The following is a 121,896-nucleotide window of genomic DNA, read 5'->3' on the forward strand; positions in this document are numbered from 1 at the left end:
TGGGGTTGCTTGGGGCAAACCCCGAGTCACGCTGGGCCAACGCTCCCTGCGTTGGGAGCGTGTGCCCTGGGCCATCGACTGCAACAGCCCTGCCAGGAGCCCGGGGCCCTGCTGGGGCACCTGGGGCCCCGAGCCAGACACCTGCCCTCCCCTGCAGCTCCGCACGGACACTGCACCAGTGATGGCCCTGGGTTTGAGCACCCTGAGCTGCCAGACCCGCCGCATCCGCCAGTGCCTGGAGCAGCTTTCAAGCTCACCAGAGGTGAAGCGGGTGCCCCTTCTGCATCAGGCGGGTGGGCAACACTGCATGGAGGGGACAGGGCAAGGGTACAGCAGCCCAGTCTGGCACCCTGACGCATTGGGGCAAGCAGGAAGGGAACGGGAGCAGTTTGCAGCAAGCTGTCATGGAATTTGGGATCTTGGGGTTATTCCCTTGGGGTTTTCCTGCCTTGGGGCTATTCCCTTGGGGTAGGATCGGTGCCTGCACCCTAGAAGCCAGGCACCCATCTCCAGAGGGCCGACGAAGGCTGGATCTGACCCACAGTACTGACAATTTTATCCTTTTTCAGACTCTGAAAATGTGCAAGATGCTGCTGCCAGCCCACAAACCAAGCCTGAGCAGTGTAAGCGCCACTCACAGCCCTCCCGCTTCCTTACCCATTGCTGCTGCCTTGCGATGCAGGGCTTGGCCAGGTCCATGCAGACAGGCTGATTAGCCCCTTTGCAGCATGAGGTGGGGAGGGCACAGCTGCAGCAGGCCCTGTTGCGCTGGCTGTCCCAAGGTGGCCGGGGGGGCAATCACCTTGCCACACGCTCGAGTGGAGCACCCGAGCACGCGCAGGAAGCAGAGGTTTCCTGCTGGTCTCTCCATGCTCGGAGAGCTGAGCATCCCGCTGATCATCCTGGGGCTGCTGCAGGAGGTGCTGCGCTGGGACCCCATGTCAGGGCTCGGACTCACAGCAGGATCCGTGTGCCTGGGACAACTGTCCTGCCTGCTGGGCTTGTCCCACCCCCATGGTGCTGGAGGGGATGCGCCCACGCCTTCCCCTTGCTGTGCAGACGAAGCTCCTTACTGATCCGCGTTGCCTGGCTTCGCGCCTTGTGGAGAGGAAACCCACAAATGCGGCCAGCGAGACCCCGCGGAGGCTCCCAGCGAAGCGGCGACAGGCATCGCCTGCGGCCCATGAGCTCCCTGTGCTGGTGAGGGCTGGGGACAGGGCAGCGCAGGCCCCGCGCAGGGCCAGGGATCTCTGGGGGACCAAGTGCCATGTGCCCCAGGGAGGGGGATTTCTGGCAGGGGTGAACAGGAGCCACCAGGCAGCAGGGCTGCCCGTACCCATGCCAGCGCTGAGCAGCGCAGCGATGTGCCGGCAGCGCTGCCTGCTCTGTGCCGGGAACGGCCCCTTGTCCCCTTTCCTGGGGTCTCTGAGTGAGGGCCCCGAGTGGGGTGCAGCAGCATGTCTCACTGCACCATCAGGCACATGGGGGGGGCACACCTGAGCTCTGCAGTGACCGCGAGACACCCATATCAGGGTGATTGGGGCCCCACCCACGCTCCTGTTTGCACACGGCACCGTGCCAGCTGGTGGGACGGGACCAAGGCGGTTGCAGGTTGAGCTTCCCGGGGAGGTTTCTGTGCGCAGCCAGGGATCCTGGCGGGGAGCGGGGAGGTCAGTCAGGAGTGGGCATTTGAGCATCTGCAGCCAAGCATGGTCTGAGGCCCCTCGAGGGCTTGCTGGCTGGGAGACGGTAGCTGGGAGAGGGTGGCTCAGGCCGCGTCTGGCGCTGTCAGAGCGCCGCAGCTCTGTTCAGGAGCATGCTGGGGACCGGGAAAGGGGCTCCCTCCAGCGCGACAGCCTGAGCCCAGCTCTGGCCCTTAGGCATGGTTGATGCCGAGGGTCTCAAAAGAGGGCCTGTTTCTCTTTTTCAGGCTCCAAAGAGGGCCAGGAGGGCCGAACGGCACACTGACCCAACACAGGCCCAGGCAAGCGGTGCGATCTGTGCCCAGGTATCCCCAAACACATGACCGAGGCCACGGGCTTTGGCAGGACAGGTTTTGTCGGGACTCTGCCACTGGGCCTGGGCTCCCAGGGGTAGTGCAGGCCCGTGCTCGGCTCCTGCTCTTGCTCCAGCCAACAGGCATTAATCACAGCCCGAGGCTGACATCCGGCACAGCTGCAGCCCACGCGGAACAGGAGAGCATCTTTCCTGCTCCCCATCGGGCCTACCGACCCCTTGACCTTTTCCCCCTCCCCATTGCCTCACGCTGACCCCACTGGTGCCCGTAGTCCCTGCAGGGCTTCGCAGCTTCCCTCGCCTGGACTCCTGACGCAGCCAAGGACTGCCGTCCTCGAGCAGGCCTGAAAATGAGGAGCATGCGAGGCCACTACCAGGCCAAGGAAGATGAGGAGGTGAGAGCCTGCGTGTGGCAGTTGTCGGGCAGCCATGGGCTGCGCCAGACTCCTGGCTTCTCCTCCACCTTTCCCCGAGTCTAGCACACCCCTGCGCTGCTTGTGGGCCGGACACGGCCAGGCTTTGCAGCAAGGGGCGATGTGAGGACCCTGGCCGGCGCCCGCAGCCAGGGCAGGGCTTGCCCACGTGCCATCGTGGTGGTGATGGCGGCCTTGGAGGGACATGGGGAGATTACTGTGGACCCCAGAGCTCATCTCGGCATATGTGACCACAGGAGTCGGCACTCCCCGACCTGGCCCACATCCGTCTGGAGATCACCACGCTGCCAACCTTCATGTGACCACGGCAAGGAGGTGTGTCAAGGCTCACGGGGCTCGCGGGCCGCCCCGCACCCGCTCCCCACCGCTGCTGAGAAAGGGCGTCTGGACGGGGAGCCACTGGGGAGACGAGCACTGGAGGGACAGCTCTTGCTGGCGCTCTGCTCAGCAGTGGGCGCTCCCAGCCCCATAGCGCAGCGTGCAGTGGGAGTGCAGGCAGGAGAGCCTAGATCCCTTGTGTAAAGTCCTGGCAGATGCCGGGGGGCGGGGGTGGCGGCGGGAGGCACCCAAAGAGAGAGCACGCTGCAGAGGGCAGGAGCATCTCGTGTGCTGTAAGAGCCTGCAAAGCGGAGGGGGCAGACGTTGAACCCCAGCCCCTCGCAGGCAGCCCCAGCTGCCGCTTCTGCTCCAGTTCAGCACAAATGGGCTTCCCCGAGGCTTGTTCTGGGCAGCACTCTGGTAAGAAGTGCTCTGTTGGGAGAGGAACAGCCCTGCTCTAAGCCCGCTAACACTGATGGGAGCGGAGCTCCCCACTGCCACCAAAAGAGCAGGCCTGCAGCCCCAAGGCATCCTTTTTGGAGCAAGATCACAAAGCCAGGAACTTATGTCAGCAGCAAGTTTTGTGAGCTGAACTCTGAAAACCTTGCCTTTAGCTCCAGCAGATGAGCAAGCACCACCAGAAGAGCAAGCCCCCTGCTCAAGCAGGCTCACCGAGAGCAGGTTGCCCAGGATCCTGTGCAGACGGCTTTGGAATAGCTCCAAGGATGGCGACTCCACAGGCTCTCTGGGCAACCTCTTCCAGTGCTCTGTCACCCTCACAGTAAACAAGCTTTTCCTCCTGTTCAGACCGAGCTTCCTCTGTTTCCGTTTGTGCCCGTTGCCTCTCGTCCAGTCACTGGGCACCGCTGACAAGAGTCTGGCCCCATCCCCTTCACAGCCTCCCTTCACATAGCTCAACGCCTTCATACGTTCTCCCCTCAGCCTTCCCTTCTCCAGGCTGAACAGTCCCAGCTCGCTCAGCCTTTTCCTCCTGTCACTCTACTCCTTTGATCACCTCAGTCCCTTGATCATCTTTGCTGGACTCACTCCAGTAGCTCCAGAGTTCCCCTCTGCTGCGGTGCCCAGACCTGGACACAGCACTCCCGCGGTGCCCTCACCAGGGCTGCGCAGAGGCCAAGGATCACCTCCCTCCGCCTGCTGGCCATGCTCTTCCTAATGCAGCCCAGCACACCATTGGCCTCCTTTGCCACAAGAGCACACTGCTGCCTCGTGGGGAACTTGTTGTCCACCAGGACTGCCAGGTCCTTCTCTGCAGGGCTGCTCTCCAGCACGTCAGCCCCCAGCCTGGACTGGCGCATGCGGTTATTTCTCCCCGGGTGCGGGGCTCTGCGCTTCCCATTACGGAACGCCATGTGCTTCCTCTCTGCCCATCTCTCCTGACTGTCGAGGCCCCTCTGAATGGCAGCACAGCCCTCTGGTGTAAGAGCCCCTGCTCCCAGTTTTGCATCATCAGCAAACTTGCTGAGGGCGCACTCTGTCCCTTCGTGCAGCTCACTGAGGAATAAGTGGAGCAGGACTGGAGACACTACTGATCCCTTGGGCTACACCATGAGCTACAGGCCTCCAGCTAGACTTGGTGCCACTGATCACAGAGCCCCCTGAGCTGCCCCACAAGGTCCCCGTGTGCACAGAGGAGGCGAGATGCAGCCTGGCTGGGACCAAGGAGAACACAGGCACCTTCGTACCTCCAGAGCAGAGTGCGAAGCCAAAGCCAGAGGCTGGTGGGCCACCCTGCAGCACGTGGTGTGGGGCCAGTGTCCCCTGCCCACCATGTCCATCCTCTGCTCCCAGCTGCCATGCCGCCATCCCTCTCTGGTGTGGCCACCCCCGGAGCGCTGTGTGCAGTTCTAGACTTCCCAGCAGAGGAGAGCTATGGAGCTACTGGAGTAAGTCGAGCAAAGGGCTACTAAGACGATGAAGGGACTGGAGCATCTCTCGTCGAAGGAAAGGCTGCGTGAGCTGGCACTCTTCGGCATGCAGAAGAGAAGACTGAGGGCTAAGCTAATCAATGTGTATAAGTAGCTGGAGGGAGGCTGTAAAGAGGATGGCGTTGGATTCGATGCTCTCCAGAGGTGTCTTCCAACCTCAACCATTCTGTGATTCTGGGATTCCTGATCTCAGCTCTTTCCCTCTTTCATTTCCCAGCTCCTCGGGAGGCAGCAATATGAAACTCTTTTCTTTTCTCAGTAGCACAGCCTACACAGTGCAAGTGCTATCAGAAGGTCATCGAGACGGGATGCTTTTGAGGCTGGGGCAGTGCTGGGAGCCCCTGTGCGCTCCTGCCAGGTGCCCTGCAGCTCCTGGGCTTGGCGCGGCCCCGCTTGCATCACAGTGGGGCAATTCTCGCCCCAGCAACGTGACTGTACCGGGGCTGCAGGCTCAGTCCCTGCGCACTGCTTGGGGCAGCACGAGGGCTCCCGGCTCTCCCCCAGGAGCATGCGCAGGTTTCCCAGTGCCCCCTCGGCACCAGCCATGGAGAGGCGAGGCTGGGTTCAGAAGAGGGTGCCACAGCACCGTCTGGTATGAGGCGCCAGGTGTCCCAGGGCGGTTGGGGTGGGGGGAGGCAGGCCAGGAGCTGAGGCCAGGGCCGGGACAGAGCCCCCATGGCTGGCTGGATGAGGATTGGCCCTCCCCCGCCCCACTGGGCCCCAGGGGGTGGCAGCAGGGGGTGGCGGGGACCAAAGCGGTCCCTCAGCTGCTGTGGCCACAACAGCTGCTCCATCCTGGGTGCCCCTGGCTCAGCACAGAGAGCTCAGCTCTGGCCTGTCCCCTCTCCCCGCAGGGCATCCTTGCCCGTTTCCTCACCCTCCTGGGCACTATGCTGCGGGACTCGTGGCAGCTGTGTGTCAGCCAGCTGAAGGCCAGGGTGGCCAGCCAGTGGCGTTCCGGAGGAGGAAGAGTGAAGGCCACACGTGTGCGGCCGGGTAAGAGCCTCGTGGCCGTACGCCCCCGCGGGCATGGCACAGGATGTGCAGTCAGACCCTGGCACGGTGCTTGGTGTCATGGGCCCGTTTTGGGGTCTGCAGTGCAACAGCACTCCTCCCATAGGGACAACCCTTGCCAGGGGATGCTAGCTGTGGCAGTCGGGCTGACGGCAGCCCCATTGCGTCTTGCAGGAACCATGTGTGACCGCCGCAGGCAGCCACCTGTCCTCAATCTGAGCCCTGCTCCCCGCTGGAGGAAGCTGGGCGGCTCCTTGCTGGAGCAGGTCATTGCCACCTCGGTGAGTTCCCAGCCTGCTTTGGGCTGCGGGAGCCTCCCAGCACCCCCGTCACTGATGCTGGCTTGCTGGGTTTCCCACAGACGTTGACTCAAGTTCCCAGTGAAAGACGACGGCAGACGCAGCAGGCTTTGGGCATCCTGTGGCGACGTCCCCCGGACACGCATGTTCCCTGTGAGGTAGGAGAAAAGGCTGTTGCGTACCCTTCTTTCTCCCTCCTTGTCTCCCCAGCACCTGCCGGCCTCTGTTTCCCCTTGTGGTACACGGCACTGGCCCCCAGGCAGCTTGGGGGCCAGGTCAGAGGAGGGTCGGTCTTGAGGCTCTCCAAGCAGCAGGGCTTGAGCTGAAGTCGCCAGTCAAAGTGCAGCACTGGAGCAGGGCTCCCCGGGTTGTGCCCAGGGAGGACGAAGCGGCGGCGCTGTGCTATGGGACAGGCTGGGGCTGCTGGGGGTGTAAGAGCACAAAAACTGACCGAGGACAGAGGCTCGCTCGGGAGCTTGGAGGGAGCCCCGTCCCCCTTTGCTGAAGGCCGTGGACCGCATGTCATTGCAGTCCCTGACGAAGAGCAGCCGGGCACCGAAGCCCCCCAGGACAGCAGCCCCACGGGGATACCTGGGGAACACCACGCTGTCGCTCCCTGACGTGCCAGCACGTCCGGTCTGCGTAAGAGGAGTGGTCAGGGGCCAAGAGTCGCACCTGCGTGTCCCCACGGTACCAAGGAAGGGCTTGGGAAGCAGGGGGATGGGCAGCACTGGGGGCCCTGCAGCCCCCCCGGGCGGGGGGGGTGAGTCGGGGGCAATGTGGGGTGGGAGCTGCAGTGCTAGGTGCTGCTGAAGTGAGGGGGTTTCTCATGGGTCTGGGCTCACTGCTGGAGCTCGACTGGGATGTTTTAGGGCTGGAGGGAAGAGTGGTGTAGGCTGGGGTGTTTCAGGGCCAGAGCTAAGGGCTGGGCTAGATGGGGTTGCTTGGGGCAAACCCCGAGTCACGCTGGGCCAACGCTCCCTGCGTTGGGAGCGTGTGCCCTGGGCCATCGACTGCAACAGCCCTGCCAGGAGCCCGGGGCCCTGCTGGGGCACCTGGGGCCCCGAGCCAGACACCTGCCCTCCCCTGCAGCTCCGCACGGACACTGCACCAGTGATGGCCCTGGGTTTGAGCACCCTGAGCTGCCAGACCCGCCGCATCCGCCAGTGCCTGGAGCAGCTTTCAAGCTCACCAGAGGTGAAGCGGGTGCCCCTTCTGCATCAGGCGGGTGGGCAACACTGCATGGAGGGGACAGGGCAAGGGTACAGCAGCCCAGTCTGGCACCCTGACGCATTGGGGCAAGCAGGAAGGGAACGGGAGCAGTTTGCAGCAAGCTGTCATGGAATTTGGGATCTTGGGGTTATTCCCTTGGGGTTTTCCTGCCTTGGGGCTATTCCCTTGGGGTAGGATCGGTGCCTGCACCCTAGAAGCCAGGCACCCATCTCCAGAGGGCCGACGAAGGCTGGATCTGACCCACAGTACTGACAATTTTATCCTTTTTCAGACTCTGAAAATGTGCAAGATGCTGCTGCCAGCCCACAAACCAAGCCTGAGCAGTGTAAGCGCCACTCACAGCCCTCCCGCTTCCTTACCCATTGCTGCTGCCTTGCGATGCAGGGCTTGGCCAGGTCCATGCAGACAGGCTGATTAGCCCCTTTGCAGCATGAGGTGGGGAGGGCACAGCTGCAGCAGGCCCTGTTGCGCTGGCTGTCCCAAGGTGGCCGGGGGGGCAATCACCTTGCCACACGCTCGAGTGGAGCACCCGAGCACGCGCAGGAAGCAGAGGTTTCCTGCTGGTCTCTCCATGCTCGGAGAGCTGAGCATCCCGCTGATCATCCTGGGGCTGCTGCAGGAGGTGCTGCGCTGGGACCCCATGTCAGGGCTCGGACTCACAGCAGGATCCGTGTGCCTGGGACAACTGTCCTGCCTGCTGGGCTTGTCCCACCCCCATGGTGCTGGAGGGGATGCGCCCACGCCTTCCCCTTGCTGTGCAGACGAAGCTCCTTACTGATCCGCGTTGCCTGGCTTCGCGCCTTGTGGAGAGGAAACCCACAAATGCGGCCAGCGAGACCCCGCGGAGGCTCCCAGCGAAGCGGCGACAGGCATCGCCTGCGGCCCATGAGCTCCCTGTGCTGGTGAGGGCTGGGGACAGGGCAGCGCAGGCCCCGCGCAGGGCCAGGGATCTCTGGGGGACCAAGTGCCATGTGCCCCAGGGAGGGGGATTTCTGGCAGGGGTGAACAGGAGCCACCAGGCAGCAGGGCTGCCCGTACCCATGCCAGCGCTGAGCAGCGCAGCGATGTGCCGGCAGCGCTGCCTGCTCTGTGCCGGGAACGGCCCCTTGTCCCCTTTCCTGGGGTCTCTGAGTGAGGGCCCCGAGTGGGGTGCAGCAGCATGTCTCACTGCACCATCAGGCACATGGGGGGGGCACACCTGAGCTCTGCAGTGACCGCGAGACACCCATATCAGGGTGATTGGGGCCCCACCCACGCTCCTGTTTGCACACGGCACCGTGCCAGCTGGTGGGACGGGACCAAGGCGGTTGCAGGTTGAGCTTCCCGGGGAGGTTTCTGTGCGCAGCCAGGGATCCTGGCGGGGAGCGGGGAGGTCAGTCAGGAGTGGGCATTTGAGCATCTGCAGCCAAGCATGGTCTGAGGCCCCTCGAGGGCTTGCTGGCTGGGAGACGGTAGCTGGGAGAGGGTGGCTCAGGCCGCGTCTGGCGCTGTCAGAGCGCCGCAGCTCTGTTCAGGAGCATGCTGGGGACCGGGAAAGGGGCTCCCTCCAGCGCGACAGCCTGAGCCCAGCTCTGGCCCTTAGGCATGGTTGATGCCGAGGGTCTCAAAAGAGGGCCTGTTTCTCTTTTTCAGGCTCCAAAGAGGGCCAGGAGGGCCGAACGGCACACTGACCCAACACAGGCCCAGGCAAGCGGTGCGATCTGTGCCCAGGTATCCCCAAACACATGACCGAGGCCACGGGCTTTGGCAGGACAGGTTTTGTCGGGACTCTGCCACTGGGCCTGGGCTCCCAGGGGTAGTGCAGGCCCGTGCTCGGCTCCTGCTCTTGCTCCAGCCAACAGGCATTAATCACAGCCCGAGGCTGACATCCGGCACAGCTGCAGCCCACGCGGAACAGGAGAGCATCTTTCCTGCTCCCCATCGGGCCTACCGACCCCTTGACCTTTTCCCCCTCCCCATTGCCTCACGCTGACCCCACTGGTGCCCGTAGTCCCTGCAGGGCTTCGCAGCTTCCCTCGCCTGGACTCCTGACGCAGCCAAGGACTGCCGTCCTCGAGCAGGCCTGAAAATGAGGAGCATGCGAGGCCACTACCAGGCCAAGGAAGATGAGGAGGTGAGAGCCTGCGTGTGGCAGTTGTCGGGCAGCCATGGGCTGCGCCAGACTCCTGGCTTCTCCTCCACCTTTCCCCGAGTCTAGCACACCCCTGCGCTGCTTGTGGGCCGGACACGGCCAGGCTTTGCAGCAAGGGGCGATGTGAGGCCCCTGGCCGGCGCCCGCAGCCAGGGCAGGGCTTGCCCACGTGCCATCGTGGTGGTGATGGCGGCCTTGGAGGGACATGGGGAGATTACTGTGGACCCCAGAGCTCATCTCGGCATATGTGACCACGGGAGTCGGCACTCCCCGACCTGGCCCACATCCGTCTGGAGATCACCACGCTGCCAACCTTCATGTGACCACGGCAAGGAGGTGTGTCAAGGCTCACGGGGCTCGCGGGCCGCCCCGCACCCGCTCCCCACCGCTGCTGAGAAAGGGCGTCTGGACGGGGAGCCACTGGGGAGACGAGCACTGGAGGGACAGCTCTTGCTGGCGCTCTGCTCAGCAGTGGGCGCTCCCAGCCCCATAGCGCAGCGTGCAGTGGGAGTGCAGGCAGGAGAGCCTAGATCCCTTGTGTAAAGTCCTGGCAGATGCCGGGGGGCGGGGGTGGCGGCGGGAGGCACCCAAAGAGAGAGCACGCTGCAGAGGGCAGGAGCATCTCGTGTGCTGTAAGAGCCTGCAAAGCGGAGGGGGCAGACGTTGAGCCCCAGCCCCTCGCAGGCAGCCCCAGCTGCCGCTTCTGCTCCAGTTCAGCACAAATGGGCTTCCCCGAGGCTTGTTCTGGGCAGCACTCTGGTAAGAAGTGCTCTGTTGGGAGAGGAACAGCCCTGCTCTAAGCCCGCTAACACTGATGGGAGCGGAGCTCCCCACTGCCACCAAAAGAGCAGGCCTGCAGCCCCAAGGCATCCTTTTTGGAGCAAGATCACAAAGCCAGGAACTTATGTCAGCAGCAAGTTTTGTGAGCTGAACTCTGAAAACCTTGCCTTTAGCTCCAGCAGATGAGCAAGCACCACCAGAAGAGCAAGCCCCCTGCTCAAGCAGGCTCACCGAGAGCAGGTTGCCCAGGATCCTGTGCAGACGGCTTTGGAATAGCTCCAAGGATGGCGACTCCACAAGCTCTCTGGGCAACCTCTTCCAGTGCTCTGTCACCCTCACAGTAAACAAGCTTTTCCTCCTGTTCAGACCGAGCTTCCTCTGTTTCCGTTTGTGCCCGTTGCCTCTCGTCCAGTCACTGGGCACCGCTGACAAGAGTCTGGCCCCATCCCCTTCACAGCCTCCCTTCACGTAGCTCAACGCCTTCATACGTTCTCCCCTCAGCCTTCCCTTCTCCAGGCTGAACAGTCCCAGCTCGCTCAGCCTTTTCCTCCTGTCACTCTACTCCTTTGATCACCTCAGTCCCTTGATCATCTTTGCTGGACTCACTCCAGTAGCTCCAGAGTTCCCCTCTGCTGCGGTGCCCAGACCTGGACACAGCACTCCCGCGGTGCCCTCACCAGGGCTGCGCAGAGGCCAAGGATCACCTCCCTCCGCCTGCTGGCCATGCTCTTCCTAATGCAGCCCAGCACACCATTGGCCTCCTTTGCCACAAGAGCACACTGCTGCCTCGTGGGGAACTTGTTGTCCACCAGGACTGCCAGGTCCTTCTCTGCAGGGCTGCTCTCCAGCACGTCAGCCCCCAGCCTGGACTGGCGCATGCGGTTATTTCTCCCCGGGTGCGGGGCTCTGCGCTTCCCATTACGGAACGCCATGTGCTTCCTCTCTGCCCATCTCTCCTGACTGTCGAGGCCCCTCTGAATGGCAGCACAGCCCTCTGGTGTAAGAGCCCCTGCTCCCAGTTTTGCATCATCAGCAAACTTGCTGAGGGCGCACTCTGTCCCTTCGTGCAGCTCACTGAGGAATAAGTGGAGCAGGACTGGAGACACTACTGATCCCTTGGGCTACACCATGAGCTACAGGCCTCCAGCTAGACTTGGTGCCACTGATCACAGAGCCCCCTGAGCTGCCCCACAAGGTCCCCGTGTGCACAGAGGAGGCGAGATGCAGCCTGGCTGGGACCAAGGAGAACACAGGCACCTTCGTACCTCCAGAGCAGAGTGCGAAGCCAAAGCCAGAGGCTGGTGGGCCACCCTGCAGCACGTGGTGTGGGGCCAGTGTCCCCTGCCCACCATGTCCATCCTCTGCTCCCAGCTGCCATGCCGCCATCCCTCTCTGGTGTGGCCACCCCCGGAGCGCTGTGTGCAGTTCTAGACTTCCCAGCAGAGGAGAGCTATGGAGCTACTGGAGTAAGTCGAGCAAAGGGCTACTAAGACGATGAAGGGACTGGAGCATCTCTCGTCGAAGGAAAGGCTGCGTGAGCTGGCACTCTTCGGCGTGCAGAAGAGAAGACTGAGGGCTAAGCTAATCAATGTGTATAAGTAGCTGGAGGGAGGCTGTAAAGAGGATGGCGTTGGATTCGATGCTCTCCAGAGGTGTCTTCCAACCTCAACCATTCTGTGATTCTGGGATTCCTGATCTCAGCTCTTTCCCTCTTTCATTTCCCAGCTCCTCGGGAGGCAGCAATATGAAACTCTTTTCTTTTCTCAGTAGCACAGCCTACACAGTGCAAGTGCTATCAGAAGGTCATCGAGACGGGATGCTTTTGAGGCTGGGGCAGTGCTGGGAGCCCCTGTGCGCTCCTGCCAGGTGCCCTGCAGCTCCTGGGCTTGGCGCGGCCCCGCTTGCATCACAGTGGGGCAATTCTCGCCCCAGCAACGTGACTGTACCGGGGCTGCAGGCTCAGTCCCTGCGCACTGCTTGGGGCAGCACGAGGGCTCCCGGCTCTCCCCCAGGAGCATGCGCAGGTTTCCCAGTGCCCCCTCGGCACCAGCCATGGAGAGGCGAGGCTGGGTTCAGAAGAGGGTGCCACAGCACCGTCTGGTATGAGGCGCCAGGTGTCCCAGGGCGGTTGGGGTGGGGGGAGGCAGGCCAGGAGCTGAGGCCAGGGCCGGGACAGAGCCCCCATGGCTGGCTGGATGAGGATTGGCCCTCCCCCGCCCCACTGGGCCCCAGGGGGTGGCAGCAGGGGGTGGCGGGGACCAAAGCGGTCCCTCAGCTGCTGTGGCCACAACAGCTGCTCCATCCTGGGTGCCCCTGGCTCAGCACAGAGAGCTCAGCTCTGGCCTGTCCCCTCTCCCCGCAGGGCATCCTTGCCCGTTTCCTCACCCTCCTGGGCACTATGCTGCGGGACTCGTGGCAGCTGTGTGTCAGCCAGCTGAAGGCCAGGGTGGCCAGCCAGTGGCGTTCCGGAGGAGGAAGAGTGAAGGCCACACGTGTGCGGCCGGGTAAGAGCCTCGTGGCCGTACGCCCCCGCGGGCATGGCACAGGATGTGCAGTCAGACCCTGGCACGGTGCTTGGTGTCATGGGCCCGTTTTGGGGTCTGCAGTGCAACAGCACTCCTCCCATAGGGACAACCCTTGCCAGGGGATGCTAGCTGTGGCAGTCGGGCTGACGGCAGCCCCATTGCGTCTTGCAGGAACCATGTGTGACCGCCGCAGGCAGCCACCTGTCCTCAATCTGAGCCCTGCTCCCCGCTGGAGGAAGCTGGGCGGCTCCTTGCTGGAGCAGGTCATTGCCACCTCGGTGAGTTCCCAGCCTGCTTTGGGCTGCGGGAGCCTCCCAGCACCCCCGTCACTGATGCTGGCTTGCTGGGTTTCCCACAGACGTTGACTCAAGTTCCCAGTGAAAGACGACGGCAGACGCAGCAGGCTTTGGGCATCCTGTGGCGACGTCCCCCGGACACGCATGTTCCCTGTGAGGTAGGAGAAAAGGCTGTTGCGTACCCTTCTTTCTCCCTCCTTGTCTCCCCAGCACCTGCCGGCCTCTGTTTCCCCTTGTGGTACACGGCACTGGCCCCCAGGCAGCTTGAGGGCCAGGTCAGAGGAGGGTCGGTCTTGAGGCTCTCCAAGCAGCAGGGCTTGAGCTGAAGTCGCCAGTCAAAGTGCAGCACTGGAGCAGGGCTCCCCGGGTTGTGCCCAGGGAGGACGAAGCGGCGGCGCTGTGCTATGGGACAGGCTGGGGCTGCTGGGGGTGTAAGAGCACAAAAACTGACCGAGGACAGAGGCTCGCTCGGGAGCTTGGAGGGAGCCCCGTCCCCCTTTGCTGAAGGCCGTGGACCGCATGTCATTGCAGTCCCTGACGAAGAGCAGCCGGGCACCGAAGCCCCCCAGGACAGCAGCCCCACGGGGATACCTGGGGAACACCACGCTGTCGCTCCCTGACGTGCCAGCACGTCCGGTCTGCGTAAGAGGAGTGGTCAGGGGCCAAGAGTCGCACCTGCGTGTCCCCACGGTACCAAGGAAGGGCTTGGGAAGCAGGGGGATGGGCAGCACTGGGGGCCCTGCAGCCCCCCCGGGCGGGGGGGGTGAGTCGGGGGCAATGTGGGGTGGGAGCTGCAGTGCTAGGTGCTGCTGAAGTGAGGGGGTTTCTCATGGGTCTGGGCTCACTGCTGGAGCTCGACTGGGATGTTTTAGGGCTGGAGGGAAGAGTGGTGTAGGCTGGGGTGTTTCAGGGCCAGAGCTAAGGGCTGGGCTAGATGGGGTTGCTTGGGGCAAACCCCGAGTCACGCTGGGCCAACGCTCCCTGCGTTGGGAGCGTGTGCCCTGGGCCATCGACTGCAACAGCCCTGCCAGGAGCCCGGGGCCCTGCTGGGGCACCTGGGGCCCCGAGCCAGACACCTGCCCTCCCCTGCAGCTCCGCACGGACACTGCACCAGTGATGGCCCTGGGTTTGAGCACCCTGAGCTGCCAGACCCGCCGCATCCGCCAGTGCCTGGAGCAGCTTTCAAGCTCACCAGAGGTGAAGCGGGTGCCCCTTCTGCATCAGGCGGGTGGGCAACACTGCATGGAGGGGACAGGGCAAGGGTACAGCAGCCCAGTCTGGCACCCTGACGCATTGGGGCAAGCAGGAAGGGAACGGGAGCAGTTTGCAGCAAGCTGTCATGGAATTTGGGATCTTGGGGTTATTCCCTTGGGGTTTTCCTGCCTTGGGGCTATTCCCTTGGGGTAGGATCGGTGCCTGCACCCTAGAAGCCAGGCACCCATCTCCAGAGGGCCGACGAAGGCTGGATCTGACCCACAGTACTGACAATTTTATCCTTTTTCAGACTCTGAAAATGTGCAAGATGCTGCTGCCAGCCCACAAACCAAGCCTGAGCAGTGTAAGCGCCACTCACAGCCCTCCCGCTTCCTTACCCATTGCTGCTGCCTTGCGATGCAGGGCTTGGCCAGGTCCATGCAGACAGGCTGATTAGCCCCTTTGCAGCATGAGGTGGGGAGGGCACAGCTGCAGCAGGCCCTGTTGCGCTGGCTGTCCCAAGGTGGCCGGGGGGGCAATCACCTTGCCACACGCTCGAGTGGAGCACCCGAGCACGCGCAGGAAGCAGAGGTTTCCTGCTGGTCTCTCCATGCTCGGAGAGCTGAGCATCCCGCTGATCATCCTGGGGCTGCTGCAGGAGGTGCTGCGCTGGGACCCCATGTCAGGGCTCGGACTCACAGCAGGATCCGTGTGCCTGGGACAACTGTCCTGCCTGCTGGGCTTGTCCCACCCCCATGGTGCTGGAGGGGATGCGCCCACGCCTTCCCCTTGCTGTGCAGACGAAGCTCCTTACTGATCCGCGTTGCCTGGCTTCGCGCCTTGTGGAGAGGAAACCCACAAATGCGGCCAGCGAGACCCCGCGGAGGCTCCCAGCGAAGCGGCGACAGGCATCGCCTGCGGCCCATGAGCTCCCTGTGCTGGTGAGGGCTGGGGACAGGGCAGCGCAGGCCCCGCGCAGGGCCAGGGATCTCTGGGGGACCAAGTGCCATGTGCCCCAGGGAGGGGGATTTCTGGCAGGGGTGAACAGGAGCCACCAGGCAGCAGGGCTGCCCGTACCCATGCCAGCGCTGAGCAGCGCAGCGATGTGCCGGCAGCGCTGCCTGCTCTGTGCCGGGAACGGCCCCTTGTCCCCTTTCCTGGGGTCTCTGAGTGAGGGCCCCGAGTGGGGTGCAGCAGCATGTCTCACTGCACCATCAGGCACATGGGGGGGGCACACCTGAGCTCTGCAGTGACCGCGAGACACCCATATCAGGGTGATTGGGGCCCCACCCACGCTCCTGTTTGCACACGGCACCGTGCCAGCTGGTGGGACGGGACCAAGGCGGTTGCAGGTTGAGCTTCCCGGGGAGGTTTCTGTGCGCAGCCAGGGATCCTGGCGGGGAGCGGGGAGGTCAGTCAGGAGTGGGCATTTGAGCATCTGCAGCCAAGCATGGTCTGAGGCCCCTCGAGGGCTTGCTGGCTGGGAGACGGTAGCTGGGAGAGGGTGGCTCAGGCCGCGTCTGGCGCTGTCAGAGCGCCGCAGCTCTGTTCAGGAGCATGCTGGGGACCGGGAAAGGGGCTCCCTCCAGCGCGACAGCCTGAGCCCAGCTCTGGCCCTTAGGCATGGTTGATGCCGAGGGTCTCAAAAGAGGGCCTGTTTCTCTTTTTCAGGCTCCAAAGAGGGCCAGGAGGGCCGAACGGCACACTGACCCAACACAGGCCCAGGCAAGCGGTGCGATCTGTGCCCAGGTATCCCCAAACACATGACCGAGGCCACGGGCTTTGGCAGGACAGGTTTTGTCGGGACTCTGCCACTGGGCCTGGGCTCCCAGGGGTAGTGCAGGCCCGTGCTCGGCTCCTGCTCTTGCTCCAGCCAACAGGCATTAATCACAGCCCGAGGCTGACATCCGGCACAGCTGCAGCCCACGCGGAACAGGAGAGCATCTTTCCTGCTCCCCATCGGGCCTACCGACCCCTTGACCTTTTCCCCCTCCCCATTGCCTCACGCTGACCCCACTGGTGCCCGTAGTCCCTGCAGGGCTTCGCAGCTTCCCTCGCCTGGACTCCTGACGCAGCCAAGGACTGCCGTCCTCGAGCAGGCCTGAAAATGAGGAGCATGCGAGGCCACTACCAGGCCAAGGAAGATGAGGAGGTGAGAGCCTGCGTGTGGCAGTTGTCGGGCAGCCATGGGCTGCGCCAGACTCCTGGCTTCTCCTCCACCTTTCCCCGAGTCTAGCACACCCCTGCGCTGCTTGTGGGCCGGACACGGCCAGGCTTTGCAGCAAGGGGCGATGTGAGGCCCCTGGCCGGCGCCCGCAGCCAGGGCAGGGCTTGCCCACGTGCCATCGTGGTGGTGATGGCGGCCTTGGAGGGACATGGGGAGATTACTGTGGACCCCAGAGCTCATCTCGGCATATGTGACCACAGGAGTCGGCACTCCCCGACCTGGCCCACATCCGTCTGGAGATCACCACGCTGCCAACCTTCATGTGACCACGGCAAGGAGGTGTGTCAAGGCTCACGGGGCTCGCGGGCCGCCCCGCACCCGCTCCCCACCGCTGCTGAGAAAGGGCGTCTGGACGGGGAGCCACTGGGGAGACGAGCACTGGAGGGACAGCTCTTGCTGGCGCTCTGCTCAGCAGTGGGCGCTCCCAGCCCCATAGCGCAGCGTGCAGTGGGAGTGCAGGCAGGAGAGCCTAGATCCCTTGTGTAAAGTCCTGGCAGATGCCGGGGGGCGGGGGTGGCGGCGGGAGGCACCCAAAGAGAGAGCACGCTGCAGAGGGCAGGAGCATCTCGTGTGCTGTAAGAGCCTGCAAAGCGGAGGGGGCAGACGTTGAGCCCCAGCCCCTCGCAGGCAGCCCCAGCTGCCGCTTCTGCTCCAGTTCAGCACAAATGGGCTTCCCCGAGGCTTGTTCTGGGCAGCACTCTGGTAAGAAGTGCTCTGTTGGGAGAGGAACAGCCCTGCTCTAAGCCCGCTAACACTGATGGGAGCGGAGCTCCCCACTGCCACCAAAAGAGCAGGCCTGCAGCCCCAAGGCATCCTTTTTGGAGCAAGATCACAAAGCCAGGAACTTATGTCAGCAGCAAGTTTTGTGAGCTGAACTCTGAAAACCTTGCCTTTAGCTCCAGCAGATGAGCAAGCACCACCGGAAGAGCAAGCCCCCTGCTCAAGCAGGCTCACCGAGAGCAGGTTGCCCAGGATCCTGTGCAGACGGCTTTGGAATAGCTCCAAGGATGGCGACTCCACAGGCTCTCTGGGCAACCTCTTCCAGTGCTCTGTCACCCTCACAGTAAACAAGCTTTTCCTCCTGTTCAGACCGAGCTTCCTCTGTTTCCGTTTGTGCCCGTTGCCTCTCGTCCAGTCACTGCGCACCGCTGACAAGAGTCTGGCCCCATCCCCTTCACAGCCTCCCTTCACGTAGCTCAACGCCTTCATACGTTCTCCCCTCAGCCTTCCCTTCTCCAGGCTGAACAGTCCCAGCTCGCTCAGCCTTTTCCTCCTGTCACTCTACTCCTTTGATCACCTCAGTCCCTTGATCATCTTTGCTGGACTCACTCCAGTAGCTCCAGAGTTCCCCTCTGCTGCGGTGCCCAGACCTGGACACAGCACTCCCGCGGTGCCCTCACCAGGGCTGCGCAGAGGCCAAGGATCACCTCCCTCCGCCTGCTGGCCATGCTCTTCCTAATGCAGCCCAGCACACCATTGGCCTCCTTTGCCACAAGAGCACACTGCTGCCTCGTGGGGAACTTGTTGTCCACCAGGACTGCCAGGTCCTTCTCTGCAGGGCTGCTCTCCAGCACGTCAGCCCCCAGCCTGGACTGGCGCATGCGGTTATTTCTCCCCGGGTGCGGGGCTCTGCGCTTCCCATTACGGAACGCCATGTGCTTCCTCTCTGCCCATCTCTCCTGACTGTCGAGGCCCCTCTGAATGGCAGCACAGCCCTCTGGTGTAAGAGCCCCTGCTCCCAGTTTTGCATCATCAGCAAACTTGCTGAGGGCGCACTCTGTCCCTTCGTGCAGCTCACTGAGGAATAAGTGGAGCAGGACTGGAGACACTACTGATCCCTTGGGCTACACCATGAGCTACAGGCCTCCAGCTAGACTTGGTGCCACTGATCACAGAGCCCCCCTGAGCTGCCCCACAAGGTCCCCGTGTGCACAGAGGAGGCGAGATGCAGCCTGGCTGGGACCAAGGAGAACACAGGCACCTTCGTACCTCCAGAGCAGAGTGCGAAGCCAAAGCCAGAGGCTGGTGGGCCACCCTGCAGCACGTGGTGTGGGGCCAGTGTCCCCTGCCCACCATGTCCATCCTCTGCTCCCAGCTGCCATGCCGCCATCCCTCTCTGGTGTGGCCACCCCCGGAGCGCTGTGTGCAGTTCTAGACTTCCCAGCAGAGGAGAGCTATGGAGCTACTGGAGTAAGTCGAGCAAAGGGCTACTAAGACGATGAAGGGACTGGAGCATCTCTCGTCGAAGGAAAGGCTGCGTGAGCTGGCACTCTTCGGCGTGCAGAAGAGAAGACTGAGGGCTAAGCTAATCAATGTGTATAAGTAGCTGGAGGGAGGCTGTAAAGAGGATGGCGTTGGATTCGATGCTCTCCAGAGGTGTCTTCCAACCTCAACCATTCTGTGATTCTGGGATTCCTGATCTCAGCTCTTTCCCTCTTTCATTTCCCAGCTCCTCGGGAGGCAGCAATATGAAACTCTTTTCTTTTCTCAGTAGCACAGCCTACACAGTGCAAGTGCTATCAGAAGGTCATCGAGACGGGATGCTTTTGAGGCTGGGGCAGTGCTGGGAGCCCCTGTGCGCTCCTGCCAGGTGCCCTGCAGCTCCTGGGCTTGGCGCGGCCCCGCTTGCATCACAGTGGGGCAATTCTCGCCCCAGCAACGTGACTGTACCGGGGCTGCAGGCTCAGTCCCTGCGCACTGCTTGGGGCAGCACGAGGGCTCCCGGCTCTCCCCCAGGAGCATGCGCAGGTTTCCCAGTGCCCCCTCGGCACCAGCCATGGAGAGGCGAGGCTGGGTTCAGAAGGGGGTGCCACAGCACCGTCTGGTATGAGGCGCCAGGTGTCCCAGGGCGGTTGGGGTGGGGGGAGGCAGGCCAGGAGCTGAGGCCAGGGCCGGGACAGAGCCCCCATGGCTGGCTGGATGAGGATTGGCCCTCCCCCGCCCCACTGGGCCCCAGGGGGTGGCAGCAGGGGGTGGCGGGGACCAAAGCGGTCCCTCAGCTGCTGTGGCCACAACAGCTGCTCCATCCTGGGTGCCCCTGGCTCAGCACAGAGAGCTCAGCTCTGGCCTGTCCCCTCTCCCCGCAGGGCATCCTTGCCCGTTTCCTCACCCTCCTGGGCACTATGCTGCGGGACTCGTGGCAGCTGTGTGTCAGCCAGCTGAAGGCCAGGGTGGCCAGCCAGTGGCGTTCCGGAGGAGGAAGAGTGAAGGCCACACGTGTGCGGCCGGGTAAGAGCCTCGTGGCCGTACGCCCCCGCGGGCATGGCACAGGATGTGCAGTCAGACCCTGGCATGGTGCTTGGTGTCATGGGCCCGTTTTGGGGTCTGCAGTGCAACAGCACTCCTCCCATAGGGACAACCCTTGCCAGGGGATGCTAGCTGTGGCAGTCGGGCTGACGGCAGCCCCATTGCGTCTTGCAGGAACCATGTGTGACCGCCGCAGGCAGCCACCTGTCCTCAATCTGAGCCCTGCTCCCCGCTGGAGGAAGCTGGGCGGCTCCTTGCTGGAGCAGGTCACTGCCACCTCGGTGAGTTCCCAGCCTGCTTTGGGCTGCGGGAGCCTCCCAGCACCCCCATCACTGATGCTGGCTTGCTGGGTTTCCCACAGACGTTGACTCAAGTTCCCAGTGAAAGACGACGGCAGACGCAGCAGGCTTTGGGCATCCTGTGGCGACGTCCCCCGGACACGCATGTTCCCTGTGAGGTAGGAGAAAAGGCTGTTGCGTACCCTTCTTTCTCCCTCCTTGTCTCCCCAGCACCTGCCGGCCTCTGTTTCCCCTTGTGGTACACGGCACTGGCCCCCAGGCAGCTTGGGGGCCAGGTCAGAGGAGGGTCGGTCTTGAGGCTCTCCAAGCAGCAGGGCTTGAGCTGAAGTCGCCAGTCAAAGTGCAGCACTGGAGCAGGGCTCCCCGGGTTGTGCCCAGGGAGGACGAAGCGGCGGCGCTGTGCTATGGGACAGGCTGGGGCTGCTGGGGGTGTAAGAGCACAAAAACTGACCGAGGACAGAGGCTCGCTCGGGAGCTTGGAGGGAGCCCCGTCCCCCTTTGCTGAAGGCCGTGGACCGCATGTCATTGCAGTCCCTGACGAAGAGCAGCCGGGCACCGAAGCCCCCCAGGACAGCAGCCCCACGGGGATACCTGGGGAACACCACGCTGTCGCTCCCTGACGTGCCAGCACGTCCGGTCTGCGTAAGAGGAGTGGTCAGGGGCCAAGAGTCGCACCTGCGTGTCCCCACGGTACCAAGGAAGGGCTTGGGAAGCAGGGGGATGGGCAGCACTGGGGGCCCTGCAGCCCCCCCGGGCGGGGGGGGTGAGTCGGGGGCAATGTGGGGTGGGAGCTGCAGTGCTAGGTGCTGCTGAAGTGAGGGGGTTTCTCATGGGTCTGGGCTCACTGCTGGAGCTCGACTGGGATGTTTTAGGGCTGGAGGGAAGAGTGGTGTAGGCTGGGGTGTTTCAGGGCCAGAGCTAAGGGCTGGGCTAGATGGGGTTGCTTGGGGCAAACCCCGAGTCACGCTGGGCCAACGCTCCCTGCGTTGGGAGCGTGTGCCCTGGGCCATCGACTGCAACAGCCCTGCCAGGAGCCCGGGGCCCTGCTGGGGCACCTGGGGCCCCGAGCCAGACACCTGCCCTCCCCTGCAGCTCCGCACGGACACTGCACCAGTGATGGCCCTGGGTTTGAGCACCCTGAGCTGCCAGACCCGCCGCATCCGCCAGTGCCTGGAGCAGCTTTCAAGCTCACCAGAGGTGAAGCGGGTGCCCCTTCTGCATCAGGCGGGTGGGCAACACTGCATGGAGGGGACAGGGCAAGGGTACAGCAGCCCAGTCTGGCACCCTGACGCATTGGGGCAAGCAGGAAGGGAACGGGAGCAGTTTGCAGCAAGCTGTCATGGAATTTGGGATCTTGGGGTTATTCCCTTGGGGTTTTCCTGCCTTGGGGCTATTCCCTTGGGGTAGGATCGGTGCCTGCACCCTAGAAGCCAGGCACCCATCTCCAGAGGGCCGACGAAGGCTGGATCTGACCCACAGTACTGACAATTTTATCCTTTTTCAGACTCTGAAAATGTGCAAGATGCTGCTGCCAGCCCACAAACCAAGCCTGAGCAGTGTAAGCGCCACTCACAGCCCTCCCGCTTCCTTACCCATTGCTGCTGCCTTGCGATGCAGGGCTTGGCCAGGTCCATGCAGACAGGCTGATTAGCCCCTTTGCAGCATGAGGTGGGGAGGGCACAGCTGCAGCAGGCCCTGTTGCGCTGGCTGTCCCAAGGTGGCCGGGGGGGCAATCACCTTGCCACACGCTCGAGTGGAGCACCCGAGCACGCGCAGGAAGCAGAGGTTTCCTGCTGGTCTCTCCATGCTCGGAGAGCTGAGCATCCCGCTGATCATCCTGGGGCTGCTGCAGGAGGTGCTGCGCTGGGACCCCATGTCAGGGCTCGGACTCACAGCAGGATCCGTGTGCCTGGGACAACTGTCCTGCCTGCTGGGCTTGTCCCACCCCCATGGTGCTGGAGGGGATGCGCCCACGCCTTCCCCTTGCTGTGCAGACGAAGCTCCTTACTGATCCGCGTTGCCTGGCTTCGCGCCTTGTGGAGAGGAAACCCACAAATGCGGCCAGCGAGACCCCGCGGAGGCTCCCAGCGAAGCGGCGACAGGCATCGCCTGCGGCCCATGAGCTCCCTGTGCTGGTGAGGGCTGGGGACAGGGCAGCGCAGGCCCCGCGCAGGGCCAGGGATCTCTGGGGGACCAAGTGCCATGTGCCCCAGGGAGGGGGATTTCTGGCAGGGGTGAACAGGAGCCACCAGGCAGCAGGGCTGCCCGTACCCATGCCAGCGCTGAGCAGCGCAGCGATGTGCCGGCAGCGCTGCCTGCTCTGTGCCGGGAACGGCCCCTTGTCCCCTTTCCTGGGGTCTCTGAGTGAGGGCCCCGAGTGGGGTGCAGCAGCATGTCTCACTGCACCATCAGGCACATGGGGGGGGCACACCTGAGCTCTGCAGTGACCGCGAGACACCCATATCAGGGTGATTGGGGCCCCACCCACGCTCCTGTTTGCACACGGCACCGTGCCAGCTGGTGGGACGGGACCAAGGCGGTTGCAGGTTGAGCTTCCCGGGGAGGTTTCTGTGCGCAGCCAGGGATCCTGGCGGGGAGCGGGGAGGTCAGTCAGGAGTGGGCATTTGAGCATCTGCAGCCAAGCATGGTCTGAGGCCCCTCGAGGGCTTGCTGGCTGGGAGACGGTAGCTGGGAGAGGGTGGCTCAGGCCGCGTCTGGCGCTGTCAGAGCGCCGCAGCTCTGTTCAGGAGCATGCTGGGGACCGGGAAAGGGGCTCCCTCCAGCGCGACAGCCTGAGCCCAGCTCTGGCCCTTAGGCATGGTTGATGCCGAGGGTCTCAAAAGAGGGCCTGTTTCTCTTTTTCAGGCTCCAAAGAGGGCCAGGAGGGCCGAACGGCACACTGACCCAACACAGGCCCAGGCAAGCGGTGCGATCTGTGCCCAGGTATCCCCAAACACATGACCGAGGCCACGGGCTTTGGCAGGACAGGTTTTGTCGGGACTCTGCCACTGGGCCTGGGCTCCCAGGGGTAGTGCAGGCCCGTGCTCGGCTCCTGCTCTTGCTCCAGCCAACAGGCATTAATCACAGCCCGAGGCTGACATCCGGCACAGCTGCAGCCCACGCGGAACAGGAGAGCATCTTTCCTGCTCCCCATCGGGCCTACCGACCCCTTGTCCTTTTCCCCCTCCCCATTGCCTCACGCTGACCCCACTGGTGCCCGTAGTCCCTGCAGGGCTTCGCAGCTTCCCTCGCCTGGACTCCTGACGCAGCCAAGGACTGCCGTCCTCGAGCAGGCCTGAAAATGAGGAGCATGCGAGGCCACTACCAGGCCAAGGAAGATGAGGAGGTGAGAGCCTGCGTGTGGCAGTTGTCGGGCAGCCATGGGCTGCGCCAGACTCCTGGCTTCTCCTCCACCTTTCCCCGAGTCTAGCACACCCCTGCGCTGCCTGTGGGCCGGACACGGCCAGGCTTTGCAGCAAGGGGCCATGTGAGGCCCCTGGCCGACGCCCGCAGCCAGGGCAGGGCTTGCCCGCGTGCCATCGTGGTGGTGATGGCGGCCTTGGAGGGACATGGGGAGATTACTGTGGACCCCAGAGCTCATCTCGGCATATGTGACCACAGGAGTCGGCACTCCCCGACCTGGCCCACATCCGTCTGGAGATCACCACGCTGCCAACCTTCATGTGACCACGGCAAGGAGGTGTGTCAAGGCTCACGGGGCTCGCGGGCCGCCCCGCACCCGCTCCCCACCGCTGCTGAGAAAGGGCGTCTGGACGGGGAGCCACTGGGGAGACGAGCACTGGAGGGACAGCTCTTGCTGGCGCTCTGCTCAGCAGTGGGCGCTCCCAGCCCCATAGCGCAGCGTGCAGTGGGAGTGCAGGCAGGAGAGCCTAGATCCCTTGTGTAAAGTCCTGGCAGATGCCGGGGGGCGGGGGTGGTGGCGGGAGGCACCCAAAGAGAGAGCACGCTGCAGAGGGCAGGAGCATCTCGTGTGCTGTAAGAGCCTGCAAAGCGGAGGGGGCAGACGTTGAGCCCCAGCCCCTCGCAGGCAGCCCCAGCTGCCGCTTCTGCTCCAGTTCAGCACAAATGGGCTTCCCCGAGGCTTGTTCTGGGCAGCACTCTGGTAAGAAGTGCTCTGTTGGGAGAGGAACAGCCCTGCTCTAAGCCCGCTAACACTGATGGGAGCGGAGCTCCCCACTGCCACCAAAAGAGCAGGCCTGCAGCCCCAAGGCATCCTTTTTGGAGCAAGATCACAAAGCCAGGAACTTATGTCAGCAGCAAGTTTTGTGAGCTGAACTCTGAAAACCTTGCCTTTAGCTCCAGCAGATGAGCAAGCACCACCAGAAGAGCAAGCCCCCTGCTCAAGCAGGCTCACCGAGAGCAGGTTGCCCAGGATCCTGTGCAGACGGCTTTGGAATAGCTCCAAGGATGGCGACTCCACAGGCTCTCTGGGCAACCTCTTCCAGTGCTCTGTCACCCTCACAGTAAACAAGCTTTTCCTCCTGTTCAGACCGAGCTTCCTCTGTTTCCGTTTGTGCCCGTTGCCTCTCGTCCAGTCACTGGGCACCGCTGACAAGAGTCTGGCCCCATCCCCTTCACAGCCTCCCTTCACATAGCTCAACGCCTTCATACGTTCTCCCCTCAGCCTTCCCTTCTCCAGGCTGAACAGTCCCAGCTCGCTCAGCCTTTTCCTCCTGTCACTCTACTCCTTTGATCACCTCAGTCCCTTGATCATCTTTGCTGGACTCACTCCAGTAGCTCCAGAGTTCCCCTCTGCTGCGGTGCCCAGACCTGGACACAGCACTCCCGCGGTGCCCTCACCAGGGCTGCGCAGAGGCCAAGGATCACCTCCCTCCGCCTGCTGGCCATGCTCTTCCTAATGCAGCCCAGCACACCATTGGCCTCCTTTGCCACAAGAGCACACTGCTGCCTCGTGGGGAACTTGTTGTCCACCAGGACTGCCAGGTCCTTCTCTGCAGGGCTGCTCTCCAGCACGTCAGCCCCCAGCCTGGACTGGCGCATGCGGTTATTTCTCCCCGGGTGCGGGGCTCTGCGCTTCCCGTTACGGAACGCCATGTGCTTCCTCTCTGCCCATCTCTCCTGACTGTCGAGGCCCCTCTGAATGGCAGCACAGCCCTCTGGTGTAAGAGCCCCTGCTCCCAGTTTTGCATCATCAGCAAACTTGCTGAGGGCGCACTCTGTCCCTTCGTGCAGCTCACTGAGGAATAAGTGGAGCAGGACTGGAGACACTACTGATCCCTTGGGCTACACCATGAGCTACAGGCCTCCAGCTAGACTTGGTGCCACTGATCACAGAGCCCCCTGAGCTGCCCCACAAGGTCCCCGTGTGCACAGAGGAGGCGAGATGCAGCCTGGCTGGGACCAAGGAGAACACAGGCACCTTCGTACCTCCAGAGCAGAGTGCGAAGCCAAAGCCAGAGGCTGGTGGGCCACCCTGCAGCACGTGGTGTGGGGCCAGTGTCCCCTGCCCACCATGTCCATCCTCTGCTCCCAGCTGCCATGCCGCCATCCCTCTCTGGTGTGGCCACCCCCGGAGCGCTGTGTGCAGTTCTAGACTTCCCAGCAGAGGAGAGCTATGGAGCTACTGGAGTAAGTCGAGCAAAGGGCTACTAAGACGATGAAGGGACTGGAGCATCTCTCGTCGAAGGAAAGGCTGCGTGAGCTGGCACTCTTCGGCATGCAGAAGAGAAGACTGAGGGCTAAGCTAATCAATGTGTATAAGTAGCTGGAGGGAGGCTGTAAAGAGGATGGCGTTGGATTCGATGCTCTCCAGAGGTGTCTTCCAACCTCAACCATTCTGTGATTCTGGGATTCCTGATCTCAGCTCTTTCCCTCTTTCCTTTCGCAGGACGTGGTGTGGGGCCAGTGTCCCCTGCTCCTGCCTGCCATAGCCATCCTCCGCTCCCAGCTGCCATGCGCTGCTCTGGCTCTGCCCTTCCTCACACACCCTGTGGCAGTCAGGTGCCCTTTGCCACTGCCCCCCCCCCATCCTGTCCCCACGCTGTGCCCTCTGCTGGGGCTTTCCAATGCACTTGATGGCCTCTCAGTGCTGCCGTGGCAGTGACCTCACTCTGCCAGCCCTGTCCTCGTGCTGGCGGATGGCAGCCACAGAGGGCTGCATGGGGAGGTGAGGGCAGCTCCAAAGGGCTGTGTCTGCTCCCGAGTCCTTGACCTCCGGCTGCTTTTGGGCCGGACACGGCCAGGCTTTGCAGCAAGGGGCGATGTGAGGCCCCTGGCCGGCGCCCGCAGCCAGGGCAGGGCTTGCCCACGTGCCATCGTGGTGGTGATGGCGGCCTTGGAGGGACATGGGGAGATTACTGTGGACCCCAGAGCTCATCTCAGCATATGTGACCACAGGAGTCGGCACTCCCCGACCTGGCCCACATCCGTCTGGAGATCACCACGCTGCCAACCTTCATGTGACCACGGCAAGGAGGTGTGTCAAGGCTCACAGGGCTCGTGGGCCGCCCCGCACCCGCTCCCCACCGCTGCTGAGAAAGGGTGTCTGGACGGGGAGCCACTGGGGAGACAAGCACTGGAGGGACAGCTCTTGCTGGCGCTCTGCTCAGCAGTGGGCGCTCCCAGCCCCATAGCGTATTTCCAAGATGTTCCTAACTTGAAGGATGAACATCATTGCAAAACACTGAAGCTCAGCGTTACAGTTCTTGTTTAACTGGAGTAGGCATGCAAGAAAGCCGGAGGGGCCCAAGAGAAGTTGTGGGTGCTTCCTTGATAGTGTGTGAACCTTGTCAGGGGAGGGTGATTTTTGTGCCAATGTCTGAGGAGGCAAGGTGTCAGCTTGTAAAAAAGAGTAAGTGCCAAAAGCCAGGTATTGTTTTCTGGACTAGGCACACAAGAAAAGAGGAGGGGCTGAAGACAACTTCTCTGCAAGAGCAAATCTCAAGTGCTGGAGAGGACTATAGAGGTGTGGTGAGGCGGGAGCAGTGTCCAGGTTTGTGAGCGAGGCCTTGTGCCTGTGCGCAGCCCTTGTGCCATGCTTGTTGGCGTGCCAGTGGCGGGGTGGGCGCGTCTGGGGTTGGGGTGCTTGTCCCTCTTGCCGGGGAGATGGTGCCTGTTGCTGAGGCCATTGTCAGCGTTGCGCGGGGTGGCAGCGAGTTCCATATTCTGTGTTCCGTGTTCTGGTCGGCGTGGAGGGAGGCTGCCCTGGCTGCAGGCTTGGTGTCCTGCTGGGCAGCCGGCGTGCTGGCGGGGGGCCCAGCACCGTCATTGGCCTGCGGTAGTGTGGGGGGCGCTGAGCTGTCTCTGGGCATTGGGGCAGAGGGAGCTGTGGGGATTTCCTCACGGCAACTTCTCTCCTCCTTTGCTTTGCTTTGTGCGGCGGCCGAGCGCAGTGCTGAGAACCTCCCGAGGACATGCCAGGCTCATGCGGCACAGGCGAGGGCACCGGCGTTGGCGTGTGGAGGGGGCCTGGGCTGTGTCAGATGTAAGCAGCTGCGTGGTGGGCCCCTGAGGGTTGAGGGTGATGGGCAGGGCTGGGAGAAACCTGAGGACCCTTTTGGGTGGTCCTGCCTGGTGCCTTGGGGGTCTCAAAGGAGTCCTGCACACTGGTGCCAGGAGGGTCCTGCGGGGCGGTCGGGGTGCAGGGAGCTTGTTTCTGGGGGATCTGTGGCCTGGTGGCAGCCGCTGATGGCCTCGCTCCTCCTTTTCCTTTGCCTGGTGGCCGAGTGTGGCTGCAAGCAGCTCCTGAGAACGTCCCGGGCACGTGTGGTGCCGTGCAGTGCACAGGCGAGAACGGCAGCGTTGGTGTGCGGAGGGGGGCCTTCGCCGCAGCACAGGTACGTGGCCACGTTCCTGGAGCCAGGGGGCAGGGGGTGCTGGGGAGTCTGGGGAGAGGTGCCAGGGCTCTTCTGGCTGGTCCCGCCTGGTGCCTTGGGCATCTCCATGGAGTGCCCCAGGGCAGCAAAAAGGGCATCCCCTGGGGCCGGGCACTTTGGGTGACGGGGGGCTTGTTTCTCGGAGGGCTGGAGCCCATCAGCAGTCACTGATGGTTTCCTTCCTGCTTTGCTTTGCATGCTGCATGAGCATGGCGGTGGCAGTCAGCTCCTGAGGGCATGCCGGGGCCGTGCGGCTTGGTGGTGCGCAGGCAATGATAGCAGCCTTGGCATGCGGAGGGGGCCTGTGCGGCATGCGAGGTCAGCGGCTGCGTGCCGGGCCAGTTGGGGGAGGCGTAGGTGTGCGGGAGGGCCAGGAGAGTCGCCAGGGCCCTTCTGGGTGCTCCCGCCTGGTGCCTTGGGCATCTCCATGGAGTGCCCCAGGGCAGCAAAGAGGGCATCCCCTGGGGCCGGGCACTTTGGGTGACGGGGGCTTGTGTCTTGGTGGGCTGGCACTGGCATCATCCACTGATGGCCTCGCTCCTCCTTCTCCTTTGTCCGGCGGCCGAGCATGGTGCTGAGCAGCTCCCGATGGCGTCGAGGAGCTCCCGACGGTGTCCCCGGGCCGTGCGTCTTGGCGGTGGAGGCGAGTGCGCCGGCGTCAGCTGCGGGCATTCCCACTGCTCAGGAGAAACACGCGTCTTGTCACCTTGTTTCAAAGCAGGACACACTGCATTAAAGAAATGATGCTAGCTGAGTGCCTCTTTGTGTTTGCCTATTGCATTGGGGAAGAGGCAGCAGTGTGCCTAACAAGGCAACTCATCCAGAGCAAAAAGAAGAAGCCAAGAAACACCTCCTCCACCTCTCCTTTGGGAGTTGGTGTCAGGAAGTCAGGCTGCTCTTCTGAAAGCTTTGCTCTTGCAAGCACAGGCAGGCCTTTCCGTACTTTATGCTGGCCACCCAAATGCAGCAGGAGCTGCTCGCCATCTTGCAGCATGCAGCTGCGGATGTATCTATCACCTTCCTCGGTGGCACAATAGCCTTTGCAAGGTGCCACCAAAGACCAGGCACCGAGAAGCAGCAGGCTGCCAAGCTGCTTTCCTGAGGCTGCTCAAGCCAAGGCCATTTCCAGCAAGCCGAGGCAGGCAAAAGCAAAGCCTGCAGGGAGCTGTGCCTTCCACTTCCTGCAGAGCTGCTGCTGGTACCTTTTAGAAAGGCTATTCCTCAAGGCTGCCCTCCTCTTACACTTCTATGAACACCTTACAGCACAGAAGACAACCTGCTGCAAGCTCTCTCAACACCTCTGAGCCAGCGCCTGTGTTGGGTTTAGTGCTTTTGAAGGATGTTTGGGATAGCTTGCCTTCTGAGACCCCAAAGCAGCAGCATCTCTTTCAGAAGGGACTGTATGCCTGGAAGATGCATACAGCACTTCTGCCTGTACCAGTTCCTTTCCCAAGTCGGGCACTTGCTCACACCTTTCTCTTGATGCTCTGACAAAGGTGGGCTAGCCCCCACGCAGGCACGTGCTGCATTCCCTTTGGCAGCATGCTGGCAAAGCCAAAAACAGCCATGGCTCTTCTGAAATCATTCCACCCATGTTTCACATGAGACCACTGCTGGCTGCTTTGCCCACAGAAAACAGCCACAGCTGTTCTTTTTCCTGCTCGGGAAATCATGGAGCATTTGCTGATGGGAAGGGCTGTGTTGACACAGACCATTCTCCAGGTATGTCTTGCTCTTCTCCTTGGCACTAGCCCTCTACTCTTGGCCACTGCCAAGTTTTTTCCACTTTCAGCAGCCCGTTCAGTCACTCTATCAATCCTGCTTCTTGCGGATGGTTGCACAGCTCCCAGAGGCTCAGAGCAACCCACAGAGGTTGAGGAGACCCTCAGAGCAACTAGAAGGTGCTTGCTGCTGACAGGTAAGAAGAGCTAGGTAAGGACAGCTACAGCAGGCCTGAACTTCTCCTGGGAAGCTCTAGCTAGCTGTAGCTGCTGCTGCTAACGAGCTCTGTTGGTTGCCCTTGATGAGGGCAAGAGAGAGAGGTGGGGGCCTTTGTTCCAGCTGACCCTTGATTTGGGTGGGTCAAGCACCCTGTTAGTCAGGGCTAGGGAGAGGCCTAGAGAAGTGCCAGGCCCAGAGCCCCAGCTCCCAGGGGCAGTGGGGGTGAGGCAGCAGTTTGTGTGGCAGCTGGGCGCAAAGAAGGGGCCCTTGTCTCTGACCAGAGTAGCATACACTTTCTCAGCTATGGTTATGACACACTGCAGAGTGTGTTTGCCAGGAGCTGTTGGAGCTGCTGCCTCTGCCATGGGGGAGGCTTCCACCCACCCAGACAGACCTGCTGACAGTGGATGCAGCCCTGCAGGTCTTGGGCTGTAGGGAGTGCCTGGGGCCTCTCTGTGAGCCTGGGGCTGGCAGCCATCTTTTCTGCAGAAGGTGTGCTGTTGTTGACGAGTGGTGTTGCCAGGTCAAGGAGGTATGGGAGGAAGTAAGTAGGCTGTGTAGCATCTGAGAAGGTGAGCAAGAGATGGATAGGATCTTCTCAGAGACCCTACAGCTTCAAGAGTCTCATCCCCCCCCACAGCAGTGGAGGTGCATGTGGGCTCTGTGCCATGGCAATGCTAAGTCATAACTCCATAGAAGATGAAGGCTGGGAACTGGTCACTCCTCAAGTGAGGAGAAAGGCTCTTGCTCCTCCTGAAGACTTGCAGCTGATGAACAGGTTCAGTGCCCTCCAAGCTGAGGAGGGGCTGGGCATGGCTTCAAGTGAAGCAACTGAGCCCATGGACCCTGTGCCATGCAGAAACACCTGGAAGAAGTGGTGCGTGATTGTTGTGGGTGACTCCCTGCTGCAGGGGACAGAAGCACCCATCTGCTGACCTGACCTCTTGTCAGCAGAGGTTTGCTGCCTGCTGGGGGGCTCAAATCTGAGATGCCAAGCAAAGACTGCTGGGGCTTGTCCCCCACCCCTGACTAATGACCCCTGCTGCTCTTCCATGTGGGCAAACAATACTGCCAAGGGCAGCTTGGAAAGAGTGATGCTGCAAGTAAACAACTGGCTGTGCTGCTGGTGTTGGCAACAGGGTTTTGGTTCCTATGACCGTAGGCCTCTGTTTGAAGATCGACTATGGATTGGGAGAGGTGGGATCCACCTCACCTAATGGGGCACACACTTCTTTGCCAACAGCCTGGCCAACCTGGTACCCAGGGCTTTTAACTGGGAAAGATGGGGAAGGGGAGAATTGTAGAGGCCATGCAGTCAGCAAAACAGGGCTCAAGCAGGGATACTGCCAGCAATTGCAGGCAGCTAAGGCAGGACCTCCAAGACAAGACTCTGGGGAATCCTCTTGCACCCCTCCTGGGAAATCAGCATGCTCAAATACCTCGCTGAAGTGCCTGTACCCAAATGCATGCAGCGTGGGGAATAAACAAGGAGAATGGGAGATCTGTGTGTGTGGTCGCAGGGCTACAATTGCAGTTACAGAGGCAGGGTGGGATAGCTTGCATGACTGGAATGCTGCCATGGATGGCTACATGCTTTCCAGGAAGGACAGTCCAGGAAGGTGAGGTGGGGGAGTGGCCCTCTATGTGAGAGAGCAACTGGAACGTATGGAGCTCTGCCTCGGGGTGGCTGCTGAGCGTGTTGAGAGCTTATGGGTGAGGATTAAAGGGCAGACTAACATGGGTGACACTGTTGTGGGTGTTTACTACAGGCCACCTGATTGGGAAGAGGAAGTAGATGGGGCCTTGTAAAGACAGTTGGAGGTAGCCTCAGAATCCCAGGCCCTGGTTCTCTTGGGGGACTTGAACCACCCTGGTATCTGCTGGAGGAACAACACAGCAAGGCACAAGCAATCCAGGAGGTTCCTGCAGAGCACTGATAGGATAACTTTCTGATGCAGGTGATGGAGAAGCAAAGGAGGAGAGGCGTGCTGCTGGACTCTGTACTACGAAACAAGGAAGGGCTGGTTGGAGATGTGAAGGTTGGGGGCTGCCTTGGCTGCAGAGACCATGAGATGGTGGAGCTGAGGCTCCTGTGAGGAGGAAGCAGGGCAAAAAGTAGGAGCAGAAGCCTGGACTTGGGCAGAGCAAACTTTGGCCTCTTCAGGGACCTTGCTGGAAGAATCCCTTGGGGGATGGGGCCCTAGGAGGAAGAGGGGTCCAAGAGAGCTGGTTAGTAGTCAATGATGACTTCCTCCCTGCTCATTGGGATGCACTGCTCTTGAGCTTGAAGTCGAGCAAAGGGGGCAGGAGACCTGCAGGGATGAGCAAGGAGCTCCTGGCAAAACTCCTACACAAGAAGGAAGTGGCCGGAAGGTGGAAGCAGGCACAGGCCACTGGGGAGCAATACAGGGATGCCATCAGAGCATGCAGGGAGAGCACTAGGAAGGCCAAGGCCCATCTGGAGCTGCAACTGGCAAGGGATGTCAAGGACAGCAAGAAGGGCTTCTTTAAATACATCGGTACCAGAGGGAAGACTAGGGAAAACATGGACCTGCTGCTGCCTGGGGCAGGTGCCCTGGTGACAAAAGATACAGAAGAGGCAGAGATGCTGAGTGCCTTCTTTGCTTCGGTCTTTACTGCTAAGACCAGCCCTTGGAATCCCAGACCCTGGAGCCCAGGCAGAAAGTGTGGAGAAAGGAAGACTTGCCCTTGGTGGAAGAGGGTCAGGCTAGAGATCATTTAGGCAAACCTGACATCCACAAGTCCGTGGGCCTTGATACGATGCACCCACAAGTGCTGAGGGAGCTGGTGGACACCATTGCTAGGCCAGTCTCCATCATCCTGGAAAGAGCATGGAGATCGGGAGAGGTGCCTGAGGACTGGCAGAAAGCTGCTGTCACTGCAGCCTTCCAAAAGGGCAAGAAGGAGGACCCAGGGAACTACAGGCCGGACAGCCTCCCCTCGATTCCTGGAAAGGTGATGGGACAGCTCATCCTGGAGGCCATCTCCAAGCCTGTGAAGGATAAGGTGATCAGGAGTAGACAGCTTGGATTCAGCAAGGGGAAATCATGCTTGACCAATCTGATAGCCTTCTGTGATGGGATTACTGGCTGGGTAGATGAGGGGAGAGCAGTGGATGTTGCCTCCCTTGGAGGCAAACCCAGGGAGGCTTTTGATGCTGTCTCCCATTACATCCTCTTTGGCAAGCTCAGGAAGTGTGGGTTAGATGAGTGGAGAGTGTGGTGGATTGAGACGTGGCTGAAAGGCAGAGCTCAGAGGGTTCTGCTCTGCAGAGAAGGACCTGGGAGTGCTGGTGGACACGAAGTTAAGCATGAGCCAGCAATGTGCCCTTGTGGCCAAGAAGGCCAATGGGATCCTTGGGTGCATCAGGAATAGTGTTGCCAGCAGGTGGAGGGAGCTGATCCTCCCCCTCTCCTCAGCCCTGGTGAAGCCACATCTGGAGTACTGTGTCTAATTCCACTGAAGCGAGTCCAGCAGAGGGCTACGAAGATGATTAGGGGACTGGAGTATCTCCCCTATGAGGAAAGGCTGAGAGAGCTGGGCCTGTTCAGCCTGGAGAAGAGAAGACTGAGAGGGGATCTTATCAATGTATACAAATAACTGAAGGGAGGGTGTCAAGAGGATGGGGCCAGGCTCTTTTCAGTGGTGCCCAGCGACAGGACGCGAGGCAACAGGCACAAACTGAAACACAGTTGCATCTGAACATGAGAAAAAACTTCTTCACTGTGACCGTGACAGAGCACTGGAACAGGTTGCCCAGAGAGGTTGTGGAGTCTCCTTCTCTGGAGATTTTCAAAAGCCGCCTGGATGCCATCCTGTGCAACGTGCTCTAGGTGACGCTGCTTGAGCAGGGGGTTGCACTAGATGATCTCCAGAGGTCCCTTCCAACCTCAACCATTCTGTGAGTCTGTGTGGTGCTTTGCAGCATCTTAGTCCGGATGGTTTTGCTCATGGGGATCTGATCCAGTCCTGTAAACTCAGGGGAGTGAATTCTGGACAGCATTCCTGATTGCTGCAGCTGGTTTATTCCTGCTGCCACAGTAGTCCACTCGGTGAGCCTGTCACTGATGGCAGTCGGCCAGGTTAGCTGCACTGCACACAGCACCCCCTCCATTAGGAAGGGGGAAACGTTTTGGTTTTGCTGCTGCAGGGTATGGAGGTGCTGCGCAGCATGGCATCCTGGGGCAGAGCCTCCATTCCATCGAGTTCCCCTCTAGTAAAAGCAACCGCATCCACCCCGTCATCCCACAGCCTTGACAGCCACTCTAATAACCCTTCACGGTGCTGCTGCCTGTAGCACCCCTGCATATCCTGTGCCTCTGAGGCTTTGAAATCGCAACTAGTTGTGCTTCCTTGCAGATGGGCTGCATTCAGTCTGGTGAGCTGCTGCTCTGCCACTGGCTGGGCAGCTACCTTGCTGTCATGCTCTGGGTGTGACTCTGAGCTAGGCAGGTGGTTGGAGTCCCACATATTGCCATCCCAAGTTTCTGCATCCCAACCTGCTTTTTGCACCAGTGCCCGCACTGTCAGCAGATGGAAATCTCTCCGTCCCCACTGTAGCTGTGGGCAATTTGCAATGTAGGTAGCCAGAATGGCACATTGGGGCTCCAGCTTCTTGCCTCGCTCTGCGGTTGCAGTTGCGACCTCTTGGGACAGTTGGCGAGCCTCCTTAGCACCTTCGAGGTCCCTTTCCAACAGCCCATTTTGCTGGTGCTGCATCAGGAATGCCTTGTCCAGGGTGCGGAGTGCAGTCAGGAAGATCCACCCCAGATCCCCCGCTGCCTTTTGCGCCGCCAGCCCTGCTTTTTGCAGTTGGAGCTTGGAAACCAGTTCCACTAGCTGCTCTGGGCATCCCCCCAGCTCACTCTCTACCTCTGGCCATGCTGTGTGGGTGACCCAGTGTGGCGTGAAGGGAGGGAAGAAAGGCCCTTCCTTAGCTTGGTAATTGAGGTTGGCGTGCCAGAGCCCCTTGTTCAAGGACTCTCCCTGAGTCAGTTTCACAAAGCTGTAGATTTTATTAAAGCAACAGATACCACAGGTTTGGAATTGCCATTGATAAATGCACTTGCTGCAACAATTTTTCTTTCTTTGAGCGCAAACTAGCAATTAAGCACTTTCAATAATAATATATTTCACCACCTAACGTCCGATGTTGCTGGAGGTGCAAATCTTACCAAAGTGGTGTCGCTGTTTGGGGGAGGGCAGAAGGAGGCTCGCTCGTCAGCAATCTCCAGTGAACAGTTTGGGGGTTCAGTTTTCTTCCCTTCCAAAACTTTAGGGAGCTGTCCTCTCTTTTATAGTCGCTGAGGGGGGGATGTGGAAGCGCGGCAGTCATACTTCATTGGCTACATTGCCATTTGCGCAATTGTTGTGGGGTATGCCCCCCTTATTTACATATCATTATGCAGCAAAGGGCATGGTTTTTAATACGGTAATCGGGGATACAGAGGCTAGAGGCACTATAGGTCAACACTTAGTCTGTGATCAGCAAATTTTTTGATATGCAGCCCTTCACGGTCGCGGTGGACCACGATACCTTCCTATCGCTCCCTCCTCCACCCTGCAACTGGATAAAACTTTCCAGCCTTCCCCAGCTAGTTTGTTCCTCATGTTGCAAAAGGGTGGTATGCTTTGTCTGCCACGGGTCTCCTTTGTGCCCCCCCTCCTTTCCTCCTGAATTCTCTCCTGACTCCACACCCACCCGGCCAGCTTGTGAGCCATGGGTGCACATGGACCCGTAGCGGGCTACCTGGGAATGCAGCTCCCTGCCTCCCCCTTTCTCCTCTCACCCACAAAGAGGCGTCTCCACACCAGTATCCTGCCAACTACGCCAAAGGTGACGGCAAGGTGGGCGAGAGAGGGTCAGATGCTAGCTGAGAGAAACAGTCAGAGTTGGTGAGGGGTTAAACAGTGTAGATTTACTAAAGGACTTGCACTCCAAGCTGCATGAGGAGCCCTGGGAAGTGCACGGAGGGGGTGCTGATGGGAGGCTGCTGGACACATGGGTTGGAAGCCCAGGCGAGACTCCACTTGTTGCGTCCTAAGGGCCCCTTAGCTCTACTGCAACTACTTCCTGATCTCAGCTGTGCTAACCTTGAGAACCTACTGTCCGGGAGGCAGATAGGTGTTGTTGACACAACTGTTGTCCCAAACGGGGCATTTGTTACCTGGTGTGCAATGCGTCAATCTACACAGAAAGTCGAGATATCGTTTTCTCTCGATGTTGCACAAAATCGGGTGCTAGGTGGTAAATCCACAAAGCTAGCACACCAGGTATTTCTTTATCATTCTATTTATACAGTTTTTCTCAGACAGAAGCTACCTCTTGTTCTGCCCCTGTTACATGATTGGTTAAATTATTTGAATATTGCTTCCACTGCAGTTCTCACTAGTGGGGAATGTCTCCCCACAATTAGGGGTCTTCAACCTAGGGGGTGTGATTTTTAGTATTATAATGAGGATAGTTCACTTTAGGTTAGAGCTAGCTACTGTTTTCTGCTGACTGACTAGATATATACGTATTTCCAAGATGTTCCTAACTTGAAGGACAAACATCGTTGCTAAACACTGATTTGGAGTTCCTCCCCTGGTCATTTTTGGCAACTTCAAAGATAGGTCATTCAGTCCTAAGTTTTAACCATTAAAATTCCTTCTGAAGTAAAAATTTGCGAGTTCAGTTAATGATTCTCCTAACTCAGATAACAGTTCCCCCCTTTGAGATACAAAGATATATATATATTTCGCATAAGTCTCACCATTCAGTACTCACTTAGAGTATGAATAACTAATTTTTTAACAGAAATTAAAGTGATACATATTATAACTGGGATTATTAATACAACAATTAGGGATTGTAATAAGCTAGCTAGCCAACCAATCAGGGAGAATCCAAATCCATGTAGCAGTTTATTTAACCAACCATCACTAATAGAATCTTGTAATTCTCTACTAGACTGGGCCACCAGTTTAACATTCCCGAAGTCCATTGTGTACAGTCTAGTTCAAAGGATGTTTCTGGTACAGCCAGACTGCACCTCGTCTGTTAGATTCTGGAAATCTTCAGTTTGAATGGTCAGACTTCTTCAGATATCCAGTTCTCTTTTGGAGCAAATTTTACTCGGGTATAGTGAATCCAGGCGTTCACACCTTGAACCTTAACAGAAGTGTTAGTAGACAACAATACTAGGTAAGGTCCCTTCCAGCGTTCTTTTAAAAGGTTTATCCTTCCATATTCGGAGAAGAACCATGTCTCCTGGCTGAAAGGAATGCACTGGGGTGTCCAGAGGTACAGGAGCTCTTTCATTCAAGTATCTGTGAAGGGAAGATAAAACACGCCCTAATGATAGTATATAATTCGTTAATATCTGATTTCCCATTAGGTGCATCTGCTCACCTTTCCTTGGTAAATTATTCACCGGCTATATGGCTATTCACCATATAAAATTTCAAAAGGGCTCTTTAATTCCCTCTTTAATTCTCGAGTAATTCGAATTCTCAGTAGTGCCATGGGTAAAACATCAGCCCATTTCATATGAGTTCCTGGACAGAGTTTGGCAATTTGTCTTTTCAAAGTCTGTGTCATTCTTTCTATTTTCCTGCTTGATCGTGGTCTCCAAGGAGTATGCACATCCCATTTAAATTCTAAGAATTTCGCAACTTCTTGTACTACTTTGGCTACAAAACGGGGACCATTATTGGAAGAGATACCTTCAGGAATCCCAAATCTGGGGTCTTTTTCCTTTAGTAAGATTCTAACTACTTCCTTTGATCTGTTGGTTTGACACGGGAAAGCTTCTGGCCAATCTGAAAAAGTATCCAGAAGTACCAGCAAGTACCTGTATCAGCCACACCTAGCTAATTCAGAAAAATCAATCTGCCAATATTCACCAGGAACATGTCCCCTTCTAACTTCTCCTAGAGGTGGTTTTTGTATTTTTGGATTATTTTTACAGCACACCAAACACTCTTTTACAGTAATATCAGCATATTTTTGCATTCGTGGACCTATAGCATATCTCCTGATGCTAGTTATCACAGCATCGGCTCCCATATGTGTTTCTTGGTGGGTCCTCTTCATTCATTCTCTCACCAATGGAGCAGTCACTATTACCTGGCCACTCTCAGTAGTCCACCCTCCATCTTTAGACTTTGTGCACTTCAATGATTTAGCTAGCTGGTCATCCTTTTCAGAGTATTGGGAGAGGTTCCATCAAAATCATCCTAGCTGGAACTAAAGCGCCCATTATCCCTGTTGGGGCAATTTTCTTTGCAGTTTCATCTGCCTTTCTCTTTCCTTTTATCATCTCCGTTTGTCTCTTTTGATGGGCTTTGCAATGCATAATTGCTACCTCTTTTGGTTCTAGCACTGCCTGTAACAATCTCAAAATTTCTGGCCCATATTTAATAGGAGTGCCTTGGGAGGATAGTAGAACTCTCTCCTTCCATATTTCTCCATGTGCACGAACCACCCCAAATGCATACTTAGAATCTGTATAAATATTGACCTTTTTCCCTTTAGACAGTTCTAAGGCTTGAGTTAAAGCAATAATTTCTGCTTTCTGGGCAGAAGTGTTTAGGGGTAAAGCGGATGATTCCACCTCTCCTTGCAAAGTCACCACTGCATATCCGGCCTTCCCTTCTCCCCTTACTGTAAAGCTGCTTCCATCCGTAAACAGTTCCCATTCAGGATTTGTCAGGGGCTCGTCTTTCAGGTCAGGCCGTCTGGAATAAACTTGCTCAATAACCTGCAGACAGTCATGTTCCAGTTTTCCTTTCTGGTTTATCGGGAGTAATGTAGCAGGATTCAAAATGGAAGATACCTTTAAAGAAACATCATCCTGTTCAATTAAGGCAGCTTGGTATTGAATCAGTCTGCTTGGTGAAAGCCAGTGATGCCCTTTTTGTTCTAATACTGCTAAAAGAGCATGAGGTATGTATATGGCGATAGGTTGTCCTAAGGTCAATTTCCGTGCCTCTCTAATCAATAATACTGTTGCACCAACTGCTCTGAGGCATGCTGGCCATCCTTTACTCACATCCAATTGTTTAGAAAAGCAGGCCACTGGTCTCTTCCATTCTCCCAAGGTCTGTGTCAAAACTCCTAACGCTACATGTTGTCACTCATGCACATGTAATGAAAAAGGTTTATTCAGATTTGGCAAGCCTAATGCAGCTGCTCTCATTAATTCAGTCTTTATAGTGTCAAAACTTTTGGGACATTCAGGGGTCCATTCTAAGACCTCTCCAGGTCCCTTAATAGCATCATACAATGGTTTAGCAATCACACTGAAATTCGGTATCCACAGCCGGCACCATCCAGCCATTCCTAGGAAGCCTCTCAATTCTCATTTTGAGGTCGGCGGAGCAATTCTACATATGGCTTCCTTTCTTTCCATCCTCAGTTTTCTTTTTCCCTGAGATATTTCAAAACCTAAATAAGTTACCGTAGGCTGCACCACTTGAGCTTTTTTCTGAGACACCCAATATCAGGCTAATCCCAAGAAATTCAGCAAGTCTATAGTCGCCATTTTACATTCTTGCTTTGTTTCAGATCCTGATAGTATATCATCCACATACTGCAACAAAGTACCAGAAGGATTCCTACCTTGCCAGTCCTCCAGGTCCTTAGCAAGTACATTACCAAAGAGCATTGGGCTGCTCTTAAATCCTTGTGGTAGCACAGTCCTGCAAAGTCGAGTTTTTCAACCCGTGGTAGGGCTTTCCCATTCCAAGGCAAATATTTTTTAGCTCTCCTTTTCCAATGGTATGCAGAAGAAAGCATCTTTTAAATCCAACATTGCAAAATAGACATTGTTTTCAGGTATTGATGACAGCAAAGTATATGGATTTGGGCCTACAGAGTGGACATCAACAGTTATTTGGCTGATTTCTCTTAAATCTTGTTCTAATCGATATTCCTGGGTTCGGGGTTTCTTTACTGGTAAAATAGGGGTATCATACTCAGATTGACATTCTTGCAATAGTCCATTTTGGACAAAGGTATTTATCAAAGGTTCCAAACCTTGTCTAGCTTCTAACTTAATAGGATATTGTTTTTTTCTTACCGGTTGTGCTCCAGGTTTGAATCCAATTTTTACCGGTGTTGCATTCACTGCTTGTCCAGGCTTCCCTGTGGCCCATATGAAGAGTATTACAGCATCCAGGAGTTCATCGGGAATTTCTGCCCTTCGCAACTGCTTCTCAGGTATCAAACATAACTGGGCTCTCCAAGCTGTTTCCTTTGGCACATATAACTGTATCAATTTATCAGAAAAGGTTAGCTGAGCCCTTAGTTTACACAACAAATCTCGTTCTAGGAGAGGCAAGGGGCACTCTGGCATACATAAAAACTTATGAGTTAAAGTTGTATCTCCAACTGTGCATTCCATAGGCGTTAAAAATGGTTTCAAAGCACGCTTTCCTGTGACCCCAACGACTGGCATGAGAGTTTTACTTAAAGGTCCTTTACAACTCATAATCACAGAGTACGTCACTCCAGTGCCTATTAAAAAGTCTACAGTTTCCTTGCCCAGCTTTACTGGAACCAGGTGATCGATTGGCTGGGGAGACCTCAATAAATTCCCCCGGTTCCCTTCAATCCAAATCTGTAGTTTCTAGCATAATTGAATCCCCTTTGGGACCCGGACCCCCTTTCACCATTTCCCTCTTCTGGGGGCCTTCTTTCCCCCACCGGACCTGTTCTTCACTTTTGGGGCACTTGTTCTTCCAATGTCCTTCTTCTTTACAATACGCACGTTGATTTGGTCCTAACGTTCCAGGTCTTATAGGGCTGGGATTATATCCGTGACCCCTTCCTCCTCCTATTAACCCTCCCTTACCTTGTACTCTGCCTCTTCCAGAATTTCCTGCAATAGCAGCTGCTTGTAGAGAAGCTTGTAGCTTTTGATCCTTCTGTTTCTCTTTCAAATTTCCTTTTGTCTCTGCTTTCTCCCTATTATTCTATAAGCTATTTCTATTAATGGTGAAATCAACATACCTCCTACCCCATCCACTTTCTGTAGCTTTCGCCTAATGTCTGGTGCTGATTGCCCAGTAAACAACATATTAAACATTTTCCCGTTGGCTTCATGCTCCGGATCCAAACCAGTCCATTTCCTAGCACTTTCACAAAGTCTTGCATAGAATGATGAGGGGTTTTCATCCCCCTCTTGCCTTATTTCATACAACTTGGACACATTTTTTGGTCTTGGAACCCCATGTTGTACTCCATACAGGATGAACTGTTGATATTGTTTAATGCTTGCTTTCCCAGCACTGATCTTAGGATCCCATTCTGGTTCTGATCTGGGCATGTGTCTTTCAGGCTCATTATCAACATTTTGTCATTCATTTTCCTCCCTTGCCTTTTCACAGACTCACAGAATGGTTGAAGTTGGAAGGGACCTCTGGAGATCATCTAGTGCAACCCCCCTGCTCAAGCAGCGTCACCTAGAGCACATTACACAGGATGGCATCCAGGCAGGTTTTTAATATCTCCAAGGAAGGAGATTCCACAACCTCTCTGGGCAACCTGTTCCAGTGCTCCGTCACGGTCACGTGAAGAAGTTTTTCCTCATGTTCAGATGGAACTTCCTGTTTCAGTTTGTGCCCATTGCTTTGCATCCTGTCGCTGGGCACCACTGAAAAGAGTCTGGCCCCATCCTCTTGACACCCTCCCTTAAGATATTTGGAGACAATAATAAGATCCCCTCTCAGCCTTCTCTTCTCCAAGCTAAACAGGCCAAGCTCTCTCAGCCTTTCCTCATAAGAGAGATGCTCCAGGCCCCTAATCATCTTTGTAGCCCTTCGCTGGACTTGCTCCAGTAGTGCCATGTCTCTCTTGTACTGGGGAGCCCAGGGCTGGACACAGCACTCCCGGGGTGCCCTCACCAGGGCTGAGTAGAGGGGGAGGATCACCTCCCTCGACCTGCTGGCAATGCTGCTCCTAATGCACCCCAGGACACCATTGGCCTTCTTGGCCACAAGGGCACATTGCTGCCTCATGCTTAACTTGGGGTCCACCAGCACTCCCAGGTCCTTCTCCGCAGAGCTGCTTTCCAGCAGGTCAGCCCCCAGCCTGTATTGGTGCACGGGGTTATTCCTCCCCAGGTGCAGGACCCTGCACTTGCCTTTGTTGAACTTCATGAGGTTCCTCTCCACCCAGCTCTCCAGCCTGTCCACTTCTCTCTGAATGGCAGCACAGCCTTCTGGGGTATTGGCCACTCCTCCCAGTTTTGTATCGTCAGCAAACTTGCTGAGGGTGCACTCTGTCCCTTCATCCAGGACATTGATGAAGAAGTTGAACAAGACTGGAGCCAGTACTGACCCCTGGGGGACACCGCTAGCTACAGGCTTCCACTCATCTAACCCACACTTCCTGAGCTTGTCTATGAGGATGTTATGGGAGACAGTGCCGAAAGCCTTGCTGAAGTCAAGGGAGACAACACCCACTGTTCTCCCCTCACCTACCCAGCCAGTCATTCCATCAGAGAAGGCTATCAGATTGGTTAGGCATGATTTCCCCTTGGTGAAGCCATGCTGACTCCTCCTGATCACCTTCTTTTCCTCCACATGCTTGGAGATGGCCTCCAGGATGAGCTGCTCCATCACCTTCCCAGGGATGCAGGTGAGGCTGACTGGCCTGTAGTTCCCTGGGTCCTCCTTCTTGCCCTTTTTGAAGACTGGGGTGACATTGGCTCTCTTCCAGTCTTCAGGCACCTCTCCTGTTCTCCATGACCTTTCAAAGATGATGGAGAGTGGCTTAGCAATAATGTCCGCCAGCTCCCTCAGCACTCGTGGGTGCATCCCATCAGGGCCCATGGATTTGTGGGTGTCAAGTTTGCTTAAATGATCTCTAACCCACTCCTCCTCCACCAAGGGAAAGTCTTCCTTCCTCCAGACTTTCTCTCTTGCCTCCAGGATCTGGGGTTCCTGAGGGCTGACCTGAGCAGTAAAGACTGAAGCAAAGAAGGCATTCAGTAACTCTGCCTTCTCTGCATCCTTCGTCACCAGGGCACCCACCCCGTTCAGCAAAGGGCCCACATTTTCCCTAGTCTTCCTCTTGCTGCTGATGTATTTGAAGAAGCCCTTCTTGCTGTCCTTGACATCTCTAGCCAGATTTAATTCCAAACGGGCCTTAGCCTTCCTCGTCGCATCCCTGCATACTCTGACAACATTCCTATATTCCTCCCAAGTGGCCTGTCCCCCTTTCCACTTTCTGTATACTTCCTTCTTCTGGTTCAGTTTTGCCAGGAGCTCCTTGCTCATCCAGGCAGGTCTCCTGCCTCCTTTGCTTGACTTCCTACTCATAGGGATGCACCGCTCTTGAGCCTGGAGGAAGTGATGTTTGAATATTAACCAGCTCTCTTGGGCCTCCTCTTCCTTCTAGGGCTGTAACCCCTGGGATTCCTCCAAGTAGGTCCCTGAAGAGGCCAAAGTTTGCTCTCCTGAAGTCCAGGGTTGCGATCCTACTTGGTGCCCTGCTGCCTCCTCGCAGGATACTGAACTCCACGATTTCATGGTCACTGCAGCCAAGGCAGCCCCTGACCTTCACATCTTCCACCAGTCCTTCTTTGTTTGTTAGTACGAGGTCCAGCAGCACACCTCTCCTTGTTGGCTCCTCCACCACCTGTGTCAAGAAGTTGTCTCCTATTGCTGTTGACCAAGTCCCTGCAGCCATGTTTCAAGCGGTGAGCAAGAGTTTATGGAGCTGAGGAAGAGGCTGCTTCTGGCACAACAGGCAGCCTTGCTTCCACAGATTTGCTTCCTCCTCTTTTGCTGGCATCCTCCCTCTGCCACACGCTCCACTCCTTGAGAAAGGAGTCTACAGAAAGCTAATCACATTGCATGATTAATGCACATGTTAAATTGAGAGTCTGATTCCACAGCAGGTAGAAGTCACATTCAGACAGCAGGTCCTATCTCTCTGTGTCTGATGGGTGTCTTATTTTTGTGACCTCTCACACGTGCGATTGCAGAGCAGAATTAGAAAGATGAAAAACAGAATTAGCTCAAGAACTGCAACACTGACAATTTCTTTCTCCTTTTCTGAAAGATATCTGTTGCTTCTTTAACTGATTCCTAAATCTTAGCCTCTGCTTTTAAAATGTTCAAGGCCATTAAACCCTTCCATTATTTTAAATCATTCTGGGCAAAGCTCCAAGGGGAACAAGGAATAGGAATATTTAATAAAAGGGTATAAGTATTTCACCTTTTAATACCAATTGGATTGGGTCTCTTCCTTTTTTGGGGTATTAGTTGCATTCAAATTTCCCAACTGAAAACAAGATTTTCATTCCAGAAAAGATGCTGGTTTAGTTTGGAGTTGTTGATTTTTCTTTCATTACAAAAGCCCCACGTTTGTCTCATGACATTTCCTGAGGAGTCTGTCAGTCCAGAAATTCATCCTTACATGCATCATCAGAAGCTGCTCCAGCAGACTAGACCAGGGTTTTATTGCAGAGCCAAAAGAGCAGACTTGCCTGGAGATTGCTTGGCTGGACTTGTAAGGAAGGCCTCTCAGACCAGATTTTCAAACCACCCCTTCCACATAAGGCAATTCTGTGTCTCTTCTCACCAGCAGGTTCTACCCCAGGAAAACTTCTGCTACAACTACATGCACACAGACACCAGGAAACACCCTCAACAGCACACAACACCAAGGCAAACAAGTTCCTCCAGTGATTTCAGACACCAGGAAGTTTCTACGGGTGTCCTGGGGGAGGGGGAGGGGAATGTAAGCAGCCCTTGTAGTGATGCAGATGCACTGTACTGCTGCCACTCCAGGCAAGAGCTGCCAGGCGAGGTTGCAAGGGTTGGCCAGAGGTCTCACTGCCCTTCAGAGGAGCTGTCGTGGCCCCCTTTCCCTCTCCCACATCCACCAGCTCTGCACAGCAGCCTAGTCCTCCGTGCACCATTTCAGCCCACAAAACACAGCTTTCACCCAGTTCTGCCAGCTGAGCTGCTGCACCCCTGGGTCACAAACGCACTGGTGCACACTCAAGGGAAGCAGGAGGACAGGGAGGGGAAGCAGGATCAGCAAGCAGGAGTCAAGCTCCCCTCTCTGCAACAGCAAGCTGCTAGATCAACAAGCTACAGCGTGATGCCTCAGCCCCACCAACATAAACCAAAATAGCCCCATGGATATCAGTTTGTAACACCGCTTGCATGGGAAAGTGCAGAAGAATGTCAAGGAGATAGGCAATGGAAGCTAGCCAGACCGTTCTGTGGGAAAAGGAGCATCAACAGGGCATGTTGACCCATAGCCATGTAGCTGGGCCTATGCCAGCGTGGCGCTGCACCTGGGCTTTGACTCGAGATTAGCAATGAGCTCAATGTGCTTACTGCGCATGTGTATAGTACACAAAAACCATGTATAGTGCCCCTCCGGTATTCCTTGCCATGGACCGACGCTCAGCGGTGCCAGGGACTCTCCCGCTCCTTTATTGCCTCGATTGGGAAATCGCTGGGGACCCCCTGCTCAGACGCAGAGGTAATAAACGCTCAGCATCAACCTTAGTGTGCCTTGTGTTTGTGTATCTGTTCCTGCTGGGAGTCCAGGCGTTGCCCCTGCTGGACCCTTACACCGCTTTTCTCCAGCCAAAAGTCTGTCCTGACACTCTGACCACAAGCTTGCTCTGGCTCCCTTCAAACCTGCGGCAGCAGCTCTGCTGCCTTCCACAGGCAGCTGGGCCCTGGCTGATCCAACAGCAACTATTGGAGAAATGGCTGCTCCAGCTATGGTAAAAAAGGGGTAAATAGTTTGTAGGCAAGCACAACCTGAAAGCACGGCCCGCTGGCACTTCTTCACAGAACGTGATCTTTTACGTGCAACTTCAAAGCATCAAATTGAACAGTAGCCCTGCAAAATTATCCCCATCATCTGCATCCACATTCTCTTCTGGGCATGGATGAAAGATCCCAAACCAAACCCAACTATAACCCATGTCAGTGGCACGGGGCAACAAATGAACAGATCTCCTATCCCACATCCCCACTCTGTTACATTACTGCCCTGGCAGGGCTGCGATGCGCAAGGGAGAGTGACCTGCCACACAGTTTATTGGTGCCAGCAGCACGCAGGCAGACTTTCCCAGCCCTCTGCAGCACCAGGAGGCTCCATCACCACCAGAAATGGAAACAAACACATTCAGCTTGCCCCAGCTTCTCCCAAACCACCTACCAAGGACACTCACCACCAGCAATTCCCCCCATTTCCCTCTCAGCACAGAAAAGCTCCCACGACCCACAACAGGGCTGGAAGGCCCAGGAACGATCTGCCATCACTCATGTCCCATCACACAGCAGTCACATATGTCCCATCCATGGCCGGGCACATCACTGCAAAGCACCAAGGCAAATAAAGCCCCCAGGCCCAGAGCCCCGACAGGCACTGCAGGCTACTTTCCCACCTGTGGCAAGAAATCCCTGAGAAAACCTGCTTGGGGACAGGAGACAGCAACAAAAGCGCTTCCAGAAAGCAAATTGCTCAGCCATTTCCTTTTTCCCTAGAGTCCCTCAGCAAGGCCAAGGTGCATTACAAAGCAAAGTATAGTTTGCACAAGCATCACCTAGCCAGTGATAAGCAGTGGTTGTCTGCAATTCAAAGAAAATTACTCATGGACTGTCCACACTGGAGGGCAAACACTGGAGATGTCAAGGCATGTGACATTTTTATCATAATCAGGTGAGAGAAATATATTAAGTCATTTTGCCATTAATAGCTTATTAATTCAGGGCAAAACTGCAGAACAGCCCCCAGGATTACTGAGATATTTTACAAAACATGACCTACCCTGCCAAGAACTGTGGGCTCATGATTCACATCACTTGCAGGAACCTTAAAACCTCACATGCCTTTTCACACACTGGACAAGTAAGGAGACCCAGCTAGAAGCAGGCACAGAGCTCTACTGGAAATGAAAACAGTTGGGTCAACAAAGGCCCAGAGAGAATTTCTGGCCTCCCTGAAGGCCGTAAATATTTTGCCATTGTTTCCCTGAAGGCTTCTAGCACTGTCACTTGCTTCAAGTTCAGCCACCTCGGTGACAAAGGTGACAAAAACAGGAGTTAGACTCTCCAGTACAAGCTTGAAAGCTCAGCAGCGCCTTCTCAGGCAAACACTTTCCCCAGCACAACACATTCAGGCTGACTTATCTCAAATAACCAGGCTTGGGAGACACAGGCACCTGCAAGACAAAACAGAAAATGGATTAGAAGCAAGTAACACCAGTACGCTCACCAGGACTGCTGCCTTACAGTATAGCACATAACAGTAGGGGCAGCAGAATACGCTTCCAGCAAAGCTCAGGCCTTCTTCATACACAAGGCTGAGAGTCTTGCACACTTGGGGCACTCACCCTTTCCAGCAATGATGGGGGCCTTGGTGTGCATTAGGGGGACCAAGAAAGAAAAACAAAGAGATACAAACACTGAAGAGGTGTGACGGTGTGCTCCTTTCCCTGCCTCCCACCAATGTGCTCTCTCCCCCTCAACCTGACCTCCCTGTAAACAGCATGTATGTAGGGGCTAGTTGAGCATGTGCCAGCTAAAGCCTGTCCAGTATGAAAATATGACTATGAGTCAATCACCTCCCCCCCCCATAAACAGGGGGCAGCCCAGAGCCCACTGAGCTCTCTTGCATGGCAGCGGGCTGCACTGCAGAACCTCCTCTTGAGCAGGGACGCCTCTCAAGGTTATTCCTCAAGGTTGAGAGATTCCTTACCCATGACAGATCCTTGGTAAGTGATTAATAGCATGCTGAACTTTTGCGAACTTTGCAAAACTTTGCTGAGTTATATCTCTGATTAATTGTGTGCATAATCCCTTAGACATAAACCACTAACCAAGTCTGAGACTAGGATTGGATCCAGCCGCACCTAGGCTCCTCTCCGAAGGAGTTTAGAAAGCAAGGGGGTCCAGTCTCACCCTCGTGACTTGACGGGAGGGTCTCCTTTGCACATACTCCTTTAGACATGAACCGTTGACCAAGTCTGGGACTGGGACTGGATCCAGCTGCACCTAGGCTCCTCTCCGAAGGAGTTTAGAAAGCAAGGGGGTCCTTTCTGAACCTCATGACTCAATGGGAGGGTCTCCATTGCACATGCATCTGACCCTGTCCTTCATGCAGTAAATAACTGAGTGAACCTTGCCAGTTGAACCTCGTTAAATCATTTTATTCATGATTGAACTTTGTTAAGTCGCTATCTTACCACAATAAACGTAGTGCTGCTTCCCTCTTACAAGTGAAGTGCATCACTCCTTTCACAACAAGAGGACATGTTTTTAGGTAAGTGGTAATGCCCATTCCTAATTTATTGACATCCTCCAGCTTTTCTCTTCCTTCCCCTGCTTGCCTGAAGACAACAGACAGAGCAGGCATACCACTGGCAACAGCCCTGCACCTGCTGTCCTGTTGCTGTCTTGTTACTGTCCCCCAGGACACAATGCTGCCAAGAGCAGCCCAGCCCAGTGTGGAGTTTCCCTGCCACGATGCTGGTAGCAAACTGACCCACACATCTGCTGTCCCCCAAGCAAGGAGCTTCGGGGATGTTTATCTTTGGCCACTAGCTTCTTTTGCCTGCTTCTCTAGGTTCCTACACAGCATCCCTCCGCACACTGAGACTCTTCTGCACACATCATCAAGTATCAGAGAACAACAACTTCCTGGCCTGGACAGGATTCAGAGACCTCCAGAAGGAACATGCCATCCTCCACCAAACACCTCCAAGTCAGGCAAACCCACAAACCCCTGTTTCTTTTTATGCACTCGCATAAAAAAAGAAGTATACTATACACTTTTTGTGCCAGGGTACCTGACTATGTACCTGCCTATAATAAGGGTTCATTTGATGCACAAGCAATTTGCAGAGCACGTGTACATTGGAGCTTGTCCTTAACAGGCCTAAGAACGAGTCTGAGAACCACCTATCCAAGGCTGCCTCTCACTCCCAGGAACAAAGAATCCTCTGACTTGCACATGAGCAGACTGCATAAACCTTGCAAGAAGAGCATGCCACAGAAATGGGATTAACAGTAGATACCTCACAGAGTTTGAATAGCACTGAACAGCCACCCCAGCCATTCACTTGCCAGTGACTAAAAAAAAGAAAATGCAATTTTAGTGCAACAAGGTGATATTCAGGTAGCCTTTCAGACTACAGTGCTGGAGATTCTGGCTGCGATGGACACAAGGGCTTGCAGAGTGGCGTGAAGAAGGCAGAGACAAAGGCAAGGCCCCTCTGGGTGAGGACGTGCCTCTGTAGCACCTTACCAGACCACTGACAGAGTGTCCCAGCCTTCATTGCAAGAAGCTGCCCGATCTCTCTCTTGCACAGAGGTCAAGGACACAGGCAGCAGTCAGGAAAAGCAGAAGAATACAAGACAGTAAATCAGGGGCAGATACTAACCCCGCAAGGACCAGCCAGACTGCACCACTGCCAATAATCACAAAGCTTCTGAATGGGCCAAATACTGTAACCCACATTCACTGTGCACCCTCTTTAAACTGCCTCTCAGGTGGGTGAAGAATTCAGACATTTGATGGCACCCGTGCAAAGGGAATATATCCTCCCCCTCCACTGCCACAAAGGCCACCTGAGGACAGGATAAAAGTTCTCCCCAGACACTTTTACGAGACAGCTCACAACTGAATTTCACCTTGACTCATGGGCTGAGCTCTTTCTGAAAGAAAGGGAAACCTCAGCTGCTCGAGGGCAAAATATGATCCTTAAGAATGCAAGGTCACAGAGCATGTCAATTGCCTGCTGGAGAGCAGGCTCTTCTCTGTGCTCCTGAAAAATCCTTAAAAATCACTGCGAGAAGAGCTGACATGAATTCCTGCTCCTCAATCACTGCATGGGCAACGCATCACATTTCACCGACTGGTGGGCTCCCCCCATCTCACATCCTAGTCCTGGTCCTCACCATTGATGTTGCTGGCTGAGGGAAAGGTTCTCCAAGCAAGTGTAAGACATTCAAGCATACTTTATATATTATACTTCAAAAAATCATATAAGAGGGTGTAAAAGAAAATAGTGACTAAGTTGAACAGCAGTTTTCAAACTGATTTTCTGTGGGGCAGCCCTCTTCAAACTGCTGTGCACATCTGTCTGCTGAAAATTTGATAAGAGCATGAAAATCAAGCAATCGGAGAAATTCAAAGGTGAACAGAAAAGAGAACACAGGAAAAGCTGTCTCAAGGTACAACCTGATGAACTCAGAGTATTGCCATGTCATGAAGTAGCTTTTCCCATAAAAAGATCAGACAACATTGTACAGAGAAGGTTGGGGCTACACTGCATGGAATCAAGAGCTTCTCCTTTGAGCTGCTCTTCAGTTCAGCTACAAGAGACTGTGGAAACACCACCAGGAATTATTTTCCTTTGCTGAGAAGATGAGCCACAAAAGTTCTGCTGAGTTTCCTTCAAACTCAGTGGGTGCCTTCCCACTCTCATTGACAGGGAACTAGTCAAGCTCTACCCCTCACATGCCCAGACTGAGCACAGGGGAGGAATAAACCCCAAAGCACTGGGGTTTATTCTCACCTCCACACGGTCCCTCTCATAGTACCCCCGTGGGTCTGAACCCTAGGGTTAATCACTTCATGCTTGGCAAGGGAGCAGCACAGTGGTGCAAAGGCAGCTGAATGCAATTGAGAATCAGACTCTTGAGTGATTCCCTCTTCATTTGCTTACTTAGCTTTCTTGGTAAATTGTGTCCAGAGTAAGGAAGAAAATTTGCTGTGCCACTTTCTTGTTGCAAGTCGCTCCATTGTTTTACATCAAATACCACTTCTTCTCCCCACTGCCACCATCCTTCTTTTGGGAAGATGAGAGATGGTAGTTTCAAGGGTCACTAGGCAGTTGCACCTCAAAATTCAGTGCAAAACACTACAAGGTCACCTACTCATGGGAGTGAGACACCTCAGAAAACAACCCATAACACTATCTCAGCAGAAAGGGCAAACAGTTGAAATGTTTTACTCCTGAGAAGGCCTCGCTGCCCTGGCTTTTCTTCTCCCTTTAAAACCTATAACTTTTGAAAAGCACCAAAACAGCGATCTGACATCCTTAGACACAGGTAAACTCCTGTGTCAAAGCCCTCACTGGGGATTTGAAGACCTTAAAAAGACAGGTGGAAAGTAAAAAAGAGTGGATTAACATTTCCTCCCTTTGCTTGAAGAGGCTGTAGTTAAATCCAGGGCCCCTTTGTGCCAGGCACTGTAATGCTTTGCGAGGGACAAGTCCTGTGCCAGAGAGCTCCTCACCATCATGGCCACAGCGCAGAGCAAGGACCAGGGCAGCTGGGTGAGAGCAGCCACCACGGACGGCCCAGGCAGCAGCAGGGATGAGACAAGCCTCCAAATCTCTTCCTAAGCTCCACAACCTGCTCCCAGCACTGTGCTCTGCAGGGACAGGCTCAGCCCATCCCCTGTGGAGCTACAGAACAAACACAGAAAGTCTGCTTCTTCCTCTCTTCTTAAAAGTAATGGCATGTTTCACTTCCTTTCAAATGACAGTGAGGCATATTAGACTATGACTGTTCCATATAGGTCTCAGGAAAACCCTCCTTGTCAAAGGCACTTGAGCCTTTTTCCCCTGTCCTTCCTGCTGCTGAAACGTCCCACACAAAGGCTTCATCCCCCTGAGTCCCCAGGGTTCAACAGTGCCTGTCATGCAGCATTCCTTTTCCTTCTGCTTCCCAGGCTTGGCATGCAATTCTCAGTCACCAGACAGCCTTGCGAATGAGTGTTTGCAAAACCCCTATGAAAGGATCTTTCCTTTCCTAAAGGAGTTTCCTAAAGGGGGTTTCCTAAAGAACCATATTCCCTTTCTCCTATTCAACAAGTTTGAACAAGAGCTCAGACCTACTGCCTTGTCCAATTTGTGTCAGGCCTCCTGGACTCAGGTTGCGTGACCCAGCAAGCAGTTAGTTTTGTTGTTGTGTTTTTGTGTTTTTTCCTTTAAGGGAAGACTAGTCTCTCACAAATGCCTGCTCCACCTGCCCGGGCTTGCTCCGCCCAGGGCAGAGAGCTTTGCAAAAGGGCAGCTGGGGGCTGCCAGTCCCCTTCATGCCCTGCGTGTCCTCCAGCAAGGCCCCTTTGAGCAATGGGGCAGTTGCTCTGCTGTTGCTGGATGATCCCTGCAGCCCGGGGATGGCCTCTGTAGGCTGGCTGCTCTCCCTGCAGCGCCTTTTGTAAGAGTAGATGTCGGAATGCCAAAAAGCCATGCTTTTTAATAAACCTGTGGAAAACCAGAGGTGTCTCAGGGACAGCTGGGAAACATCTCAAGCTGCTTCATACCCAGTGGTTCAAGGTGCACATAGCCAGTGCTGCTGTCTGGCAGGAGGCTGTCTGGTGCAGTGCTCGTACTCGGACCTCATTACAAGCATAAATATCCAGCTCTCCTGTTGTTATAGGTAAACGTGACAAATTGACAGCCACTGGGGCCGGGTTGCATAAATTCCAATTTAATAATTGAGCAAGTCACAAGTAAGCAAAACAGCGCTGGGTGGCCGGGGGGAGTCTCCTGCTCCACCAACGGCGCGCACAACCCCCCCTCACAGTCTCCTTATATGCGATTCCAGTTCCGGGTATACGGGGCACCTCCTGTAACTTCTGCGGTTGCGCCGGCTGGTGCTAGGGGGTCTTTTTCAGCCCTCTGGTGGTCATGGGGATGAAGGCTGGAGTCTTCCTCTGCATTGTGTGCCATATTAGGCTATCTAAACTAACATTGCCGCTTCGCTAGCTCAACTCAATTTTCTCAGGCGGAGTACATGCCCCCCACCACAGGCTGTAGGATGTTCCCACAGATGTTCCCAAGGCTGTTTCTCGCTGATGTAACAAATTAGTACGTACCACAATACAAGATGTTCCCAAGGCTGTTTCTCACTTTGATGCAACAAATTAACACATATCACACTGTCACATGATGTGCCCACCATGCAGAACGAGAGCACTGAGGCCCTGTGGTGCGGCTGAGGCTCCTACCGCTGATCAGGGTGGCCAAGGGAGCCTCCAGCTCCCCACAGCCCCGAGCAATCCTCTGTTAGGCCACATGGCTTCCCAAACTGGAGACCCCACACACACTTTGTCAGGGTCTGACGCTCGAGGCACAGCCTTCTCCCCAGGTTCCTGCTTGAAGGATTTAGTCCAGTTGCACAGAAGCTTAACAATACAGTATACTTTTATCCAGTTCCTGGGAGAAGGGGTATGACAGCAGGTCTCCTGCCATTTCTGTCTGCGGTGCTCAGGAAGATGAAAGCATCTTAATTTTCACCATGCGCAGAAGGCCCTAACGTGCTGCCTGGTGTCTCCAGGCAGGATCCTGACTAAGCGCCAGTCAGTCTTTCTCCTTGCTCTGAGATCCATCCCTAGTGCGCTTTCCCTGTCCTCTTTTCCTTTGCTTTTCTTTTTATGTTTAGGGCTTTTGTCTGCAGCAGTGTTTACTGAGGGGGTGGGAGCGGGAGCTGGCAGTTGCTGGGTCACTGGTGGTTTGCTCAAAGCTCTTTGGAAGAGTGATGCAATTCAGAAGAGGTGCTCTTTTCAGATGGGCAGAGCTATTCTTAGGAGATAACCTAAAGTGGCCGATGCCTTCCTGTTCAAAATTTCACTCTACAAGCAGACCCCCTCAGACAAACAGTAGTGGATTTTGTATCCAACCGATGTACGATATCCTGTAAATGGGAAAAAAACAAATGAAGACACAATCCCCGAAAAGGGATGCCCAGTCCAGGGGGTCTCTTCCATACAGTTCCCCTCTGTGTAAGTTCTTACCCTGCATCAATGCAGTGTGACACCTCTCCAGTGCAGCAGCAAAGGGCGATAGCTCCAGAGCTACAACTGTGCTTGCTGCGGTTGGGTTCAGGGCTGACACTGCAGGGGCACTGGTTTTAGCCTGAGTTGTGGGTGGACAGGGGCAACCAAACTGAAGCCCGCTTTGCTTGAGATGGGTCGTAACCAGTGGCTCGAGTAAAGCTGGTGGTGGTGAGCATACAAAGCCTGCAACAACCCTGCTCTGTGTGAAGCGCGTCTACCCCCCTGCACCTTCTTTGGGTCATTTCATCAATGCTCTTGCAGTATACCTCGGCCATGCAATTTTGGGCTTTTATTCCACAATGTTGTAATGAATTAGTACTGCTACATTTAAAAAAATGCTTTTGTTCTCAGCCGGCCAGGGAACTGGAGAGCAGCTTTGCAGCCTGTGTGACCTGGCAGCCTGTGGCCTGATGCCATCAGGCTCCGGGTGCCAGTGAGGCTTCCTAGGCAGCCGAATGACCCGGTGCTTGTGTAAGCAGTGCCTGACTCCCGGAGCCTCTCTGCTGAAGCAATTGCCCCTGGGACATAGCAGGAACTTATTAGATTTTCCTTCAGGCTCTGGCCCAGGTCTCTCTCCTTCCTGTGTCATCGGTTTCAGGCCACAGCTGGGACAGTGATGGGTTTGGGGTTTCTGCCCAGTTCTGTTCTGGCTGGAGAAAGGGAGCAAAAGTCCTCAGAGGAGACAGAGGGAAGGGTACACACAGGCACAGGCGTGGGCTGTGTGTCTGTGGCAACCTCCTATTTGGAGGAAACCAGGTGAAAGCCCCTGGGAACCCTCTGAGCCCCCTTCCCCTTGGGTTCCCGGAAGGGGGAACTGAGGGGGACTGGCCTTTGGAGACAGTCACCGCTCAAAATAGCTGGAGGCCGATGAGGAACCATGAGCATTGCAGCCTGGGGTAGTGCCACATTCAGGGCGTGGGGGGTTCCCTGCTGCAGCCTTGCCTGGCCCCCTCCCACCCCCTGGCCCCATGTTGCCGGCAGCCCTCTGTGGGGCGTTGGGGCCCCCCGTGGGTCACAGTGGCCCCTGCAGTTCACAGTGGTCCCCATGGGGTCCCTGCTCCCTCCCAGGGCCAGAGCTGGCCCAGTGGCTTGCGGCTCCCCCTGGAGGAGGTGCTGGTGGAGCAGCACATCCGTGCAGGGAGTCCTGCCGCGATGGGGGTGCTGTGAGTGCTCCGAGGTGGGGGCTGGCACCACACTCGGTGCCCTGCCTGCCAACACGCTCGGTGGGGGTGAAGGGGAGCTGCCGGCACCCGCGTTCCCGGCTCGGGGAGAGCTGGGGTCACACGCTTAGGGCCAGCACCAAGCTGCCCCCAGGTTGCTCTTCTCCAGGCTGTGCAGAGCCAGCTCCACCAGCCTCTGCTGTCATTCCGTGCTCCACCTGAGGAGACATTTGCCCTGACTCAGGGCCAACCCCCGCGGCTGCCAGAGCGATGCAAACCCTCCACTGCTTTCCTTCCAGGTTTCTTTACTTGTGCAGGTCCCCAGTCTGGACCTGCACGTGGTGAGGATGGCAGCAGGGTGGCTGGGTCCATCCCTGTGGCCATCACTACCTTTGCCGCCATCGTGACTTCTCTGTTGGACCGGTTGCAAGATGCTGAGGTGAGGCGGGGTGTCCCATGGGACTGTGTGGGGGTTCGAGGGCTCCCCGCAGCACCCCCACCTCCCCGGGTGCCGCGGGCTGCTCTTGCCCCACAGTACCTCTGCTCTCCTGCTGCGCTTTGTCCCAAAATACTGATCCTACCGGTGGCACGGGGTGGACGCTACCACATGCCCTCCTTTCCTGCAGGAGGTGGCAGCATCCCTGGGGTTAGGTTAGGGTTTGGGTCAGGAAATCCCAGCGCAGCGTTCTTGCCTGTTTCCGATGGCTGTGCTGAGCAGTGCCAGCAGCTCATCTGCGGCATTGGCGTGCCAGAGCTGCTGCGGGGGCGGCCCATCCCAGCGTCACCATGTGCAGTGTGTCCCCAGGACGGCCGAGTGGAGACTTACCGCGAGCTGGAGAGCGTCTTGTGGGGCGACAAGAGCTGCCTGCAGAGCTCTGTTGTGGACAGAGTGACAGCGGTGGCATCCGAGGACCTGCAAGCATCCCAGGTGAGCTTGTTCTCTCTGAGGGTGACCCTGGATGCCTGCACCCAGCACGGCCGTCCTACGGAGAGGCTTTGGGACACATCATCGTGCGGGGGTTGGGCCGGTGACCTGGAGCTGTGCAGAGAGGCGGCCGCAGGGCTGTTTCTGAGCAAGGGACAGTTGGAGTCAAGTTACCAGTTCCTTGTCCTGCCTGGAGGCCAAGCCGCGGGAGATGGCCAGTTGCGCTCCTGGCACGCGCAAACTGCTGTCTTTTAGGGGATGATGGCTGCCGTGGGGACGGCAGCTAGTGATGTCCTGGTGGCGCTGGCCTGTTCCCACTTGCACGACATGGTGTCCGCACTCCAGGGCCACCTGAAGGCCCTGGAGGAGATGTCCAAGGAGTTTGTCCTCATCACCCTGTGCAACCTCACCACCTGCTACGGTACAGCCCCCCTGGCCTGCTGCTCTGGGTTACAGTGGGTGACAGGCAGGAGACAGGATAACTGCCCCTGCCCAAAACGGGCTGGGCTGAGCTGGGCTGCAGGGAGCCTGCCAGACACCAAACACGCTGGACTCTGCCCCACACCATCCTCCCCGTGCCCCAGGACTTCCCCGTGCCCCTGGGGGAAGGCGGCCGGCACACAGGTGCCCTGGCAGGAGCCCTCCCCGCGCTGGGGCCGCCCCCAGTGCTGTGGCAGCTCTCCCGTCCCCCTGCCCTCTGGCACGGCCCCGTGGCCCTGCAGCCCTGGCCCTGGCCCGGCAGCACTGCCAGGGGACGGAGCCTGCGGACCACGGCAGCTCTGGCTGACCATGGCCACCCTCTGCCCCACTGCCCCTGCCCTCTCTGCAGCCCTGCAGTGTGTGCCCTTCATGGAAATGACACTGTCGGACCTGCATGGTGTGCTAAGCGAGGTGGGGAGCGGCCGGGTGCTGGCGCGCCGTCTGCAGCAGTGAGTGTTGGCACTGTGGCCAGGGCCCACGGCGAGGGGAAAGGGCCAGGGTGGCCCTGGGTGCCTCGCTGAGGTCTTGGGGCGGGCACAGCAGGGCTGAGCCCAGGGCAAGCTCCGGCCTCCACAGCCCCAAACTGCCCTGAACATGCAGGAGCAGTGGGTGCCGCCAGGGGTGTCTGTGGGCAGGCTGGGCTGGTGCTCAGTGCAGCTGCCCTGAGGAGCTCCTGGGTCCCTTCCCAGCCTCTGCTCCCATGCTTACCTCCTGGTTTTACCTGCCTTTGGCTGAGCTCTGTCGGTTTTTTTGCCCCCCCCCCCTTCCCCCAGGGCAGCCTCATTTTGTGTTTGTGGGCTTAAAGGGAGAGCACAGGAAAGAATTGCCAAAACCTCCAAGCTTGTGCCGAGGGGCAAACATTTCAGAAGGAAAAGGCAGGGGCTGCAGTGGACAATGGTGGAGGGAAGCAAGGCTGTGTGGAGGAAAAGGTGTGCCGGGGGCGGAAGAGGGGAGAAACAAAGCAGCATTTCAACCCAGGCATCTCAGACCATGGCACAACACGTCCCTGAGACAGATCTCCTCCCAACCTGAGCCCTGGTGAGCCTGGCCTGGGCTTAAAGCAGGCCTGGGGGCCAGTGCAAGGTCTCCTGCCGGTCAGAGACTTGGATGCGATCCTGTTTCCCTTGTGGTGCTGCAGTTGTGGGGCAGTGGTGCACAGGGATAAGCACATACTTCCACGAGTGGGAGAAATGCGCCTTCCCTCGCCTGGAGGCAGCCCAGCTCTGTGCTGCCGTTTACCCGCTCTTCTGCTCCGCGGGCAGGAACTGGCAGGGCTGTGAGGAGGAAGAGGTGAGCGTTGCTGCTTCTGCAGCTGTGGGCAGCAGCATGGAGGTGCGCAGGGGCTGTGCGCGTCACTGTGCGAGGATCCCAAAAGAGCAGGCTGGCTGTGCAAGTGCCCCAAGCTGGGAGCCTGAAGCTGTGTCTGAAAACAGGCTAAGAAGTCCTGCATTTTGGGGCCAGAAAGAGGGGCTTTTAGTTGGCTGCTTCTGTGGTTGCAAACAGTGACTAAGGCCTATGGTTTTGGGGCCTGAACTGGAGGCTTAAGTTGGCTGTTTTTACTACTCAAAATGGAGACGAAGTCTTCTGCTTTTGTGTCCAGAAACAGATACTGAGTCATGCATTTTGGGGACTTGAAAATGGAGGCAAAGTTGACTGTTTTGGGGACTAAAAACAGAGGCTACATCCTACATTTTGGGGGGCAGAAATGGAAGCTTAGTCCCTGTTTTCAAGCACAAGAATAGGTGAATGAGGCCTGCATTTTGGCAGCCACAAACGGAAGCTCCATTGGCTCTTTCCGTGGCTGAAAACAGAGGCTAAGTCAGAAACAGAGACTAAGTCCTGCAGTTTTGGGACTTGGAAACAGAGGTGATTTTGTTGGTTGTCATGCCCAAAGCAGAGTCCAGGAGGGGTTGTTTTGGGGTGGAGGGAGGTAGTGGGGCTGGCCCAAGCCTCACTGGGGCAGCCCCGCACACGGACAGGCTCCCAGGGATGTCGGAGAGTCCCCCTGCCCTGGGGCTGTGCCTGGCCCTGCCACCCCAGCCTCGTCTGCTCCTCCAGACCCCAGGCAGCACTGGCCCCGTTGCTGGCCACCCCGGGGCTCTGCCCACACCGGACCGGCCCCAAACCCTCCCCAGCCCAGCCCGGCCTGGCGCTCCCAACGGCCGCAGCTCCCCCCAGCCCTGGCGGGGGCCACCCAGGCCAGGCCTCCGCCCCCCTCTGCCCCACAGACAGACCCGGGCCATCCTGGTTCTACCCGTGTCCCTGAACTGGAGCCTCCCAGGGATGCCCCTGGCTCCTGCCCTCACCAGTACCTGCTCCCACTGCAGCTGCTACTGCCACTCCCGCCCCGCCCGGGGCCGCCCCTCAGCGCTGGCCACAGCTCTCACCAGCGCACGGCGGAGCCGCAGGGCGGCCGCGGGGAGCACTGCAAGGCCCAGGCAGCCCCCGCACGGCGGCGCCGCCTGGCGGCTGCGGGAACCACTGCAAGGCCCGGGCAGCCACCGCACAGCAGTTGCGGGAACCACTGCAAGGCCCCGGCAGCCCCCGCACGGCAGGCCACCCTGAACCACCACCCACCTATTCCCCATTCCTGGCCCTATCAACAATATTACTCTGGGAGCAGGCTTGGTGCTGACCAGCCTTTCCTGAGGCATGCCCTCTGCAGCCCCACTCCGCATGCACATCAACACTTTCCCCTCTCTCTTCCAAACCACTCCTCACCCCAACAATAACATTAATGTCAGCTGGGCCAGAACCATCACCCACATATTCTCCATTCCTGGCCCTATTGAAAATATTATCCTGGGAGCAGTCTTGGTGCTGACCAGCCTTTCCTGAGGCATGCCCTCTGCAGCCCCACTCCACATGCGCCTCGAGGTTTCCCTCTCTCTTCCAACCCACCCCGAAACCCAACACTACTATACATACCAACCGGGCCAGAACCACCGCCCACGTGCCCCATTCCTGGCCCCAAAAGAAAATATTACCCTGGCATCAGTGTATGTTCAGACCAGCATTTCCTTAGGCATGCCCCACTCCACATGCACCTCGACGCTTGCTTGCTCTTCTAACCCTAACACTAACCCTGAATTTAGACCCACAATCAAGCGCCGTTTGAAGTAGACCGCAGCAGCCCTCTTCCTGGCCCTAATGAAAAAGTTGCCCTGGGAGCAGGCTTGGTGCAGACCAGCCTTTCCTGAGGCATGCCCTCTGCAGCCCCACTCCACATGCGCCTCGAGGTTTCCCTCTCTCTTCCAACCCACCTTGAAGCCCAACACTACTATACATGTCAGCTGGGCCAGAATCACCACCCACATGTTCTCCATTCCTGTCCCTAACTAAAATATTACCCCGGGAGCAGTCATGGTGCAGCCCTGCATACCCTTAGGCATGCCCTCTGCAGCCCCACTCCACATGCGCCTCGAGGTTTCCCTCTCTCTTCCAACCCACCTTGAAGCCCAACACTACTATACTGTCAGCTGGGCCAGAACCACCACCCACATGTTCTCCATTCCTGTCCCTAACTAAAATATTACCCCGGGAGCAGTCATGGTGCAGCCCTGCATACCCTTAGGCATGCCCTCTGCAGCCCCACTCCACATGCGCCTCGAGGTTTCCCTCTCTCTTCCAACCCACCTTGAAGCCCAACACTACTATACATGTCAGCTGGGCCAGAACCACCACCCACATGTTCTCCATTCCTGTCCCTAACTAAAATATTACCCCGGGAGCAGTCATGGTGCAGCCCTGCATACCCTTAGGCATGCCCTCTGCAGCCCCGCTCCACATGCACCTCGACGCTTCCTTGCTCTCCTAGGCCTACCCCTTAGCCGATACCTAACACTAACCCCCAGTCTAATATCAGGCGTGCAGGAAAAATTGCCCATATTCCCAATTCCCGAACCTAACTAAAATATTACCCTGGGAACAGTCTCGGTGCAGACCAGCATTTCCTGAGGCATGCCCTCTGCAGCCCCACTCCACATGCTCCTTGACGCTTTCCCTTCTCTCTTCCAACCCAGCCCAAACCCCAACACTGCTATACATGTCAGCTGTGCCCAAACCACTACCCACATGTTCCCCATTCTGGCCCTACCAAACATTTTACCCTGGGAGCACTCTTGCTGCAAACCAGCATTTTGTTACGCACGCCCCACTCCACATGCACCTCAATGTTTGCTCGGTCTCCTACCCTACCACTAAATCTACCACTAACCCTTCAACTAAACCCCAAATCAAGCATCGAATTAGACTGCAGCAGCCCTCTTCCTGGCCCTAATGAAAAAGTTGCTCTGGGAGCAGTCATGGTGCAGACCAGCATTTCCCTTGGCATGCCCTCTGCAGCCCCATTCCACATGCTCCTTGATGCTTCCTCACTCTCCTAACCCCAACCTTAAGCATAAACTTAACCCTAACCCTCAGTCTAATGTCAGGCGTGGCCCTAAACATCGCCCATGTGCCCCATTCCTCACTCTAATCAAAATTTTTCCCTGGGAGCAGTCTTGTTGCAGACCAGCATACCCTTATGCATGCCCTCTGTAGCCCCACTCCACATGCACCTTGACGCTTTCCCCTCTCTCTTCCAACCCATCTGGAACCCCAACACTACTATACATGTCAGCTGGGCCAGAACCACCACCCACATATTTCCCATTCCTAGCTGTGTCGAAAATATTACCCTGGGAGCAGTCTTGATGCAGCACTGCATTTCCTGAGTGGTGCCGCCTGACAGAAAGATTGGCCCCAGAGCAAAAGGTATGTCTGCCTGTGGAGAACGAGCAGTTTTGGGGCCTATCCATAGGATTTGATATCGGTATCAATATGGAACCCTATCGATAAGTCTGGAACTGGACAGGCATCAATGCCCCTTGAAATGGAAAGCGATCGATGTTGATTTCCATACCTCCTTACCGGGATCCATAGCACTAGGTGCCAATAGTTATCGGGAACTGTCGAGGTCGATTCCTGCTGGTAGCCATTGATACCTCTTGCTCTCGACAGCCATCTGTGGCTTTTGCTCTCAGGCTGATCTTGCTCTTGGGAGCCATCAAAGAGGATTGACATTGATTGCTCTCCATCTCGAGCGGCATTGATGCCTGTCCAATTCCAGACCTATTGATAGTGTTCTATATTGATATCAAACCCTATCGATAGGTCCCAAAACCACTTGTTCTCTGCCTCTCAAGAGGCATCGATATTGATAGGTATCGATAACTATCAATGTTTTTGGCAATGGGCAGGCATTGATGCCAGTATTGGTCAATGCCATTGGCTAGCAAAATGGTTTGGAGACAGAAAGCAAACAACGCGTGTGGCGCTGGAGAGGTATCAATGCGTCTCAATAAGGTTGGCTACCGAGAGGTATCGATCTTGAGACAGGTATCGATGGCTGTGGATACGGATTGATATCCGTGGATGTTGTTCCAAGGCATCACGTATGGAGAAGGCTACTCCTGGAGGCGTGTCGATGTTGTGAATGGTCAATGTTGGTAGTCATCGGTGCCTGCTGAGAGAAACATGGGTCTGAGAGGGAAAGGTAGCGATGACTTTGGAGACAGTGAGGTATTGATGCCTCTTGACAGCTATCGATATTGATGCTTATGTACGGATGGTTTTGGCAATGGGCAGGCATTGATGGCCCTCGATATCGGGAGGTATTGATGTCAGTATCAGTGTGGGAACAAGAGAGAATTCAGGGAGAAAGATAAGGGGGCACACAGGAAAAACAGTACGTGGCAGCCAAAGCACACCACCCTTTTGCAACATGAATAACGAACTAGCTGGTGAAGGCCAGACAGTTTGTTCCAGCTGCACGGCGGAGGAGGGAGGGATACGGAGGTGTCACGGTCCGCCCCTGACCACAAAGGGTTGCATCCCAAAAAATAATTGCTGCTCACAGACTAACTAACTGTTGACCTATAGTACCCCCAGCCTCATTATCCCTGCTTACCATATTAAAAATCACGCCCTTTGCTGCATAATGATATGTAAATAAGGGGGGCATACCCCCAACAACCACGCAAATGGCAATCTGGCCAATGAAGTATGTCTGCTGCACTTCCACATCCCACCTTCAGCAACTATAAAACAGAGGATAGTTCACTAAAGTTTTTGGAAGGGAAGAAAATTGAACCCCCGACCTGTTCACTGGAGATTGCTGACGAGCAAGTCTCCTTCTCCCCTCCCCCAAACAGGGACGCCTCTTTGGTAAGACTTGCGCCTCCGACAAACGTTGGACGTTACCCGGGAAAATATATTATTATTGAAAGCACTTAATTGTTAGTTTGAGCTCATAGAAAGAAAATTTGTAGCAGCAAGTGCATTTATCAACAGCAATTCCGAACCTGTTGTATCTGTCGCTTTAATAAAATCTTGTTCTTTTTACTTTGCGAAACTGTCTCAAGGAAAGTCCTCAAACCGGGGGGCTCTGGCAGGCAAATGTAAATTACAAAGATTCTTTTTACTTTGCGAAACTGACCCAGGGAAAGTCCTCAAACAGGGGGGCTCTGGCAGGCAAACGTAAATTATAAAGATAAGGAAGGGCCTTCCGTCCCTCCCTTTCACGCGACAATCAGTCAACGCCATTGGCTAGCAAAATGGGCCTGAGACCAGAAGCAATCGATGCATCTCGATAGGAATCACCACCGAGAGATATCGATGCCTGTGGATAGGGATCGAGATGCGTGGATGTTGTTCCGAGGTGTCACATATAGAAATGGCTACTCCTGGAGGACTGTCAATGTTGTAAACGGTCAATGTTGAGAGTCATCAGTGCCTGCTGAGAGCAACATAAGCCCAAGAGGGAAAAGCAGCAATGGCTCTGGAGATGGAGAGGTATTGATGCCTTGTGATAGGCATTGATAGTGATAGTTATTGATACCTATTGATATCAATGCCTATTGATGGGTTTGGCAATGGGCAGGCATTGATGCCCCTCAATATCAGGAGGTATTAGTGTCAGTATCGGTTGATGTCATCAGCTAGCAAAATGGGCTGGAGACAGAAAGCGATCAATGCATATCAATAGGGATCAACAGCAAGGCGGTATCAATAGTGTAAAAGAAAGCTTTTCCTGGCCTGTTTAAGAAATTAATCTAGTATGGGGAGTTTGATAGAATCACATGGCACAGTCAAAATTGGGAAGGCAGGTAGCAGCAAGAATCTTGTTAAGGATTATTCTGTTACCTCTCAAAACCTAGTGCACGTTAAGTTACCTTCTACTTCTTAACTATTAAATTCTTAAAATAATGGAAATGCCTTTCAGAAAGGAATTATTCTTTAAGTATTTAGCTGGCTAAAGGATGAATTTAAGAGCTTATTTTCATCATCTACTAGGCTTTGATTTTGAATAAGAAATTGAGAGAGGAGAATATACAACACATCCTGATACTCAGTGAAGGAACTTTCTGTCCTTTTCTTGTTTATATATAAGCTGAATCCATAATTAATCAGGGGGACGAAGCACATCTTTCATTTTTCTTAGAAGAGAGCAGTAATCCTCCTTGAAAACCAAGGATAGGCTGTAAGGGGTGTTACAACCCAGAGAGAGGGGCATATTTGAAACTGAAGAGAGTAAGAGAGGCAGAGAAAGGTGTGATGGTCTTGTTTAAGAGGTAGGAGTATGGAGGGCAATGAACACATGACATGACAGCTGCAAGGACGTAAGAGGAACTAGCCAACAGTATGGCATGTCAGGGACTGGCATTAGATTCTTCAGAATATGTTGATTTGAGTTCTGTTAAACGTGGGATGAAAAATACTTACCATAGAATACAACACATCTTTCAGCAGAAAGATGTTTTCTGTTTGTTTTTCCTGCTCTAGAGGTATAATGGAGTGTGGCATATACTCACACTTGCAAAATGTCACCCCCTCTGGAGCAGTTGGTGGTACTGAAATGCTGGAAAACGCATTACATTTGAGAATAGTGATTTGTCAAAAGCTGGGAGAGCATTTGTTCAGTTAGAGTACTGCTAAAATGTTTCTCTAGAAACATTCGTGAACCCTTTTTATTTTATTTTTAAAAACACAGCTAATGCTGTAGCATAGGCAGAGAGGAAAAAAAGGAAAAAAACACCCTGCTGCACGCAGATTATTACCACTTTGAGGTGTCATAACAGAAGCAGCCCAAGTGGTGACCATCAACAATGAGAAGTTTTATGAGAGCTCCTAAATAACTATTGTTTTTGATGAACAACTATTTTTTTCTTCTTGAAAGAAGTCCATTTATTTTTGCCAGATCTCCAAGTGAAACTGTTGCAGAACCCCTCTGGGCTGGTCTTGCCTATAAGAAGAAAAAAATAGTGCTAATGTTTTAAGTTAAAATAATTTGTAAAAAAAAATACTTCAGAAGTGTCAGTCATTTAAAATGAACATACTTTCAAACAGAAAATAGTAATCAAAAAAGTCTAAGCATTTAGCAATAGTTCAGCTTCACATTACCTGTGATTCATGGAATTTCCAGCCTATCATGTAGTATATCTGAAATGTGGCAGGGACTGAGCCATCACTATTTCCATACATTTCTGTTATGGTAGGGAGGGAGCGAAAAGGTACACAGAACATTAATTCTAAGAACTAATTAGTTCACAGAACATTAGAACTAAGTATGACATATTCGTCATCATAATGACTCTTGGTGAAAGATTTGGGACAATAAAAATATCCCATATGGGTGTATCAACATAGTTCAAATCCTGTCATTATAACAAAAGTTAAAAATGTCTGTATTATGTTATTTAGTTCTAAAGTGTTTTACGCAGAGGTCAAATTAAAAAACAAAAACAAAACATGAAATATATGTTCTTCTAGTCATTTCAGGTTAACATGTTACCTATTAAATACTTACCTTGGTATATTGCTGCAGCTGCCAATATCGTCTCTCTGTGTAGCAGAGGTTTTCTATTCCAAGAGCAGTTACTCTCCCCCATACCTAAAAATATGTTTTAGCTTTGAGAAAAAGAAGATATAGCATATATCATGAGTTAAGTCTCATGCACTAATCACAATTTTTTACTAAACCAGAATAGGTATAGAATCCTCTGAGTATCTCACTGGAAGGGAGCATAACATACAGCAGATAATCAGGAGAATTTCTTACCTATAACAACAAAGCCTTTTGATAACAGTGCTTTGCAATCTATGGTTTGTATTGCTAGCAATAATTTCAGATTATTACTTCTTTAGCAACAGAATCTTCAGATATTTAGAATTTCTAGTATAACTTCTTTTAAAGCACTAAGTACAAAGTGTTTATTCAGAGACACTGCTGATACTGCACATTTTTTTGAACAGTTGGGCATCAAAAAAAGATTATTCCAGAAGACTTCTAATGAGAAATAGAAGAACTGCAAACTTAATCTTAGACAATCCTCATTAATCACTTTCTGCATCTGAGTTTTATTTTCATTAAGTAACTGCCCTAAACAGCAGCAGCTGATCCATAACTAGGAGACACCCTGAACTGCTCCGTAAGTAACTACTGAACTGTATGTGAACGATTACTTTACAATCTGTGACAACCGCAACCATAACACTAACTCAGTTGTTAAGAATCTCAGTTAAGTCTCTTGCTTTCCTCAGCAGACTCCAATTTGAGGGTCCAATTATTCTTGTTCCAAGATAGCGTCCTGAATCTCCTGCCTGTGAGTTAGGCAGGCTCACTGCCTAACATAGTGACTAGAAAGTCACTCTGTGGGAAACAGGCTTCTGTTTCCCCTTACAGAACTGTTCAGCAGCTCACACAGAACAGGCTCACAAAGAACAGGAGTACTAGAAAAGCAGAACATTCACAGCAGACCACAAAGTAGCAAATTTTTGACTTTTGCTTCCCAAAACAGATTTGCTGATGGGCATAATCTCCTGACAAGAAATCAGGAAAAAAGTCATACTTTCTTAAGAAAAAAATGAATTTGGAGGAAGAAATTAAAATTAAAAGGGAGGAAAAGGTATCTGGCTCCTCATCTGGGCATAAGAATGACCACATTATGGTAGTATCAATACATATACGTTTACAAATATGTGAGCACAGAATTCACAAAACTATAATGCATAGTTGTTAGCACAAAAGTACTTTGAGATAATAGAAGAATTGCTACAATAAGCTTTATCTGGAGTTAAGAAACATGAACTCTTCTGTGTCTGTCTACATCACTGATACAGAAAATGCTTATGTTCCCCAAAAGTATATATACTTGCCTTGCAAGTCTTCCATAACCTCAAACAATCCTGGATAGTTTACCTGAATTTCATCAGTGTCCTAGAAGGATTCAAAAGCTTAATTTTAGAGCACATCAAGCTAAAACCCTAGCATTATTTCAACTGTCAGAGCAGCTACTAGAGTACATCTGTCACTCATATTGAAACCACGTATTTTTCCAAAAACAAAACAAAACTGCCTCAATATTTTTAAGGAATTTTGTTCAGTAGCCCAAATGCAATCAGTTTTTAATTGAAGTGCCATTATTTTCATCTTGGTCTCAGAAGAGGCAGCAAGAGTGTTTTAAGACTTTTCCAGTAGGTCTAACCTTCTCTGACACACTTCTCCAAGGAGACCATCCAAATTTTGCTGGACCACAAACCAAAGATGCCCTTCAGCTGATTTCATTGATCACAGTAAGACCAACAGAGGCTAGTTCAAAAATTTATTCAGCAAGGTGCTCTACATGCAAAGTGAGGCAGCACTGCATTCACAAATAATATTTATTATCTACTAGCAGCTCTGATGTTCTGGATAGCTGTCTGATTGTTCTTGTATTTGTAATTACCACAGTCAGGGTGTTAAAGCCAGCTCTTGACAGCAGATGCCCCAAGTCAGAGACAGCAGTGAATGGTGATACATGAGGAGAAAATCCCCCTTCTCTCTCTAATTCTGCTAGCTGCAAAGAGCAGCGAAGTTCATACAGAGTGTCTCCTCCAAACATTGCACCAATGAATACTCCATCTGGCTTAAGAACTTGATGAATCTACAATACAGAAGATAGAAACTTTCAGAATTTTTGAATATTAAGCCTATTTAACTACAAAGTTCTTAGGGATTCCTTTTTGATCAACTCAAAAGCAATCATTACGACAGTTTTAACAGATTTTTCCGTATGTATATCACTAAATACATTTTTTTAAATTACTTGAGCAGAAAAATGCGACTGAATAGAACTTGAGAACACAAATTAAAACTGAAGGATCAGTCCAACTCCCAGTGATTTTCAAAAGTCAAACCAATTATAAGTCTACATACAAAAGTGTCACTGTTGTGCATGCATGACTCAGGAGTACCCGGCCTTTAAATGCTGTATCCCCAAGGCAAGGTGCGTGAAACCTTTTAGTAACACAGTAAGATACCTAATCTGTCAAAAGAGGGACTCTATTTGTTCTTAAGGATGAATCCACAGAAATTGCACACTTAGAACCAGAAAATACAGAATGTGCAGTTAAAAATCTAGGGCAAAACTATTTTTTTAAAATGGAGGTCTCTTAAAACAATATCCTTCATTAATTTACTTCTGGAAAAAAGGTAGCGTAAGATAGCTTTTGTTTACTTTTACTTTCTTAGATGAGGGAAGCAAAAATACTTTGTGAATGGCTTAAGACAAGCGGAGGCCTTATAGTATTGATTTTTGCACTTCTGAATGCACAATAGAGCAATGCAATTCTTAGTATGTCTACCCCCATGTATTTTTTTCTGGACAGAGTAGCAACACAATCACTCAAATTCCAAGGCTGACAGAACAAGTTTTCTTGTATAGTAAGTTCTTGTTCCCTTCCTAGTGAGGACATCAACAAATTCAAAGTTTGCTTTTTGTTAAGAATTGGCAGCGATCCCTTGCTCAGACATCCAGAAGAACCATACTACATAACCAAGCTCATCAGACAGCAAAAGCTTCAAACACAATTTGCCTTAGTGATATGAAACATGAAAATCTTTAAAACTGGTTTTTAATTAGTTATTAATCAAGATACCCTTTTCTATGCTAATAAAGAAGCCTTTATTTGGTAGGTAAAAAGAATTAGCAGTTGGGGACAACTTCCATTACTTAAAGCCAACGGTCCCACATTAGGAATTGAGCATTCAAGATGTAGATGATTCAAGACCCACAGCTTCCCTTTGCAGGAGAAATTATGATATGAGTTATTTTTATTGCAGGGGTAAACATATTTGACAGGCCATGTAATACTCAATTTCTAAACACAGAATAAAGTATTTCCAAGATTTTTTTTCTTTTTTTAATTCTGGAAGTATTCAGACTTCCACTTGTATTATTTTATAATGGCTGGGTACTACTGTCCCTACCAACAGGAGATAGGATAGCACTGCAACAACTGACATATCTGAAACGATGGAAAAAAATATCAAACTGCGTAAGATATTCCTTGCTTCTGCTCCAAAGTCAGCTGCTTTGAAAAAAATTCACCTGCAGGAAGGAGTTGAAATAATCCGAAATCAAAACTTTTGTAACATTTGCAGCTTTCGCTCCTCCAAAAATACTTGCTTCTTTAAGAATCAAAAAGCCTTTAATTTGTTTCAGTGAAGATGACTCTGATGGAAGTTGTATTTCAAAACAAATAGTTGGGACATAAAAATAATGCAAGTTCCACAAACTAGTTTTGGACCAGTTTGATTTAGAAAATCCTACAACAACTAGTAAATGCAAAAATCAATGATATTGCTGCAGTTTACATTAGTTACCATGATCTCACCTATTGAGACTGTAAAATATTAAACAAATGTATTTTTTGTTTCTTAGTCATTTATTCCAAAATTATCAGAGAAAGCAAATTAATAAAAATATTCCTCAAGTGATATTACTCAAACTTCCAGAATTATTACAAAAAATACTTGTGTGCAACACGAGTTATTTATGTACCTCTTATTCATACAAGTCCAGGAAATACATACAGCTCTGAATGTAAATCATGGTAAATGTTGATATTTAGTACCAAAAACCAGCTTCTTACCTCTCTAAAAGCTCTAGGAAGGTCATTCACCCAATGTAAACTGAAATACCAGAAGTGTAGGTATTATATTACATTACATATTTAATAAAATTTGGGGAAAGGCAAATACTTGTTAAATCATCTAAGTGTGTTTCAGAAGCCAAAGTAACAAACAAGTTTCTCAGGTTGCAAAAGTTCTGAAATGCCAACATAAAAACACAATGATATAATATAAAATACAAAATTTATACAAATAGCTAAGTTTTTTAAAAAAGCAAAGAGATGCAATTCCTGGAGACTAATTAGTCAAAATGCAGGAAAAAGAGAAGCTATGTGTGTCTTCAAGGAAAAAAATAATCCAGTAAGAACCACCAGTACAGGACTTCTTCCTGATGTATACTTATGACTCTGCAAGTGCATTTTGTACAGTAGTACTTATTGCTGTTTAATGGACTATTTCTCTTCCTTTTTGGGGGGGGGGGGGAAGTTACTCTGAAAAGAACATTTAACATCTTCACTCAAAAACTGAAGTGTAAACAAATGAAAAATGCATACCTTAAGCTGCTAACAACAAGATCAAATGTATCTTCTTTGAAAGGAAGAAATTCCTCATCAGCTACAACACTGACCGTAGCGATTTCAGTTTCCATAGCATTTTTCTAATGTTGGGTTAGAATAAAAACATCAGAAACTTGTTTCTTTTGCTTTTCTGTATTGTGCAATTGAAACATGACAAATAGTACTAAGAAAGCTACTTACTAAAGCATTCTCTGCAATATCTACTTGAATAAGTTTTTCAACAGTTTCCTGAAATAAGAAAGTCTGTCAAACACTTATACTAGTTTATAAAACAATTTAAGTCACCTTTTGGAACACTTACATATATTTAAGATAAGTTAGAAAGAAACTCATAACACATACTAAAAGTAACTACATAAAGCAGGTGTTTTTCTCCTAAAATATTACTTAGCTATTTCTCCGTGGGAGAATAGTTGGAGTAAAAGTAGTAATAAAAAACACAGTCTGCATTTTTAGGGATAGGTTCAGCTGGATATAAACTGTGCATTAACAACCAGTGAAGTACCTTTATTCATAGCACAGTTCTTGAAGAGCAAGTTCACCACTTTAAAAAGCTCCACAATGTTATTTCTCACTAACAACTTACTGAGGACAACAAACACTAATCAAAAAACATGCATCTTCCAGATCAAGCCTGAAGGTTATTTGTCATACAACAGATAACTTCACTTGCACTACTGTTCTTATTTGTTTAATCTTCAGGTATATAAATTATTTTAAGGTAACAGATTCTGCACATCTTTGGACTGTACCTACTGATATGAGAAAGAACAAGCTACTTCATCAAGATCTGGAGGACTGTTTTAAGTTATAACAGTATCCTATTTGAAAACACAAAGGTAAACATGTACTTATTTTAAAAAACACCAAAGTACCAGGAGACAGTACCTTAGTTAAATGTTGAGCTATGTAACCTCTTCCAGAGCCAACATCCAAAGCAAGAGGGAATGCTCTAAAAGACAGATTTTGCATCATAAAGTATACTCAAAAATTATTTTAAGTTTTAAAGTATGTTTTGTCTAATAACTTCCAAACATCTTTTCTAACTAAACACATGATCGTCACTGAGCATCCTTCCATGAAGTATTACTATGATAAAACACACGGAGAGGTGATCACATACCCACGTTTCTTTTAAAAAAGGCCAGGCCCGCTGGGAACTGCGGGGGGGGGGGGGGGAGGCAAGGGCGCTGCCCCCGCCCTGCTGCGCACCCCGCTTCCCCCCGCAGCGGGACTCACCTGGTGATGTCGAACACCCTGTCCGCTACTCTGCCACCGACCTGGGGGGAAACCCGGCGAGAGTCAGCGGCACGGCGACGAGCGGCGCCCCGCGCGCTCGCCCAGGCCCCTGCTAAGGCCTCCCCCGCCCCGCTGGGGGCCACCCGCGCCGCCGTCCCACCTCCTCCCGCAGGTAGTCGCACTTGGCGGGCTCCGGCTGCAGCGCCGCCCAGTTCTTCTGCTTCCGCTTCAGCTGCCGGTCGAAGGGGCTTAGCGCGCCCGACGGATCGGGAGGAGAAGCGGCGGCCGCTGCTTGCCCCGACGGCACCCAGAGCCGGCGGCTACTGCCACCCCAGCCCCAACCCCAAAGCCCCGGCGCTCGCGCTGCCCCCCCTCCAGCGGCCGCCGCGCCCCCCAGGGCTCGCACCGCCCACCCGCCAACGGCCGCCGCGCCCCCCAGGGCTCCCGCCGCCCCCGCAACGGCCGCGGCCACCATGGTCTTGCAGAAGCGAGTGCAGCCAGGCCGCCCCGCCTGTCCCTGCCCCCGCGCATGCCCCGCACAGCTCGGCCACCAGCCCTCCCCCAGCCAAGCCACGCGTGCGTCCTGTGACTGGTTGGGAGCAGTTTGTCCTGTCACGGCCGCCGTTGCACTGCCGGAAAGTGCTGCGCCCGCGCGTGGGGGATTGTGGTTGTGGGCGTCCGCGTGAGGCGTAAGGGAGAGGTGAGGAGGAGGCCGCGGTCGGGGGGCTCCGGGCGGGGAGGGGGTCGCCGCCGTCGGCGGGCGGGGGCCTCGGGATGAGGGCCCTCGCCCGGGCTGGCAGCGCGAGCAGCGCCCCAGCGCTGGGGCTCACCGCCGCGGGGTGCCCGGCGCAGGGCAGGGCAGCGCTGCGATTCTGCGGGCGCCTTGAGGCCGCGCTCCCGGAGGGAGCCTGTCTTATAATGAAGCCGTTTGAAGTCCTGTTCGAGGCTGATAACAGATCGGTTAGCCTGTATCTGCAGTCAGTGCAGTCTTTTTGCTGTGTATCTATGATCTGAAGAAGCTAAAGTGTTCGACAAACTCTGTGGTAGTTATATGATTATTTGTGACTCATGCATTTCAAATTGATGTATGTGCTTTTAGAAAAAAACATTAAGTATAGGTTAGAAATCTAACTTGGTTCAGATTTTTAAAACTTTTTCAACAATGTATCTAAAGTTATATTAATCACCTTTAAAATGAAAAGTGTTTTGTTTTGTTTTGTTTTTCATATTGTAGTTGTTCAAGTCTTCGGCAGCATCAAAAATGGCATCCCAAGAGGAAATACTGCGTGATGGACGGTTTAGCCGTATTACTAGGGATCCCAGATTCTGGGAAATACCGGAAGAAGATTATAAAGTGAAGATTGATAAACGATTCCGAGCTATGTTTCATGACAAGAAATTCAAGCTGAAATATACTGTGGATAAAAGAGGTCGCCCTGTTAACTTTAGCTCTGTAGAGAACCTGAGAAACTTTTATGCCCTGTCTGATTCTGACTCTGATCTTTCAGAAAATGATAGTAAAGTACATACTGAAAAGAAAACAAAGAAAAAGAAAGCTAAGCCTAAAGGAGAAGTAGATTCTGCAAAACCTATTGCTGATGGTCTCCCTAGGGAGGAGAAAAAAGTAAACAAACAAGGGATGGACCAAGCATGTAAAGCTGTGCCTAAATTAGATGACTCTCAGAGTGATGGACAGAAAACTGCATCTAAATCCAAGTTGAAAGAAGATTGTAAGAAAACCACAACAGAAATTGATCACTCAAAGGGAAACAAGGATCTTAGACACAAAGGGGAAAGTAAACAAGGAGATGCATCAAGAGGAAGATCACATTCAATTCAAAATGAACAAAAGACTTCACAACCAACTGGCACTAAATCAGTGAAGACTCCTAGGATGGAACATTCCCTAGGAGGGAAAGTAAAAGAATCAGGTTTGTTGTTAGAATAGAAGGGGTAGAATTTGGCAAAGTTTCCTTGGGTGGTGTTGCTATTGTTTTGCAAGATCAATCATATTGATTGAATCATATTGATTGAATCATATTGAAGCTGACTGGTTCTGACTTGGTGTTACTGAAGAATCAGTGTATCTGGGGTTGTCTTTATTGTTGGAGATGGAATTGGGGTTGGGGTAGCTTGAAAAAGTAAAATATATAGTAGGGTATATATTTGTATATTTATTAAACTGAATAAGAATGTTAAGGCCATGAACGCTTCAACATATCAACACTTGTTGATTGAAAGCATAAGGATGGCAGCATCAAGCCCTTAGTTTAAGGGGGATGTGGTTTTAAAAGAGTGCTGACAAGGAGTTATTTCTTTATATTGAAAAGATTGAAGCTTACTAAAATATTGATTAAAGAAATCAGCAGTGAAAGCTTTTACTTCTAAAGTATTTGGAATCATCATCATAACTACCATGTTTTCCTATGGATAGTCTGTGCTGTGAGATGAAGGGTACGAAATCATGGCCATAGCCAAACTCACTGGTCTAGAGAGAGCAAGTGACTTGGAGAAAAACTTCCTTTGTATTATTTGAGCATTTGTATAGCCTACATTACTGAAATTGATTTTTACCTGTAGATTCTATACATAGAAATAGAATAATAAAATAATGTTTTCTCAGAGTTTGAGATTGGTAATACAATCGTGGGCCTAAAGAACAATAGGTTAGACAAGCTGAAGAGGCAATGCTGATGACTTATGTAGTTTGTACTTGCCTGATGTAAGCTGTTGCTGTATTATGTTATACATTTATACGGTCTGTAAACTTGTAGGAAGACAGCTGAGATCTTTTAATCTTTGTAAAGACTCATATGTAATAACAATATAAAAATAGATATTGAATGTTTATTTTTTAGCAACTCTGTGCACAGCCAGCTGTGATCAAAGTGACATCAATAAAAGTCAACTAGAGGAAGAAATTTCTGAAAGTGAAAACTGTTTTGAGTATGCAGAATCTGAAGAGGAGTCAGAAGATGATGAGGAAACAGAGGAGGAGGATAGTGATTCAGAAGATGAAGAAAGTGATATTGGGCCTGATCTAGCTAGGGGCAGAGGGAATATTGAAACGAGCTCTGATGATGAGGATTTCAGTGACCTATTTCCAAAGGAGCCAGAGATTGAGCATTCATGGGGCGAGCTAGATAAAGATGCCCCACGTGGAGATGAGGTAACACTTGAAAATTTACTATTTCGGCATGTGTAAAGTTGCTACATGACTAATTGATTTGACAAATGAATGTGATGATAAAGATGTGCACTGTTACAAGTTCATTGTAGACCTTCATCTATGAAACCATCTGCAAAAGTACTTTTAGTAAGGGGTTTTCAACCTTTTTTAATTACAAAGAACTCTGCAAGTGATGATGAAACTGGCTGAAAATTACAGACTTTTAAGTTTTCTGTGGTATCTCTCTTTACCTCAGCATAGGTAAGCTATCTATACATGAAGAAACAAACAAATAGAGCTTTCCAGAAATTCCAGCATCTGAATGGTACTGTTCTTTATGCTGTTATTCACTACTGAGGATTTCACTTTTTTTCACTGTCACTTTTTTCACCTGTGTTTTCTTCTAAAATAACCATAATTGCAGTGCTTTCAGTGTTAGTGTAGTTTAGGCTTGAGAGATACTTTATAAGATCACTGCAGATTTTAGAATACTAGTAAGACCCCATTGTGAATTTTAATTTTCTTTCACTACAAAAAAAGCCGTATCAAAATCTGTAGTGCATTTTAAAAAAAAAAAAGTTAAATGTGCTGTTGTAATGTTACAGGTATGAATATTTTTCTTGTGTATGTCATGCTGTATGACCATTCTGATTCATTGTATCCTTTGTCCCAAGAATTGCATGACATGAACTGTACTCCATTTCCTTTCTGTATTTTTCTCTGTGTGTCTTAACCACTTTCTAACAGTTGCTACCACCTCTGCAGCAGTGTTATTCTCTGTGATGTCCTTTTGTTTTTCCACCAATTTATAAATGGCTTTAGTGTCTTGCTTTCTGCTGACTGCCTCCTTGTAAGAGAAGATAGACATCATAATATAAAACTTTGAGTTCTTACACCTTCTTTGGAAGTTTTCAGCTAGGTTTTATTTATATATTCCCAGCTAATGCATATTACAGCCTTAAATGTGTGTTTTATTTGCTTAATATCATAATACTTAACTAATTTCTGGATGTGAGTACTTAAGAGTTTCTACTAAGAAGTCTTATGTTGGCTGAACGACAAGTTTAAGATTTCAAGGAAATCTTTACTGTGATAACACAAATGCACCATTGATAAATAATTTGTATTTGCAACTGCTCTAATGGTAATCAGTGTTAACTTTTGATATATCGAGCCTCAGCAAATCAAAAAACCTGAAATATTTGGCTATTAGAACTTGGAGGATTTTGACAGCTAAGTGTCTAGTATGAAAGCATGCAGCATGCTTTTTGTTAAGTGATTTTTAAAAATTGTTCCATTCACAATGGAAATAAACTTGCAGGAAATAAAAAAATATATACAAATATTACAGCATCTCTGGGTTGATCTGTGGAATAATGCAAAATGTAAAGCTTTGCAGCTCCATGTTTTCCAGCCCTGAAAACTATAACTGCTGATGGGTTTTGCTTTATTTTAAACAACTGTTCTTATGTTAACTTTTGCTTGGTCCAAGTGTTGAGTTATTTTTATTTGTGACTATATTGCATCAGACTTTAAGGGGGGGATAAGTACTCCAGATTACACTAGTCTGAAAACTGGACTTTACTTCTGATTTATCAGGGGTAGAGTTCTTAATCCTTTAGATATTTCCAATCGCATATTTAAGAAATCATTAGACAATGGAACAGGACTTTATAACTATGCACAATTAATGTGCAGGAAATCACAGTATTGTACAGCACTGTTATAATACCGTGATACTAGCTGCTGTTATGACTTACTATATGATGATAACAAAAATCTTACATGCTGATATTATAACTGCAGTGCTAATTCTGGCATTGTTGCAGTTCAGTCTGTGGTGTCTTATGTTTTGTGTCCCTGTATCTGCTCTTTTGATTGCTGCTTCTGAGCTTTTCTAGCTTGAGGAAATGTCACTTTTATGTTTTCAGTGAAGTGCATTGTTGGCTTTGATTTTTACCAAAGATGGTTGCTAAGGAATTGTGTATTCCCCTTAGTAGTCAGGAGTTAAACCTATAAACTTTACATCCTTTTTTTCCTGTGCAGATTACAAGTAGATTGGCAGTTTGTAACATGGATTGGGACAGGCTGAAGGCTAAGGACTTGCTGGCTCTATTTAATTCTTTCACACCCAAAGGAGGTGTTATATTTTCTGTTAAGGTAAGACCTGATTTCTAAAAGAAATAGTGCCTTTTACTGAAAAGAAAAAACAAGGACTACAAAGCTAAAGCAAAATGAGATAGTTTCTCATTTATCCTGTTAATTTCTCTTTTTGTTCTTCTGCAGAACTATCTGTGTTAGAATTAAACTTGCTCTGTTAGAAATAACCATGTGCTGCTTTTCAGTATTGGGTATATACATGGAATTAGATCCTGAAGCTGTTGGCTTCTTGTGTTTATGAGGTTGGATCTAAGTGCTGTTTCACTGAAATTAATAGTGAAGTTTCCAAATTCTACCTGGGGAAGACTACGTTTCCTTGGCCAGCTTAATTTTCAGTAGTCACTATGGCTTTACAGCCCTTTTTATCATTACATAACACTGCTTGTTTTTTGCACAAATTTTGAGTTATTTGTAAATTGGCTAAATGCTGATCAATTAAATGACATTTTTTGATTTTTTTAATGCCTGCCTGCAGCTGAAACTTTGGGAGAAATTTTAGCCAAGTAGCTAATTCTGGAAAGGGTGTTCCCACATATAAATGATTGAAGTCAGGGCTCCTGTTGCTCTTCATCCCCCTCAAAACAGACAGTTTGTATATTTCACTGTCTTTTCTGTGAATAAAAATTAGGCAGGCATCAAAGTTTGTGGAATTGATCCCTTAATTTCTTCTCTAAAATCAATAATGTCTAAAAGGCTTGGTGAGATACTTTTTCTTAATTGGTATATATTATGCATCTACAGTTGAAACTTATTTTTATGTTGTATCTGTAGATTTATCCTTCAGAGTTTGGAAAAGAAAGATTGAAAGAGGAAGAACTCCAAGGACCTGCAGAACTATTTGATCTTCCAGAGAATACCACAGAGAAAGACGGGTATTAACTTACTCTTCAAATGAGAGATATAGTAAATCTAATTCTCAGTGAAAATCCTGATCAGCCCCTGTTTTCACAGCTTCATTTGTGGAAGTCTCTTGTAGACACCTTTAATTTTATAGCTTTTCAAGGAATATTTTAGAATTGATCCTGTTTCATTGTCATTGCCTTGAATAAATGCATTATGATGAAACTTAAGGAACTTGCTTGTTGATAAGTGACTTGAAAGTTTTTATTATGTAACTAATTGAAATAATAAATGAAATGAAAGTGTAGAGAGCTTAGCATAGCATTCTTCTCTACAAATTGCCATTCATGCAAGAAACTCCCTTTGTTGCTTCCTGTCAAAATTTTTATCAGTGTAACCAACAGGGAACTTAACTTAGCCCGAGAATTCCCAGACTGAGATATCTTGAATACCATCACCAGCAGCCCTGGCTTACTAGGCTGAGCTCATCAGGCCTGCCATCATCCAGGCTTCTTCAGGCATGTCTTTTTTTCTGTTACTTTGTGTAAAAGTTTTGTCCTTATGGAACTTCAGATGTTTTGCTTTTATATTTTTCCAGAATTTCCAGATATTTGGCAGCCTGACTGGAGCTGCTTTTGTATTATACATCCGACTGGACTGCCATATATTTAAAAATTCTGGATGCTTCTAAAATAAATGCAGATCCCTTTGCAGAAAGTCCAGTGCATCAGGGAGTTGTATCATGAACTTAAAATAGTGTGTGCTTAAGTCAACTTCACTGTGTGTATCAAGGTGCATCCTAATACATCCGATTTACTTCTCGGTAGGCCATGTACATTCTGAAATACAATGAATGGAAATCCCAGTAGTGAGATATCTCAGTGATACCAGTGCACATACCCATTACATTCACAGACCTGGACCTCAGTCCTCTGTTCTGTGTCCTTCATTCTCCCACCAATTCATCCAGTTCGCAGTCTCTTTTCTGCTTTGTTTCTCTTGCCATTATCTTCTCCTACAACACCTGTGCTTCCCAAATTAGCATCCTGAGGGAGGCCTCACTTGTCCTCCTGCAGTCTCCAAGATTGTCTTATGTTCTTAATGTGTACCCTTATTTATCTATGGCACATCCTTCTCATCAACCAGTACCTTGTTCTGAGCCAGGATTTCCAGTGCCAGCTCAGCTAAGTAATTGCAGACACTTGGATAGGAACTATTAAATGCTTTCTGTGCCCTGCCTAGAGCATACAAAGAGGTTACTCTGTGGCCTGTGCAGAGCCTCTAACTTCACAACTGCTGTAGGATGTGGAGTCAGGTACAGTTGCTGCTACATAACATTTTCAAATGCTTTGAACACTGCTAGTAATAAAGAAACCAGAATCTAATAGTTTCTGTCCTAGCATGTTAGCTAATCTTGTGGAGAACATCATTGTAAAGATCTTGAGCGAGGCACAAGTTTCTCTAATGAAACTATGTGAATTAATCTTTTTACTTGAATAAAACTGAGTTGATGGTGGAACTTCACGCTGTTTAACATTTAATCCTTTTGCAAGATTGGGACAGTGTTTGAATGATGTGTATTTTTAATGAGTTTAAAATATTTCAGAAATGAGAAGTTGTTTAAGCCAGCTGACTTGATTGTATTGTTTTTCACTTTTGCAGGCTTTATAAGGAAAAACTGAGAGAGTATCAATTCAAGCGACTGAAATATTTCTATGCAGTGGTAGAATGTGATTCTCCTGAAACAGCCAATAAAATTTATGAGGAATGTGATGGATTGGAATTTGAAAGTAGCTGTTCTTTTATAGACTTAAGGTAAATCTAATGGTGACTTTTTTTTACTTGTCTGGGAAGGGGGAGATTAAAGCCAATTTAAAATAATTTGAAATAAACTATATTGTCTTTATTCTGTAACCAAAATTATATTTTTGAGATAAATTATATAAGCAATAAGTTGTCAGAATTTCCTTTGGGTTTCTTTTTTATTTTTTTGAGCATTTTTGCTGGCAAATGGAAAGTTTGAGAGTGAATCTCTCCACAGAGATACTATTCTCAGAGAAGTCAGGTAAAATGTTATGGTTGCATCTTCAACCAGTTGCTACAGTCAAGAGAAGTTGTAGGATGCAGATTTAGAAAGCAAGAATACGTATTGCTGTTCTCCCCTTTTCTTCAGCCAAGGGTTCAGAGGAAGTGGTTCTTTTTCAGGATTGCTTACCACAGAGCAAGAATATTGCTGCTGTTGTCTTGAAGCTGCAATAGACTATGCTAGTCCCTATGAATGAGCTGGAAAGCTCTAACATTTTGAAAGCCGTGTTTAGAAAAACAGGAATTTCAAATTACAGTTGTACTTTAATTTTTTTTTTTTTGTATTTAAAAAAAAAAGCTTTCTAGTCTGAGACAGAAGACAGGTTACTAAATCATATTAAATTTTGACAGAAGCTGGCTTTGTCTGCTGGGGCTCATATTATGGACCCTCTCAGAAATCAGTGAAAGATAAGATTTGCTCTGAATCATTCTCTGGAGCTTAATTCATCTGCTTTGAATCACTCTGGAGAAGACGATCTCTGCCAAATGAACGTGTAACTTTTCTGTTATTGTTACTATAGCTTTCAGGCTTTTAGACATAGAAAGATTAACGTTTTACAACAGCGACATCTGTTTGAAATTCCCCAAAGCTCTTCCTAATCTCCCACCTACTGTGTTAAATTTTAATGTTGAACAGCATTTATCATATTACACATTCATGTTGATTTAAAAAAAAAAGGGGGGGAGGGAATAATTTCTCATGTAGCACACAAACATGAAGGTTTTTTTTATCTAATTTCTTCTGGTGTTACACAAGACTTTGCCTTTTTAATAGCTTTTTAATAGTTGCAATGTTAAAAGATGTACCAGGCTTTCTTAAAATGTTTTGAATTTTTGGCTTATCTGTCTTCAAGTGTTATTCAATACTTTTTTCTTCTGAATTTTTAATTTTAAGCTTCCTGAAAAGGCGATTCTTAAAAACAACAATGAAAACAAACAAACTCTGGCCCTCTCAAACTGAAAACTATTTAGCTTTCTCCTCCAACGTGGTGGTGTTATACATAAAACCCCTGTGGAATAGCTGTGCAGAAGCCAGACAGTTTTTTGTTTTTTTTTCTTTTCAGACTTACCAACTTTTAATTTTAGCAGATTCTTTTGTGTTGATATACAAGAGTTGTGAAAAGCTGAGACTGTTTATTCCTTTGAAATTTCACAGTGTATTTGAATAACAACATGTTTTATCTGCTTTTAAGATTTATTGCAGATAATGTTACATTTGATGATAAGCCAAAAGATGTAGCCTCAGAAGTGAATGTAGCTGCATATAAGCCAAAGTACTTTACATCTGCTGGTATGGTAACATCAAAGGTATCTTTACAGTGTTTTTATATGTTTTTCTGATTTGTTTAGTTTTATTGTTAGCTTATAAATTGTATAAGTAGTAGAGAAGATTCCTGCTTATACTCACCATTGTACAATGAAAATATCAAACACATTATGAAATGTGAGCATGTTACAAAGTCACAAGCTGAGATGCTATAGATAAGCTTGAATTTTGGTTTTTAAGAGTTTTAGCTTATTTGTTATAAACTAAATACTGTATTTTGACCTATTATACCATGCTTAGAAGTTACAAATTGAATTACAATTTAAATCTCATGTACCTGAAATGCTTATTTGGATGTAGTTCAAGAAGAGCCTTTTGGTGATAGTGCCAGGCTTAAGACAGTTGCTTCTCCTTGTAGCTATTCATTCCTGCTCTGTCTTTTGTGACAGCCAAAACATTCATTCACTTCATGCATGAAGTGAACCAAACTGAAAGAGTGATTATTTGAGAAATAAGTAATTTCTGCTGGATCATTTTTCAGACAGATCTGTTTCATCTTCCAGTTGATGGTGAAGTTGGGCAAATATTTTTGTTGTCCCCATTGCAAACCATTCATGATTTCAGGAATGAGTTGCTGCTGGAGAAGGAGGAGAGAGCTGTTGGTGGCTGCTGCCTCAACTTACCAGTACCTGCTGCCACACATCAAATTTGGCTTGCAGAGATTTAGTGTTTTCTGACCCAATGTTACAGAACCCTTCTAATGCAAGAGGAGACTTCTTCATGCTTTCCAGTAGTTAAAACTCATCAAAACCCTCTGTTGTAGAACAAATTCAGAAAAGTTACAATTAAATTGATTTTAGTAAATTATTATATTACAGCTAATTGATGTTGTAGAAAAGATCAGTTAATAGCTTAACACTGCTTCTTACATGGAATATGTAAGCCAATTTTCTCTAAAAACAGACTTACAGTGATGAATTTCAGTATTTCAACTTCTACATCTGGCATTCTTCTTATTTTTAAGATAGATATCACGTGGGATGAAACGGATCATGAAAGAGTAACATCACTTAGCAGAACTTTTAACAAAGAGGAACTTCTTGACATGGATTTTCAAGCTTACTTGGCTTCATCCAGTGAAGAAGAGGAAGAACAGGAGCAAGGTACTTAGATTAATAAATGTTGTCCACAAAGTCATTAGTTACGGTATTTTTAACATGAATTTTTTAGATATATACATTCCCTATATTTAGAAAGTGCTTTAAACATGTCATCTTTTAGAGGGACAATATTATGCTCCTGATACAAAAGCTCTGGTTAAGTTCTAATATGAAAATAACCTACCTTTCCTCCACTGTTGTGTGTGTGTCATTTAAGGAGGAAGGAAGTTGGTGGTGAGAGCTTTGATGTGTTTTGTTCACCCTTTGCAAATCAGGAAATTAATAAATTGATGGTGAGCTAGTGAAATGATGACAACGAGCACAAGGAGAAAGGTAGTTCTGGGCAATTTAAAGTTTCAGATGTCCATTTCAAGCTGACCTGCATTACCACCTGCTTGACTTATTGGACAGTTAAGACTTATATGTAAATAAAAGCTCATTTTGAAGAAATTTGTAAGGCTTTGATTTATACTGGGTAACGTGGAAACTGTAGAGTTCTGCAAAGGTACTGAAATGTGTTTGGTTTTTTTAGTTATATACAGATTACAAAAAAACAGACTCTTCCACTGTTCTCTGCATAATAGGAAAAGACACATACTGTTTTTTTTTAATCTGTAAGTTCTCTCTAAAGCCACAGCTGAGATTCATTATGCAAACCTGATTTTGATTCTCCAAATAATTAATATCACAGGTATGACCACAAAATTGCCAAATTTTTTTTGAAGACAAAGGAAATGTTTCTGCAGTACAATTTGAGAAGCAGATGATTAGCTGAATTTGGAGCTAAAGATAATTTAGAAAATTCATTAGTGAGACAGTTTGACTTAAGTATATCACCCTAGCTTTAAGCAGTTTTCTTTTATTTCTGTACTGCCAAATCTCTTTGCCTGGTGTAATTGATTTTAATTAACTCAAGTATAATCTTTATAATTAGATTGTTTTCAAATACTGTAGCAAGATCACAGGTGATCTGAAACATGGTACATTTTCTTTGTTGCTGATGTGATTATTCTGATAAAGAAAAGATGCTTTTCTTCCTGCATTTGAATAGTTTATCTAAAGATTGTGGTGATTATTTGTTAACTGTTCAAAATGGGTGAATATCTGCTGTCTTTTTGTGAAGTCTGAGAAACATTGGTCAAAAATTATCAACTGATGGATGAGAAATTATTCTAATTATTGAGACCTTAAATATCTCCTTTTCAAATAATAGGTTGGACCTCTGGATGTAAAAAAATTTTCTTCCTTTTTTCTCCTGTTCTTCTCTTACCTCATTTTTTCAGTATACCTTAACATTTCTTTGACAAATTTGGCAATATTTACTTTAATCTCTTCAGTTTTGAGATAAAAATATTTTTGAGAGATGGAGGTGTTGAACTTTTCCCTCTTCAGAGGAAAAGTCTTAGTTTTAAATGTGAAGTGGTTGATGACTAAATGAATTAGGCATAACACTAAATGCAGAAATTTGCTTTTAGGTTAATTTAGTGATTTGTCCTCTTCATGGGCCACTGTATGCATACTAAAGTCTCTACAGGGCGAGGAGGTCCTGAACAAGCTGCCTGAAGACTGTGCTGGGTGGCCTAGACAGGACATTGAATCTGTTCCAGACCTTTGAAAGTCCTGAGGGAAGTGGAGGTTGTACAGAGCTTCTGCACTCCAACATTTGCTCTTCATGGGTTACCAGAGGAGTGTGAATAATAGTGGAGAGAGGCTGTGCTATGAGCCTTCTGGTACTCCTAAGCTATAGATTTTATATACTGAGGGGAAAGGCAAGTAGCAGAATTTGTTTAAAGGAATTTTAGAGAGTAGTGGTAATATCTTTCAAATGCTTTTTGGTTCTCGCAACTTCTTGAGAATATAAAAAGAATGTCGTCTAACTTCATAAGGTACGTAAGTCTTCTGTGTATGGTGTGCCAACATGTTTATAAATTCCTGAATTTCCTTGTTTGTTTTCAGTCTAAAACTCAGTATGCTCTTATTAGATGATATATATAGCCTAAAGTAGAAGGAAAAGAAAATGTCATTAAGCCTTAACTAGGTCTTTCAAATAGGTGTGAAAATTGATTTAAAGTCAACATTAAGATACCTTAGTACACCAGTGAATTTTAAACCTGGAAATGTCTGGCTTCCAATGATGTTTTGAAAAGTAAGTTATTAATAGAGGAATTATGTTGCCATGTCTTTAACGTGTTCCTGATGTTTTATCCATTGAGTTATGTGATATATGACAGGATTCCATCCAACAGAATTATGTGGCACTAAGCACAAATGGGGAAAATGAATTTCAGCTGTTTGAATGGAAGTGATAAGAAGGAAAGAATGTTCTGGACTTCTATTCATTTTTTTTCACTTATTAAAATGTTTTATTTATAATCAGGTTTTTGTTGCTCTGTTCTAGTCTGTTATTTAATGAGACTTTTCAAGTAAAAAATGTCTGCCATGACTGTTAGTTATTACTAGTATAAAAACGTTTTGTAATGTCAGGTATTTCAGTGACCTACTATGCTATAGTTCATACCACAAAGTATCTCCTTTACATTGCTTCTGAATTTTCTGTTACTTGAACATGTTTGTTCCAGTCAGTAATCCTTTCTGCTGTGCATCAAAATCTAGCCCATAATGGCTGTTCTGACCATGAACAACCAGTGACTCAGTTTATGGCATTTTAAAGGATGCTTCAAATTAAGCATACCACTTTTATGCCTAAGCTTTTGTTCTGTTTTTATCTTTCCAAAACCAAGATCTTTTCTGTTGTTCTGCTCTACACTGGAAGACAGAATAACTGAAAGACCAAATAAACTATATGAGAAAACATTTTTATCAGTGTATTTTTAACTAGTTGTTCCTGTATAGGGAATAAGTCTAGTGAATTATAAAAATATGTAACTGTGTCTAGGGAATTCTGTGTAGAGCGCTGTTCTCCACAGTAGGAGTTTGGGCAAGTAGTGTAGTCTCTTGTTGTATTGGAGTTCTAGTACAACGCTCTACAAAGGCAATAAATCTGTTTTTTGCTACTACACTAATGTTAGAGGCACACAAATGTAGAGACAGGAAATGTAATTGTTGGGAAAGAGTGGCTGGGTAGTGTTTTAAATTTTTTCAGTAATGCTAATCTTATTTTTACTGATTAATGTTAAATAAAATCAAACTATTACCTCTTTTGTAATTTTGAAATATATTTGGCTCAATAACTCTGACTAGGTATATAAATTTAAATGCATTTTTAATTTTATCAAGTGACAATACAGTCCACTTTGCTTTTTTAAAAATGAACAGTGGAAGAAAGTATACAAGTATTTACTTGCTAGAACTATTACAGAAGGATAAATAATGGAAGATGATGAAAGTAGAACATGAAACTATTCAATATTGCCCCCAAATCAAATAAAATGTGTTAAACAGGATATTATTGGCGTTGGCTTTTCTCCCTTAACCTTGTGTAGCTGCTTTGGCAACTCTCAGGTGTTAGTGCTCTTTTGACAGTAATAAAGATCTGACTTTTTAAGATATTTCTGTTGAGTTAGTTTTGGCTTATTGCTAAAATACTTCCTAAGGAAGCAAGCTAGGAGGAGTTAAACAGTTTATAAATTAGCCAAGCCTTGGTGGAATTTCATGGGACAACGTAGAAGCACCACAACCTGATTATTTTCTGTCTATGAAGCAACAGAAGCTTGGTGTAGTTGATGCAGGTGCTGGAGATTTTCCAAAACATGTTTGCAGGAGCTTCTATAACAAAATGTGCTTGGAAGACCAGCAACAAGGGGTCATCTCAGCTCTTCTAATAAGTTCATACAAGCTGTTGAAGGCGTCCAGTAACTTAGAATGGAAGGATACATCTATGTGTGTGTTTGCAGGCCAATGTGTCCCTACTCTGAAAGGACTAGACAGGAGCCAAGTCTGATTGAAAGCATATTAGTCTTGGCTTACATCTGGCTGGCTCAGAAATGTGGCTCTAGGAATCCCAATCACCTCTGCACAGCCAGATGCCTAAAGGCCACAGCAGCTACAGTCACCTGGTTTGCAAAGTGCCTCTGACAATTGCATCCAGTGCACACCACTAAAAAGGTTACAGTATCCTGACCTGAAACAAAGACAAAAACTAAAAAAGACCAAATGTAATGCTTACCATTCATTTACTGTTATCTGTTTCTGGGAGGCTGTTCTTCTTATTCTTTCAGTATCTATCTTATGCCTGAAAAATATTTTGCCAGAAGATGTCTACCTTCACAGGCTTTAAATATGATTATTTTGATTACCATGAATTTTAAATATTTCCTTTATTATCCTTTTGATGAACCACTGGGACTTGTACAGCTTATTTGGAGTGTTCTGGCAATGTGGGAAAGTAGGTTTATTGTTCTTCATTTTTCACTATTTTCTGGCTCAAAATGTAGGTCAACCCATTTAATTTTTCATATCCTGCTACAGGATAATGCATTACCCTCTTTATCACTTGCTACTGCAATTTTGCAGTGTAGAGCTCTTTATTCTTAACTCTGCTTGCCTATGTGTATGGTTTATTTTGCATCTGTCTGAATTTAAGTAACTACACTGGATAGAATTTAGATGGTTAGTGTATTTTTATGGTATGGCCATGGGTTTCCAGATCAGTAGCTGAATTTTCTGATGTGCCTTGATATCATGAGGGAGGATTTTTTTTTTTTTTCTGTCTTTAAAGTAAACTCAGCTTTGCAGGTTTGTTGTCAAATGTGGTCTACTATTATTTCTCTACTCTCTTTTAGTTTGTAAGGCTGAGTAAAGAAAAAATTATCTACTCAGCCATTGCTCATCTTTTCTTTTTAAACTAAGAATATGTGATCATGTTCTCGTAATCACAGAACACTTGGAAGAAATCAATTTAACCAACTGACACTGCTGTCAATCAGCAATTTAATATATTGAGCCTCTGCATTTGTGTTTACATTTTTGAATTAAAGCTTTTTGGAAAAAAATAAGCAGAGACCATTGTATTGAAAAGTTTCTGACCTGTTTCAGGAATTTAGTCAACTGTTTTTTCCCCTTAATTTTTCTAGTTGTGTTAGCATTTCCATTACTAATCTTCTTTAAAAAATAAAGAATATACTTGTATTTTCAAGCTAAGTTTTAGCTGCTCGTGCATTTTTCCTTCACATGTTAAGCTTTTTTTCTCTTAATTGTATTTCTTTCACAATGCAACTGTTAATGCACCACAATTGTTTTGGACTAAAAAGTCTTTGAACAAGCTGTTGGCAGAAAAAGACTTCCTTAATATCCATCAGAAAGTGGTTCCTCGTTAGGCATTACAGTGTGATAATTGAAAGCTAGCAACAAGATTATTTGAAGTCTGAACAAACTTTGAGAACATATTCAGCTCTTTTTTCTTTCTCACAGCTGTTGTCAAGTGTTCTTTAGTTGCTTATAGAATGAAAAGCCTTTATGGATTTTTTTGGAGGTGATATTTGAATGTTTCTAAAACTGTTATTTTTGACAAAAGAAATGCATGTTTTTTCTAAATTAGAAAGTATGGCAATATGCATGACCATTTAAATTTCTTCTCTTAGAAAAAATGCTTTTAGTGAGGGGAAAAAATACTCAATATATTGAAATACTAAGTTTGTATTCTAAAAATTCTTTTAGCAGTTGCATAAAGTACTGAAAGAAGATTTATTCATAAGCAATTCTCCTGACAATCATAAATACACATCAGTAGCCCCTTCCTTATCCAGTTTCACAGGAGCCTTTCTTAGTTTAAGGATTTCTTCAGCTCTCATCCAGTATAGTTTTCTTATCATTTCACATGACGGCAGAAAGAAGAAACAACAAAATTGCTTCGTTTTCTTCTCGCTCTCCAGAACTGAATGACTTTTGCCTGCTGCCTGAGCAGATGCTTCCCTCTGAGATCTCTGCTATCTGTAGGGAAAGTGGAAAAGCAGCTGCAGTTAATCGAACGGTCGATTTTGCTAGTCCCAGCTAACAACCAGCACCTTATGGTGGTGGGCTGTGGAAGAGAAGAAAACAGTATCACACCTAATTTCTAGCCAAACACCAGAGGTCGCTCTGTGCTAGCTTGCAGCTGAGGTCTGGCTTTCCTGATACCAGTTATACTGTCCATGCAACTGTAGGAAGCACAGTCTCACTGTTAAAAGAGGGAAGAAAACATGCAAAAAAAAGACCAAGCCCTGCCCCAAGCCTAGCTTTCTATTGTTCAAGGAGCTGCGGCATCTTTAAAGCCTTTACAAGCCTGTTTATCTCTGAAAAAGTTTTTAAAAGCTTATTAGAAGTCACATTGCAATTGTGTTTCACTAAAAAAAGAAAAAAAAATTCATTCCATCTTTCTTCATTTGTTAATTTGGCAAGTCACTGAATATAAGGGTAAGAATAATTATCTGGCTTTTCTTGTAACAGAATGTTGCAAGCTTTGTTAAAATATAGCACCTTATATTTTCAGAATGCTCTACAGAACTAATTTTTGAGACTTAGGTACTACTCCGTTGTAAGGGACTCTGAAACTAATAATTTGAAAATGCAAAGTCCTATCCATGATTTCCTTTGGGCAAATTTTTCTTGTTCTTTTAGGTACTTTTAAATTTCATCTGCTAAATACGAGAATTCTAAAATTGGTTATTTTTTCTGGGAATTATAGATGAAAATATGAGATATTCTGTTGGAAATTATTTACGCGCCTTATCTGTTATTAACTTCAGACATTAACTTCAATTTATCATTTTGTTGAGGTTGTCTGTAATAACTTTAAATTCTTTTTTTAAGGTGGTGATGTAGCTCATGAAAGGGAAGATGACAAACCCAAGAGAAGCCAAAAAGATGATGAAGAGCAAATTGCCAAGTACAGAGAACTTTTACAAAGTATCCAAGAAAAGGAGAAAAAACAGGAAGAAGATGATATAGAAATGGAGGTTAAATGGGTTCCAGGTAAGCTTTAATTTTTTGTTTTACTAACTTGGATCATTTACAGTACTGGCCTCCCAATATGGATATAATGTAAGTTGTAGGATTTATAGTAGTAGAAACTGACCTTTTTTTCCCATAAATTGAAATCCAGATGGATTACAGTGAGGAAAATCGAGGAAATAACATGATGGAGCTCAGTTCCTTAGCTGCAAGGTTGTCTGTGTAGTTTATTTTTTTGCCAGTCTTTCTTGTGCTTGCATTTTCATTCATCATTTTATAGATTTTTTTTTTTTTAATAGAACTTGTGTTTGCCATAGAATCATAGAACAGAAGACACATCTACACTTTTAAAAAGGAAAACCAACACGATTTGGAAACAGCATAAAATTAGAGGAGAATTGCTTTAAAATCTTTCTGACTTAATGCTGAAGACTTGGGAGAAAAGAAAAGGGAAATGAAGTCTGACTTTCCAGTGAGACTACTTTGTGGGAATGAAAGCTACTGGAAAGAAAACTTTTGGGGGGTATTTTGTTGTATTTGTTGACATCCAGATTTTTATCTGGAAATCAAAAAAGTGACTTCAACATACAGCATCCCAGCAGAACTCATCCAGAGATCTGAAAAACAATGTCTATTTTTTCTTTCATAAAGAAAAGACATTCAAACTGATTTTCTCTTTTGTTTATGGGTGTGTGCTTTCCCTGGGATGTAATGCACCAGTTTAAAAACTCGCTACATCCAAAAAGGGAAAGGTTTCCCTGTGGCCTCTCTTCCTTGCCGCTGGCCCTGAGCTCATGCTGGCTGCCTGTACCAGCCCTGGCACTTCTTAGAACCTTTATAAGTTAATTTCACTTGCTGAAATGGAGAACTACTCTTGAAAAGAAGAAAAGATCTGGATCTCTTCCTGTTGAGTTAAGCAGCCAGATAGGTTCATAGAAGCATTTGGTGAATGCTCAAGGGTTGAATTATGCAGCCCAGAGAGCAGGGAAGTACAGCATTCCCTTTTGGGGGGCATGTTATATTGGCTCAGTATGTGTGGAACTGCAGCCTATGTAAGGACACAGCCTCACCTCTTACTGTAAATAGTAAGACCAGAGCCATACTAGAATCCAGTCTCTTCTCCATAGATGTCTTAATTCTATCTGGGAATGCATATCTAATTATCTGATTTACACTAATATTATTCTGTACTCACTCAGGGAGAACTTCTGTTAAATAAAAATGCTCTCTTTTTAAATCCTATTCTGGTCTGCAGTAAATTCAGTTCAGTTGAATGAATTAATTTTATTCCTAGGTTTGGATAAGATCTGTATTTGAAGGTATGTAGTGGCATTAAAATCGCTGTGAATTTTCAGTTGTGCTTATATAATACCAATCATATCTGACATTTCTCACAAAACTTTAGGGGAAGTATATATCATGTGTTATCTGATGAGTGCTTACTAGCACAGCAGTATCATCATGTTTTACTTCTGCTCTCCACAGTGTGTCAGTATTTGCATTCCTGAAGTTGCTTTTTAATGTCTTTTAATTCATTGCGTCACTGAGCATTAAAGGCAGATGAGTTTTCATACATAGGTAGCTATGATAAGATTTTTACAAAGATTCGTTGTTGCCACCTTTCAGAGCAAAGCTGGAAGCGATAGTAGAAACAAAGTGGTGTTGTTAGGAATGTGTTCTGAATTTATTTATATAAAATAGATAGTTAGGCCAGGCATTCTTTAAACAGTTAGAAAAGCTGGCATTTTTGTGTTGTGTTTGAAAATATGTTTGGGGTTCTTTTATTTGTTATACAGTCTGTCCTCCCATGTAAGAAGGAGTCTTGTAAATTGTATGAATGAAGTTCTGTAAATTAAAAAATCGAAGCAACCTAATGTGGTGACATAGTAAAGAATCTAGAGCGAACCATTCCCTCCACAGAGGGAATGCAAAATTGTTTTAAGGATGACTGAAGGAAACTTAGTAGCACAGGGAGAGCAAGAAGTTTGCTGAAGGGTTCTGGCTCTTAAAACTTTACCTTGCATGGTACAGGTAACTTATATTAACATTTAGGAACTGTGGTAGAGATGGAATCAAATTCCCTTGTACAGGAGCTCCTTGTTTCTTTGCAATTGAATTTCACTTTAGAAAATAGGCTTTGTTCCATATTTCATCCAGTCCAGCCCCTTCCCTACTGCACCTTCTTGTGAAGCTCCTATGGCTTTTGGTATATTCCCATCTTCCTTGAGAAGGGGGTGGAAGGGAGTGGGGTTTATGCACTGAACACTCGTGGTCCTTCTTGTCACTCTGACAGGCCTGATGCTAAAACCATTTTGATAAAAATGACTGACTTTGTCTAGAGTCAGTTGGATATCTGTGCATTGTTTCTGTTTGTTCATACAGTGAAGGGTTGAATTTGCATATGTGCACAATGAAGTTTACATTGGTAGTTTACAGCATTTGATGTCAGTTTTGCAACCGTGGTTTTGCAGTATATGTTAGTGTTTCCTAATTTCTTACCCTAAAAAAGTTACAGTATTATCAGAGATCATCAGAAGTGCTGGAAATTGTAGAAGCATTCATTTGACTCTTTTAGTTAAACCAGTTATCTCCATGAGGTCAGTCAGTACTGCCATTAGCCCCTGGAATGCAGCCCGTAGTATTACAGGGATAGATATATAGATATATACAGAGATGCATCTTTTCTCCCCCCCCATCTGTTGCATAGAAGAAGAGCATTCATACTTTGGAAACCTGGGTTCAGTTTGTGATGTTGTTACTCCTGTCCAACTTGGCTTCCTTGCCTCCTGCTTCTTGTCTCTGTCCCTATAAATCCACTTTCAGATTCCTGTTCCTGTTCTGCCTCCTTCATCCTTTTAATGAGTTGGATGGCTTCCTTCCAAAATAAAAGTGTTAAAAGTGGAGTGTCGTAGTGTTTTCACATCTAATGTCTGGCAATGCTTTGGCCTTCATTGATTTCAGGCAGCACTTGGAGAAGAGGTCCTATGCACCCAAAAGGGATGTTTTTTGAGGGGAGCTGTTAGGGTGGACCATGATTGGCACTTGCTGAACAGTAGCTTTTAACTCTGGCAATTTATGCAGTTGAGGTTATGCCTCCTTCTCAGAGAAGTACATTAGTTACTACATTATTTTTCCTTAAACAAACATGCTCATTTAAATTCCAAAGCAATTTAATTGTGTTCTGCTTGGAATGTTTTGGGAATTCAAAAATAGTTTTTGTTATAATCTCTTAAGACTCCTTAACTTCTTCAAAACTAGTTTTTGTCTGTTAAAGTATTTTTATTATCAAGCTCTGCCTTAATCTACTTCACTTATTGCAAAATCATTTTCCTGCCCAAATGTTTAATATAAAGAGAATTACAATAATTAAACCTAGAATTTTTTTCAGTTGAAAGTCAGAGATTTGAATTAATTTAAAAATTTGAGTTTTGGCACAAATATTTACACATGGTTATAGAAAGCATACTTTGTGAATGATTCAGTTATTCTTGAATCATAATAGTTTTAAATAAACCTCAGAGCCAGCAAAAATAAATTAGATGTAGTTCCAACCCTCTATGGTCTGTTTCTTTCAGGTGCAAAATCAGTGTTATATTTAATCATCTATCTGTTTTCTTAATGATATCTGATTTGAGCAACAATTACTATCCATCCTGATCCATCTCCCAAAGCTCCATTAGAAGGTGAAGAGGGAAAAGACCGCAGTTGAATGTGTTGATTATATTCAGCCCATTTTTCATGCAGTTTTTCTTACTGAACTTGAAAATTAATCCTTTGGGAAGAATGAAATGTAAATATTTAGCTAGGCTTAAAGGAACCTTTAGAATTTGTTTTCATCCAGAGTAGAACAGCAGGCAATCATCTCCTTGTAAAGCGCATAGAGAACCCTGACTGCATGTTGTTACCAATTATATGGAGCAAAAAAACGCTTGCGTGGAGTAGAGGGCTCCATCTGCCCCATTGCTTCACGCGAGTTCTGACTGCAGCGCGCCACCCTCAGGCAGCCCAAAGAAGTATGTGCTCAGTGGGGCATGTGCTCAGGTGGCACTAGCTTTGTACATGACATTTTAGCTGCTGCTATTGGTCCCATATCTTGATGGCTGGTCCTTTAGAGAGGTAATACTCAGTGTTCTCTTTTGCAGGCTCTCCCTGAATGAACATTAATTGTGTGCATATATATTTTTTTCCTGCTTTGGTATGCTAAGAGGTAGTGAAGGGATAAAGGGTGCAAAAAGGAGGAAAACCTGACAGGCTACTGGGCATTTTTTTCAGGGAGTTATACTGTGTTAGGTAGGATGTCTTGACAGTGGCTTATTCTGTCTTTGGGGGTGAAAAATTCTAATGTTATCAGAATATTTCTGTCAGCCATTCCTTTTGGCTACCTACAACAATATTTTTTTCCTGATAAGGTATACATGCAAGATGAACTTGCTGGTTTAGATTTCCTGCGAATAGAAGAGCATCTTTTTAGCTTCTATTTTTTTTTTTTTTGGTGACAGTTATAAGTTGTTAAACTTGCAAAAATTTTCAAAATTAACTGTTAGGGAAGTAAAAATTCTGACCTGGCCTCTCCCCCTCCTTGCCTCCAGCAGTTTGAGAAGTCATATACATAGGTTTGTTACAGTGCTATTTATCATGCTTTTAATTCTTTAGTTGAACTATGATTAGTTGCTTGCTAATATAAATTAGTTTCTCCCTCTTCATGGTCCTTATTTGTGAAGATTAAATAAAACTTGTGTGATTCATTTGTTTGTACTAAATTTTTTTGATATAGATAAGGGTACAAATTAGCCTTTTCTATGGACAGCTAATAATTCTACCTAAAGTAGACGATTCGTTTTCCCTTCTGCCATAAAAGCCTTCTGACCACTTAAATACACTCTTACTCTCGGGAAGTGGTCTGGACAGTTGTTTCGAAGTCATTCTAATCTGTGGAGAAACTCTAACGCCTTTCACGAGACTGCCAAATACCACAAGAAAAGGCTGTATTTTCCTCCAAGTCCTTCTGTGCCAGAGGGATCAAATGATTCCATTTTCCAGGCAAATATATCAGAAATTTTGTAACCCCATTTGAGATTTTGGTGTGTCTGTCCGCTCATCTCTCTCTGTCATGTGCATGCTCGGTCTGTCTCTGTTGCGCTTGGTCTGTCGCGCACACGCTGTCTCTCTTTCCCTCTCTTGTTCTCTCACATGCTCTTTCTTTCTCTGTCTCTCGCACGCTCTTTCTCTCACTGCTCCCCCCCCCCCCCCCCCCTTTCTGGAGATGTAACATATATTTCTTAATCTGGTATTTACTCTCTTCAGAGAGAATCTGCAAGGTTGCCACCTGACTATTAGCTTTTTTTCCACAAAATACTGCAAAATAGTATCCAAAGTAATAGTAGTTCAATTTCTGGGAAGCAGATGAATCTGCTTTCATTGACTTTGGAGATGAAGTGGTGTATTGTATGTATTTGTTCTGGTAGTATCACATGGTTTCTTAGTGAGCAAATTAATGGTGGACCTATATAATATCCTTTATCATGGATTTGCATTTGTTTGCTGTTTTAGTACCCAGTTTTTGTTGTGGTAATTGTTTGTGACTTACTGTTAATTTTGGCTCCTATCATTTTTTGCTTGTTTCTTTTCTTCATATAAGGCACGATTTAATACATTTTTAGATCTTGTCTGCACTTCATGTTTCAGGCATGTTGTAACCAGCTCTTGAGCCTTTGAATTATTTTTGGAGCATAGACAAGTGCAGGAACAGAAATTGGTGTTTGCAGTTTTTCAGGAAAATGATCTGCCTCCTTTTCTAGGGACGGGTAGAACTGTCCATGAGGCTGCCTGTTTTTTTCCATTATGAACTCTGTTTTTAGTTCCTCATTACTGAGGAGAGCTGGAAGAAATGATGAGGAGCTGGGATTGGCCAAATGAGAAACCTTGGGTTGGGGAGAAAGAATGGGATCTAGTTTAGGACATCTGAAGAGGTCAGGCTGTGACTTCTGAGCAATAAAACTGGTATGAGAAATGGGAGATTAGGATTTGGTAAGGTGAGAGCTGGGCTAGGATGGTAGGAAAGAGGCTCTGACAAGAGACAATCGGAGTGAGTATAATTGGGAAGAGGCGGAGAGGATCAGACTTGGAGGGGAGAAGAGAAACATGATTCCTACATGCTTCAAAGGTCTATCAGTCATGTCGTAAAAGAGGATGTTAACTATAGGATATCTGACTCATTTGTTACAGAAGTTAAAAAAGTGTGTAGTGAATGAAGCAAGGATGGTAGAAGGAAAAAAACTGTTTCATTGCTCAGGCTGTTACCTTCTGCCAGGAAAGTGGATTCTCTCTCTTTCTGCCACTGAATTCTGCTCCAGTGTGTTGCAAGGCAAGTCAGTTAATCTCTTTACATCATGAAGTTTCATTTTTGTGAGTGCCCATCATGATACCTTTTATCTAATGCAAAGAAGGGCTGAAAGTGTATAAGCTGCATCTGAAATCAGTAGGAGTTGTCCTCGTAGCATGTAAGTGCTGTTTAATATAAAGATTTTTTTGAAAAAGCATTCCGGAAGCGTGTGGAATTTTTCACCCAAAATGAAGAATGCTTTTAAATTCAGTGTTTATTCTGGATTTACATATTCTATCTGTAAAATGGTGACACTCCAGTTATTTAATGAATTCTATTTTTAAGGTGTTGTTTTTCCACCATTGAATACTGTAATGATACATGTTATAGAAAGTTCCATTCTGTTTCTAGAGTAGGGTTCAAATTATTGCCTATAAATTGAGCAGTGACACAAAAAATATCGAATAGCTACCTGTTAATTATCATCTATATACTAAATGGGGTTAAGGTCCTCTGGAAAAGGTAAAATGTAGTCATGTGATGAAAAACTGTTATCAGAATTCATATTCACAAAAGGGCTAAATTAAATATTAGGACGTACTTGTGCAGCTTCAAGTGGTAGGCTTTGAAACAGTGTCAGTCTGTGTTAAATTATGGAGTTTAATGTGAATCTAACACATTCAAAACTTACTATTTGATCCCGTTAAGCTAGAATTATTTAGAGACAGTATATAGCAAATCTGTGGTGTACGTTTTTCTAGGATCCTCAGAAAACTGTCATGCTGTGAAAGTAAAGAGGAAACTTCTTTCAGTAAGGCATTTAGTGTGCCATCAAACCTTTTCCAGCTCTTGACGGGTCAGGAAATGCAAACTTGAGAGCTCCTCTTAGACCATACCTGTAACAAAAGGACACCAAAGAAGTGAAGATCTAAGTCCATGGTCTAAATGGTTACAATTCTTCGCAGAATCTGGAGAGAGAGAGAATGGTACTCCTCTCTTTTGATCTTTCAGATCACATAGCTGCTAAATACAAAAATTACTTTTGGTAACTTGGCGTGGCTAACCAAGTAAGAGGATTGTTTTTCTCTTGCTTCATCTTTTTCTTTCTTTGGAGTCATTACAATTTGAATTGGTACCCAGTGATAACAGAATATATTCTTTTATACACTCTGTAATTTTTTTTGTTACTTTGAGAGGTTGATCTGTTTCGAGTAATCTGTGCCCTTAATCTCTACTTCTTGCATACAAATACTTTAGGAAAAAAAAATCTATCTATCTTGAAAGTATTGAATCCAGGTTTCCTGTCATGCCAGGAGTGTACTGTTTCTTATGTTTAAGATAGCTTTCTATTATTAAACTAGTAAGGTACTAAGTAGCTTTAAAAATAATTTTGTGAATTGAAACTTCTAGCCATTTAACAGGAAAATAGACTTCATTAATCAAAGGCTGTCAGTAGTTAGGTAGATTGTGTAATGCGGGGATAGTACTTGTTCAGTAATTCAGAGTATTACAAATATTTTAAGATAAAAAATAGCCATTTCTATTTTTGTGGCTTAAAAAGCATTTTCTTTTATTAACCATCTATTTATAGACATACTAGAAAAACAATGCTATTTTTTGTCTTTAATAGGGTGTAATTTTCTGATTGCAATAGTTTGGGTAAAAAAGATACAACCCAAATCCAGAAAGCTTGTGCTTTTCTGTATGACCTAAATATTTGAAAAATCCTAAGCCTCTTGACATTTTAATATGCTTTCCTCTTCTCCTGTATCACTTTAATTTTAAGTGAAAATACAAGATTTCATACTTTCTTGTCCCAAGGGTTACAGCAGAATTAAAAGGCTGGATGACTTGGAAACGTCTTGCCTAGTTTGACTTAATACATACCATGTTCTGACAGTAGTTCATAATGCAAGAAATTCTTTGGTTTATTATTTGGGTTCTTCTGGACTTTTTAGCTGCAACTTTATTTTGACTAAATTTTCAAAAATAATAGCTTATTGTTCTCTTTTACAATAAAGGATGAAAATACACTAGTTTTCAGAGATACTGCAGTGTTCTCACAGTATTATCACGAGGCAAAGCTTCAATCAAGAAGATGCTATATATCAATTTTTATTATGTCCATGAGGCATATAGATATGGTTACAACTGGATAGTAACTCTGTGTGAAACGGACAGCATTGGTCAGAGGTGTAAGCCAGCTGTTTGGAGATGGTTGTATGTTCTGGTCATGATTTAACTTCTCAGAATCTTTGCCCCATACCTCTCCTTGTCCTGCTTTTGTATCTAAATCTTTTGTACTTTGTTTTTTCTGCTCACAAAGAATGGGAATGACTACACTGTATTCAAAGTGGTTTTATGAGGCTTAACTAATTATAGTCAGGTACATTAAATTTAAGGGTGGTTGCATATGTATTATTGTGTTACTCTTATCCTTAAAAAGTGGCATCTGTAGACTGAACACTAATGACTGCAGAGGGGACAATTCTGAGGAACAGCAAGAGTGTTGGGAATCAGGTATTGCATAAGTAAGCTCTTCTGACTCTTGTACAATTTATGGTTGGATAATTATTTTATTTGAAAAAACACATCCTTGTAAACTGATATTTTTTGTAATGATGTTGCTCTGAGCAGTGTTTATATTGTTTTCATTGACTTGTTAAGAAAAAAACAAGACTTCCTTTAAAAAGGAGTTGATTTAAAAAAAAAAAAAGTTCAGTTTCATCTCATTTCCTTTAACTTATTATTTTTTGATCTAGGCCTCAAAGAAACTGCTGAAGAAATGGTCAAAAACCGTTTGGAAGGAAAGGACAACCTAACTCCATGGCAAAAATATTTAGAGAAGAAGAAAGAAAAACGAAATCTTAAAAAAAAAAGAAAGGTGATGTTTGCTTCGGTCATGTTTTTTCAGTTTTTGAAATTGTTGTTATTTGCTTGGATAAATTTTAGAAAGTTGTGTAGCTTCCAATACTATTTTGAGATTTGAACGTGTAGTGGTCATTCATTTGGAAAGACTGAGTGTTCCTCACCAAACCTACAGAGTTAGAGGATGTTCAGGGTAATACTGGTCATACATAATATGCTTGCAAAAATGATCATCTATCAGTCTATTTTTAACTCGTGTAACTTTAAAGATAAATGAGTCTAGTTGAAAACCAACTGTTCTGGTATACTTTTGAATGCATTCAGAAGTGTCTTTTTTGCTAGAATAAGCTCATCAGTGTGAAGTTATCATTAGAATGATAGTTGTGGTTTGGGAATTTTTTGGTCTAAAATGATAGAGACTTTCATCTCCCCAAAGCAGTAGCAGCAAAAAGTTAATAGGTCTGAAGAACTACTCAAATTTCAAATTGCAAAAGAAAATTAGTAAATAGTAAATAATTTTTTGTACGAATGACAAAATGGTCCTGTAGCAGTGTGAAAATTGCTGTTGCTTTTTCTTTCTACATACAGAATGCAATTGTAAATTGACTGACTCCTGTGGTGGTAATGTGCAGAAATAGGCAGAGTAATGAAACCTTAGTGTAGCTGCTAATCTAACTTCCCCAAATTCTTAAATTATTCTGAATCTAATTCATGTTACAGAATAATGTTTATAAGAGTAATTCCTGCAACTTGAGGTACACTGTCCATTCCAGTCAATTTTAAATGGCATCTGATCAATAACTTCTTAAATCTTTTGGAAGATGAGTGATCTGAATTTAATATATTGCACTATTTTTTTGCTAGCATAACATTCTGATTTGGTCTGATAAATTAAGTCAGAGTTTTCATAGTTCTTCCAGTAATTGAATTTATCCTTTTAAATCCAGGTTCACGTTTTTTGAATTTCAGAGCATAAAGTGAGGCTCCTTACTCAAGTTCTTCCCCAGTAGAGTTTTTTGTGGAACATAAAATAAGGACATAACAATGCTGTGATGCTGTGTCAGATATATGTTTTTTTGCACACTATATTCTCTCTCAGTCAGAAGCCTCATCTGGGAAGGAGCAGGGCAAGTAATAAAATGAAACTTCCCCAGCGTACCATAATGGCTTTTGGATCTGTGACTTCCTGAGCTGGAACTGGTGCCATTTGGAGAATGCTATGTAACTGTTCTTATTTTAAACAGAAGTGGTATAAATTCTTCAGAAAGAGTAATGAAGTAGTGAAGAATAGAAGAGTGTGTTACTTCTTGTAGTAAGGCTATATTGTCGGTCTTTGTAGGAAATAAAAGTGATGAGGTAATAATTAGGTACACAGAGCTATATTCTATGCTTTGATTTTATCGTTGAAGTTTGAAAACTGCCTCCTGCGAAGCCAAAAGGATTTCCTCTTGAATATACACCATAAACTTAGTATATGGCACATTTGGACTGAAAACTGTACCAACTAGAGAACTTCCCAGTGTGTTTTCCCAAATGTAGTGACAGACAGTCTCTTAAAATCATTCATTTTTTGTAAACATTATTTATTTGATCCTGTAATTTGTTGATATGGTTAGCTGGTGCACTTTATAGTCTATGGATACATCTATTAAAGATCCTTTGAATATGTAAATTGCCCTTCTTTGGGTACATAAAAAAAACTTTATAGTTCAGTCTTTGAAGTGGATTTTAAATTGTTGATTTGCCTTTACTTGCAGTTTTTAGTGTGTTCTAATTTTATGAAGTTCAGCATATAGTATTTCAGTTTTCATGTTCATAGTCACTAACAGAAGGAACTTTTAATTTCAGGGAAACTTACATAGTAGTTTATATGTTGATCGAAATAATGTTTATGTTTTGTTACAGGCTACTGCTGAGAGAGAATTGAGTGTAGATGAACTTCCATCTGAAGTTGATCTCAGTGACCCATACTTTGCTGAAGAGCTTGGGAAAACAGGTAGGTCAAGACGGGTAACTTTTCTGGAATAAACGTGCCTTTTCTTTAAATAATGAGCTTTAGAAATGAAGTCAGGCTAGGATAAATGCAGAGATGGCATCTTCAAAATGAGATAAAGTAGATGTCATTTGCCTACAATTGCAGGCAGTAATGATGCATATTGTAGTACATGGAATGGTAGGGAAAATATTTCTCCTAGCTTTCATCGGAGACCATCGTTTAGTCAACTTCTGGGGATGTCTATTGGCAACAAGCAAGCCATCTAACCCCAAAATATTCCAGAGGAAAAGAACTTCATTGCCTTGGAACCTTGTTTCCTTTTATACACGTGAGAAGCCACATATGTATGGGCCCCTTTGAAGTTTGGGTCAGTTAGATAAATATGTCAAATATTTTTGCATCATATACAAAACAAGTTTTCTGGTAGCTAACAGGGAGGTGTAGGTGGTAAGGATAATGGCAAAGAGTAAGATGATGTGGGAAATAGCCTGGCTGAGAACAAAACCAAATACCTCTTGTCTAGAGATTAAAAAAAAAAAAAAAGTGGAAGCATTTTTTTCCTTTTTTTTTTAATTACAGATTAAATTTGATTTTTAAAACAGATGAGAACTTGATCTTGTTTTCAGGCAGATTGTTTTACCTTTTCAATTTCTTCCTACTTGTTTATTTATGTATGCGTGTATGTATGTACATTTCTGGTAGTGCAGCTGGTACTGATTGTTCTTCACAAAGTTGTCGTTCAGAAGAAACTGATTTTGTTTGCTATTAGTCTGATGCACGTTTTTACTAGTGTAGTCTGGCCACCTAAAAACCCTACTGGTGAAATAATCTTAAAATCTGTGGTATTTTTTTTAATTGAAAAATTTAAACATGTTTCCACAGTTTGAAAATATGATTTATTTTTCTCTAAATAGACCTTTAGTGTACATAGCCTGCTTAAATGGAAAACAGAACTATTCAAGTTTTCAGAGTTATGATGATCTAGTACTACATAGATAGCAGACTTCCTTTATTAATTTCAGTCTAGGAATTCATTTAGCATGATAATATGAACATCAAGACAGTGTTAAGCTATTTTGAAATGTAGTATTTTAGGAAATAACTTGTCTGGCTTGGATTTTTAGGATACCTTTTTTGCAAGCTTCTTGGTCCAGTGTTTAAGTTAGCTTTTGCTGTGGTAACAGCAAATTTGTTCTGACTACAACTTTGGTTAAAGTTTTATAGTGGGGATAATCAGGAAGTGTAAGTTTCTGGCCTTCCGTGCTTTTCAGAGTCAAAGCCTAAGAATGACTCATGAATTGTATATTTTTTAAAAAGTAGCAACAGATTTACAGATAATCACCACTCTTATTTTTTTCAATTATAGCAGTGTACAGTCAAGTTCCATTTTAAAAAGAATTCACTTAGTTTAATTTGAAACCAGCCGGCATAGGCTTATATCCTGATTGTTTGTATTGGGAGAAAGTAAATACAGAAAAAAACGTGGACTTAAATGTCTTAATGAGCTTATCTGTATGTCTAAATATTCTGAAGTATAGAACAATAAGGATGAATCCTATTCATGTTTTAAAGAAAATATCACAATTTAAGGTGTCGTGCAATGCTGTTTTTTTGCCTCGCTTTCCTAGTGAGTAGGTAGCTGAGTTGTGTATAGAATATTTCGGAGACTGCTAGGAAGATCCCATTTCTTCAACTGATTATTTTTGTTACTAGCAAAAATGTGTAGGTGCTCTTATAGTAATGTTTGATGTTTCAATATTGTATGCAAAATCTCCTAAAAAAACCAGTTTCTTCAGCATTATGTGAGAAGTTCTTTGAGTCATGACAGGGCTCAGCACAGATTGATCGTATCTACAGTTTAACCTTTCTGTCCATAATATGGAGAATGGACTTTTAGTGTGCATAGAGTCTTACCAAACATGGGGATGGTAAAACAGACATAAAGATTATGCAAGTGAAACTTTTGTTTGCAAGATTACTGATGATCTACTGAGAAGGAGGAGAAAAACAGAATGCAGTGAGCCCTGGAGCAGTTTTAAAGGGAGAGTACAGCGGTTGGCTGTAAGCCAGTTGACATTTTAATGATGATTACACAGCACAACTTTGGCCTTCACCAAGTTTACCCAGAACAACCTCTGTCTCATAGCTGGGGTTGTTTTTAAGCACAGCTAGCTTATCCAGTTGGGGAAAAGGAGTTATGATGATCTTTGAACTAGACTGTAGCTTTGCCAACTTTGTATCTAGGGTACAGGCAGTAATAACTTGAATGATCGTAATTTTTCATAAGCCTTCAACAATTTCCCTGAAAGATCGAAATTTCTCCCTTAAACTGACTGTCAAATGATCTTCGATTATACTGAAACAATATGTGACAGGATATGTTTGCAGACTCAGGTGGACCAGAGCAGAAACAGTGAGGACACAGTAGTGCTGTTAGGGTTTTGGAGGGGGTATATTTGCTCCCAGGCTAGACTGACTTGTTCACTGTACCATGTATGGATCTGTGTAAGTTAGTTTTTGACAAGATGAGGCAATTGGAGGGAAGCTGGATTGTAAGATGGTATTAGACAAACGGCCTATTTGAGCAACAGTGGTATGAAAGAAAAACCAGAAGTTATGAGAAGTCTACTCAAGCATATATTTGCCAGGCTTGTCTCTGTTCCAGAAAACTGTTTATGAAGCAGGCAGTGATTCTTATGATGTGGAGTGCCTCCTCTCAGGAGAGGCATGGTAAATTCCTTGTGCTTGTTATGCCCAGAGAGTGCCCATGGAGGGTGCAAGCATGTGCTAATTAGCACTTGTGAAATTCATACCAGTGCTTTCTTTGGACAGAGTTTTGTATGTGCATAATCCCTAAATGTTTTTTCAGTAGTACCATGGGCTAAAATGTAAACCGCTGTATGTATATGAGCCTTTAGGCTGTACTTAAGCAGCTTGATTCTAGTTTAGTATTGTTAGGAAAGAATAGCTTGCCACTCTTGTTTTACATTAACGTATATAATTTTTTTTTTTTTTAAAGCTGTAAATCTGTAATTTGGCTTGGCAAGTTTCAGTCTTAGTGTGTCTGTTTCCTTGGGTCTGCGCAATACAGAATGACTATATTTTAACTTAAACTGTTGCAAGACTAATAGCTGAGTAATGCAATTGCTTATTAACAAGATAGCAGGCTCCTGCTTTTGGAAATCAGTGGATAGCTTCAGAACAGCTGTATCTATTAAACATAGTTTCTGTTAATTCTTTTTTGAGGAAAATTATACATATATAAAAATTTATATAATTTTATATATATAAATATTTACTAGTACAAGACTTAAATATACTTTGTTTAATATTAATTCATATTTGAAGCAACCTACAGCTAAATAATGTATCTTATTGATAATTGCTGTGTTTTTTGAAGAGTTCAGAAAGACTTCCAATAAAGAGATTTTCAGTAACACACCCTGTTATTAACAAGATGTAAAAAGCTTAGGTACAAAGGAGCCTTGCAAGTCAAACTGAAATCCATGAGACACTGAAAAGAAAAATTCAGTTTTATGGGTGAATGTACACCACTAATCAAGGATAATGTTCTCTGTGCAACCGTCCCATCTTTCAATATTGTGTTTTGTAATGGAATTAATAGACAGATTTTAATGTCAGTTTGAAATCTGATTACCTTGGACAATTTAAGTAATTTACTCTTATTATCTCCCTACAGAATAAAGAGTGTGCTGAACTTTTGTTGATAGAGGAGTTAGTCATGAATTTCCTACCAAATGGGAAAAGAACTTGTAGCTATCAAATGTGAATTGACTTTTTGTTAGCCAAAAACATTCTTAAGCTTTCCATGGATAGATATATTTTAGATATCTGACTTATTCTTTCAGGACTAATTTTTTGGCAGCTGAAGATGAAAGTATTGGTTACATGTCAGCTGCAGTTTATGGAAAAAAATAATATAAGCAAGGCAAGAGAGAATGTGCTTTTCTTGTGAGAGCCATAGGAAATGGAAAGAAATTGGAATTTCATTGTATGCTAGAAATATTCTGGTTTTTATCATGGTTGGATAACAATGATTTCTGGGCAAAGTAATTAACAGTAATTTTATGCTTTTGTGTAGCATGGTTTTTAGCATCTATGATTAAACTGTAAATACATTCTGCATAGATGAGCTGTAACTGAGTTTTAAACCAAGTTAGAAAATAAATATAACAAACACTGCTTGAAATTCAGCAGGCTTCAAGTATAAGGCATGTCTTTTTCTTAATATTTTAGAATGGCTTTGAAGATTTTTTTCTAAATGTCTTTATAATTGTCCAAAGAAAATACAATTCTTCACAAAGAATTTTTTTTCCCAATTGGAACTTTTTTTTTGCTGTCCTACTACTGTTATTACAAATCCCATAGGCTGCAATGCCATTTAGATGCTTTAGATGCCAATTAATTCCAATTCTAATTTACTGTAGATGTAAAAACTGATAGCTTTTTAATGCTGGAAGGTATCACTATGACTATTTATGGAGACAAAAGAGGCTAACAGCAGAATCTGGTTATTCTTGTAGAACCTATAAAGATCTTGGTTAGCTGCATAACCGATCCATTTGCTTTGTGTCTTCGCAAGGCTTTTGAGGCTGACTTTCAAGGTTCTGGATAAGGTAGATGAGGGAGGGGCCTTGTGAGAACAGTGTTTGGACTTGGGTCAGTCCCTGAATCTGAAGTCTCAAAATGATGATTAGTCTTTTGCTGCTGGTGCTGGGAAGTTGTTCATGTGCAAAATGAATGTGGTAAATGAAATTCCTGAGCTAAGAAAGAGCTAAACGGCAGTTTTAGGGAGCTTGCAGTGGAGACTAGAAGCTTTTCTCACTGGTTGGTGGCAGCTATTGGTTCTGCATAGCATTGAAGAGAAGCATCTGCCGCAGTAGGGCTAGACCACATCTGATTAAAAGATGGCAGTGGGGTTAGGTACTAGGTAAATTCCAAGGGCTTGGAATCAGTTTGAGGAGGACTCTCATCACAGGTTTTACATTCAGGTGTGTGAAGGGGCGGGGAAAAGCATCTTCAGAATGTACGTATGGGGAGAGGGAATGTGTTAGGAATATGTTAAAGAGAAAATGATGCATTTGTCAATTCTGAAACAAAATGTTGTCAGTAGGATGGAAAAAGGTTTTAATGTAAAGAGTCATTTCAGGCCCCAAGCTGTTAGCTGCTTAAGGAGTCAGAGTAAAAAAGTTTATTTTTTCATAGAAAATAGCTTAGTTTGGTGTTGGCTCCTGATTCACCTGCGTTTGAAGCAACACAAGTCCCGTGATGGCTTTTTAAAGATAAGCTGTCTTTACTTCTGTGATTCTACATTTAAGGAAAGAAGAGGGGAGACAACTTTAGGACTGTCCTTTGAAAGAAAGGAGAAGAGTCTATTGATTCATCTTCTAGAATCATTGTCTCCACTTAGCATCCTCATGCCCTGTTTCTTTTTCACTGGTTTACCCAATTCTGGGAAGATAGAAAAAACTTCAAATTTGTTGAAGTTTTACATAAATTTGTTTCTCCCTCCTACACATTAAATTAACATTGCATAAATTAGGTAAACAATTATTTTTGAACCTGATTTTCCTGCTCGTTTTCTGAAAGCACCAAATTAACAATTTAGTACTTGAGCTGATGGCATTATGCATTTGGATGGTTTGTCTTTTGGTGGCAGTGGTTTCTTTGTTCTATTCTAGAAATCCATTTCAAGCTTGGAATCCATTTAGAAATAGTCAAGAGAATAGTCAAGGGAGGAAAAAATGTTCTTCAAGAAATGTGTCCTGTTCCAGAGTACACTTAGTGATATAACTTGACGTTTTTTTGGCATATTTGTATTTCTAGTCTGAGTACAAATCTGGCTTAATAAAATGGAGCCAAATATGTTCCTTAAGAATACCCCCAGTGGACTATAATAAATTGCCTGGGAATGTAATTCCAAGCTCAGAGGTCAGAGTGTGTGGTTCAGGTCAGGAAACCTTCTGCTTTCCCTGTTCCTTCTTGATCGAGGTCTACAGGCTTCCCAAAGAGAATAATTTGATTTCAAAGGATTTGTGAATGGGGCTGTTTTAATGAAAAGTTATGCTGACTTCTGTTTTAGGCTGTTACTATTCATTACATTTGTTTAATCAGCACTTTTTATCTTAAATATTTTCTAAGAAAGTAAGAAAGCTTCATTAGAGGAATATTCATGCCAAACAGAGTCAATTATAATTTTATTCCCCTAATTCTGTTCTTGCTTGGCTAACAGTACAATATAGTCTTTTAATCTTGTATATTAATTTAAAAAAGAGTTTCAGACTTTAGTTTTTTAACTGATGTACTTTGTCATTCAGCTGGCAGATTTCTCTTCTTGACAGAGAAGAGAGTTGCAGATTTGCTTTTTGTTCTCCTAAAGTATTTATTACATTGTCCCATTCTGTACTAAAACTTAGAGTAGAACAAGTGAATAATTTGAGGGCTGAGGACACTTTAGTTATGTTTATGAGTGTATAAACCAATTTCTCTTTAAAGTACCTTGGAATTGGAGTCATGCTTGCCTGTACTGTTATGATACTTCTGTCTACTGCTTTATGAAAAATACAGTAAAACCTTTCTTTTTCTAACTGTTTTTGACTACTTTCTGCCATTTGAGCACTGCCGCCTCCTTAAATTAATGGTGAGCAAATATTCAATGACTCTTTATTAAGTCTAGCTGATTTTTCCTAATTTTTTAGTTTTTCCTCTACATCTGACATTTGAATACAGACTACAAGAAAATGAGATGCACTTAGAGGTCCTGTTCATAGCTAAATTATGCTCTCATGTGTAAACTTGAATAAACGTGTATCCTATCTTTGCACTCAGATTTAAGGAAGAAGGCAAAATCAGTTGAAAGTGCTCCAGAAGATGAAACTGAAGTTGAAAACCAGAAGGTAAAGTGTTTTAAAATGTTAAAGATTAAAGATGTTGAATTGTCTGAATTCTGCAGATACTTATGTACGTGTGAGTGGAACTAGTGAATTTCATAGGATGGTTTATAAACAGCAGTAGAATAAAATTGTGCACTTCTACTAGTGAGAGGTTTTGGAACAAATTACCCAAGACGACTGGTAGATTATCTGTGCCTTGATGTCTTAAGATTAAAACAGGTTAACTTTCTGGAAGAGTTATATTATAGTTGAACACAGCTCACAGTTAGGTAACAGTGAAATGTAAGGGCATGGCAACCATAATGACCGGATAGTCCCTCTAGCTTTAAAATTATACCAGTATGTTTGCATGTTGGGGCAGTGAGGAACATTTACTTCTAACATCAGCATAGTATGAAACATTTGTACATTAGAAACTTGTCCTGTAGACTTTTAATCTTGAAAATTGAATTGTTCCAGTTATTGTATGTTTGCTTTCCATTCTTTTCCAGAACATATTAAATAAATATATTAAATTTAGTTTTCATTTTGCAATGTGAATATTGCTATGAAATTATATACATTCATGATTTCTAAGTTGGGGTGTACAATTATCAGGCTAGATTATTAGTATATGTTGTATAGTTGAATGTGTATATTTGCATTTATTTATATTTAATAAAAGAGGAAATCAACTATTGTGTTTAATATTATACCTCAAAATGTTAAAAGAATGTTATTATGGATGAACAGTTGAGCAGTTAGGAAATGCCTGAAATAAGACTGCCTTGACAACTCATTTATATGTATGTGTAATCATACAGACTTTATTGACACTGTTGCAGTATCTTTTTCACGAAAAAACTCATTTCATTGTCTACATGGACTCTTTTCCACTGTAACAGGCTGAAATGGCCCTACTTATGATGGATGATGAGGATGATGGCAGAAAACATTTTAATTATAAAAAGATTGTCGAACAACAGAATTTGAGCAAGAAGAAAAAGAAACTCTTAATGAAAAAGAAAGAATTATTAGAAGATGACTTCCAGGTAATGGGGGTTCCATATCATTCTCCTCCCTTAGTCTAGCTGAAGGAGAAGAACCTTTGATCTGTCATTTTAGGGAGTTACAGGCTGTTTTCAGAGGAAAGAAATATTCTGATAACAAGGTTGAAGGGGCTGGGCAAAGTCAAATTCTGTAAAGTGACAAGACAATATTTATGCAAGCCCTCAAGCAACTCATTGCCCAAAATACTCATTGGTACCTTTGTTCTGATCGGGATCCACTGCTGCTTCCCTACTGGCCTGTTTTTCTCCAATAACAAACCTTTTCTTGGTTTGCCAATTGAGGCATACACAGGATTTGTACAAATGTTTACTTGCTGCGATTCATCAGACTTTTGTGACTGGAGCTATTTCAGTAAGGATGAACAATTTCATGAACTTCTCTCTCTTTAAGCAGCTCTGCTTTTGAAGTTTGCACAACTGATACTTTGGCCAGTGCTGTTTGTTTTTTTTTTTTCTTTCTTTCTTTCTTTTAACACATCAGGCCAAATCAGCACAAGAGTTCAGCACAAGAGTTCAGTAAAAGTCAGAATTAAGCATTGTCCTTCTCTCAACCTTTGTCATTTTTACCTGATTACGGTATTTTGCTGTTTTATTTCATGTTGTATTGTATTTAAAAGCTTTACTATCATGGGTAAAGGTTACCTAAAATAAAGTTATCTTTCTTTTTGCCTTCAGGTAAATGTTGCTGATACAAGATTCCAAGCCATGTTTACTTCCCCGCTATTTAATTTGGATCCTTCGGATCCAAATTTCAAGAAGACAAAAGCAGTAGAGAAGATCTTGGAAGAGAAAGCTCGCCGAAGAGAACAAAAGCAGCAAGATCTTAAGCAGGCAAGCAAAGGACAGGAGAACAAGATGGCAAAGAAGGGAGAGGTGGAGATGGCAAAGACGGAGAGAAAGGAAAAGAAATCCATAGATCCTGCCTTATCCAGGCTAATAAAATCTGTCAAAAATAAAACTGAACAATTTCAGGCAAGCAAAAAGCAGAAAGTCAAATAACTGAACTTTTATTTTTACTTGGACTTTACTTTAGTCTGTGCTCTTCCAACTGGCAACATCTATTAAAATTGTTACAGTATGCTCTGATTCCTACAAACCAAAATTTTCCTGAAAAGTCACTTAATTCTTGTGGCGAGTTTTGAAGTAACTAGAGTCATGATAACTCTTTCCTTGTGCCCCAACAAATACCTTTTTTTACTATTATTGAAAAACTACTCCTTGAACTCATAAGTATAAAATTGATATTTTCAGAGTTGTCTATTTTATATCATGCTGTCACTCAAAGATACTGGAAGTGCTGAAGATGTCTACAAAAAATCATCATAATTATGGTTGTATTTATAATATAAGAAAAATACTACTGCAGAGGTTTAGAGTTTGGACTAATTGTTAGAGAAAATCTGTCTTAAAATATTTTTAATTCTGCTGGAGTCTGTAAACATATCTCTGATAAAGAAGGTAATAATACAACTGAAAAAAAAATTGAGGAAATTTTTGTACAAGTTTTTGCATCTTTTTAAATGATTGTATATACCCCATTTCATTAATTTTTCCTTTAAATAAATGAAGAGTTCTGGATCACGGTAGAACTAGTTAATGGAAAAGATGCAATTTAGAAGAGTTTCATTAATAGATACTGGAAATAAATGGTTAAAATTGGCCTGAAGTAATTTGGGGCACTTACCTGTATTATTTTCTTCTGAACCTAAATAAAACTATGCCTGTGTTAATTTTTTTTTCTGCTACTAATGTTGCATTCCCATTAATATAGTTCCATTTATACAAAGTCAGCCAGCATTGCAAGTATTAAAAAGATGTCAAAAGCAGATCTAGGTAATAAAATCTTAGAAGCAGTAGACATTGGGCCCTGTTACCTTCATCAGTGACACTAATACTATCAACAGTGCAGGGAAATTAAATACAGACAGGTAGAAAATTATCTTTCTTCCCTGAAGTGTGGGAATTAATGTCTGTCTAACTTCTCTTCCTTTTTGAAGTATTTGTTGTATCGGCTCTGATGGAAAGACAGTATTTTGTCAGAAAAGAAAGAAAAAATTAGAATTCTGGCACTGAAAGTTAATTTGTAATGGTTAAAAAGCACAGTTACTTCCTAAGGCATTTTACTAATGTAAACAAAGAACGTTATTAAAGCAGAAATTAGGACCTACAGACAATCAAAACTAGTGTATACATGAAGTAAATATATCTTAATATGTAAAGGAGATCATTGAGCCAGATTTAGCAAATGAGAGGCTGTATTCCTAATGGCAAAAACTGACAAAATGCAATAAGACAGAATCTAGCAATACAAATGGAGGTGACTTTTGGAAGAATATTTTGCAATAATGTGCTTGAATACTTGCAGGCTTTGGGCATTAAAAATGTAATGGCTTTTCATTAACTGCTCAAGTATCTTCAGATTCATTTTCAAATAGCTAATAGAAAAAGTTGAGAACAGAATACAGTGAATTTTGTGGATAGCTGTGATCCAGCTTCTGTGACTTTTAGCTGTTCAAGCAATATGGCAGGACCTGTCAAACCCATTTTGAAGTTTGGAATTGACCAACTGTGATGGAGGAGAGGGTTAAGTACCCCTCTAGAAACAGAGGGTGACTTCTGAACATGGTTGTACAGTGGAGAACAACATAATGATATTCAGTCAGATGCGAATTTACAAACAAAGAGAGGAAAGAAAGATAATTTGAGATAGAATTTTCCACCAAGGGAAGTGTCCCTGCATCTCTATCAAACAAGAGCCAGCAGATACAACGTGAGGAAGTGTAAGTCATACAAGAGTGATATATGTGTACATCTGATATGGGCAGTGAAAGAGGTGACAAACTTCTCTCATAATTCCAAAAATATTATTAATTTTACAATAAAATTTTGAAAAAATAAGTAGTTCTCTTTAATGCAGTTGCTTAAGATTGGCACATGAGAGAATATAATGTGATTTCCAGGCATGAAGTGAAACTAAGCTGAAAATGTAATATTTTTACATACTGGCTATTTGTACAGGCTTTTCTAAGTATGATTCATTGTATGGCTAATATATTGTACAGATATGAAATGCACTAAGAATAGTAGCTTGAATTTAGTAAGACTGAGAGATTGGATGCACTAGAAGTACTGGTGATTGAAGGGCATGTATTTATGTATATGTATTAAGCGTGTGCAAAATTGGACAGCCTAGAACAAAACTGAACTGGAACATAAATCAGACAAAAGATTCATTTAGCCCAGTGTCTGGTTATCGGCCCAGTGGCCATTAACGGAAGATAAAAAAATGGTGCATTTATAGTATTCCTCAGGATATCATTCTGTCCTCCAGCAACTTGTTGCTTAAGGTTTCCTGTGCCAGTATTGGTATCTTCATATTTAATTGTCCATTGAGGGCTAACTCGGAAGAAAAAAATCTGTTGCTTTTTGAACCTCTGTAAACTTTTAGCATCCACAGTATCCTTTGACAATGAATTCCACAGATGAACCACGCATTGCGTGAAGAACATTTTTGGTTTAGAACCTGCCTTATGCTGATTAATTTGTGAACAGTTGCTTGCTACTCATGTTGCTTAAGATTTTATTGATTTCTATCTTTTCTCCTCCTTAGGTGTTTCTTTTCAAGGCTGTGTAGAAGCGATTCTGTACATTTGATCATCCTTGTCAATGAGGAAGTGGATAAGTTCATAATTGTTATAACTGTTTCTTCCAAAAAACACAGTTTGGGTAGGACTAACTGTTGTAGGTATTTTTTTTGTAAAAGTATGCTTTTATACTTGTAGGAAAAACTGTGAGTTTTGATGCATTTGATGTGCATGCTTTCGCAAAGGAGTGTTCCTTGTCTGTTTATTAACAGTAGGCATAGCCTGCTGTTTGACTCCCTGCCAGTAACTGAGTAGCCATTTACTCTATCCACGCTTATCTTTTCAGCTCTGTGCTGGACAACTTTACTGTTGGAAAACGATGTGTGGTGTCAGTGCGTCTCCGCTCATCAGGAATGCCCAGATATGCTGAATGACCAGTGCTGTAAAACTCTTAAAGAGAACTGTACTTTTGAAATGTATCTGTCCTATACAGTAACTTTGCTGGAGGACTAATTTGAAAAAAAAAAAGTTATAAAATTAAAAACTCACAAGTACAGATTCAAATTAGATGCTCTAAATTACATAGTGTCTTCTGCTCATGTGTACAGGCATTGGCCATCTTCTTTGGCAGAATAAAGTGTCTGAAGATATTTTGAACTGTGTTCAGTTAGGAAGCCTAGCCTGTATTTGGAAGTCATAGTAGGATAAAATAGATAAAAATATGTGGACAGACTTGACAGTGATTATAGCTATTGGTTTAAAAAAAATCATTTTGCTTTTGTGGTAAGGTACATACAAGTATCATGTAAATGCTTAATGTATGGAAATAACATTTTCATCAGTTGCCTTTTTTTTTCCCCTCAAGTTGCTAAGTCCTGAAGAGGCATATTATTTAGGGAGAAACAGAGGATCCGTTCCAGCATACATCTTAGATGGGAAGTTCTTGCTTTGTTTATGAAGACATCAGGTGTAAATCCTGTACTTACTTTGATTTCCTCTTTTGGTTATATTATCCAAAGACTGTTTCCTAGAGCAGGCTACTTCATTTAGATTCTATTAAAACGTTATTTAGAAAAAAAAACCCCGCATCATTGAGAACATGGAGGAAGCAGTGGGTAGATGTGGATGCCATCAGGCCTGGAATGGCTACCGACAAGGCGAAGCCACGGTGCTCAATCCATTGCCTGGGTCTTCTCTGGCTCAGGAAAGCACTCTGCTCCCCTTAATCCTGACTGCAGAAGCAGGCTGGACTCGTGTGGTATGGTCACAACAACCAGTTTGGTGGTACTGTTCTGATTTAGACTATGGTGATAAAGCATGGGGCTGCCCAGCAGGTTCCCTCAGGCAGCACCATTTACATGATTTGTATACCTTATTAAGGGAAATCCTCTTGTCTCTGCTGTAACTTTTGTCAGCTTCTCTCACTGTAATCTGTTGTGTCCAGCAGTTTCTTATGTTGTGTCCTGTTCAGGTAGCTTAACATCAGGCCAGGGCCTGGCCATTTTGCCTGCAGTCCTAACAGTCTGTACAGTGCTTGTGAAAATAGTTAGTATTTGCTAATTGTGCTTCACATAAGGTGCTTTAAAAAGCTATCCAAAACTTGCATTAATTCAAAAAACAGTATTTTTGTCCTTACATGTTCATCCCAAGTGCTAATATAGTCATAAAAGAAAATTGGTAAAACAATGATAAATATCAATGTAAATGTGATTCTTAACATATAAGACTTGCTGGCATTTTTCCTATTCTTTCTAAATTATTCAAGACTGAAAGCAAATTTATAACCAATTTTATAAGGCTGAAGCAAGCTTTATTAGCTTTGAATTGAAATGAATCATTAAAGCCAAAATTTTTACTCTTAAGTGATAGTTTTACAAAGGCCACAATTCAATAAATTAGCTCTATTCAGAAAAGCAGAGTTATGAGAGTTATGATGATGATGATGATGTCAACAGGACCTTAATGGTGCATTGAATACTGAGAAATTCAATACAAAAAGAGTTTGTATATATAACTGTCTAAATTTATAAAGGCCAACCAAGGATGTTCTTGTTCTTACCTTGTGCTCTGACATTGCAGTCTCACTTGTGCAGAGAGTCCCCTGAAGCTGTGTGGAGATCCTCAGTGAAACAAAACATTCAACCAATGGCCCCATTTCTGTTTACTGGCTCTGGAATTTTACTCATTTTTAAATATATTTACAAATCTAAATATTTCAAAATCAGGAACCAGGCTAATAAAGATTCCTTGCAACTGGTTATCCTTGTTGATATAAACAAAACAAAGGGTGGTTTTAACACTCTCTTCCTTTTAAATATAAAAATGGCATCTAGAAGTCCTGTGACTTTATTTTTCTTATAATTGACATATAACCAGCAAACTGGTAGCAATTAGGTAAAACATCACATTAAAAATGAGACACAACTAATTTTTCTAGCAGCTTATGGAGGTCTGCTATAAAGTTGTTTGTCTCCAACTTAGCAGCCATTAGAGGTTTTGCTAGAGCGTAAGCCAGACATTTAAAGATCTAATATTACAAGTAGAAATCACAAGAGGGTTTGATTTATTTAATAACAGGAAAAGATCAGACAACCAGAGCTGAAGAACCACGTATGTTTTCTATTATTCTTTCATTCTAAAAATTAAATGTATTTCCAATTAATAGCAACAGTTGGCAATTTTGGTAGTGTCCAAAAACAACACTAAGTCGCACTGGCACATTTTTTTAGCAAGTGTTGCTGAAGAACAAAGCACCCAACCAAAATACTACAGTTTCTTAAAAATAAAGTTTTGGCAACCTGTGTTATATGTATTTAAAACTATGGGAGTAAGTAGACTCTTTTGCACTTGTCTTAAATCATGAGTTACATACCTCAAGCCAGTTTTGTAGCTGTGATGGTAAGAAGAGCAACAAAGGCAGGATGATGATGCTGCATTGCTGTAAAAAGAAAAGGTGACAGAAAGGTCTGTTGTCTAGTGTCCTTTTTCTGTGTTTGACATAGTGTTACAAATGGGAATATTTTTGTGTGGGCCAACTTAGATTAAATGTCACTTAAGGTCATTATTACTTTATATCTTCCTCACCACTAGCACATGAGTAATCCAAACTCAACACTGTTCCAGCTCATTTTCAGCCATGTGAGACTATGCCAGTTTTAAACAACTTTGCTTCTAGCCTCTAGTGAGTGCACTGGTAAATCTTACTCTTGTCCTACTCTTGAACAGACATACAAGCCAAAGGCTGGTTGCTACTCCTGTACAGGCAAATGCTTTTGGACTGTGTCCCATGCACTCCTTGGCACTGCACAAATTTCATGGCTTTACACTGAAATTCTGCCCAATACACTCACACATTTCATTTTTTTTATTTCTGGGGCAAAGGAAAAAAAGGAAGACGGGAAAGACAGTTGAGGCCAATAATGATTTATATTGACTTCTGACAGCATGCGTTGAAGATCGTCAAAGACTGTAACTCTTAACTACAGCAGAAAAACTGTCCATTGCAATCTGCAATGTGTGTGGCTGAACCGCTGCCCAAATGCGTTGGCAGCATGTCCATGGAAAATATAAGTCTTAACAGAAGTGGTTACCAAAAGGATTAATAGCAAACTGACTGTTTTAGAAGGGTAGCGACTTCTACAGGTGATTACAGTTAAAATCATGCCAGTAGGATCCACCGCTGTAGAGTGCAAAACCCTAAATGTAAGCTTCTTACCCTCCTCCTTTCCCCCCATCTGCTTTTCCTCTTTGGTTAATGCCAGGGTCATCAAAGAGGGACTGGGTGCCTGAGCTGCCCTGAGAACTGATGACTTGTGCTTACACAGCATTTTGGGGCAGGGATGGGAGCACAGCATGAGCAGCTGAGCCTTTTCCTTAAAGACTACTGCAGAAGTGACGACAGAGCAGCCCCAGCACTGAACGAACCAGGAAAGAGGTGCAGCGGTGAACTCTACATCTGCTCCTCCCCAAGAATTGCTCTGAAGGATGTCCTGACAGCCAGGGATGGGAAAAAGGGTCAGTAATTCCCCCAAACAACCACAAGTTATGCTCCCCCCCCCCCCCCGAGGCGTACTTTTTGTCAAGGAGAAGCTTACATGTCTTCAAAAACTGGCGGGTTGATAAAGAGTAAAATGTTTCTCATCTGGTGAATTTTAGAGCTCTGTATGAGGAAACTAAATGCAAATGCCTAGGAACCAAAACCATGTCAAAATGAAAAACCAAGTATGGAACTTGTGACATCAGCTATGGAATTTGTTTTCAGTTATAAAAATGGATTCTTTTCTTTGAGATGTGGTCTGAAAGAAAAATTCCATGAAGAGAAGCAGTCTTCATTATATTTTGGTGTCCAAGTGCTTGACTTTGCAAAATAAATGTTTTGTTAGCAGTTTTTTAGTTTTAATATCTTTCTTTAATAAAAGAAACCTCATGCTTCGTGGAACCCCATCTGCCTCACATGTGAATCATCACCCTCTCAATTCAGAAGACCAGACTGGCCACTTTAATGAACTGTTAGGAGTGGTGAACTGCAGTCTGCTGCATATGGCCCTCCACAGAGCTTATTGAGTCAAGGAGCCATTGCCCAAGATGGTGTCCACAGAACTAGCTGCAAGACTCTGGTATTAACATAAAAGAGGTGTACGCAGATCAATAATACTTAAAGGGAATATAAATGTACTACTGAAGTTAGTTAGTTTTCTCAAGAGGCCAAAAATTTACATTTGAATCACCTTTGTAGGCAAAGATGCTTTAAACACAAATGACTGCCTTTGCTGTAAGCCAGATTCTTGAAAAGGTAAAGGAACAATATACAGAAGAAAGGTAACAGTAATGAACTTAAATGTATACATAAAAAAAGCTATAGATTAAAAGTGCAAATTCTTTTCTGAAATAAACTCACACAGATTTTTGTATCAACCTCAACCACTCTGAAAAGTGAGTTTGCTGACAGAGCTCATGAGCTAGACTGAGGGATGAGAATGGAATTTTTTTTCTCATTTTACATCCTGAAGATCAGAACTTCCCCAATATGAAAATTATTTTGGCAATTATTCTTAAGCCTCATAGCAAACAAATATCTTAAACTCCTTCTCTTTGTTGCAGTTGGATCAGTATCACAGAATCTAAAGATGAGGATGTTGTAAAGAGTGCCCGACTGAAACTGTATCACACCTTGAATGCAATAAAACTACTTTGCTTTGGACGAAATCATGGTTGCAGAAAGCAACCATGCAGGTCAAAAGCCATAAAAATAAGAAGATGATAAAACCTGTGGAGAAAATCTAGTCCAAGTTTTACTTAGTCACCAACTTGGTCTGTTTTGCCAAAATACGTACTTTTAAATTGTCATAATTTAATCTGCACCATGTTTCTGCGTGGGCCTGGAAAGAGATGATGTATGACTCTGAAAACCACTGTTCTGTGAGTCCTGGTTTATTGACTTCCCATAACAGTTGATGAGAAGATGACTATCCTGCTACAATGGCCAGTACATACCCAGTATGCATATAACTCATTTTCCATCTTTAAGGCATGAAGACAAAACTCTGGTTGTTTTGGCCACATCTGATGAATGCATATTTGAAGTTTCATTTCTCAAAAGTCTTGTGCCTTGTGATTTGGCCCCAATCTAGTTACAACTGTGGAAGCTGGCCAAAAGAAGAGTGCAATCATACTGAGTTAGAATTTTTTGAGATGCTACAGAACTTGAGATGCTTGGAAATAACTATGTGTGGGTGTTGAGCAGCCAGGAGTACAGGGAATGCTATTTAGACAGATCCAAGATACTAGAGTATTCTCCTCATGTAAAGTTGCTCGTTATCTGGAAAAAACATTATTCTATTGGCTGAATGTCAAAGAAGGGGCCTCTTCATATGCAGAGGAAACAAAAAGCATGCCTGGAAAAGACTGCGGGCTTATTTATGCTACCTGCAAAGATCAGCCAGTCTTTCAGGGGGATTAATAATTCAGTATCTGAATGGATTGGTTCCAGTCTTTACAATTGCCTTCAGACGCCATTCTCCTCTTGCACGCAATCATTCAAATAACAGTTTCTGTTCATATTTGTTGGTGTATTCAGCTTCTTTTTCTGTTGACTGTAGAACTGAGTTGTAAAGATCTTAACCTAAATTGGGATGGTTGACGAAAGATCATGTTTTTACATTTTTGCCTATATTTTCACTGGCCGCTTCCCCGAAAAACTCTTAGTTGAAGTGTTAGTTGCCTTGATTGTTTGAGGTTGTCTTTTGCTGAAGGTCGAAGGGCATAGAAGAGGGATATGTCTCCTTGTCACGTCCCACCTCCGAAAAGGTCAGGGTGGGGGAATGACTCAGATTCGCAAATCCCCTTCAGTGTGGACTAAGGCGAGATAACACTCGAGATCCTTACATAAAGCATCAACTTTAATGGAACAAATATCCTGCAAACATTGGTCTTCTCACAATTATATCTATCCGAGCTATGTGGCTTTATGAGACGTGTAAACTGCAGCCTTAATGGAACAAATATCCTACCAACACTGGCCCTCTCACAGTTGCATCAAACCCAAAGTATGCTTTGCATTACTTAACAACTTTAAAAGCAGAGAAAGAGGAAAGCTCACCAGTCCTCGATCCAGCATCAGACCCACCAACAAAGGTGTTCTGGGGAGAATGCCTCCTAGGGCTCGTGCATGCCCCTATTTATTGCCCCAGTTCCTGGACTTCCAGAACCTTCTCTCACCCCAGTTCCAGGACTGGTTGAGACACCAGTCAGTCCAGGGAAGTGACACCAGGCCCCTCCCCATGACTTTCTGGGATTTTCTCCCGTTTCAGGAACCTTCTTTCGGGGCGTGGTTCAGGCTCACAGTGCAGTTATTTGGGTCTCGTCCCTTACACTCCTCCTCCTCTTCTGCTGCTTTTTCTCAGCTCCTCTGTCCTTTGACAGGTGTCCAAAAGCACTGAAACCTGCTGAACCTAAGGTTCAGCTTTTCTTTGTCAGGAATGCTTCTTTCTGTAGTGTGGGGATAAAGTGAGTTTGTTACATCAGGATCTCTTTATGTAAAGAAGCTCTCCAGTTGCCTAACAAGAAAAGGTAAAAAACTGTTAGAAAGGTGATCTGAACTATGATCCTCTCCTCCTCTTCTGCTTTATTGCACCTGTGGGCTGAAGCTTTACTTCTTCAGCTCTAAATTCTAGTCTGCCATCAAGTGAATAGCTAAATTGATTTGTTACAGATTTCTTAATGAAGTTATGTGATCTTACTAATAAAACAATCAATCCAAGATGGGCTGTAACTATCAGAGATATCAAACATTTTTTCCTTTTTCTCTGACTTTTGTCCACATCATCATAACAAACCAGTATGACACCTGAATGTATGTTTTTGGATATGTGGGCCTGAATTGAGAGAACCTCATAGATAGTTGCCTAGTAAGTCTATGTTGCCCTGACTTGCTCAAAGAAACTCCAAAATTTACCAACAAATTTCTGCAAGGAATTTCCTCATTGGAGGAAAGATATGATGTGCAGAGGGCATCCACCCTGACCTCATCAGACAAGAGTTTATAGAACTGGGTCTGAAATGGAGTTGAGGCAGCACAGAGAGGTTGGTCTTCAGATTATTTCCTTGAGCTGAGGCAAATGACTTTGCTTGGCATGATGTTATGTAATAGCAAATGCATACATCCTTACACATGGCTCTTAACTGAGAGCTGCTCAGAAATCTGAAGGACACTTTTCAAAATACTCCTCACAGGAAAAGTTTCCTGCTACGTTGTGTTAAAGTGCTTCTTGCAGGGATATCCTCGTACCAGTATGAATGTCTGTGATTCTGCTTGTCTGCAAGCACATTTAAATTCTTCTCATTGAACATATGGGGTCACTGCTCAATATACTATCTCTCTCTCTCTCAAAAAAAAAAGCTCTCTGAATTTCTATTTCAGAAAATGGAGGGCATCAGTATTAAAACAATCACTTCAAGTTCTGAGAAGTAATTAAGCTGAAGCACATGCATCTGAAGTACTATGTTATTACCTCAGATTTTACTTAATTATTGGTTTCATTACAATATGGCAAGTTAGACAAAGCCTCACTGAAGCCTGTGGCCTTGGTAGCCACTTTTACTCAAAATAAATTAAAGCAGCAGACAAACTCTTTTACAAATTAGGGAGTTGGACCAATAGGCTCCACTGTTTGAAACAAAAAATACAAGAAGAAATCTAAGATAATCAACACAAAATAAAACCAGAAACAGGCTTTAAAACAGAGCTGGAAACTTTATAAAAGGAATAAAAGAAGCCTCTAACTTTAAACCTGTATGGTGAGGAATGATTTACAGAATGAGATCACCTGTTTGTTGGAGTTTGTTGGAAGCCTGGAGATCAGCAAGGGTCAGAAAACAGGAAAAAACAAGAAATATTTGGCCTATTTGGAAACTGTCACCATAGACAAGGGACAAGTTAAATGTAAGTGTCATAAACCCAGTGAAAACAGACAAAGGGATGTGAAATTGAGTCTCCTGGAGAACTGAGTAGGACTGAACATAGACAATGTTTTCAGCTTCCCCTTTAAAGAAACAAGAGCTATGTGCTTGTGCTGTCCATCCATCAGTCTGTCAGCCCACCCTAGTAATTTGGACCTGTTGGCCAACTTCAAGATTTGACAGACAGGTAGCAAACTGGAGAGTCAGTCAAAATACGTGTAGCTCAGACCCAGCCATACATTGTGCTGCCTCTTTCTTAGCTGATGGACAAGGAAGGCAGAGAAAACTGGAAGCAGAAGCTATGTGGCACATTATGTAAGATATATGGATAACTGTGTCAGATCAAAACGAAGGTCTGTTTAGCCCAGAAGCCCATTTTTAATAGTGGCCAATGGGTGTATGCCTAAGAAAGGCTGTAAGTACAGGGCAAGCACATTGTGGCACTTTCACACAACAGCCTGCCCAGCCCCAGCTGTCTGTGATGTGGGGAGTTGGGGCTGAAGTGCATAGGGATATGCGCAGGGAGCCACTGGAAACGGCCTCTTTAATTCCACTCTTCAAGGAACAATTTGGTTTTAGACCATTTCTAATTAACTGATATTTTGGAAGGAAAAGTCAGATTGTCCTAGCTCAAGTATAACCATCTGGGAGGCAGAAAGTATTTTGTGAAATTTACTTGGTTCACTTCAGCATCACCATCAAGGATAACAAGGACTTTAAGAAAAAAATAGGCAATGTAGCAACTTAGCTGGGATTTGGATTACATGTTAAAAATCTGTGAAAGGAGGCCAAAGAGCTTCTAAGGGGTTGTGAACTTCACCTGATTTCTTACAGTTTTATCCAACATAAGAGGAAGCTCCTGGTAATGTGGAAGACAGAAGCTAATCTCCATAAGCCCTATATATGTTGCCAAAAATGTGTGTTGAAAAAGATTTTTATTTGTTCATGGCATTTCTGCATCATTAAAAAATTTAAGGCTGGTTTGTGAAAAAAAAAACAAATTAATGGAGCACATATTTATTTATTGGGTGAAAAAAAGCTGCAAGAGGAGGTTGCTATGATCATAAGACAGGCAGGAAGGAGCCTCTTGGATGTCTGGGAGAAGATCCTACTTAGGAAGATTAGGACACAGTGGAGATGGAATGAAGTCTGGGGATAAAAAGGATAGTTTCCATTTTTTTTGTTTGGGTCTTGACAATGTAGTGCTCAAATTCTTATAATTGTTTAATATACTATATGATTTATGTACAACATAATGGCCACAGGCTAAAATGTATTCACTATATATGCTAGGGAGACCAAATTATGTCTTTTTTAAAATGGGAATGATAAGAGTATAAGTGATTAAATTACTACATAGGCTTTTAATAGGTTTGAATCATGTTACAACTTGTGAAAGAAGTGGTTGTCAGAGGAGGTACTATAGAAACTTAATCTGTAAAAATTTCCTTTCAAGATGTAGTTTGGCTGAAGCAAATGATTTTCTTACAGCTGGTTTGCAGAGAACCAATGATCTTGTCTACTGTGGCAGAAACAATTTTAACAGCCAGATGCTGCGGTCATTTTTAGCAAAAGATGGGGAGGAGTTGAAATCTGTTTCATCTAGGGGGGTCAGGAGAATCGCATATATTAAATATATCCTATCACTTTTCATGTTTGAGCTTGAGTGAAGGACTCAAGAAACCTCTTTTACTGAACTCTGGAAAAAGAACAAATGTGTTCTGATCTTATAAAAAAATTTACAGTTTAAACTTGAAAAAGCTCACCTTTGCAAATGAAAAGTTGGGGCTTCAGCTAGAAATAAATGTACTCTACAATGCAAGTAAGTCCATAATGGACATCTGGTCTGGTTTCACAGTTGTAGAAAAGCAGCACCTGCAAGTGTGAAGGTACTTTGGGAACTGTGTGGGCTGGGGTAGATGAAGTGGTGTGCACATATGCTGGTGGGTCCCAAAATTTACTGTAACAATCATCTGAGAAGGCACAAAGGAAATGGGATTTTGATGTGGCTACCCATGTTCCTGGAAAGGCAGTATTAGATAATGGCATTGGGAAAGTTGATGTGAATAAGTCTCCTTTGGAGCAAAATGGACGGTCTATCTTGGCAGAAATTAGTAAGAAATTAACATTCCTCGAACAGGTATAGTATGTGAAACTCAGATGCTCATTGAAAGAGGCCCTTCTCAGCAGGCTGAAAGGAGATACAGAAGAGATTGGATGAGCATGT

The 121,896-nt window shown here is 47.0% G+C and overlaps 2 protein-coding genes across 5 annotated transcripts; one reads left to right on the top strand and one right to left on the bottom strand.

The window, feature by feature from the left end:
* Positions 1-64,154: 64,154 nt before the first annotated feature.
* On the bottom strand, positions 64,155-71,421 carry NDUFAF5 (NADH:ubiquinone oxidoreductase complex assembly factor 5). 3 transcript variants are annotated; one of them, XM_067292698.1, is made up of 11 exons: positions 71,383-71,421; positions 70,911-70,951; positions 70,560-70,623; positions 69,852-69,899; positions 69,648-69,751; positions 69,114-69,153; positions 66,926-67,123; positions 66,357-66,417; positions 65,008-65,091; positions 64,602-64,684; positions 64,155-64,443 (listed from the first exon to the last, which is right to left on the bottom strand). In XM_067292698.1, the coding sequence occupies exons 1-11, from the start codon at positions 71,383-71,385 to the stop codon at positions 64,357-64,359; spliced, it is 813 nt and encodes a 270-aa protein (XP_067148799.1). In that variant the 5' UTR covers positions 71,386-71,421; the 3' UTR covers positions 64,155-64,356. The 3 variants fall into 3 exon arrangements, with proteins under 3 accessions (XP_067148799.1, XP_067148801.1, XP_067148800.1); XM_067292700.1 differs by lacking the exon at positions 71,383-71,421 and adding an exon at positions 71,324-71,338; XM_067292699.1 differs by lacking the exons at positions 70,911-70,951; positions 71,383-71,421 and adding an exon at positions 71,071-71,138.
* A 112-nt stretch (positions 71,422-71,533) lies between these two features.
* ESF1 (ESF1 nucleolar pre-rRNA processing protein homolog) lies at positions 71,534-109,358 on the top strand. 2 transcript variants are annotated; one of them, XM_067292697.1, is made up of 14 exons: positions 71,534-71,610; positions 72,145-72,841; positions 73,769-74,079; positions 76,126-76,239; positions 77,011-77,111; positions 78,742-78,894; positions 80,358-80,472; positions 81,456-81,594; positions 88,339-88,500; positions 97,564-97,685; positions 99,575-99,665; positions 106,515-106,582; positions 107,464-107,610; positions 108,304-109,358. In XM_067292697.1, the coding sequence occupies exons 2-14, from the start codon at positions 72,172-72,174 to the stop codon at positions 108,625-108,627; spliced, it is 2,517 nt and encodes an 838-aa protein (XP_067148798.1). In that variant the 5' UTR covers positions 71,534-71,610; positions 72,145-72,171; the 3' UTR covers positions 108,628-109,358. The 2 variants fall into 2 exon arrangements, with proteins under 2 accessions (XP_067148798.1, XP_013815578.1); XM_013960124.1 differs by lacking the exon at positions 71,534-71,610 and adding an exon at positions 71,884-71,953.
* Positions 109,359-121,896: the final 12,538 nt, after the last annotated feature.

Source organism: Apteryx mantelli, chromosome 3 (assembly GCF_036417845.1).
Source record: "Apteryx mantelli isolate bAptMan1 chromosome 3, bAptMan1.hap1, whole genome shotgun sequence".
Classification (NCBI taxonomy): Eukaryota; Metazoa; Chordata; class Aves; order Apterygiformes; family Apterygidae; genus Apteryx; species Apteryx mantelli.

Bases quoted from the DNA above. Each gene is read 5' to 3' on its own strand.
- ESF1 (XM_067292697.1), top strand. From the start codon at position 72,172: ATGGCATCCCAAGAGGAAATACTGCGTGATGGACGGTTTAGCCGTATT. The intron at 74,080-76,125 runs GTAACACTTGAA...TTTCCTGTGCAG, and splicing joins ATGCCCCACGTGGAGATGAG to ATTACAAGTAGATTGGCAGT. The intron at 77,112-78,741 runs GTATTAACTTAC...TCACTTTTGCAG, and splicing joins AATACCACAGAGAAAGACGG to GCTTTATAAGGAAAAACTGA.
- NDUFAF5 (XM_067292698.1), bottom strand. The intron at 69,752-69,851 runs GTAAGTAGCTTT...ACCCAACATTAG, and splicing joins ATATTGCAGAGAATGCTTTA to AAAAATGCTATGGAAACTGA. The intron at 64,685-65,007 runs GTAAGTATTTAA...CTACCATAACAG, and splicing joins AGCTGCAGCAATATACCAAG to AAATGTATGGAAATAGTGAT.